This window comes from Eleutherodactylus coqui, chromosome 2 (genome assembly GCF_035609145.1).
Source record: "Eleutherodactylus coqui strain aEleCoq1 chromosome 2, aEleCoq1.hap1, whole genome shotgun sequence".
Taxonomy (NCBI): domain Eukaryota; kingdom Metazoa; phylum Chordata; class Amphibia; order Anura; family Eleutherodactylidae; genus Eleutherodactylus; species Eleutherodactylus coqui.
The window spans coordinates 205,894,833-205,998,605 of record NC_089838.1 but is presented as its reverse complement, the minus strand read 5'-3'; the positions used below and the strand labels follow the sequence as shown (position 1 = coordinate 205,998,605).

At 44.3% G+C, this 103,773-nt stretch overlaps 3 protein-coding genes across 4 annotated transcripts; 2 read left to right on the top strand and 1 right to left on the bottom strand.

Moving 5' to 3' along the window:
* The first annotated feature begins 2,694 nt into the window (after positions 1-2,694).
* On the top strand, positions 2,695-31,987 carry LACTB (lactamase beta). Its single transcript, XM_066592304.1, has 6 exons — positions 2,695-2,959; positions 12,775-12,841; positions 14,756-14,946; positions 15,453-15,759; positions 17,278-17,443; positions 31,392-31,987. The coding sequence occupies exons 1-6, from the start codon at positions 2,774-2,776 to the stop codon at positions 31,897-31,899; spliced, it is 1,425 nt and encodes a 474-aa protein (XP_066448401.1). The 5' UTR covers positions 2,695-2,773; the 3' UTR covers positions 31,900-31,987.
* A 2,652-nt stretch (positions 31,988-34,639) lies between these two features.
* RPS27L (ribosomal protein S27 like) lies at positions 34,640-59,023 on the bottom strand. 2 transcript variants are annotated; one of them, XM_066592302.1, is made up of 4 exons: positions 58,873-59,023; positions 41,453-41,561; positions 36,119-36,229; positions 34,640-34,883 (listed from the first exon to the last, which is right to left on the bottom strand). In XM_066592302.1, exons 1-4 carry the CDS (start codon positions 58,876-58,878, stop codon positions 34,855-34,857), a joined length of 255 nt encoding a protein of 84 aa, XP_066448399.1. In that variant the 5' UTR covers positions 58,879-59,023; the 3' UTR covers positions 34,640-34,854. The 2 variants fall into 2 exon arrangements, with proteins under 2 accessions (XP_066448399.1, XP_066448400.1); XM_066592303.1 differs by lacking the exon at positions 58,873-59,023 and adding an exon at positions 41,665-41,814.
* Positions 59,024-72,818: 13,795 nt separating this feature from the next.
* Positions 72,819-102,891, top strand: RAB8B (RAB8B, member RAS oncogene family). The gene is made up of 8 exons (XM_066592300.1): positions 72,819-73,003; positions 84,576-84,636; positions 86,437-86,497; positions 87,921-87,998; positions 90,213-90,302; positions 92,217-92,282; positions 92,660-92,710; positions 94,234-102,891. The coding sequence occupies exons 1-8, from the start codon at positions 72,880-72,882 to the stop codon at positions 94,324-94,326; spliced, it is 624 nt and encodes a 207-aa protein (XP_066448397.1). The 5' UTR covers positions 72,819-72,879; the 3' UTR covers positions 94,327-102,891.
* Positions 102,892-103,773: the final 882 nt, after the last annotated feature.

The following is a 103,773-nucleotide window of genomic DNA, read 5'->3' as shown; positions in this document are numbered from 1 at the left end:
TCAGTTTTGGCTATTGTCTTCAAAATTAGAAAAAAATGCCTCCTATACTTACAAGTTTCCCAATGTCCAAAATAAATCGGACAATTCCAAAATGATGCCAATGTAGAGTGGACATATGGGAAATGTTAACTATTTGGTGTGGTTTGAGTATCTGTCTTATAAGCAAAAAAAAATCAGAGTATGAAAACTGAGAATTTTTCAAAATTTTCTGTAAATGTAGGATTTTTCTTAAACACAAAACATTGACGTAAATTGAGCGCTATCATGACGTACCATGTGTCATGAATAGTGATGAGCGAGCATACTCGCTAAGGGCAATTGCTCGAGCGAGCATTGCCCTTAGCGAGTACCTGCCCGCTCGAGAGAAAAGGTTCGGCTGCCGGCGGCGGGCATGGAACGTCGGGGGAGAGCGGGGAGGAACGGAGGGGAGATCTCTCTCTCCCTCTCTTCCCTCCCAGTCCACCTGCTCACTGCCGCAACTCACCTGTCACCCGCGCTGGCAGCCGAATCTTTTCTTTCGAGCGGGCAGGTACTCGCTAAGGGCAATGCTCGCTCGAGCAATTGCCCTTAGTGAGTATGCTCGCTCATCTCTAGTCATGAATAAATATTCTCAGAATCACTTATATAAGACAAGGAATTTCAAAGTTATTACCACAATAAAATAACATGTCAGGTTAGAAAAATGTGCCCCTGATAATGCCAGTAAGATCATGCGGCCATTGGCTGCCACGGGTAGGATTTGGGCCACAATTGCTATGTGGAAACACAGGATAAGTCTCCATTCAGATGCCAGTATTTGGCTGCAGTCACACAGGGTGGTCTGTACGTGCTAAACACGGCACTGGCAAAAAACACAAATGGGGAAAACCACTGCAAAAATGCAGTTGTTCATGCAACCAAATCCCTGTGTGTGAATGCTCCCCTTACAAGCCAAAATGAGGAGGGGGTGAAGAACACAGAAGTGGTGCAAGTCCACTCCTTGCTGTGGTCTACAAGGAGTGTTCATCCATGGATTATTCTGACTGCCATTATGGAGTAGGGAAGGAATGTTTTCCCACAGAATGGGGGAAATTGGCTTTTACCTCATTTGGGGTTGTTTTGCCTTCCTCTGGATCAACAAGAGGGGGTGAAAACAGGCTGAACTAGATGGACATTTGTCTTTTTTCAGCCTAACATACTATGTTACTGAAGTAAAATAGTGCTAAGAATACTGTTGTCTCAATGAGGCCATTACCAATCTACAGTCAGTGGACCTGCATCATGGCATCGAAGCTGGAACCGAGATGCGATGTGACTGCGTAGCAACCACTGCGACAGACTGTACCCTGGATTTCATGGCTGGTAGGTGTGAGGGCAAGGGCACACGGGTGGAATTTGCCCTCTGTGGCTTTTGAATTGATTGTTAGTTCATCCCTGGCAACTATCCCCAATCCAGCAGGAGTGTCACAGATTTTTGGGGGCTGTCTCGGAAGGCACGACAAATGTCCTGCACCCCCAAGCCTGTGTCTGCAGTATCACCTCACTCTCAAGGCCCTTTTACACGGAACGGTTGTGAAGGGAAATCGTTCAGTGTAAACGCAGCCAACAATCGAACGACAAACAGTAAATTGTTCGCTTTTCATTTTATGCAGGACTAGAAATCATGATCAGCTCGTTCACTAATCGTTTGGTTTAAATACGGATCGTTCCGTCATTCTCATTCACTTATACAGCAGATGTAAACGAATGAACGATTTCTCACCCGAGCGGTCAATCCGTGGTATTCTGCACCCACTGAAAAAATAGAACATTCGCACGTCTGCTCAGATACGCAGATTAACGATTTCTGCGAGTGGATTTAACATGGCAGCATGTTTTATTTTTGTGAAGAATCCACACGGACGGCTTCCGCTAAAGTCAATAGAAACCGTCCGACCCGCAGCCCAGCTGCAAATGACACTGCGGATAGGCTGTGAGTACCCGCGTCATCGCCTAGTGACGGCGCAGAAAACATGTAAAAAGGAAAAAATGGTACTGCGCATGACTGACGGCGAGCGTCTGCGGTCATCTGGATACAGAAAACAAAGGTGCGCAGGTTCGCCAGCCAGGGTCCCAGCCGGATTCCGCATCCGGAATCCGACTCCTTCGTGTGAGACCGGCTTTAACCAGAAATCAGCTATTTCCGCCATGACCCTGCACGGGCAATTGTAATGGGCGAGTGGTTTTTGGGGGGTGAAACTGCTGCTTTCTGGCAAAATCACACAGCAGTAGAGATGAGCGAGCGTACTCGCTAAGGCAAATTACTTGAGTGAGTAGTGCCTTATGCGAGCACCTGTCCGCTTTTCGCTCGCTTGCTCTACACAACAGTCACATGTCGCTGGTTTTCAGCTGTGTCATGGCCCCTTGTGACCTCTCCCTAAAAACGTGAACCGTGTTTCTGCTACGTTAATGAATTAGCGGCAAATTTACACTACTTTCCTAGCTACGCGGTACGCAAACCACCTGGATCTAGCTCTACAGAAAAACTTCCGAAAGTCTGTTTTTTTTATCATAGCTCTGAAATGTACATTAATCATAGGCAGCTTATGAAAATTACCTTAGTATTTAGATTTTTTTTTTTACTATAGTACACCCCCGGAATGAAACTTTGGTTTAGTCCTAATAAACGCTACTTTATTATAGTTTTGGTCTGTACCACACCTTTGTAGAGGGGAATCAAAGAACCGGTCCGACTCGGTTTTCCTATTTAGACAGCAAGTTTAGTGTGTATAAGGAGGTGCGGACGTCTGCAGACATGCTGGCCCGGATAGCGCGGCCCGTCCGCGGCCTCCCTCGGGTCTTGCTCGGCCTAGGTCTCGCTGTAGCAGCGGTTCGAGTTGCTGAGGGGCCCGGAGAGGAAGAGGAACAGAAAAGAAGGAAAGTCCGCGCGGCCTACAGCGAGGCGGCAGCCAGGAGCCGGGAGCTGCTGCGGAGAGTCAAGGTAACGGCTGCTGGGCTGCAGTGTCCGTGGAAGGGGGCCCGGCGCGGCCCGCACTGCAGTAGCGCCAACATGCGCCGCGGCGCTGTGTGCTAGCGCAGCAGGGAGAACTGTCAGGAATGCACGAGGTTCTACAGATGTATCCAGGCCGGCCGCGGTCATGGGGCTGTCCGGATTGGAAGGGGTTGGCGGCTATAAATAGTGATTACTGTGTGTTAAAGGGCTTATTCACACGAACGTCAGGGCTAATCTTTTCACAGACTAATATTTTGCGCAGAAAAAACACGTTCGTCTGAATGAATCTATTGTAATGGAAGGCCTCGCTTGGTCGCGTTATACTGGCAACTTTTTCACGTGCGGAAATGCCTTTGCAAGTACATCCGTGCGAAATAAGCCCCAAACTATTGCATCCCATACGCAGAGAATCCGCTTCGGTTTCTGTGCCCATTCACATGCGTTGTAGCTTGAGATCGTCCTCTTCAATCGCTTTGGGTGGTTACGCATCTGCGGTGGAACCTGCGATCGGAGCACAGATCCCGCTCGAACCAGCGGAAGGAAAAGTGATGCATGCAGCGATATGTCTTCCATCTAAAGCCGTGCAGCTGAGCGGAAACTGAACGGACGCCATTATAGTCAATGGGGTCTGATCGTGCTGTTCAGTGCCGTCCAGAGACGGAGCCGTTCGCGCATGGGATTCCCCGTACACAGCAGGAAAGCAGAACCACGAGCGCAGATGTGAAACCGCCCTTTGGAAATTTTCCGTTGCCATTCTATTTTTAAAACTGAAGCAAAAGCGCGGGCTGCAACGCTATTTTTATTCTAGTTAAAAAACAAAAAAAAACGGAACCAAGACAGATTGCAACATTTCAGTTTTTGGGTTTTTTTTGTTTTTTTTTTAACATTGCTGTCAAAAGACAACAGAAGTAAATAGAAAGCTGTCGGCTTCCATTATTCACTTGTGTTTTCTTTTCCACAATGGAATAGCTAGACAGAACCAAAAACCGCTAGTGAGAACGGGCCCTTACAGATCAGCACCCTCTCACTGGGCGGCAGGTCCCCAGAAGTTCCTATTTCTGAACTGCATTTGGGGACATACTGAAAAGAATGAAGAAAAAGAATGATCAATATTCCTTTCATTGTGAACCCTAGATGTAACCTGTTCATTCCACATTTACTAGTAATTATTAGGACATTATGGTAGCAGTGTTTCTGGTGGCACATCACACTCACAGTAGCTTGATTACCACACAAGACAAACACAGCTTGGCTCCTCCCACAGCAGTGACATCACCACAGGGCCTTCAGCCCACCAGATCTCTGTGGTGGTGGTAGGTCAGTGTGTTCTGTCAGGACTGCTGAGTTGTGTCTTCTGAGATAATAACGACTACGGCCGCCTGCACACGAGCGGAAATCCCGCCGCGGGATTTCCCGCCACGGGATTTCCGCCGCTGAAAGTTTGCATAGGAGTGCATTAAAATACGCACTCCTATGCAGACGGCCGCAGTTTGGCCGCGCGAAATCTCGCGCGGCAAACAAACCGCGGCATGTTCTAATTTTCTGCGGGGCACGCACTCACCCGGCCGCCGGCTCCGGTCTGCGCATGCGCCGGCTGCGCGGCAGCCGGCACATGAAAGAGCCGGGGCCGCCAGGCGCGGGTGAGTACGCGCTCGTCCCTGCAGGCGCTCGGGTCGGATCGCGCGGCGAGAATTCTCGCTGCCGGATCCGACCCGCTCGTCTGCAGGCGGCCTTAGTTGTATTCTCAGTGTGTCATTTTTTAATGTGTTTTATATATGTTGTAGGACCTTCGATGGCATCACCAGGGGTGGAGCATGAGAAGCACACACACACATACAGACAGACAAGTGGTCATTAGTAGTTTGATTAGGTATCTGCTTTTGTGAAATATAACTACATTTATATCCTGATTATTCCATGTCTATCCTGCACAAGAACATTTTTTTATGCCCTTTTTTATCTTTTTACTAATTAGTAACAGTGTTCATTCTTTTTGTTCATGCCTTTTCTTGATTCTCTTTAGTAGATCCCCTGCTTTTTGCCATATCTGACAGTAAGGGTAAAAGACATAGCATGCTAAAAGTGTCCATATTTTGCACATCTGTAGTTGCTTTTGTAAAATTGGCATGAAAGGGTCATATTAGGCCTTTTTTACATGTTCTGAAAATTGCCACTGTAAGGAAAAATCCACACCAAAATTTGCATGTCTAATGTACTAATTTTGATGCAGAATTAAAAATGGTTTTATTCTGCTAGCAGTTCTGCGTCAAAATCTGCATTTAGACATGCGGATTTGGTCCAGATTTGCATGGCAGCTAATTCTGGTCCACGTGATGAACCCTTAGTCGCCTTCACACGGGCCGTATCCGCTGCGGAACGTCTGCTAGTGGAATCCCAGTAGAAATTCTGCAGCGTTTACAGTACAAGCCATGGGGAGGGATTTAAAAAACTCTTTACATGGTGCGAAGAATTCCTGCAATGAATCCACTGCACTATCCACAGGATAGCTGAAACATCCAAAGATAGCCGAGTTGAAGTGCTCAGCAATTTCTGGTGGTCCCATTCACTTCAATGGGACTATAAGAGATCACTGAGCACTTCAACTCTGCCATTTCCAGCAGTTCCCATTGAAGTGAATGGAGCAGAGCCCTGCATGCACAGTTACCGTCATCATGATTCAGCTACACGCCAGGGGGGATATCTCTGGGTCGGACCTTCACCGATCGGCAAGTTATCCCCTATCCTGTGGATAGAGGATAACTTGCCAAGATGGGAGTACCTCTTTAATGTTATGAAAAGTGGAATCCACTGAATGTAGAGGGGTGAGACTATAAAAAAAGGAGCTAGAATATTGCTTTCATTTACTGTAATAGCATACGACAAGCCAGCCACATGGGCGCATCAATATTACCACAAGTCGCTACTAAGGAATGAATTTGAGGATATCTGTAAAAGGTGAATATAAGATCGTCTGCAATCAAAATTACTCGACCACCCCCCTCCCCCCACTGCACATTAGGTTTATTTGACAAATTTAAATGACTAAATTAGAAGTTAGGGCTGATTCACACGAGCGTATATTGGCCGCCGTTTTCACGGCTGGTCAATATACACTACCATCTGATGCATTGGATTCTAATACATTAAATCACATAGGTGTATTGCCACGGCGTAAAAGCGCCCGGTTAGACGCTTTTACACTGGGTAGGAAAGATAGTCCTGGAACTATCTTCCTGGCCGGACTACGGACGCTACCATAGACTCCTATGGGAGTCAATGACAGCAGCCGGAGAAGGGAGGTGGGATGGAGTTTAGCAGCATGACTGCTAAACTCCCCACCCCTTTTCTCCTCCGCTCCTGCTGTTTCCAATGGAAAAGGGCGGGGGCAGAGCTAAGCCCCACCCCCTACCATTACTGGCTGCAGACAAGGGGCGGGAGCTTAGCTCCACCCATGACACCCCTCCCATTGCAAACAGTCGGAGGGGAGGAGAGAGGAGGTGAGCCGGCGAGGGGGGGACAGCTTAGCAGAGATCAGCTGTCTCTCCTCGACCGACGGCATGCACACCGAGCCCGTGCATCAAACGCTGGCGTATATCAGCCAGCCGTGAAAACCGCGGCCGATATACACTCGTGTGAATAAGCCCTTCTACTGAATCTTTCCCCGTATATCACTCTGCCTGCGGTTTGGACGGTATGCTCAAGCTGACAGATTCCTTATAAATAGCTCAACACAACTAATCTAACAAGCGGGGTCTCCAAATTCAACACCGAATGCAACTTTTATCCCCCAACAGTCACATTAAATTTGGAAAAATCCTCCTAAAATGTACTTTTTTTTATTGTAGACTTTGAATTTATGTCTCGTATAAATATATTTGGCACCAAACTTAATAGTCCTAAATGCATTTTAACCCCTTATGAACATAATCCTTTTCCCTTTTGTGTTCCAGCGGTTATAATATTTTGTGGAATGAATTCTAGTTTTTATAAGAATGAATTTTAGATACTTCTAATGTATTTACTAACTTTGTCTTTTTTTTTTTTTTGCTGTGGAACAGTGGGGGGGGGGGGGAAGCTATTTCACCATTTTTGGGGGGCTTTGTTTTTATGGCATTCGCCATGTAGTATAAATATTATGTTAACTGTATTTTACGAGCCAGTACAATTAAGAGAGTACCATATTTATAAAGGCTTTATTATGTTTTACTACTTTTACTCAATATAAACACTTTTTTTGTTAGGTTACTTTTAAAAAAAACTCTTTTGTGTCCCCACATTCTAATACAAAAAGTTTTATTTTTTTTTTATCAACAGAGCTTTATGAGGGTTTGTTTTTGCAGGACTACGTATAGTTTTCATTCGCACCATTTTGAGGAAAACTCACAACGTTTTGATTATTTTATTCCTGTTTTGGGGAAGCAAGATGAACAGACAACAGCTATTTTTTGTGGAATTTATTGTGCTGGATAAATAATGTAATGATTTATAGTATGGGTTGCAAAGGATAGGGTGATACCAATTATGGACAGTTTTTTTGTTCTTTTTTATCTTTCCAATATTTAAAGCTTTTAAACTATTTAAAACTTTCTGTCAAACCTTTTAGATACCGCAGTCAGCAATGACTGCAGCATGTGAGGGGTTAAACAGTGTTCCTGGGAAAAGAGAAGGCAGAAGCGGTTAAAAACCGCTTCTCCCTTTTCCTCCAGGTTCTCAGCTGTGACTAACCGCTGACAACCCGACCTGTTCCTGCTTGATTGCAGAAACAGAGGCTGTAATCGACTTCTATATTGAACCTTAAGGCCTCCTTCCCACGAACGGATTTCCGCCGCGTAATTCGCGGCGAAAATCCGCTGCGTTGCACGCAGCTATTAGGTTCTATTGAACCTAATAGCTCCATGCTCACGATGCGTAATTCCACCGCGGAATTACGCACCGCGATTTCTCCCGTCCTCACCCGCAGCATGCTCTATTTTCTGCGGGTGAGGACGGGCTGTACGCACTGACGGCTTCCATTGCAGTCAATGGAAGCCGTCCATTCACGCTATCTCCCGCTGTAACCAGCGGGAGATAGCGTGAAAAAACGCTTTCCCGCCCACCGCCGAGCGTCATATGACGCCAAATGACGCGATCCGGCCGCGTCACGTGACACGGCTGGTGACGCGAGAGCGGTGGGCGGTGACGAGCGGTGACGAGCGGTGACGCGGCGGTGGTGGGCGGGGAAGCGATTTCACGCTATCTCCCGCAGGTAAGTATAGGGGCTCTGGGGGGCGCCGTGACGGGCTTCACAGCGGAATATTACGCTGCGGAGCCCGTCACGCTCGTGGGAAGGAGGCCTTAGTGTGCAAATATGTAGAAAAATAAAGCATGTTCTATGTTTTGGTTTTTTGCACGATCGCAATGCAGACAAAATACAAAATTGTGAATGAACCCATTGAAATTAAGGGTTCTATTCTCTGTGCATTGCGTACATTTTGCATGTTCCATTATGCCAGTGTGAAGCCGCATTTACAGGGAAGTTGCCTGTAGCCGGATAACCCCTTTTAGGCCACCCTTACACTTGCATAGGGGGTAGAGGGGTTCTCATAGTAATTCTTCTCTAACTAATAGAGGGGGCAAGGCTAGAGGGATCCACCTTCTTGCCCCGCCTCTAACTAGCCCTTCCCCTGCTCTCGGGAAAGCCCTCTAGCCCTGCCCACCTTTCTCTCCAACTATGGGGAGATATGTAAGAGATCCCCTCTCTCTCCTCAGTATGGGGGATTCCAAATCTCTTTTGCGCTCTTCCATTGTTTTCAATGGGCGGGGACTGCTGCCGCCGGCTCCATTGAAAGCAATGGACGATATTGCAGATTTTTTTTATCGCAACTTGGAGTGAGTGAAAACATTGCAAATGAAAATAAAACCATTGAAAATTATTGGTTTCAAAATCATGCATTCTCACTCTCACATCGCAGGAAAATCTTTCACCAGTGGGTAAGAGCCCTAATAGAAGCTTTATAGCGACCCTTCGATTCTGGACAAAGATGACACACTGCTACTCTGACTAGTTGATGCACAGTGTGCATAGTATCATTAATGGTCCACTAGTGTATTCAGCATTACATTCTTGGATTAGTCCCAGAGTAACCTGTGGCCTGCTGGAGTGTAGAGTGCTCATGCTCCAGCAGATGCAATGATGAACAACCTGAGCAGTAGCCAGAACACACCATTTCACCAGAAGTGTGAAGAAAAAGGATCCTAGACAGAAAGCACTTATTGCAGCAGTTTTATTCATTAATAGCAACAATCTTAGGGTGGATTCAGATGACCGTATATCGGCTCGGTTTTCACGCTGAGCCGATATACGTTATCCTGATCTGCGGGGGGGGGGATGGAAGAGCCAGGAGCAGGAACTGAGCTCCCGCCCCCTCTCTGCCTCCTCTCCACCCCTCTGCACTATTTGCAATGAAAGGAGCCGGGATGGGGGCGGAGCTAAGTTCCGAGAATTAGCCCCGCCCCGCATCTCCCCAGACGACGTATATCGGCTGGGCGTGAAAACCCGGCCGATGTACGTTTGTGTGAATCCAGCCTTAGGCTAACTATGGAAGCCTGACATCCACGAGTGGAGAATCATAGTGATTCTCCGCTCGCGGAATTAAAATCACGGCATGCTGCGATTCTCCACAGTGAGTCTATCTGTCAGTGCTCCCCTCTCCTCCCCTGTGGCGGAATATCGCTAGCGATTATTCTGTCACGGCCGTGGACAAGCAGCTTTAATGAGTAGTGGTTATGATGATGTGATTGGCACTGGATTACTTTTGGACAAAAGGAAAGAAATGCGTTACATTAGAGCTAAAAAAAACAACAAACAACGTAAAGAAGGAATAATGCAAAAATGCTACTTTTGTTTCTTTTACATCCCAATAAAGCTAAGGCCGTGAAACTCAATATCGCGATCGCCAACATGCGTTTTCCCCATGGATGCGAGGCTTATTTGTATCAAAACTGTTTTGCATCACTTCAGGGAAGAAGCGATCCTCTGGCATAGCCCTGGCGGAAGTTAGTGGAGTATTTCCCCTTGTTTTTAATGCTCACCTCGCATCACACTTACGGGCACCTAGCACGTTGTGCGATGCTTTGCAGACCCCACTCTGTGCAGTGTGCTTTAGTAATAATGAACAGCCTGAGTTTGTGCTCCAGAAATGTTCCTGACAATGATGAACAGAAAGAGCATGTGTTCTGCACTCCGAGCTTGCTTGGGGTGCAATGATGAATAAGCCTTATGTCACGTTGATTGGCCAGCTCTGCCTTTATGAACCTCACTGGCCGGTCAGAGCAGCATGTAGTGTCATATAGACTAATGCAGTGTGTAACAGGTAGTCAGAGAAGTGGTGCGGCCATCTTTGTTTGCAGAGGACCAGAGGTACGCTTTAGGAGTGCGTTCACAGATACAAGTTTTGTTTAGGTTTTGTCCTGTATATTTTGAAACCAAAACCAGGTGATGATCATAAAAGGGGAGAAAGCCTGGTCCATACCATGAATAGAATCCCTCATAAGAGAACACATTTGCAAATCAGGTGTTGTCTCAAGAACATCTGATGCAACTCAGTAGGGTATTCATTAGTTGCATCAGGTGTGCTTAAGATAAAACTCCTCAAACACCTACACTGATTAGGGCTTCTTAACCATGATGTTTGATTGCATGCTAGAAATATGGCTGAGGGCGGCTTCGCACGAGAGGGTTTGCACCCGCAGTACTTGGAGAATAGAGCCCTTTGGTTTCTATGTGGTCGTCCTCAAGAGCATGTTTCACGCACGCAAACAAAAATACAGCATGTTCTACTTTTGTGTGCACTTGCGTACCAAAGGCCCCACAGAAGTCTATGTGAGTTGTGTAAATACGGAAGGGGATGTGAAGGAGCCCTAAGTGACAAGAGTAGTCCAAGAAAAAGCTAAGAGAAGAGATCATTGCCTTGTGCAAGTAGGTTAAAAGATAGAAAGCTACTGAATGTTCCTACAGATACACTTGGAAGCATAGTTTGCCAGTTCATAGTTAAGGGACACTGGTTACACTACCTAGAGATGGCAGAAAAAGAAAGCGATCAGTGCCTACCACTGGATTCCTGAGGAGGCAGGAGGTCAAAAACCCTTGAGTGACTGTAAAAGACCTGCGGCAGGAGTTGGTGGCAGCAGCACTGAGGTTCTCATCTGCACAGTAGGGCACGTACTAAACTCTGAAGGTCTTTATACCCGAACTTCAAGATGCACACCTCTACTGACCCAAAAGCAGAAGAATAGTCAGTTCCAATATGTTCAAAACCACATAAAGAGGCCACAGAAGTTATTGGGCTTGTAGGTTAACAGTATGTCTGGAGGAAGAAGAATGAAGAACAGCCGGCCTGCAGTGACGCATGGCGGTGGCTCAGTGATGCTCTGGGGCTGCTCTGCTACTTCTAGCACTGGAAATCTGCAGTATGTGCTGGGCAAGATTTAATCTAATATCAGGGAATACTAGGAGAAAACATCATGACTTCTGTGAGGAAACGGAAGATGGGTGTTATTGGGCCTCCTAACAGGACAATGATCCCAAGCATACCTCACAGTCCCGCAAGGTTTAGTTCCAGAAGTAATCCTGGATGATTCTGGAGTGGCCATCAGTCACCTGACTTGAACCCTATAGAAAATCTTTACTGGGATTTGAAGAGGGTAAATGCAGCACACAAACCAAGAATATTAGTAGACTTGAGGCCATCGCCCATGAGCAATGTCAGGAGCTGGCGTCTGGCTATGTATTACATTTTGAACAGCTGCTCTACCAACTACAGTAGTGCCTTGGAAATGAATGGAAAAGCCATTAATCCGTTTCGGATCGCATAGCTCTCCCACTGATTTCAATGAGGCACATGCGCAGTTCAAAGGACGCTGCGCCATCGCTATGGCGATGTGCTGGCCAGCACTTGCACAGTTGAGGGGCTGCCGCACTGTCGCTATGGTGATGCGTCTTCCACGACCATTCTGCAATGAAGATTGCTGAATGACCGGGGGACGGATGGCTTCCATTGACTTCAATGGAAGCCGGCTATGCGTAGCCCACAGAAAATCGCAGCGTGCTGCAATTTCTTTCCCGTGAGCGGAAAATCACAATCGCTTTCCGCTTGTGGGCAGGAAATCGCATTTTCTCATTGCATGCTATGGGCTGGATTTACTGCAGAATCCCGCTATGGATTTCACAATGCAAATCTGCCCGTGTGCAGGAGGCCTAAGGCTGCCTGTCCATTGGTGATATGTCACTGCATTATCCGCAGTGATAAACCGGCCGCGGGTAACATAGTGAATGCTTTCCATAGGCTAACTATGGAAAGTGCAGCGCAATGTCCACGAGCGGAGAATCATAGCGATTTTCCGCTCACGGGATTGAAATCGCGGCATGCTGCGATTCTCCATGGTGAGCCTATCTATTAGTTAGGCTCATCACGGAGACCTGTCAGTGCTCCCCCATGGCGGAATATCACTAGCGATATTCCGTCACGGCCATGGACAGGCAGCCTAATTCTCAGACTGCAGGAGTGATGCAAAGCAGCATTTTGTGTTGAATTTGGAGAAACCACTTGTTACTGTATTAGTTGAGTTTAGTCATTTAAATTGTTTTTCTTTGCAAACAGCTGAAAGTTGCTAAATTTGGCTAATAACCCTAATTGGTAATGGGCGGTGAAGAATTTTGATTGCAACTGTAGAATTACTTTGTGGAGTTTTCATTGTAGATTGGAGTCTGGCACATGATAGGACCACAAATGATATGGATATGATCAGTGTACATTACTTTCCAGGATGAAGTGGGATCTCCAGGGATAGTGGTGGCTGTTTCTGTGGATGGACAAGCGGTTTGGACAGAAGGTAAGTGACAGAAATGTCATCACACGGCGCTGTAAGTATCTAATAACGCTTTAGTGAGATAACAGTACAGCTGGTATATTGGAGACACGGCACACAAAGCCGATTGTTTTGGTAAAACATGATTACAGCAGGATTTGTTATGAAAACTCAAGAGTGAGAAATGAGGGACAGAAGGCTCATTTGTATTATCCCCCTGTGTTTTGGGAGGCCTCATCAAATATTATTGTGCGTACAAAAAATATGAAACAAAGTTTCTCTTTGGTTTGTTGATTTCTCCACATACGTGTATTCATTATCTGCAGTGAAACATATTTTGTATCTAGTCTCTCAGGTTCACTCCCTGTCCGTGTGTCTTGTTAGGCCATATGAAACTCATAGAGCCAGAACAGATGCCGATATGCAGGAATATCACCTTTTCTGGTGGACTCGGCCAGTTCACTCATTTTATTGGCTGCCATGCTATTCAACAGCAACTTATAGCTAGATGAGAGTGTTAGAAAAATTGGACCTACAGCAATTCACTAATCTCTGTACCAGCTTATACATATTTAAAAAGGCACAGTAAAGTAAGGTGAAATTGGAGGGGCACTGTCTAAGGCAGAGGTCCCCAACTCCAGTCCTCAGGGACCACCAACAGGTCGTGTTTTCAGGATCTCCTGTAGTAAGAACACCTGTGCCAATGTCTGAGGCACTGATGATAATTACATCACCTGTGCAATACTGAGGAAATTCTGAAAACATGACCTGTTGGGGGTCCCTGAGGACTGGCGTTGGGGAACACTGGTCTAAGGAACCAAAATCCACAAATCTTCATAAAAATTAAATGCAACGTATACAGAACCTAAGCTGCGATCTAAAGGGTGGAATCGCTGTGGGCGTTCTATTTAGCTGTGGATTTAGTTACGTTTTTAATTGTGGATCCGCTGTGGAATTTAACCCTTATATTTCAAGAGAAATGTAGTTGGAAACCACAACAGATGCACTAGAAAAGGTAGTAGGTCCAGCATGTGATTAAAAACTCTTTTTCTTTAGTGAAAAATCCATAGTTGTCTATGATTTCAAGGCAACATGCTTACATGAAACCTGTAAGACGGCACATGCTTCTTGTTCCTCTATGTCTGCCTGGATTTCTCAATAAAGAAAGAGTTTTTATCCTAAGCCGGACCTACTCCCTTTTCCTTTGTGCTGTAAATGCTGTGGAATTTCCGCGGTGATTCCACTTGTGGAAATCCCGCACCGTTTACTGCCTGTGTGAAGGCGGACTAAGAGCTTCTTGTTACAGATTGACTTGTTTTGTAAATGATGATTTCAGGGGAAAGTCTTCTCATCTGACTTTTTTTTTCTTTAGTTTTTAAAATAAAGAATATCTGCATAGATGGATTCATTATAACTGTTTAAGTGTATTAAAGAGGTTTTCTGGTCCACATCTATTAATGGTCTTTCCTCGGGATAGATTAATAATAGATCGGCAGGGGTCCACCACCCACCAATTAGCTCATGTGAAGGAGCTTTCGGTTGTCTGCAAGTCTCAAAACCCTGTCTATTTTGCTGTGGCCCAGTTTAGTAGTGCAGCTGTTTCCCATTCCCGTTGTGTTGAGACATCCAGCCAACTGCAAGCTCCTCCAGATCACTTGATCAGTAGTGGTTCTGGTGGCCCCCTCTGTTCTGCTATTGATGTCTTCTCCTGAGGATAGGTCATCAATAGCTTTGGACTGGAATTCCCATTCAAATTGATTGTATTCATATTAATATATCGAAGCAAATAAAAAATCCTTTTCATGAGCAGCAAGAATACAGTAAGGGTTTGTGGAGGCGTTAAGACTGCTATAAGATTTACAGGGTTGGCATTCAGATTATTTGTAAAATCCATATAATAACTTAAGCACTCTTGAATGCTGTGCTTCCTTTCTATAGGGCTTGGGTTTGCTGATGTGGAGAACCGGATTCCATGTTCACCAGACAGCGTTATGCGTGTAGCCAGTATCAGCAAATCCTTTACTATGGCAGCAGTGGCCAAACTGTGGGAGGAGGGTCGGCTAGATCTAGATGCACCAGTGCAGAAGTATGTGCCGGAGTTCCCAGAAAAGGAGTTTGAAGATGAAAAGGTGTGGACAGTGCTGATATAAGTAATATTCTACCATTGAGAAAGTTAGAAACAAAGCAGAGCAGTACTAATATCTACCAGAAGGCTGTAACTATGTCCAGAAATCTCTTCCTAGACTTTTATTTTCCAGGTAGAGCATTTTTCTTTTCCTTTTTTTTTTTTTTTATAATGTGGTTTTCCCCCATAGGCTTTTCTATAGTGCTTATAAATCGCAGAAAAAAAATGCATTTAAAAAATGTCAGGAATAGAAAAAAAATACTTGTTAGAGAAAGTAATGAACATGCCTGAAATATTCATGTCCTTTTTTACAAGCCAAAAAAATAGCGGATAACTCTGCAACAGAGCGCCCAGTAAGAGGGTTACCGGAACTATTTTGTACTTTATAAATGGAGGGGCAGAGAAAAATTTCCCCCAAGTCCTTCTTTAATTTGACAGTATTTTTTTTCTATTCAGCCATTTCAACATTTAGCTCTGCACAGGTTTTCCAAAATTGTGTCTCCCTTTCAGGTGACGATAACCACCAGGTTGTTGGTGTCACACTTAAGTGGAATCAGGCATTATGAAAAGGATATCCAGAAAATCAGAAAAAAAATTGGAAAGAAATCCTCAGAATTGACTGGGTCAGTTGTGAGCACCACAGAGGAAACGGAATCCGCTAAGGCAGAGGAACAACACAAACCGAAACCGCAGGACACTGCAAAATCTAAGAGAAATGGATCTTTGCAACCTGAAGAGTTTTATATCAAGGACAAGTTCAATAGCGTGATTGAGGCTTTGGAACTTTTTAAGAATGATCCTTTGGTGTTTAAACCCGGTAGGTGACTTGACACTAAGCAATATTATATGATCGGAGATTTATGGGCAAAGTTGTGTACATCTGCTATTGACTTTCACTGTATAATGTTCAGTACCCCAAAATAAGTATACATTACTGTATGAGCTAGTTTAGAAGCCTAGCTTAATCCATGCAGCAAAAAAGAATATTTTTAATCAAGAATAATTGCAAGGTTGTCTCATTTTTCATTCAATGACATCATTGAATGGCTGTGATTGGTTAATCCAGCAGCGGCTTTCATTGGCTGACGCAGCACTGGATTAACCAATCAGAGCGTTAGCTTGCTGTAAGCGGGGTATTCAAGCTCTGCTTCCAGGAAGAACTGCTCTGTTGGCGTGAAGGAGGACGCGGCAGCCTGCAGCAGCACTGCAAGCCATCGCAAGGGAGTATTGTGTTTTTTGTTTGTTTTTTTTTTTACATGTAGCCTAGCTAGGTCTTATCAGGGTAGGGCTTATTATCAGGGAAGCACGGTAGTCAGAATAGAGATCATATGACCACCTGGAGAGAAAGAGGCCCAGAGTTTCAAATAGAAAGGATAACTAACCGAAGTAATACTAGCTGACTTTTATATACTAGGGGCTAGCTACGCAATGAATGAGAAAAACTTCACCAGAGTGGCCCTTTAAATAGAAAAAGTTGGATGACTAGTGTTCAAGGTTCAAATGCCAATCATTTCTCCCAACATTCCCATACATGTTCACTTGCTGAATGTGCTTGTGTTCTCAATGCCAAGAGGGGACGGAATAAGGCAACTAACTGAAGGATAAAGGCTCGGGCATGTTGGAATTCAGCATTTCTGATCTTGTTTCCTCCATCTGAAGAACCATCATCAACTGCACTTTTAATACAGATTCGATAGTTTGTTGTGCCAAAATTAGCGGGTTCAGCCAAGTTTGATCTAATACTTACCAACTTTTTTTTATGTAAGACTTCAATTTTAATTGAATATCATATATGTTTTATTAACTATTGTGTCCTCTTACATTGTTACTCTTATCACTTGGAAGCGCTTTATAAGCGGACTGTTAAGGTGCATTTACACCATAAAGATGATTTCTCAAAAGATGGCTTTTGAGCGATCATTTTGCATAAACTACTACTAGGTACCAATGCCTATTAGTACCAATTAGTAGCATGTGAGCTGCCAGGAGCTGTATTCAGGGAACAGACCACCCGCTGTTTCCTGATTACATTTCCTTTGCTCTGCCACGGGGCTGACAGCTGAGACAATACAATCAGCTGTTATCGGCGCTCCCTCAGGCAGAGCACAGCGTGCGGTCCTGCTTATTAGCTTTTCTGTCGAACGATTGATTTCAGGCAGAACTGAAATTCATCGCTCGGCAGAACAGTGATAGATGGGCACATTTACACTCAACGACTCACTGAAAAGATGGCTTTTGAGCGATAATTGTTGTCTAAACGGGCTTTTAGTCTTTCATATTGGTTTGCTACTGCTTGACTATACATTTTAATCTTGTTAAGTCTTTTCCTCTCCAGGGTCACAGTTCTTATATTCTACACATGCATGGACATTATTAAGTGCTATCGTTGAGCGGGCTTCAAGACGCAAGTTTCTGGATTATATGCAGCAGATGTTTAAAGATCTGGGCATGGTCAACACTCTTCCAGAGGAACACGAACCAATTATATACAACAGAGCAAGGTAAGTGCAGTTGAAACTAAAAAAGGGAAAATGTATGCAGCCATAGCTCTACATCAGTGGATTTGGCTGCAGACACCAAAGCATTTACTTTCCTTATTACTGAATGTCTTATATTAAATCTTCATTGGATCACAACAGACATGCTAAATGCTGAGCAGCCTACACAATATTTAGGCATATAAACTGCTTGCACAATATTTTAAGATTACCAGTGTAACAATTATATCACTGAAATATTACTGGATGAACACATCATTTTTTCCTACCTCTTATATTATACACTAACGGACAAAAGTTTTAGACCACAATTTTTTCAGTTTTTATTATTTATACAGTTTAATGTCTGAAATGTACTTTGATATGAAGCATAGAACAAATAAACCACTTAAGATGAATAAAAATAATGGATTAACTTTGTTTCATAAAATTAAATCTAGATTTTTGACTCTCCAAAGTAGTCGCCTCTAGCTGATATAACGGCTTTATAACCAAGGCATTATTTCTACAATTTCATTCAGAAATTATTCAAAAATGTATTTCCAACATTGTTGTAGAGGTTCCCGTAAATGTGCTGCACTTAGAGGTTGCTTTGCTTTAAGATTCTATCCAGTTCATCCCAAATGAGCTCATTGAGGTTTGGGCTGGATTCACACAGGCGTATATTGGCCGGGTTTTTACGCCCGGTCAATATACGCTGTCCATCTGATGCATTAGTTTACAATGCATCAGTGCACGTGGGCGTATTTTCGCGGCGTGAAAGTGGCTGGCCAGCTAAGATAGTGCATTTCAGCCAGGCGCATGACTTCTAAATTCTCACCTCTTTCCCTGCTCCTCTTCGCCCCTTATCGGCTATTTGCAATGACAGGGAGGCTGTCCCAGCTCCCATTGCTGGCTGTCAGAGGGGGCAGCAGCTTGGCACACTAGCTCCCGTCCCGCCTCCTCCCTTTGCCGAGAGACGGCGAGGGAGACAGCTTAGCAGAGCTAAACTGCCTCCCCCACCCCCCACCACGCCCAACGGAATTGCGGCCTCGGAGAATATGTGCTGGGCCAGGGCAGTTCAGCCTTAAGTCTGGAGATGGTGCAGGCGATTTCTTCCATTCTTTGAAGCCTACCGGCTTCTTTTTGTCTTTAAATAGTTCTGACACAACCTAGAAGTAAGTTTTGGATCATTGTCTTGCTGTAATAGGAACCCTTTAAATTTTTAAACAGTGTGCCAATCGCCCTTTGCAAGTTGCCAACTGTGAATCTAGCAAAAGAGCCCCAGACCATCATGGTTCCTCCTCTATGCATGACATCTGGCATCACACATTTAGGAACCATCCTTTCACCTACCTACTCAATGACATACAAAAACCCTGCGTTATTTAGCAAAGATGTAAAATTTCGATTCATCACTCTATCTGATGGACCCTCTTCCACTCCTCAATAATCCAGTGGAGGTGCTGCTTGGCCCAGGCAAAGCTTTTTATTTTTTAGTTTGCAGTCTTCGCGGTGTCTTTCTTATTGATACTCTACCTGTCAAGCCTGCAGATTAGTCTTCTCTTCGCAGTTGAAATGGAAACATATTTTTTGCTGCATTAAAATTTTTGCTGTAAGGCATCAATCACAGAAACTGTTGATTTTGAAAATCTTATCTAATTCCTATGGCCTGCCAGATCTCTGCCTATCAGTTTTCTCCAGTTTCAAAGTGCCTTTTAATGGTACAGGAAGCTATACTGACTGCCACCTTGGCTTTCTTGACAATTTCTCTGTAGTACACACCTACACTTCCAGGGGTTATAATTGTCTGTTTGTCTCCTTTGATTTTTTTTCTCTTTTTCTTGCCATTATGATAGCAATGTTCCCTGTCCTGAAGTGCGAAACTATCCAGATCCTGCCCTAGATGGTGTTGTAAAGCAGCCTGTTCCAGCACTATTTATATACAATCAGAGGGTTTAAAAGTAATCTATAAAAGTTAAGACACCAGCAGGAATAGTTTTACATCCAATTTCAAACCATAATTTCCTTTCTGCGCTGTAAAATACCTTGATGTGTTCCATAAAAAAACCCTTTGGGTAAAATCATAAATTCAGACAATTGTTGTGTTTTCAGGTTAAAACGTCATCATATTTTTATGTTTTGTAACTTACTTTTGAACCATTTCACATTATTTGAATTAAACTGCGTTCATGTCAGAAATAGCTGGAAAAATTGAAGTGTTTTAAAACTTTTGATCGGTAGAGTAACCTCACAGTAGTATTTAGTAGGAGATAATTGTGAACACGTAAGCTTTTATAAAACCCCCGTGTTCAGTGCAGAGTAGTCGTGTGCAGTTCAGTGGTGGAAATAGGGAGCTGGTGAACACATGCTGTGTAAGACATTTGGGAGAAGTCTGTCTGCAGCCTTTAAAATATGCAGAGCCATCCCAAACTAAACCGCGCCAAAAAACTGCTCGAGAAGAATGATTACTAGTTGCTCTGTCTGAAGAACAGAATCCATATTGTTCTGATTATAAGCAGACTGTTATTCCTAGGTCTCCCAGTATAGTACGGTGTGGTCTGCAGGATGACCTTTTAAAGTATGTTCTTTACATTGCAAGACACAGCTGTGTGGCTAGAAATCCCAGTGCACACGCTAGTAGGTTGTATTATTATTATTATTTTTTTTTTATTCTTTGTAATAAGAGAATTGTGTTATTTAGATCTGATTCTGTCCTTAATATTCTCTCACGTATTCAGACTTTTGTTGACTCAGCTGTTGGAAGCGTAGGAGGATTACATTTGGAGAGCAATAACACAAAGGGACCTAAAGATCTTTATTTCAGATATGGTGGAAGAGGTGAACTGTAAATTTTTCTCTGATGGAAGAGTGGAAGGGTCCAATACGGGGCAAAATAGAACATGCTGCGTCCCTTTTTTTGCGCCCACATATTACGCAGTGCATACATGCAAATGTGAGTGAAACAGCGAAAGGCAATGTATTTACTTGTACCACATGTATCACATGTACGTACATCACACGTGTAATACGCTGTAAATTTATGCTTGTGTGAGCCCGGCCTAAGAAAGGGAAAAAAAAGCTATATAACTCCTCCGGGTGAGGGTGCATGTAGCCAAGGTTTTCAACCCAACCAATATTCCTATGCCGCTTTCACACTGGCCACTGTTTACTGCAATTAGCGTGGCGTTCCGAGCGCTGTGCTAATCGCGATACAACGCCCCCATTGATTTCAATGAGGCCTCACAGACTTGTGCTTGAATGCGGCGTTTCTAGCCATGCGATTTTTGATTGCTGTCCTACTTTCACGCTTTTTCCCCTTTTTTTAACGCACCTCATCACCCATCACAATGATGGGCAGCGTTAAAAAGCGCTGTCAAACACTTTTACATACGTTCTAAATTGCCGCTCAAAATCGCAGTAAAATGTGTGAGAGGGGCCTTAGACCAAACTGATGTGCTGCCCCCCCCCCCCCCCCCCACACACACACACACCCGCCCCAGGGCTGTACTCTATGCAGAATAAGACAAAAGATCGGAAGGATAGGTGCTCAGTTAGTAATGCGCTGATGTAGGACAATCCCAATGTGTAAATAAAGAAGGATGTAATCTTAATAAAGATTATTATTATTCTTTATTGACATATTGGGATTGTCCCATTATTAGTCCCTTACTAACTGAGCAGCTATCCCTAACCTCGTTTTTTTATTTATTTTTTTTTAACTTATCTTGCAAGTGGAGATGAGGCTGGGTCAATGTTCAAACAATAATTTTATATACCTTTTTACAAAAAAACTCCAATCCTTTACTGAAGCCATCAACTGTTTCTGCTAAAACTCGTTCCTGTGGTAACTGCGCCACTGCTCTTACAGTAAAAAAGGCTCGTCCCTGTGGAGATTGAATTTTTTTTTACTCCAGCAATGTGTGCTTCTTTGTTTGAGGTGACTGAATTTTGAAAGGTTGTTTTTTTTTTTTTTGTCTTTAACATAACTTTTGTGTGCACCATTTATATATTTGTACAAGTGTATCATGTCTAGAGATGAGCGAACATAGTCGGTTCGGGTGTTTTTGCACTCGAGCACCGCTTTTTCTGAGTAACTGACTACTCGGCCGAAAAGATTTGGGGGGCGGCGTGGTGGAGCGGAGGGTAGCAGTGGGCAACAGGGGGGAGCTCTACCCTCCCCCCGGCTCCCCCCGAATCTTTTCGTCCGATTAGTCAGTTACTCGGAAAAAGCGGTGCTCGAGTGCAAAAACACCCAAAAAAAATATGTTCGCTCATCTCTAATTATGTCCCTTCCCTTCAGATGTTTCTCCTATTAAAAAAAGTAAGTATTTTATTTTACGCTGTCCTCATAAATAAGGTTCTCTTTGCCCTTAATCAGTTTCTTGTTGTGGTCATGCAGCCTAGGAAAACTGTACAGCCCAAAACCTCTACTTTTTTTAAATGCCTGTTATAAATGAAGTTTGTTTTTTTTTCCAGACGCTTGAACATGAACTGTATATCCTTTTCCCTTCAGCCCCATTTAAAGAGGTTTTTTGAGATATATATATTTTTTTTTTACTTTGTGTAAGACCATGTTGCCAATGCAGCGAAATAACAAATAGTCATATACTCACCTCTTCCAGCTCCCCGCTGTGTCCAGGTCTCCCCTGTGATGCAATGTTTACAGGCTGCAGCAGCTTGTTTAGTGGACGTCCGAGGCTCCTGCAGCCAATGACAAAGCTCAGTGCTTGATCGCTGAGCTGTCATCGACTGCAGCAGCCTGTGACGTCTTATACACAGGCTGCTGCAGCCTGCAAACAAACACTGAGCACTGAGTAGTGGTGACGGAGATGCAGTGACCCAGGAACAGCGAATGTATGACTGTTTGTTACTTTGTTGCATGGGGAACACTGTTTTACACAAACAAAACCTTGAAAACCCCTTTAGGAAAACTCCGCTGAACATACATTTATGGCATAGCAATTTGATATGAACAGCCAGATTGGCAATAGTAGCTCAGATTTGAGTAATTTTAGGTCTTTCCACCATCCAAACTCACAATATAGGAGTCCTCGTGTAAGTGGACACTCAGGGGTCAGACATTAGAACCACACGCATTTATGTTGAATCTCTTTCTGGCAAAATGTTTGTATTTTATGTTCCTAACTTGTGTCTTCCTAAATACTTCTGAAAAGCTGTTGAACCTGCTGTACCAACATGAGGAGGCCTTGCGTCCCTCCCCAGCTGCTCCCATTCCTCCAGTTCTCAGTCCCCTGCTGGTCTCCACTCTTGGCTGCAAAGCAATGACGTCCCAACAACCAGCCGTGATTGCTGGTGAAGTGAGCCGGTGGTAGCCTGCCGCGATCACGTGGCCTTAGGGTTGTTGTTTTCATTGCTGGCTTGTTGTGCCAGGAAGTGCCGGGCATTGAAGGGATGGGCACAGTGGAGTAGATAAGTATGGCTTCTTACATGTAGATGCAATACAACATGGTGAGCAGCTTCTGAAAAAACAATTATCCCAGGATAACGTTTGCTAAGCTTTTTTTCACTGACACACTTTTTGGGGTGTTTATTCTTTTCCTCAAAAAAGTCTGTAAGAAGAAGAAAAAAAAAGAACAGACAAGAGATAAAACTCCAAATATCGAATAAAAATGTATTTTTTTGTAGTGTGTTTTTATATTTACCTGTGGATTCCCATTTAATATCTAAGCCTTTTTTTTTTTGTAAAAATCTTCTAGCTGTACTTGTAGTATACAGAACGTTCCAGAGAACTTTACTTTTGTATTGTTTGTTATTCGCTTGACCTCCAGGTACTTTCTTTACTAGTCTGAGACATAACAAGTTCTCCAGCTCTCAGTAAAACAGCCTCCACCCCGGGCCAAGATGTACGAGGAATCCTTCAGCATGAAGGAATGCTAGGAGCAGTGGTCAAGAAACCACAAGAACATGCCACAATGATGAATTTTTCCCTGTGTCTGCACAATAAATGGCTGTCCTGGAGTGACCCACCCAACAAAGAATGCACATACTGCCGTTACAGAACTCAGACTACTCGGACTAGAGATTGCCTTTTTTGTATTGCAGACTTACAAAGAGGCTTTTTGGAAAATTAAGTAGCAACATGATTTTTTATTTTTATTTTTTTGCCATGACAAAAGTATTCCACTTTTTCTTTGCATCAGTTTTGATAAATCTTCCCCAATATTTTAGTACCACAATTTATAAAATATGGGCATTGAAAGCAAGGTTGTTAAGTACCTCATGCATACAGTGTATTTGTAGTGCACTATTCACTAACCTTGAGTAGCTAAAGGTGTCGCTCAGTTGGCCGTGTGGTGGGATGATCAGTTTGCAGCTTAAAGCGACTGATCCCAGACAAACCAAGGTGGCTGCACTGCTTCTCTGACTTACTGATGGGACACTTTTTATCAGTAGTCATTTCATGCTGCTTTGATTAGCCAGCTGCAGGCCTGCCCGTATCACATCTTGTATCCAAGCTAGAGGCAATACAACAGGGTACTAGAGCCTCCATGGCTACCTGTATCACATCTTGTATCCAAGCTAGAAGTGTACAACAGGATACTAGAGCCTCCATGCCGCCCGTATCACATCTAGTATCCAAGCTAGAGGCAGTACAACAGGGTACTAGAGGGTCCGTGCCCACCTGTATCACATCCTGCTTCCAAGCTAGAGGCAATACAACAGGGTACTAGAGCCTCCATGACACCCGTATCACATCTAGTATCCAAGCTAGAGGCAATACAAATGGGTACTAGAGGGTCCGTGCCCACCTATATCACATCCTGCTTCTAAGCTAGAGGCGGTACAACAGAGTACTAGAGCCTCCCTTCAAGGGTTCAGTTTTCTGCAATTATCCTTTATATATTGCTCTGCTATTGTATTCACTTACAATCACAGACCGTTTCATTCGATTCTGACAACTCTTTTCTAGGTGCTTGATTTTTTTTTTTTAAACAGTGTATATTTTGTTGTTTTTTTTTTTTGTTTTCTTCAGTTACTCACCCTGTTTTTCCAGTTTTCTTTTTTTAACTTTCAGGCCCACAATTTTGTCTTCATTCAGTTTTATGTAAATCTATGATCTTACTGTCCCCTGCTGGCTGTGCTGTGCAATTGTGCTTTTTGCCTCCAGCCAAGATTACAGTTTAGACATGACAGTCTGTGAAAGGCGCATGCTAAAATGTAAGCAATCTTCTTATAGTTGGGAAAATAAATAACAGAAGAGAATAAACAACACCAGCTGGTCTGACTAGAGAGAAGGCTGAGCGGCAAAGCTAAAGCAAGCTACTGTCCAGCGAGACTGTAACAGATAAAACCTCAGTAACATCTTGTAGATTCCAGAGTGGACTAAATATAATATACTGGAAAAATACATACCATTATTAGAAAACCTTCCCTGTTTTAAAGAAGAACTCTCGCGAAAACACATTTTTCTTTCTCCCAGCACCTCCACGACAGCACTACCTGGAGGATGTCCCCACCTCCTCTGGGACAGGAAACCACGTTAAAGTCCTTTAGATTAATCCCCTCCGGCAGGGGACGCTGGTGCTGAGACCAAAGGCAGCATTTTGTCTGAGTTTCCTTGGGTCTTTTGTCGCAATGGTCAGACGCCAGCGGTGTTTCGGTAGCGGAACCCCTTGACGGGGAAATTTGTGTAGTGTGTTTCTTATAGCACAGCGCCCCTCCCCTATGTTGCGGAACATGAGACGTTTGGGGAGAAAGTGGACAATGACCTTCAGGTTGGAACAAGGAAGTATTCCCTGGGCTGGGTCTCTCTCAAGTTTGTTCAGGATTCAATATTGAAGACTGGGAGCTTCAGGCTCAGTATGAACTAGATTTCTTGTGATGACAAATTGGACCGTCCATTATTTTTTTGCAAAGAGGTCGATGTGCTCCTCATGGCAGTTAGGTTCCTTCGGACTTCTCAATATCCATAGTGCAAGATTGGATGTTCCATGGTGTGGATACTAGGAGGAGAGTGTTTCCTAACCACACAACAGTTTGTAAATTGATTTCTAAAGAATGGGCTAAGCCTGATAAGAAAAAAGTGAGTTCCTCAGATGTTTAAATGTAAATATCCTTTTTATGAATAGGATTCGGTGGTTTGGGATAGAACTCCAAAAGTGGATGTTCCCGTGGCTATAATTTCAAAGCGGTCCTCTGTACCTTTTGAAGGCTTCGGATTTCTAAGGGACCGATTAGATTAAAAAAAACTGGAGAGTCTCCTTAGAAAAAAATGGAGAGTCCACCATAGCTTTAGTCAGGTCCTTGATAGGTGTGCCATGCACAGGTCGCTCTCTGAAGATTTGGCTTACAGAGCTATAGTAGCATTTAGAAGCTAAAACTCCTAGGGATCAGATATTAGCTTTATTACCAATTCTTAAAGGGGCTGTTGACTTCATTGCTAATGCTTCTGGAAAATCAATTAAAATGTCAGCCTCTTTAACAAATGCAGCCAAGAGAGCGATCTGGGCCATTGCCTCTAAATCCAAGTTATGTTTCTTTCCGTGTGAAGGAGACAGAGTCTTTTGGATCTGAATTAGATAATATTTGGGATAAAGTAGCTCCTTAGGAAAAAGGTTTTTCAGTGGAGAACAAGTTTTTTTCAAAGGCGTGGTTTTTCTCTGAACAGAACCCGAGCTACAGAAGGCCCTGAAAAATACCAATTGGAGACAAAAAACAAAGGCCTAAAATGCAGAAGGGACGTCTAAACAGGATTCCGGTTGAAGGGAGGGGGGAGGGGGTCACCGAAAATTCTTTTATTAGGACTGTCTTCAGATATCTAGTTCCCTATACATCTTGGTCATCATACAAAATGTTTGTCTAGAATTTTTTTTGCAACATCCCCCAGAACAGTTTATCCTTGCCTCTCACAGATCTGATGAAACAGGAGGCTTTGGAAGAAGAGCTTCAAAATTTACTGGGAAAAAAAGCAATTATTCCGATCCCATAAGATAGGAACAGAAAAGATTTTTATCCCCACCTATTCTTAATCAAAAAAGCGAATGACAAATTTCTTGCAATCACAAATCTAAAAGGTCTTAATCTGTTTCTACAATACAAAAAATTCTAGATGGAATTAATCACCTCAACAGTAAACTTACTAGTTGTTTCATGGCGTCCATAGACCTCCAGGACGCATATTTTCAGAAGCAAAAGTTTTCTTTCGAATTATGGCGATTTGTTAGGCGGCAAAATTCACCATTTTTCAGTTCGCGGCTCTACCATTTGGACTGTCAACCTTCCCCAGAATCTTTACAAAAATAACGTCCGACTTGTGAGCGCTTCTTCGTGTTGTGGGAATGTTAATAGTCCCTACCTGGACGAGCTTCTGATTATGGGAAGTTTGAAATAAATAGCTGCCAACCATGTCCAGGAGGTTCAGGATCCTCTGTCTTCCCTAAGTTGGATTCTAAATACCGAAAAATACGACCTTGTTCCCGGAAAAGTAAAGGTGTCCGAGGTATCCAGCTAGACTCTTTGATAAAAAAAAAAATTCTCCTAGACATTAATGTAGAGAAAGTTCACGCAAAAACAAGCTCCTTCCTTATGGCATCTTCTGTTTCCATCAGAAAGGTGTTAAAGGGGTTGTCTCACGGCAGCAAGTGGGGTTATACACTTCTGTATGGCCATATTAATGCACTTTGTAATATACATCGTGCATTAAATATGAGCCATACAGAAGTTATTCACTTACCTGCTCCGTTGCTAGCGTCCTCGTCTCCATGGTTCCGTCTAAATTCGCTGGCGGCTTGCTTTTTTAGACGCGCTTGCGCAGTCCGGTCTTTTGCTCTCAGCACGAGCCGCTTCAGCCTGCTAGCCGCTACAGCTCTTCTGCGCATGCGCAGACGAGCTGTCACTTCTCGGGAGCGCGCTGGAGCCGCCATTCTGTACCATCCTCTCTTAGAGGAAGGTGTAGAAACTGGAGCCGCCCAGCCGCCCAGGTAAGTGATGGGGGTCTGCCGCTGGGCCGGGGGGTCTGCCGCTGGGTCGGGGTGGCCTTCGTTTGTTGTCAGGGGTCTAGCGCCGGTCACCTGCTGCCTGGCGGTGGGTGACTGTGTGCCGTGGTCGGCGGCTGCGGGGCGTCTGGTTGTCAGGGAGACACAGCTGGTAGAGTCTCGGGAGCGCGCACGTCGGGCTACAGCAAGCGACGGGAAAAAAGCCGGTGGCCATCTTGGGAAAATTTTTATAAGTTGCTGGAACTGTAAGTACAAACCAGCTAGAAAAGTCATTTACAGGGGGGCTTAGTAATATATGTTTAATTAGGGGGACTGGGCAAAAAAAAAATTCACTGCTTCCTCGAGACAACCCCTTTAAGTCTTCTAGGTTTTTACCCTTCTTGCATCCCGGCTGTCAAGTAGGTACAGGCCCACTCCAAATGTCTTCAAAATCTCCTGCTGCAAATTGGAACAAGAAAAAGGACTCCTTAGAAAAAAAATTGTTATCCTTTTTTTTCGGTGAAGTGTTCTCTACTTTTGTGGTTAAAGGAAGAAAGTCTTCTTCAAGGTGTACCGTGGACTTGTCCAAGTCCTATAGTCATAGCTACAGGAGCAAGCAAGTTAGGCTGGGGAGCGCATCCAGTAGGAAAACTAATTCAGGAAATTTGTGAGCTGAACATGCAAACAAGCTTGTCAAATTTCAGAGAATTGGCAGCGGTCAGGGCTTTAAAACCAGAAATTCTAAATACATAGCTTATCTAAGCAAGCAGGTGGGCAGCTGGGACCGGAACCTTTCTGCTCTCGTGAAAAAAAATTATTTCATATTTTCCTATAACAGCAGTTCATCTCAAAGGGGAATAAAATGTCACAGATAATAGGTGGTAAAATAGAACATGCTGCATTTTTTTACACAGCCAACATAGGCAATAAATATATGCAAGTGTGATTAGAACAATGAAAATCAATGTACTTTCATTGACACAATTTACTGCGTATTGTGCGCATGTACACTGAGCGCGTTTGTATGAAATTAGTTTGAAATAACTTCCTAGGGGGATGTGTTCTAGTGCTCGGGCCACAAGTTGGCTTTGGTTATTCACCATGTAAACCTAACCTTCCTCACTATACTTCCCTTTTTATAAAGCTTATAGTAGTGGTCTTCCTCTTTGTGAAGTGCTGTTAATAATTAGTTTAGTTACGTGTTCTGCGCTATACAGTATATTCCCCTATGTAATGTAGGTGGGAGTAATCGTCTAAGGCCTTATTAACACAACAATATCTTTAAGCCAAAACCAGGAGTGGGCACAAATAACGGAAGATGTAGTCTTTTTATTATACTCTCACTCTCTGTTTTGGCTTGGAAATACTGATGCAAAATCCTGCCAATGTGAAAGTGGTTTCAGGGTGTATTTATTTACATGTGGCAGATTTATTGCATAAATGTCTACAACTACACTATCCATCTTATTTTTAAATTTATATCCTTTTTCAACGCTGCGTTTACTGAGGTTTCAGCAGCGCTGGCATGCGTTATGCCAGCGCTTTGGCTGTGTTTTCAGCACAGCTGATAACGCAGCTAAGGAAGTTGAAAAAAAACCCCAAAACAAATACTCACCAATGGGCACCATCCCTGCCGGCTTATAGGCACGTGTCTGTGCCTGCAGAGCATCTCTTGCTACCAATGGAGTTTCAAGACCACGCCTCCAGTAAGAGATTGCTTTGATTTATCTGAGCCACGAGCCATTCATTCATTGAATGGCTGTTTTTGGCACTGGATTAGCCAATCAGAGCAATCTCTTGCTGGAGGCGGGGTCTTCAAACCCAGTCACAGCAAAAGATCCTCTGACAAGTGCCGAGAGCCCCTGAAAGCAGCGCCCAGGGACCCAAACAGCACAAGCATCTTTTGAGTATAACTTATTACTATTTTTTTTATTGTTTCGGCAGCGCTGCCCAAAGTGTGGCAGTATGCTAACGTTGCCCATTCATTTCAATGGGCGACGCAGGGCTGTAAACAGCCAAAGACAGAGCATGCATCGCTGTCAAAGTGCAATGTTGAAGACACTGTGTTTGACGCTGTGCTAAAAAGGCAGCGCTAAACGCTGTAAAAAAAAAAAGTCTGTGTGAGGGAGGTTTTAAAATGTACAAATCGAATAAATCGTTTGGATAAGTAAACTTTTCTAATGTATGTCTAATCCCCCCCTACTCATTTCCTGGCCAAGCTACTGAAGAGTATCTGAGTTTCAAACAAGTTTCTAAAATATAACAGTTTCTTTTTACCTTCTCATTTGCTTCTGTTTACATGTCTGTACATTCTGATTTCCAGGTGATCGTCCTCATTTTTCTGATGACCTGTTGTTTGCAATCCACTTTTAGGGAGGTGTCGTGTAGCAAGCATAGCATTCTGCCAGTAGTTCATTGTCCTGACTTCCTTGCCATGACATCCCGTGTTGCATTGGTATACAGCTAAGCGCTCCGAGCGGGGTATGTAGAACACAGCTGGAGCTCTGTCTTCTTCATAATCCCGTGTTCTCCGAGCGGCATACCAGCTGAAACATTGGCATCAACGGTATCCTGCTGAGAACTCAGCGCGCATTACTGATAAGGCTCATCATTCTTTCAGCTTGCTGAAAGACAACAATGACTTGTTAATGAAAACTGCACGATGTCCATGCAGTTAGACCCAACAACTCTCGCTCAAAAGACAGCCTTTTGAGCTAGAATCATTGGGTCTAATTGGGCCTTAACAAATTTTTTTGCATAGAAATGCTAAGAAGTTAAATGTACAGATAATTGTCAAATCCGTTTAATTTCCCTCATTAGCTAAGTAAACACTGTAGATGTTGTTTGCTCAGGTGGGTGTGTGTTTATGCGAGGAATCTCTGGCCAGCAGGTTTTTAATGCGTGTAAAGATGAGCCATTGTCTTCTGCTGGCCCTAAACAAGTAGTCATTGTGTTAGCAAGGCAAACAATCACCCCTCCCCGTTCAGTCTTTCAAATCACTGGCTGAATGCCATTTAAACGGAATAAATGACAATTTTTATGCGGGCTGAAACTCCACGATAAACGGCAAGTGAAGGAATAGTTCACGTGGGTTGTGCGTTTACACGTAATGCTTATCGCTCACTTTTGCTCGTTTGAACTAATTTTGAGTGATAATTAGGGATGAGCGAGTATACTCGCTAAGGCACTACTCGCTCGAGTAATGTGCCTTAGCCGAGTATCTCCCCGCTCGTCCCGAAAGATTCGGGTGCTGCCGCGGGGCGGAGAGAGAAGGGAGGAACGGAGGGGAGATCCCTCTCTCCCGCCCGCTCTTCCCCGCTCCCCGCCGCAACTCACCTGTGGCGGCCCCCGAATCTTTAGGGACGAGCAGGGAGATACTCGGCTAAGGCACATTACTCGAGCGAGTAGTGCCTTAGCGAGTATACTCGCTCATCCCTAGTGATAATCATTGCATGTAAATGGGCCTTAAGGCAGAGTAGAGGCTGTGGACTATGCCCTAAGACTGCATACATATCATGGGCAACATGCAACCTCTAGCCAACTGCAAGGAGCGGAAAATACAGCAGAATATACGGATTGAAGCAAATTCTTGCATTCCTGGATTGTTGCCCAGATACTACTTTATTATTCAGAAGCCTACACACAGTAGTAACGTGGGGCCTCATGATTACACGAGAATTCACATGGGAAACTTTTTTTTTTACCCAGGTTTCTGTTTTAGTAAGTACAGTTTATCACATGGTATCTACCTCCATCACATGTACTTACTACGACTAAAAACCACAGCAACTCAAGGTAAAACCAAATGCAACTTGCTGCTCAACCACTGTGTTCGGGCTGTCTTCAAGGCAATGACTCATGTAGTTAATGTTCCATTTTTTGACAATGTAGAAGTGAATGTGTTATTTCTCCGGACTTTCTTTGGGGGTTGGGGGGGGGGAAGTTCTATTGCATTCTCTTTAAGCCAGTAACTTGTATGTGTGTTGTTAAAAAGAGAAGTAGATCTGATTATTTTCGTTTTGTCTATCGTACAGATTTTACAGTTTCAACGACAAGAAACGTCTGATAAACTCTCCATATGTCGATAACTCCTGTAAATGGGCAGGTGGAGGCTTCCTTTCTACTGTGACTGACCTTCTAAGGTTTGGAAACGTCCTCCTGTATAGCTATCAAGCCAAGGAAATGTCCACAATGTTGCCAGGATATTTAAAACCAGACACTGTTTCCATGATGTGGAGACAAGTCCCCAATACTGAAATGTCTTGGGATAGGGATGGAAAATATGGCATGGGGTGGGGAACTGTGGAAGGAAAGCAGGATTATGGGCAATGCAAGTGCCAGAAGCATTACGTATCACACACCGGAGGAGCTGTTGGAGCTAGTAGTGTCTTACTTGTCCTGCCTGAGGAAGACCAACAGACGGTGAGCCCTCCAAGGGGCATTGTGGTCGCCATAATAGCCAATATGCAGGGTACAGGCCTCAACAGCGCAGCCTTAAAAATCGCACTAGAATTTCAGAAGGCCAAATCAGCCGAGTCATAAGCAGTGGCTTCTGGGACCCGTATTTTTAGGATTAACACTATTGAAGAACTAATGAAAAAAACTCTTTAATAAAGACAATTTTAAAGTGTATGCTTTGTGAAAACACTTTCTTTGTAAACTAAACAAACCTTTTACATTAAACTGCATTTTCCTGTTTCATACAGTAAATTTGCTCTACTCTTTATTCCTTGTTTTACACTGACTTCTGCATGTAATAACTTCCAATTATTCTCCACGGAGCTACAGTATCCAGCTGCCTATACAATTATGTGTTCTCAGTGCTCACATGCATTACTTGTCAGCAGATTCATGCTGTGCTCACCATCAGCTTGAGTCCTTAACAGGCTTCTTGCTACAATGCATGTGTTTCAGAGAAAACTGTTTCAGGGCTTATTCAGACGACCGTATATTGGCTGCGTTTTCACACCCGGCCGATATACGGTGTCCTTGTCTGCAGGGGGAGGAGCCTGGAAGATCCAGGAGCAGGAACTGAGCTTCCGCCCCTTGCCACTATTTGCAATAGGAGGGGGCGAGATGGGGCGGAGCTAAGTAACGCCGCTTAGCCCCGCCCCGTCCTGCCCCTCCCATTGCAAATAGTGGCGAGGGGCGGGAGCTCAGTTCCTGCTCCTGACTCTTCCACCCCCCCCTCCCCCTGCAGACAAGGACACCGTATATCGGCTCGGCGTGAAAACGCAGCCGATATACGGTCGTCTAAATAAGCCCTTAGGGTGTGTTCACATGTTGCTGATTTTCTGCTGAGTTCACTGCGGAATGAGAGCTGAAATTCTACAGCAAAGTAGAATGTAAGTGAATGGCTTTTGTTTTTAAAAAAAATCATTTGTTTAGAGTAGAAAAATCTGCACTGCAAAAATGTCATCCTGCGGATTTTCCAATATGCAGCATGCCCCATGTATGGCGGAAATGTTGTGGGTTTTCACTGCGTAAGGCCTCCTGTTCACAGGCCCGTACGGTTTCCCCGTGCATAATTCTGCAGCGGATTCCACCCGGCCCACAGACATAAGGCCAGAAAATAGAGTATACTCACCTGTCCGGACACTGCGGGGCTCTCCTCCGTCACGGATATGGATCTTCTTTTGGCCGGCTGATATGCTTGGGACGCTGGCGGCGTGCCGTGCGCATGCGCCGTCTTTCTTTTTTCTTTAAACTCCTGCTTTCCCACAACACGGATGCAGTGTCAGCTGTGTCTGTGGCAGATGGCTTCCATTGACTTCAGTGGAAGTTATCCGTGCGGGAAAACCACACAAAATGTAGCATGCTGCGGGTGTTTTCCTGCGCATGCGATCCCTGTGCTGGGGAAAAATGACATTGTCATTGACACAGGTATTTAATTACCTGTGAGTGCCCAATAATTCCCTGTGGGCGCAGATCACGCGTGCGGGAGGCATATTATTATATTCCACAAGACTTCTGCTCGATTCGCAACCTGATTGGTTGGCTGATTCACAGTGATTGCTCGTTTGGTGAATCAGCCAACCCAAACAACCAATCAGGTTGCGAATTGAGCAGGAGTCTTGTGGAATACGTTAATATGCGTACGGGAGACCTGCACGGTTTTTAAAATTCTCTTTTCCCATGGACATTGGGCCTTAATTATTTCTTTTCTCTATTATGTGTGATCATACCCTTAGGCAGCTTTCACACCTGTTGGGGTCAGTCAAGGTTTCAGTCTCTCTGTTCCTGTTTTTGAAGGAGAAAAACTTGAAAAAAACAAACTGATCTTTTTTTTTTCTTTAATCAGTGGCTTGTAAAAAAAAAAAAAACTGTCGGCCAATCATAGCCAACGCTCAATCATTCACAGTCATTCAGTAAATGACATCACTGAATGGCTGTGATTGGTTCATCGAGCGCCACTGGCTGAGCCAATCCCAACACTCGCTTGCTGGAGGCGGGGTATTCAAAGCCCCATCACCAGAAAGAGTGCTGTGCCAACGCTGAGAACGCGGCAGCGTCGGAGACCAGCACGAGGGACCCAGATGCCGCGGGCCAGGTGAGCATAATACCCACCCCTTCCCGAAAATAAGACACTGCCTCTTTTGGGGCAAAAATTAATATAAGAGTGTTTTACTTTTGCAGAAACACAGTAAATGTGATATTATGCAAGAGTGGTAAAGAATTAAAACAAAAAAAAATCTGTATAAACTTGGATAACAGTAATAGTGCTGATCCAGATAAGAACACTATCATGTTATTCTTACTGAATGGTAGATGACGTAAAAATAAAATCCAAAAACAATGGAAAAATTCCTGGACATTTTTTTGCCATCTCCACCAAAAAAACAAAAGTAATAAAAGTTCTACAACACATTATATGTACCCCAGAGTGGTGAAATAAAAAAAAAAAAAAAAAAAAAAAAAAAATCGCTTGGCCCAAAAAAACAAGCCCTCGTACAGCTATATCAACAAGTTATGGCTCTTGCAATCGCTTGGTCCTTAAACCAAAAATTAGGCTTCTCATAAAGGGGTTAAAATCCATCTGGCACAAATGCTTACGCATTTCAGACAGTTCATGCGTCTTTACTGAAATGATTAAGGATGCAGGAAGCACCTGAAGCACCTAAGTGTTTGGTATAATAAGCCTTGGAGCACATTCTACCTTCTCTCCCTTAGGCTGCATTAAACTGGTTTTCGGCATCTGCCCCTAACACTGTACTGAATGATCCACGTGCCGCATAATCCAGTATGTTTTTAGTTTTGTTTCCAAAAAATGACGACAAAAGTGTCACTAATAATTCTGCATTTATTTAGGAAATGTTTTGCACATATTTATAGTCCAACTCCAAAAAACATCTCCCTGAATTACAAACATCAACGAGATTTCGTACTACTGTATACCACAGCAAGGAAAGTGGTGCATGAGACCAGACATAAGGCAAATCATCCTGAGGGGTACGTTGCATGAAGCGGCAGAATCCTACCCTGCTATGCACATAATCTTCAGTGTTGCTTTCTTCTGAAGGAACAGCCTGGAAACAGAGAATGTTGTGTTAATGTTGCACTGTTTAAATCTTACAAGATTGAGCAACATCTGTATAATGGATAGGGGATAACTTGCTGAAATGGGAATACCCCTTTAAGAGGGAGGCTATCATTTTTCAGAACCTCAATCTGGACCTGGACTCACATGAGTGTATTAGGCCTCATGTCCACGGGCGGGGCGGGGCGGGTTCCGTGGGTGGGAGAACCGCCGCAGGATCCCACCCTGCTCGCAGCATGAGGACATTACTTACTAGTGCAGATGTGTGCGGGTTGTCCATCATCTCCTCCATGGATGTTAAGTTTATTATATGTATCATTAAAGGGCTTGTGTCAAAATAGAATAGGTGATTAAAGTCTGTTCAGTGGGGGTCTACCAAGAGCCCACCACTGATCCCGAGAAGAGATTCTTGTACCCCATCCTTACTGCAAGCTCAATGCGCCCTCTGGATGGAGGAGGAGATTGAATGGAGCAGCTGTTGTATGTGTGACACCACTCATTTTCACCACTCATTTTCAATAGGACTGCCAAACACCGAAGCGCTTGCACTATTTCTATGAGCCCCACTGAATTAAATGAAGCAGCGGCACCGTTTATGTAGGGCTGGCTCTCCACTCAATCGGACATCACTGCGAAAAAGTGCAGCAGCACGCCAGTGACAGGAAGAAGTCGAGCCAGAACCCCCATTCTTGGTATTAGTGGGGGTCTCATCGGTGAGATCCCCACTGATCAGACGTTTAGCTTCTATTCCATGGATGTAGGCTAAAAAAATCGTTTTTGGTGCACCTGCTGTAAGATTGTGGAGATACCATATAAGTGCGGTGTGTTTTGTTTTATAGAAAAAGTGTTTTGTTTTTTATACTTTGCACATTTTATAAAGAATGAAAAAAATAAAATGTCACTGCGCTCCATACCACTACCAAGGCATTACTGCCCGTCAGTAACAAACTAGAAGTCATAGTTAGGGCATGCCTGGGGATCCCTGTTAGCCCCTCGGTCAGTAGAGCACTGATGGGGTGACAAAGAAAGCCCCCTCATTCTAAACACCTAGATGCCGCGGTTGCTATTGAACGTGACATCTAAGGTATTAAACAGGTAGAATCAGAGTCTACTGCAGTCGGCACACCGAGACTTGCACAGACATTGAACATAAATGTACACCCATTTGAAAGAAGTGTTAAAATGGACATGGTAAAAAAAGCAGCTTATTAACGCAGACATTACCTTCCGTAAGCCTTGCTTTTCCACCCGTGGGCTGACACAGAACTGTAGAACAACCTACACAAAGGACAACTGTTTGTGCATGGCTGAAAACTGTAGTGATCTTATAGCAGCCTGAAAAGAGAAGCACAAATAAAGATTACAGATGGGTCATATTGGCCACATGAACTGCGTCGCTCACACCGCGGACATCTGCTGGATCATCCTGTGTTGCTTTTTTGAATTGTCAAATTGATTACTTGAAAGTTGTTGGACGGGCGACATAAGTCAGGCCCTCTGATAGTGATTACTATCTGCTAGAGCAATACCTAAGTGTAAAGGCAACCTCTTGTTCTTCTGTACGACGGACCTCACTGACATAACGTGGTGGTAACTTTCCTTCACTTATAACAAAATCTGCAACCCTCCGATGCAGATATAAACAGCCTTAGGCCGCCTTCACACAGGCGTCAAAATCGCGCTAGATTTGTGCATTGCAAGATGCACAAATCTCAACTACATTCTTTTGAATGGGGTCATACAGATGAGCGAGGTTTTACTGCATGGCACTGCGATGTGATGTGGAAACAAACCGCAGCATGTTCTATCTTTCTGCGTACTCTCGCATCACAGCGCCCGTAGCTTTCATCGGGCTCGGTGGCAGGATTGCGAGTTCTTCCATTGGAAAGCAATGGGAGAAACTCCACGATCCTCCTGCTGTGGATGACAGCCGTGGCGCTAAAACCGAAACAAAAGAAAACCATAGCTTCCATTTTTATTAAAGGAGCCAAATGGAAACTTTTCAGTTCTGTCACCCATTGACTAATTAAAAAAGCGTCCTTTCACTTTGCTTTCCTTTTTTTTCATAGAAACAATAGTACAGCAGTCTATAGAATTCAAGGGGCAAACTGGGCTGAACTGAAGCACTTCAGTTCCCACTGAAACCAATGGGAACTTAAATGGAACCATTGTTTTCAGTCTGGTTGGAACTGCTAATGGAAAATAAAAGAACAGATGTACACAGCCCTTACAGGTTCTTGAACCCCATGCATTGTGGCGTACACACATACTGCAGTCATTAATTTGGCATAATTTCTGCAAAATCACAGCAAAAGCAAATTTAACAAAATCAATCTGACTGCAATGTGTTATCACTTATCACACATCATCAACGTATACATATCACATGCCATGGTGCAATTTCATGGAGAATTGCATCTCATCACATCACATGAGAAGTCGCTGTGGAGCCCCAGCCTTAAAAGGGTTGTGCCAAGATTTTAAGTTATCCCCTATACACAGGACAGGAGAAAAGTACGTCTGATTGGTGTGGGTCTGACCACTAGGACCCCCACCAATCATGAGACTGTGGCAGTCAAGCATTCATTTCTTAATCTTACGGCCCTTTTACACGCAACGATTATCGCTAAAACGGTCACACACCTGAACGAACTGACGACATTTTTGCATAAACTTACACGTACAGATAATGGCTTTTAATCCTCTCCATTTCCAAGTAAACTCAGTAGAAGTTGTTTGCTCAGGTTGGCGTGTGTTTATGCGAGGGATTATCTGGCCAGCAGATTCCATTGTTTTCTCCTGGCAGGAGTAAACAATGTACTCATTATGTATGCAAGGCAAACACAATGAGTACATTCAAGTTGGCAAGCCGCTCAAAAGACTGAACGAATTCCATTCAAATTGAATGTCTTTTGAGTAGTCAAAGGATGTTTTTATGCAGGCTAAAAACCAGCGCTGAACGACAATTGAATGAATAGTACACGACTGCCTGTGTTTACATGTAACGATTATCGCTCACTTTCAGTCGTTTGAACGAATTTTGATCGATGATCGTTGTGTGCAAAAGGGCCTTAAACTTACCCCCTATCCTGTGAGTAGAGGATAATGTTAGATCTAGGGATAACCCCTTTAAAGGGAACATGTCACCTTACCATTAACTTACAGTGCTGTTAGGTGAGGTGACAAGGGGCTGGGTGATATATATTTTATACTCACCCGCTCCCTGCATCCTGCTGCTGAAAACTGTGCTGTGCATAAAAATGTGACTCTTAGGGCTTATTCACATGGGTGAGAATCCTGCATGAGTTTTGTGCTTTGCGAGACGCACAAATATGCACTCCATTCTTTTGGATGGGCTTATTCACACAAGCTATTTTTTCCTTTGCAGCAATGGTACAAGGATAGAAATCGCAACATGTCTATCTTTGGGCGTCCCCGCGGAACGCCTCACTCATTGTTTCCAATGGGATCTTAAAAGGCTTCACATGGTACTCGCATGCCGTGTGATGTGCATGCGAGTGTGGGGTTTCCCATTGAAATCAATGGTAAACACTTGCGATCCTCTGACATGCGTGAAACATGCGGCTGAGGATCGCAATTTCACAGAAGTGATGCGAGGCATTTTTTTGAATGACAAAACGCCTCGCATTAGTGTGAAAAAATGGCAATCTCGATATCGGGCTGGTTTTCTGAGCCTGATATCACTCTTGCCCGTGTGAATGTAGCCTTAGAGTATGTTCACATATACGAGAAAAAGCTGGAAATTCTGCTGCAAAAGCACCAGCATTTCCGCATCAAAAACGGAGTCAAAATCCACATGAATGGATCTGCAGCTGATTTCAGACCATGTAGTGCTCCTCTCACCTCCCAAATAGTGGTATTGCGGTGTTCCTGTGATGCGCAGTCATGTGATGCCACTTTCGCATCACATGACAGGCGTCGGGGCTCAGTTCCCGGTGTGTGTGCTGGACTGTGGGTAGCAGCAGTATTGGAAGGTGAGCAGTGCTGCACAGCATGAAATCTGTTGTGGATCCACAGCAGATTTTGACGTGGAAAATCCACAGCATTTCCGCTATGTGTGAACATACCCTAGACTACTATGCTCTAGAACAGACCTGTACGGCAGATCGCATGCACGGGACTCTTGAAAAGTAGTCGATTTTATATGTGCAGCACAAACTTCAGCAGCAGGCACTATGGGATCCAGGGAGCGGGCGAGTATAAAATATACATCACCCGGCTCCCTGTCACCTCCCATAGCAGCACCATACCTAAGTTTATGGTGCTTTAGCCTGGTGACAGGTTCCCTTTAACCTTAAGGACCAGGTTGTTTTGTACCTTAAAGGAGATGTCCCGCGCCGAAACGGGGTTTTTTTTTTTTAACCCCCCCCCCCGTTCGGCGCGAGACAACCCCGATGCAGGGGTTAAAAAAACCACCCGCACAGCGCTTACCTGAATCCCGGCGGTCCGGCGTCTTCATACTCACCTGCTGAAGATGGCCGCCGGGATCCTCTGTCTTCATGGACCGCAGGGCTTCTGTGCGGTCCATTGCCGATTCCAGCCTCCTGATTGGCTGGAATCGGCACGTGACGGGGCGGAGCTACACGGAGCCCCATAGAGAAGAGGAGAAGACCCGGACTGCGCAAGCGCGGCTAATTTGGCCATCGGAGGGCGAAAATTAGTCGGCACCATGGAGACGAGGACGCCAGCAACGGAGCAGGTAAGTATAAAACTTTTTATAACTTCTGTATGGCTCATAATTAATGCACAATGTACATTACAAAGTGCATTATTATGGCCATGCAGAAGTGTATAGACCCACTTGCTGCCTCGGGACAACCCCTTTAAGGACCAGACACTTTTTAGTGATTTTACCCATGTGGCGGTTTTACTGCTCTATTTTTTTTCCTTTAGCTACCAAAATAATTTTTGCTGCGTTTTTTTTTCCGTGACAAATAGGGCTATTTTTTTCACTGACTTTTTTTTTCCATTTTTTAGTTTTATTGGGGGTAAAAAGCTAAAAAAAATGATTTTTTTAACATAGTTTTTTTTTAAATTATTTTGATATTTACACTAAAATAAAGTATGGGAATGGGTTCCTCTATTTGTTTCGGATGTTTTGATATATAGTATGCATGGTTTTGGTTTACAGGGCACATACGGCGACGGTTTTTGTTGGCGTCTGCTTTGGGTTATTTTTTTTTCTTATGTATATATTGTTGTTTTATTCTGTAATTTTATTTTAGTGATGTATGTACCATATATACTCGAGTATTATCCAACCCGAGTATAAGCCGAAACAAAAAGTTTTACCAAAAAAATTGGGAAAACCTATTGACTCGAGTATAAGCCGAGCTATACTCGAGTATATACTAGGTAAAAAAAACCCTCCATACTCACCTCCCAGCCGGTGTCTGTGTCTGTGCGGCAAGCTCCTTGAATTCTCCCTGCTGTCATCCCCCGCCGTCCTCTCTGCTTGGTTCTGTCAGTGCTGTGGAAGTAAGCGCTGTGATTGGATTGATTGCCAGCCAATCACAGCTGGCGCTCGATCCAATCACAGTGCTTACTTACACAACACTGACGGCGGGGGGATTTGAAAGCCGAGCAGGGAGATGACAGCGGGGAGAATTCTAAAGCAGCTTGATTGGCTGTGAATGATCGAGAACTGGCTGTGATTGGCTGACGCTCGATCCAATCACAGCTCTTACTTACACAGCGCTGACAGTGGGGGATGACAGAGCCAAGCAAAGAGGACAGCGGGGGATGACAGCGGAGAGAATTCAAGCAGCCTGCTGCAACGCCGCCGGAGACACAGACACCGGCTGGAAGGTGAGTGTGGAGGGTTTTTTAAAGCCTTCCCTGACTCGAGTATAAGCCGAGGGGGGCTTTTTCAGCACAAAAAAATGTGCTGAAAAACTAGGCTTATACTCGAGTATATACAGTAATTGTGCTTTTTACTATCTATGTCCTCCATGACATCATGTAAGACCTCTGGGGGACATTCAATTTTTTTTTCTTTATTTGACAATTTCCCACTGTAGCTGGGCAGTCCATAGGAGCCCGTTACAGGGGAAAGCAACCCCTGTAGTGAGATTAGTCACTTGCAGAGCTGCCAGGGTGTAGTTTGACCCTCCAGCTCTGCAGTAGCAGGGAATCCCAGGTCACATGACCCCCCGAGGCTCCCGTAGTGAAAGTACAAGTTACATTCACTTTCCCCACTCAGTGCTCATTGAGCACTGTATATCGGGGAAGCAGAAGGCAGAAAGGGTTAAAAACGTTATCAGCTGTCACTAACAGCTGATAACCTGTTCCTGCCTCTGATTGATTGCAGAGACAGGAGGCTTAAAGCACCGCCGTAATTTTACTGTGGCTGGTCCTAAACGGGTTAAAGATGGCTGTGTACCTGACCTTGGATACCTCCAGTGGGACCAATGAAATGAATGGAGCAAAGGTGTGCATGTGTGACACTCCGGACCCCCCACCAATAATCTGCTTTCGTGGGATAACCCCTCTTGTGACGGGTGTTGGTTTACTTTGTCACTAATTAGCTCTCCTTACCTGGGCATTTCACGTCCATGAAGTAGGAGTTAGGGCTCTGGACTAACCTCTTCTTCTTATTCCTAGTCCTCTCCTCATCAGAGGAAGGATGGAGCAAATCCTTTGCCAACTGAAAGAAATCCACAATTCACAAATAAATGTCATGGCTGAGAAGGGTTAATCAGATGCAGGCTGTAAGGTACGGGACATGCAGAGAACAGAGCTCTTCTTACCATGCTGCCTGCTGGAAGACACGGTGCCAGCTATAGCGCGGCTGCCTGGGAATATACTGCAGGCGCAGCTAACTGCTCACTGACTATACAGAGAGCGGAGACATGTACGGACATGTACCCAGCACTCCAACCACTGCTCTGCCAGCTGCAGTAGGGGAATTAAAGGGCCACGTCCGGATTTTTAAAACAGTTCTTTCATTATGTAAATATCCCCCAGGATATAGAAGTGAGCTAGTGTTATCTTGGTTAGTTATTTCTTTCTGTCCAACTCTCCCAGAGTTCTGTTTTTTATCAGATGATCATGTGATCTCAGCTCTGACCAGCTCAGATGTCCTTAGAACTCAATCGGGTGTATGAGTCCCACGCGTAATAAGCGGTGCTAAAAGCCCAATGTTTTCTTTTGGGCCATCTATACCTGCATTTTTTCCACACGTGTAAAAAAAAAACCACAGTATGTCCTATTTTGGTGCTTAATGTGCGCCAATATAGGCTATGAGGATTTAACATACACAGTAAATACACATATCCATGTGTATTTGATGTGTGTACTGCGAGTGAAGAATACGTGCCTAATACACAGCCCCCATACGCCCGTGTAAGTAAGCCCTTTTGGGTTATTTGTTCTCAAGTTGTCAGTTTCACAGTCCTTGTGATGCTGTTAGGTCTCATTCACATCACAGTTAGCAGGATTTCATTCTCCTACTCCAGGCAGCAGGGATAGAAAAATGTGCTGTCGCTGGAGTGGCCCTTTAAGCTGTGTGTTTAATCATTACTGAATGACTCATGTGGAATTACCACTGGGAAACTGCCAGACTGGTTTCATAGTAAGGCTGGGTTCACAAGGGACAGATTTACCACGGAAATTCCATGCAGAATTTCTGTGCAGCAATAATCCCGGAAATAGCCAGCAAAATCTCGTCCACACAGGGCAGCCAATCCGTCACAGCAAAGCTGGGCAGAACCGGCAAAGCGGCGCGGAATTGATAGCCGCAGCATGTCAATTTTTTTTCCGTTGCGGCCTCACTCCTCTCTTTGGAGAGAGAAAGCCTCAATGGAATGCCAGCGGCCGAACCGCACCGAAATCCGCAGCAAAATAACACAGAAATCTCCCGGCTTTCTGGTGCGGCCAAGCAACAACATTTCCGCGGCAAACCCTTCCCATGTGAACCCAGCCTAAGGCTGTATTCAGATGGGGCAGTTAACACCTGACAAACATCATGCACTTTTGTGGCAGTTTTCAATGCATTTGCAGGGAAAAAAATGCTTCTAAAACTGCATTATATCACGGCAAAACTAAGTGCAGTTTTTAAGGGGGTTATACTACAAATACAAGTTATAGGATAGGGGATAACTTGCTGATTGGTGAGGATCTCACCACTGGGACCCCCACTGATCTCAAGAAGGGGACTCCCATGTCCCGGTCTGCCTGTCACTGCTGGGGTCATTTCTACTCCAGCAATGACATCATTGGAGTGCTGGCCGAGCACGCACAGTCGGTGCTCCATTCATTTCAATGTGGCTGACAAAAATAGCCAAGAGGGTGCCGCTTAGTCATAGTCCCGTTGAAAGTGAATGAAACAGTAGAGCGCTTGTGCAACCAACACTCCATTCAGTCTCCTCCTCACCGCAGGGGTGCTGCAAACTCGCACTGAGGAGAACTGGGGACACGGGACCCCCATTCTTGAGATTGATAGGGGTCTCAGAGGTGATATCCCCACCGATTAGCTATTCATTCCCTATCTTGCGTATGGGGGGATAACTTGTAATTATGGTACAACCCCTTTCGTGTGGTTTTAACCACATCCCAACCTCCCTGTCTGCATACAGAGGGCCCTCAAAAATGATTTCAGGGACTTAGGGTCCAAGCTCAGGGCGCGGACCTCCAGGGTAGTTTTCTCGGAAATACTACCTGTACCTAAAGCCACACTAGAAAGGCTGCAGGACCTTAGGGAGGTAAACAAGTGGCTCCGGAGTTGGTGCAAGAAGGAGGGATTTGGGTTCCTGGAGAACTGGGCTGACTTTGCGGTCGGCTACAGGCTCTACCGTAGGGACGGGCTGCATCTAAATGGGGAGGGTGCAGCTGTGCTGGGGGAAAAGATGGCTAGAAGGCTGGAGGAGTGTTTAAACTAGGGACTGGGGGGGAGGGTAAAATGAGAAATAGTGGGGTAGCCAGTGTAATTAGCGATCTGGGTCCAAGCAAAGGGAATGGGGGACGAGCAGGGGGTGGGGTTAGTACAGTTAGAACTGATAGATCAGCCATAAGTACGAATAGCAACAAAACAAATTTAAAAAACAAAAAAAATGAAATAAATTGTATGATCACGAATGCACGAAGTGTGATCGGTAAAGTGGGCGAGCTTGAAGCAAGAATGACTGATGAAAGTTATGATATGGTCGGAATTACTGAAACATGGCTTGATGATAAGTGCGATTGGGCGGTGAATTTGCAGGGGTACAATCTCTTCAGAAGAGACCGAAGGAACCAGAAAGGGGGAGGGGTATGTCTGTACGTCAAATCGAACTTGAAGCCGAGGCTACGGGAGGATATAGGGGTAGGAGACGAACAGGTGGAATCTCTGTGGGTAGAAATACAGGGAGGAAAAAATAACAAAATCCTGATAGGGGTCTTCTATCGACCACCAAAAGCAACAGAAGAAACTGAAGACTTACTACTAAGGCAGATAGAAGAGGTGTCAAAACGAAACGAAGTAATTATCATGGGGGACTTTAATTACCCAGATATAACATGGGAGAACGAAACCTGCAAATCTCACAGGGGTGATAAGTTCTTGAGAGTAATTAAAGACAATTACCTGAACCAACTTGTGCAGGAACCAACAAGAGGGAGAGCCATTCTGGACCTAGTGCTAACTAACAAACCGGAACGTATAAAGGGGGTGCAGGTTGAGGGGCACTTGGGGAACAGCGACCACAATATAATCAACTTCCAGCTGTCAATCAATAGGAAGCCTTATCAGGGAGTGACAAAGAAACTAAACTTTAGTAAAGCAAAATTTGATGAGCTTAGAACTACTATCGGTAACATTAATTGGGACAACATCCTCAAAAATATCAGTACGGAGGAAAAATGGGAAAAGTTCAAAAGGATCCTAATCGCCTCATGTGAGCAGTCCATTCCCTTTAAAAATAAAAGAAACTCAGCTAAAAGGAAACCAATGTGGCTCGACAAGACGGTACGAGGGGCAATAAACGAAAAGAAGAAAGCGTTCAAACTACTAAAGCAACAAGGCAGCGAAGAAGCGCTAAAATCATACAGGGAAAAAAACAAAATATGCAAAGATACGATTAAAACTGCCAAGGAGGAAGCGGAAAGACGGATCGCAAAAGAGAGCAGAAACAACCCGAAGCTATTTTTCAACTACATAAACAGCAAAAGGATTTGCAGGGAGAGCGCTGGCCCTTTAAAAAACAATGCAGGAGAAATCATTGATGATGACGAAGGGAAAGCAAATCTAATAAACAGTTTCTTCTCAAGTGTGTTCACCAAAGAAAAGGAAATGCCACACGAGATGCAGGGGAATAAAACGAACTCCTCACAAAATATCTCATACCTAACGCAGGAGGAGGTGCGGAAGCGTCTAAAGAAAACTAAGATTGATAAATCACCGGGCCCAGATGGATTACACCCAAGGATACTAAAGGAACTAAGTGACGAGATAGCTAGGCCGCTATACCTAATATTTCTAGACACTATCAAGACCGGAGTAGTACCATTGGACTGGCGCATTGCCAACGTGGTTCCAATTTACAAAAAAGGGAGCAAAAGTGAGCCTGGTAACTACAGGCCAGTAAGTCTCACTTCAGTAACGGGAAAAATTTTCGAGGGGATTCTGAGAGACGCCATCGATGAGTACCTCAAGGAGATTAAGGGAATAACTCCTCACCAGCATGGATTCATGAAGGGTCGCTCATGTCAGACAAATCTGATCAGTTTCTACGATGAAGTAAGCTCTAAGCTGGACCAGGGAGAATCTATTGATCTTGTATATCTGGACTTCTCTAAAGCCTTTGACACCGTGCCACATAATAGGCTAATATACAAAATGAGGCAGCTCGGACTGGGCGAAAACGTGTGTAAGTGGGTAAAAAATTGGCTCAACGATAGAAAGCAGAGGGTGGTAATAAATGGTTCGTACTCTGATTGGACCACAGTCGCTAGCGGGGTGCCACAGGGTTCAGTATTAGGCCCCACTCTGTTCAACATATTTATCAATGACCTGATAGAGGGGCTGCACAGCAAAATATCAATATTTGCAGATGACACAAAATTATACAATATAATTAATGCAACGGAGGACAATGTGCGGCTACAAACAGACCTGGATAAGCTGGGGGCTTGGGCAGAAAAATGGCAAATGAAGTTCAATGTTGAAAAATGTAAGACTATGCACATGGGCAAGAGGAACGGATGTCACAAATATTCACTTAATGGGGTACCACTAGGGAAAAGTGATATGGAAAAGGATCTGGGGGTATTAGTGGATAATAGACTAAACTGGAGTAACCAATGCCAGTCAGCCGCTGCAAAGGCAAATAAAGTCTTGGGGTGCATCAAAAGAGGTATAGGGGCGAAGGACGAGAACATTATCCTTCCATTATATAAGGCACTTGTCAGACCTCACATGGAATACTGCGTACAATTCTGGACACCGGTGCTCAGGAAAGATGTCACAGTGCTTGAGTGGGTTCAAAGAAGAGCGACTAAACTAATACATGGAATGACGGGACTGGAATACCCAGAGAGGCTGTCCAAATTGGGACTATTTACTCTAGAAAAAAGAAGGTTAAGAGGCGACCAAATAACCATGTATAAGTACATGAGGGGACAACACAAGGATCTCTCCCGTGATCTGTTTACACCCAGGACTGCGACGGTAACAAGAGGACATCCGCTACGATTAGAGGAAAGTAGGTTTCATCACCAACACAGAAAGGGGTTCTTTACTGTAAGAGCAGTTAGACTGTGGAACTCTCTACCGGAGGAAGTGGTGATGGCAAAATCCATAGAGGAGTTTAAAAGGGGACTTGATGTCTTTCTGAAGAAGGATATTACAGGATATAAATTTTAGGTTAAGTGTCAATCCTGGTATATAGGCAGGTAGGAACTATTAGGGGTTGATCCAGGGAACAGTCTGATTGCCATTAGGGAGTCGGGAAGGAATTTTTTCCCCAAAAGGGCTAATTGACTTCTGGCCTTGGGGTTTTTTGCCTTCCCCTGGATCAACACAGTAGGATAGACAGGCTGGACTAGATGGACAATGTCTTCATTCGGCCTTACATACTATGTTACTATGTTACACCTCAAAGGGGTTTTGTCATTAGAAAAAAATAAATCAATACTTACCTATTCCTTCTCCTGGCTCCTCCAGTCCCTCGGGTCACCTCACCTCCAGCCAGCTGGATCCTCCTCTTCCTGTAGGTCTCCTTCCTGCAGGTCAGTGTACCCAGTCACTAGTGAAGTAGCATTCACTGCCTAGCATGGAATGCCGAATCCTAATCCTATTGCCGAGACTGTGCCGTGAGTGTTTGAACACTATTGCAGAGAGCGCGCATGTACAGTCTCAGCAATAGCTCGGCCCTCCCTGCTAGGCTGTGAACACTACGTCACTAGTACATTGACCTAAAGGAAGGAGACTGCCAAGACACTTTGTCACAGGAAGATGAATCGGACGGCTTTTTGTGAGGTGACCCAGGGGACCGCAGGAAACAGGAGAAGATGCTGTAAGAAGACTGATGGGGGAGGAATAGGTAAGTATTGATTTTAAATGTACTTTTTTTAAATGACTAAACCTCTTTAAAGGTTTACATGAAAGTTTTTGACTGCAAACTTTGTATTAATAATAAAACTATGATTTTGCAGTAATTACAAAAATAGAAACCATTAAAAACCATTTACGCTCTTATCCTCTGGCATTTCTCACAAGACTGCAGTCTTTATTAGATCGTACAAGACACTCCCTACTGGTTTTATTACACTAGAATCAGAGACAGTGGGGCAAATTTACTAGTACTGTCTAATAGTGCAAAATTTGACTAGACAGTCTTTTAATGCTGAAAAGTATGAAGATTTGATCCAGCACCAATGTTTTTTTTTTAATCAGTTCTTTATTCAATAGTTCATATTTAAAAATTCTCATGTGCATAGGGATTAAAAAACAAGCTAACGCGTTTCGGCTGTTATACAGCTTTACTCATGTATAACAGCCAAAATGCGTTAGCTTGTTGGATCAAACCTTCATACTTTTCAGCTTTACTCTAGGACTGGTCTCGGGCCTGTAACCATGTACCTGTGGATTATTCTACAAGGACATTTGATCATTCTACGTGAACATCTAACGGTGAGCTGTATCAGTTTTTTTCTTTTTTTTTAGTCCTTTAATGCACCAGACTTTCCAAAATGGTATAGCTGAATGATAAATCTGGCGTATCTTTAAAATGTCTAGTCTTGATTTGTACTACCGCACCTACTAGTTGGCTTAGGGCTCATGTCCATGGGCGGGTTTGATTTGCAGAACCTGCACGGGACACCGGCACAGGAGATCCGCAAATCAAGCCACCCATAGGGAAGCATGGGCGCCCGCAATATAATTTAAGCATGCGGATTTGTTTTGCGGACCTTTTGGCACGAAAAAAAAACCCCGCAGCATGCTCTATTTTTCTGCAGATCCCGCAGGGACGGCTTTCATCGAAGTCAATGGAAGCTGTCCGATCTGCGGCACACCTGCAGCTGTCACTGTAGAAATGCCGCAGATCCACAGGAAAGCAGGACTTTGAAAGAGAAAAACTCCAACTGCGCATGTGCGCCGGAACACATCCGCCGTGCAGAAGAAAGAAGATCCGGCCAGGATGCAAAAGACCCGCACAGACCCGGAACAGGTAAAATAAAGTCCTCGGCCGAGGTGGGATTCTGCTGCACGGATTTCGACCGCCCATGGACATGAGGCTTGTGAGAAAAATTTAAACAAAACTTGACAAAAATGTGGGTACTCAATAGTGTATTTAGCAGACAGACCCTCTTCATGAGTACATAAACTGATAGGAGGTCAGTGTGAGCAAGCAGTACAGAAGGGACATCACACGGTCACTACATGTGACCAGTATATACTTAGTGGGGAAACACGTATGTGGAAAAGGACTTGGGGATTTTAGTTAGCTGTAAGCTTAAAGGGGTGTTCCAGTTGTGAAGTAAATTTTCCAAAATTTCAGATATGGAAAGTGTTTGTCATGTTTCTGCACCGACAGTTATAGGTATACATAATTATCCTGTCCTCCGTTTCTGATGTTTCCCCACATCGCCATTTTCTAAGATGGCCCTTGCTGACATGCAGCTTGTAACTACATTTCACACATCTCCTGCTCTGTACTTCCTCTGCGCTTCCCGACTGAGCCATGCCTTGCTATTGGTCAGCAATCCCAGGAGTGAACAGAAAAAAAAGACATCCCTGTTGTTCTTACTGAGCATGCCCGACCTGTAGTGCTAGAATGCCTACAGGACGTATCCAGGACAACCGGTGAATAACACTTTTGAAGCGCCAGAAGAAGGTGATGGTTTTTAGAGTTACAGATACAAAATCCAAAGCAGAACCACATTGCTAACTTTAATAACCTTTCATTATCATTTATTTGACAGCAACTTTGTATAACCTGAATACCCCTTTAAAGAGGCTTTCCAGAGAAGCACTACTGTCCTCAAGATAGGTTATCAATAGTTGATGGGCTGGGATTCGCCACTCAGGACCCCGGCCGACAGCTGCCTGACACATGCGTATAGAACAGAAGCTGCTGCTCTGACCAGTTTAGTGGTTGACACTTGTAACTGCAGATACAGCTCACATTGATTTCAATGACAAGCACTGGTCACTACACAGGGGTCGGAGAAACAGTTTCCACTCTGACCCCTGTGTATTGCGGTGCTGACAGCAAGCGCCCGATTAGCTGATCAGCCAATCTGAATGGCAGACCCCAGCCAATCAACTATTGATAAGTTATCAACAGTATTTTCCTGAAAAACTCCTTTAACTTGAGCAACCAGTACCAGGTAGCTGCTGCCAAGGCAGATAGTACTTTAAAAGAGGAATAGGGGCACATGACGAGAATGCTAGAGAAGATCTATAAAACTGCCAAAAATAAAAACTGTCTTTGCCAATAGCAACCAACCACAGAGCATCTTACATTTTTCAAAGGCAGAATGTGAAATGAAAGTTGCTCTGTGATTGGTTGCTATGGACAGCAAAGACAGTTTTCATTTTACACAGTTTTATCAACCCCCCCCCCCCCCCCCCCACTGTTCTTCTGCTTTACCAGTCACTGGTCAGACCACACATAGAATATTGCGTACAGTTTTTGTCAGCGGTACTCAAGAAGGACATATCAGAGCTTGAGCGGGAACAAGGGCGGGAAACTTAAGTAATAAATGGTATGGGCGGACTACAATACCCAGAGAGGTTATCAAAATTGGGGTTATTTAGTTTAGAAAAAAAAGATGCCTGAGGGACGATCTCTCCAATGATCTACTCATATAAGCAGGAATGTGACTATAAGCCCTCTTTCACACGGGCGACACAATATCGCTGCAAGATAATCGCAGCGATATCGCCATTATGTATTGCTACAAAAATCGCACATAGGGCTACAAAGTCGTGCGACTGTGTAGCACCATGTGCAAGGATTTTCAGGGGGATCTTGAAATATAAGCCCTACCATGAATATTAGTCCTAGCTGCATAAAAATAATACAAAAAAATATCACCTTTCAGGCACTGTCAGCTGCCCGCGTGTCTCCCCTGAAGCTCCGGCAGACTTGCTTGAAGTCTTTTGTCAATGCTTCCTGGATTGGAGGTTCAAAATCCCCGCCTCCAGGAGGCACTGGCAGTAATTGGTTCTCGAGCACAGCGGCTCAGCCAATCAGAGCCAGAGCCCGATGAACCAATCACAGCCATTCAATGCAATTGGCTGTGATTGGTTCATCGAGCACTGGCTCTGATTGGCTGAGACGCGGCGCTCGAGAAACAATCACAGCCAGCGCTACTTGGAGGTGGGAAATTTGAACGCCTGACCAGGAAGCGCTGAGAGAAAACTACAAGCATGTGCCAGGGACCTGCAGAGAAGATGCGGCGGTGTGAACAGCGACTGAGGTGATGGGGTTTTTTTTAATGCCGCCAGGGCTTATTTTAGGGCTTTTACAGTAGGAGTTTCTCCTGTAAAAGTTGCATCAAACCATATGAAAAACATGGTTTATGTGATGCAACAGAAAGGAAGGCTCTATAGGGAAACTTGGGCTACAAAACATCGCAAATCGTGGTAATATTTAGCAACCTGCGATTTTTCTTCCTAGCCATGTCACAGGCTACACATACATTCAATTTGTAGCACTGGTGCATCGCGAGAAAATTGTGTGATTTTGTTGCCCCTGTGTGAAACCGGCCTAACAAGGGGGCATCCTCTATGTCTAGGGGAAAGAAGGTTTCCACACCAACATAGAGGGGAGTTCCTTACTGTAAGAGCAGTGAGACTCTCTGCCTGAGGACGTGGTGATGGCGAATTCAATAAGAGTTCAAGAGTGGCCTGGACGACTTTCTTGTTATAATTTATTATGTTACAATCACTGATTACTTCAGAAGGGGTGTTGATCCATGGATTTAGGACGATTATCAGGCACATATGTGCACAACAGTCATCCCAGCGATGATTGCTCAGTGGATGGTGGTAGAGCAGGCTGGAGATCGTTCCAGCTCACCCTCCTCCATTCACAGTTGTAGCAGAACCGCAGTTGTGAGTTACAGCTGCAATCCTGCTCTGGTGAGTGAGGGCTCAGCCCCCGGACGTACTTGCCCACTGCACCATACATGTACAGCGCGTGACGGGAAGGGGTTAAAAGGCCCATCTCAACTAATCTACTTCACTTGCACACAGGCACTTCCTGTATTTATTTCTAAAGATAAAGAATAGCTCAAGGATACTGATAAAAAACCTGTTATCTTTTAAAGTCCAAACTACATTATGGGGCTCAAAGGTGAGGGAACGGGGAGGGACGTTTCATACTCGCTGGGTGCCCTATTACTGGGATGTGACCCTGCAGAGTTGGCTAGTGCTCACCGCATACCTCTTCAGCTGGCTGTGCGCTCTCTAGTAGAGGTAAATGGGAGAGCGTACACACAGCCAGGTGAGAGGGGCACGCATATATCCCTATTCAACAGCACCTCTACTCGAGCCAACCTAAACAACCAATCACCGTGAATCATCCAAACCAAATAACCAATCACTGTGAATCAGCCAACTCAAATAACCAATCAACGTGAATGAGTAAATCTAAACAACCAATCATGTTGCGAATGGTGTGGAGGTGAGGTGAAAAAAGCTAATAAGTGAGGGGCACGTAGTGTGCGCTCGCCAACTTCATGGGGACACAGTGCAGGAACGGGTTGTCCAATGAGTATGAAGCACCACTCCCTGGAATCTCCATTCCTTCACTTTTGAGTGCCATAACTTATGGGACTCAAAGGTGATGACAGGCATGTTCCCTTTACCCCTTGAGTGGCGGGTTTCTTACCACCCTGTCGTACCCACCAGGGCAGGTTTTTTAAATGGGCCAATCATTTAATTTCAACTAATCTTGCAGTTGCGTTCCAACAGCCATAACTTTTTCATTTTTCCATTGACACGGCCATATGAGGGCTTGTTTTTTGCGGGACAAGTTGTACTTTTTGATGACATCATTTTTGGGTATATATAATGTATTGCATAACTTTTGTCAAAAAATTTGTAGGGAGAATAGGAGGGGTAAAAAGAAATCCTGCTATTTGTTTTTTCGATTTCATTTTTACGGCGTTCAGTGTGCAGAATAAATAATGTGATAACATTATTCTCTGAGTCAGTACGATTCCGGCGATACCAAGTTTATATAGCTTATTTATGTTTTGCTATTTTTGTACATTTAAAACATTTTTTTTCTTAAAGGTTTGCTTTTGTGTCGCCACATTCCAAGAGCTGTATTATTTTTTTTTTCCATTTCCAGAGCTCTAGAAGGCCTTGTTTTTTGGGGGATGAACTCCAGTCTTCATTTATCTAATTTTTTGGAACATGTAAAATTTTGATCGCTTTTTCTTCCATTTTTTCTAGGTGGCAAAATTAACAAAATCTGTAATTCTGGCATGTTTTTTATTTTTATTTTTCACTGCATTCTCTGAGCAGTATAAATAATGTATTAAAGTAATTCTACAGGCCGGTACGATTATGCCAGTACCAAATTGTAATAGTTTTTTTCTTTTTCATGACTTTTTCACACTTAAAAAAAAAAAAAGTAATACAAGTTTAAATCACCCTCCTTTTGCCATATCTATAATAAAAAAAATCTAAATCATAAAAGAAAAATACATATTTGGTATCGCCGCATCTGTAAATGTCTGATATATCAAAATAGTGTATTTTTTACCCTGCACGGTGAACGTAGTCAAAAAAAAAAAAAAGAATGCCACAAATGCACTTTTTCAGTCACCCTGTCTCCCAGAAAAAAATGCAATAAAAAGTGATCAAAAAGTCGTATGTATTCCAAAATGGTACCAACATTGACTACAAGATGTCCCGCAAAAAATTAGCCCTTGCTCAAGTACGTCGATGGAAAAATAAAAAAGTTATTGCGCGCAGAAGATGCAGCAGAAAATAATTTTTAAAAAATTAAATGTCTTTGAAAAAAAATACAAGTGCTACAGTAAAAAAAAGTATATACATTTGGTATCGTAGTAATCGTACTGACCCATAGAATAAAGTTATGATGTCGTTTTTGTTGCCGTTTGTGTGCCGTAGAAACATAACGCACTGAAAGATGGTGGAATGTGATTTTTCTTTCATTTTACTCCAGTTAGATTTTTGTAAAAGTTTTTCCGTACATTATTTGGTACTTTAAATGGCACCATTGAAAAATATAACTCATTCCGCAAAAAACAAGCCCTCATACAGCGACGTCGATGGATAAAGAAATGAGTTATGATTTTTCAACGGGGGGAGGAGAAAAAGAAATGGGGAAAGAAGAAAAAAAGGGACCGTGTCATTAAGGGGTTAAATAATGTACTAACTTCCTTCTCTGGGTCATTACGACGCAGGAATACCACATGTGTAATTTTATTTTTAATTTTTTACAAAGTAAAGGGAGACAAGTGTTTTTAATTTTATTTATTTTTTTAAATAACTTTTTCCTTTTTTCTATTTTAGTCCCTTTAGGGGACTTCCACAGAGGCCCATCAGGACCCCCTGAACACATTCCGGGGGTCCCATGGTGACAGCCCTTTACATGCTGCAGTCACATAGACTGCAGCATGTAAAGGGTTAACACAGAAGAGATGAGAGGTTTCCTCTGATCTCTCATGTAAGAGCTGGTGCCTAGCTGTCCTCTGACAGCCAAGCACCATCTCTCCCTGCAACAGAGACCATCGGCTTGCTTCTGACAAGCCGATGGTCTCTATAGCAACCTGTAAACAATGCAGGACATTAGAAGCAGGAGATTGCCGGCATGTCGGCAATATCTTCCTGCTTCTCAATGTCCTGCTGTGTTCTCTGTGGGACTGTGCAGGCAGAGCATCTTCCGGGCTATATCGCTATGAGCAGTGGAGCTCCTCCCGGAAAATTTTCGGGCGTGCCACTCAAGGGGTTAAAGGGAAGCTGTTACCAGGTTTTATCCTAATAAACTAATAGTAGCGAAGCAGTTGGGCAGTATCTATCATTCCCACACTGCTCTTGTGATTGTTCTTAGTAAGAGAAACCAAGTAATCTTGTAGATATGATACCTTTTAATGGCTAACAAAAAATACATGATGTTATAGTGAGCTTTCAAACCTCTCAGGGTTCTTCAGGCATAATGAAATAGATCTGAAGAGGCATGTATGAGGGCTTGTTTTTTGTGGGAGGAGTTGTATTTTTCAATGTTACTATTTAATGTAACATATAGTGTACTGAAAAACTTTTAAAAAGTTCTGAGTGCAGTAAAATAAAAAAAAAACTAACGAAATTCCACTATCTTTCGGTGATTCTGTTTTTTTAAAGCCCACAAACTGTAACAAAAATGACATGCTAACTTTATTCTATGGGTCAGTACTATTACTAAGATACAAAACTTATGTAGTTTTTTTTTTGCTGATATTTCATTTTTCTTTAATTATATTCTGCCGCCATCTGCGCGCAATATCTTTTTTATTTTACTGTCCACATAGTTGTGCGAGGGCCTATTTCTTGTGGGACGTCCTGTAGTTTGCATTAGTACCATTTTGGAATACATACGACTTCTTGATCGCTTTTTATTGCATTTTTTCTTGGAGATAGCATGGGCAAAAAAGCAAAGTTCTGGCGTTAATTTTTTTTTTCGGACGACGTTCACTGTGCGGGGTAAATAATGAATTACTTTGATAGATCGGACTTTTACAGACGCAGCAATACTAAATATGTATTTTTTTTATGATTTTGATTCTTTAGTCTAACCAATGACCTGTAAAAACACAGTTCATTAATTACAACTTACTGGTGGATGATCCGCAGTATTTCCGCCACGTGGAAACATACCCTATATGTTACATAAACCTACCCTTATAGTGTTCAGTCAGCACGTGGTAACAGGGACTGCGAAATAGTTGTGCAATTACTTCTGTTATTCTTGTTATTAAGCAAGGTTAATGATGAGCCGACTGGATTAATTGTATAGGCATATTTCCAAAAAAATACAATATAACGACAATTGGATTACATTATTCCCCATAATTGGAAAACCTTACATGGCAGAAAAAAACTGATATATTTGAATTCAGCGCACTAAAGTTACTATAGGCCGCCTATCTGCGACAAAAAATGTGTTACACAGTGATAATCAGCTTGTTTGAAAATGCCGCTGATTACCTTCTTACATCTTTTACGCAACACAAAAATTCATGGTTGTTGGCAGCACATGTATGGGCAATGGTTCAACCCCTAACAGAATACGAATCGCATATAGACCAGGCAAACGAGCGCCAATCCCATCTAACAAAATGCTCCATGTAAAAGTACTTCAAAATCTGCACCCCAGGCCGGTTTCCTCTGGGTTGTTTTTTCCCACATGGTCTGGTGGAGAAGATTCGTTAAAATCTCACCCACTCTTGGCACTTACAGTAAATCCTGCGGCATGTCCACGCCATATAACTACATCTTTACGAGGCAAAGTTACACCACGGCTTTAGTTGTGGATTTTGCACATAAATCCATGACAAAACCTGCAGTTTTAGCATTCTATTGAATGCTATACAAATTCGCGCCACAATTCATGTTGCATGGATTTTGAAATCTGTGCTGCAGAGAAGCATTGGGCAGCCGCATGTGCTTTGCTCTACTGACTGGGGCTAAAACCATGTACACACCCACAAGAAGACCACAGCGGCCAAGACTAAGCCGTCAGATTCATGCCCCGGGGACGTACTAAGTGTCCGCAAGTAGCCGGCAGATTAGGGCCTTCTTGTTCTCCAGGGTCCTTGACGCATCTGCTATGATACTTGTTTTATGTCATGGCCGGTCAAGAATGTTATTTTTCTAGTACATAGAAGACCTAGAGTATCGGAATATATTATGAAATTGCCCTAGGAATACTCCAGGTTATACAAACACAAATCTAAATGCCAAAGGCACAAAATACCCCTGGGTAATATCCCCTAAATATAATCTAAATACGTTAATATTCAAAAGGACAAAATCAAATATTTAAAATAAAGGGGCAAATGGTGCTAAAGCATAACTTTCAACCCAATACAATCCTGATGCTCCAACTAAATGCTTCCAAACGCACCACTCTTCGCTCCGCGGCACGAATGGGCTGTAACAGCAGGCAAAGAAGAGCCGCTGATTTCAGCACCCGGTGGAGTCTGTGCCACCCAACCGCTGCAGTTCTGGAGTCATAAAGCCCCTCCAGACGGGGGTCTCTAATACAATGGCCAGGCTATGTTCCTAGTAGACTCCCTCACAGATCTTCCTGCGTGGATTCTGCGTGTAACCCCGCGGCGGACCGGCGCTGGATGTGGCCCTGTAAGTATGTGCGCACGGTGGCATACACTGGGAAAATACCACGGAAATTCTGCCTCTTTTTGACCCAGTTTTCGTGCGGATCCACATGTGGAATTTCAAATAGCAAAATCTTGTTTAAGTACAAAGAAGCGACATATCACTGCGTGATGCAGAGGCGCCATTTTCTATGTCAGAATTCTGCCCAACTATTTGCACCAGAAAGCCACAGATTTTGAAGCATTTTTTTAGGCTGGTGGCACACAAACGGGTTGGATTCTACAAGTGAGAGCCTGCAGTGGAATCCAGCTCCGACGGCGTACAGGTATTGCAGATGACTGCGGCGGCACACCGTCGGTCATGCATAGTACAGATTTTTTTATTTTTACTTTTTTTTTTTTTCACGCCATCACTAGGCGTTGACGCTGGGACCCATGATGTATCCGCAATGTCAATTGCAGATGGGCCGTGGGTCAAACAGCTTCCATGACTTTAATATAAGCCGTCTGTGCGGAGCCTGCACAAAAATAGAGCATGCTGCGATTTTTTTTTTTATCTACGCTCGCGGAAATCACAGTTTCCAGGAGTAAGGCTGCCTGTCTACGGGCGATTTTTCGCTGTTTCCCGTGGCGATAATTGGCCGCGGGGAACGCAGTAAACGCTTTCCACAGACTACTATGGAAAGCGCAGCCACCCTGTCCATGAGCAGAGAATCATAGCGATTCTCTGCTCGTACTATTTAAATCGCAGCATGCTGCGATTCCCCGCAGTGAGCCTATCAGATAGTCTCAGTGCTGAGAGCTGTCAGATATCGCTACGCCCGGGGACAGGAGGCCTTAGGCCCCCTGTGCATGTGGCCCCCACACGGGAGATCCGTGCGTCTTACTGCCCATAGGGATGCATTAGCATCCGTAGGGCAGCTAAAAGCGTGCGGATGGGATTTCTTCCTGGCGTGTGGATCGCACTCACGGAAAGAAATTGCAGCATGCTCCATTTTCCTGCGGGTCTGTCGCACTGACGGCCCCCACTGAAGCCTATGGAATCCGTCCGTATCCAGGGCACACCCACAGCTGAATTTCTACTCTGCTGCGGAACCGCAGAAAAGCAGGAATTGAAAAAAAAGAAAGTGTCCCCAACACGCTGTACGCATGCCGCGCACATCCGCCGGGCCAAAGAAAAAAGATCCGGCCGCGACGTAGGGGAGATCCGCAGCGTCCGGACAGGTAAGTAAGGCCTCCTTCCCACGAACGGATTTACGCCGCATAAATTCGCGGCAAAAATCTGCTGCGTTGCCCCCTGCTATTAGGTTCTATTGAACCTAATAGCTCCATGCTCACGATGCGGAATTCCACCGCGGAATTTCGCACCGTGAAATCTCCCGTCCTCACCCGCAGCATGTTCTATTTGCCGCGGGTGTACGCGCTGACGGCTTCCATTGCAGTCAATGGAAGCCGTCCGTTCATGCTATCTCCCGCTGCAACCAGCGGAAGATAGCGTGAAAAAACGCTTCCCCGCCTACCGCCGCGCGTCATATGACGCGGCCGGCACATCACGTGACATGGCCGGCCGCGTCACGTGACGCGGTGGGCGTGTCACATGACGCGACGGCGGTGGGCGGGGAAGCGTCTTCACGCTATCTTCCGCTGGTAAGTATGGGGTCTCTGGGGGGCGCCGTGACGGGCTTCACTGCGGAATATTACGCGGCGGAGCCCGTCACGCTCGTGTGAAGCCGGCCTAATAAGGATTTTCTGGCCTCATGTCTGCAGGATAAGAGGGATCTCAGTGGGATTCTGCATGGACGGTATTTGCTGCGGATCCTCTGTGCGGACGCTGATTGCTGCAAATATCCGTTGCGTGCAGCCGGCCTTCAGCCAGAAGTTACAGCAGAAAATTCCACCGCGATTTCCGCAGTGTGAACGGACTTTACAAGGCAGAGCCCCGCCGTGTACTGAATATGTACTGCGGAAGTGCGGGTCATGCCGCGGACTACATACTGCGGGAGGCCGGCCCCTCCGCCATATGGACTACCGCCCTCTCGTACACACGGGCCGCACAGCTGGCAGCGCCGCGCGCAGACAATCAGCTGCCGGTGTGTGACCGCACCACGTGACCCACCCCATCCCCTGCAGCGCACCCCCCGTAGTAAATACAGATCTGCGCCCCACCACGTGTCACTTACAGGCATGACTGTCTCGTGCGCACCAAGAGCTGTAGAGAATGGAAGGAGGTTTGACGTCAGAAGGTCAGGTGATATTCTCTAGTCACGTGACTAGTAGTTGCGGCGGAGTCTTCGCAGAGCTCCATAGGAAGGTGCGCAGCATGGGGGAACAGGTGAAGGGTACATGTGAGGTCTGTGGGGCACAGGGAAGGTGAATTAAAAAGCGCACAGGGAGAAGAGAGCACTAGAACACACCATATGGTACCATCAGCTGATGCTTCTCGTCACATTTAGGACTTTTGCCAACCACAGTATGGCCGCCCGTTCACATGATGATATTCACAGCTGTCCGGCAAATACAAAGTGATTTCTTCATATATTATTTTACAGAAGGGGACATACTTGCAGATGGCACTGATATGATTCTCTGTCCCTTGCAGTCCAGTGTCAGCCTTGGAGTGTATGGATCTGGGGACATAAAGAAGCTTCCCACGGTAAAAGTGAATAGAGCGGGGGAGAGTAGAGGGGCTGCTGGGTACTAGTGTACCGTAGTATGTCTCCACCAAAAGACATGGGTTGGTCGGGCTGATTTACAGGTAATGCTCAGGTCACACCCACAGATTGGCTCCCGCACACACACCTTCACAGATTTCCCACGTCCTACATACTACGCTAGAAGCAGGCTGGTGATCGTTCTTGTTGGATGGAAGTCATTAGGGGGGGGCCAGGCGCCTAGTGCGGGTTTACCAGCGCTGTCTATAGTGACGGAAGCTGGTCATAGTGTATGTAGTATACAGGAGTGGGTACTGGTGCATTATGTCTCCACCAGAAGCTAAGGGTTGACCGGCCTTAGCTGGAGGTTTCGCCCCGGTCACGCCCTACTTGCCGATTGGCTGCTGGTCTCTGCTGCCCGTCCCCACAGTTGACTTCTCCATTGATTCATCCATGTACAAGACAGTGGTGGCAGCTGACATCCAGCACACAGCACCAGAGACCCGGTGGGGGACGGAGGTGTGAGTTGGCATCGCGGCAGCAGAATACAGCGGCAGACATCCGGCAGGGTATGGCCGGGGACTGTGACAGCGAGGCCGGGAGCGGAGATGGGAGGGCACCAGGGAGGACGAGAGTGACAGCGGAGCTGGGAGGGCGCCGGTGGGGAGAGTCATAGCGGGGCCGGAAGGGGAAATGAGGGCCAGATACTGACAGCAGCGGGGTTGGCAGGGGAGATGGGGGCCAGATACTGACGGCAGCGGGGTCGGCAGGGGAGACGGGGGCCAGATACTGACGGCAGCGGGGTCGGCAGGGGAGACGGGGGCCAGATACTGACGGCAGCGGGGTCGGCAGGGGAGACGGGGGCCAGATACTGGCGGCAGCGGGGTCGGCAGGGGAGACGGGGGCCAGATACTGGCGGCAGCGGGGTCGGCAGGGGAGACGGGGGCCAGATACTGACGGCAGCGGGGTCGGCAGGGGAGACGGGGGCCAGATACTGGCGGCAGCGGGGTCGGCAGGGGAGACGGGGGCCAGATACTGGCGGCAGCGGGGTCGGCAGGGGAGACGGGGGCCAGATACTGGCGGCAGCGGGGTCGGCAGGGGAGACGGGGGCCAGATACTGGCGGCAGCGGGGTCGGCAGGGGAGACGGGGGCCAGATACTGGCGGCAGCGGGGTCGGCAGGGGAGACGGGGGCCAGATACTGGCGGCAGCGGGGTCGGCAGGGGAGACGGGGGCCAGATACTGGCGGCAGCGGGGTCGGCAGGGGAGACGGGGGCCAGATACTGGCGGCAGCGGGGTCGGCAGGGGAGACGGGGGCCAGATACTGGCGGCAGCGGGGTCGGCAGGGGAGACGGGGGCCAGATACTGGCGGCAGCGGGGTCGGCAGGGGAGACGGGGGCCAGATACTGGCGGCAGTGGGGTCGGCAGGGGAGACGGGGGCCAGATACTGGCGGCAGCGGGGTCGGCAGGGGAGACGGGGGCCAGATACTGGCGGCAGCGGGGTCGGCAGGGGAGACGGGGGCCAGATACTGGCGGCAGCGGGGTCGGCAGGGGAGACGGGGGCCAGATACTGGCGGCAGCGGGGTCGGCAGGGGAGACGGGGGCCAGATACTGGCGGCAGCGGGGTCGGCAGGGGAGACGGGGGCCAGATACTGGCGGCAGCGGGGTCGGCAGGGGAGACGGGGGCCAGATACTGGCGGCAGCGGGGTCGGCAGGGGAGACGGGGGCCAGATACTGGCGGCAGCGGGGTCGGCAGGGGAGACGGGGGCCAGATACTGGCGGCAGCGGGGTCGGCAGGGGAGACGGGGGCCAGATACTGGCGGCAGCGGGGTCGGCAGGGGAGACCGGGGCCAGATACTGGCGGCAGCGGGGTCGGCAGGGGAGATGGGGGCCAAGAAAGCAGCGAGGTCTGCAGGACAGATGCAAGCGAACATGGGACACTGCTGACAGTGGGTCCCTACAGCATGCATCAGCCAATCAGCACCTGTGGTCGTCACCTGCCCATCCCCTGTATCTCAACCCGGCTAACCCATGTCTCCATCTATACTAGTGGAGACATAATGCACCAGTACCATGTGGGGGTGCACTGGAGACACGCTTGCTATAGCATATCCTAAAAACATGACCCGTTGGGGTACCTTGAGGACTGGAGTTGGGAAACCCTGGTCTATGCAAACCAGATCAGTAGAGGCCAGTGGGTCCTGCACCCTTAACTCATCCTGTTACTGGTGGATTTTCAAAGTTTTTTGGGGTTCTGTTTTACTCTGAAATGTTGCAACATTTGTATGCATAAAATGTTTATTAAAAAAAAGGTTTTCTTTCATTTATACAAAACTTTTCTTATTCCATTTTTAGATCCCATATAGGACCTTGAAGTTGTTTTTTAACTATATGCAGGTATACTTCTGCATGCCAACGTATTGTAGCTGTGCATAGGTAGGTGTCTGTACATAGCTACATAGTCTATCTGAGCATGCAGCAGCAATATACAGGTATACACATGACATAGCCCGGGGACCTTTGTTTGGCCTAGGGCTGTCTCCGGTGTGATGCAAGCCCCGGCCAATATGCCACGTGGGCTGGAGATTATCTCTACAAGGTGGATCTCTCACTTGTACAGTGAAGCATTAACTAGCAGGATTGGAGGTTTGGGACTATATTACAGCCCTGATTCTGCCATTGATCTCGGGTGCAATGAAATCCGCATTTGAAAGTGGATGTTTCTTGTGCGGATTTTGCTGCTATGTGTGAACACCTAAGGGTGCATTCAGACGTAGCAAGTGTTTTGGGGGAAAAAAAATCTCAACTCGGCGTGCTAGGGGCGTGAGATTTAAAGGAAACCACATCATGAAATTGGCAAAACCATTAGATGTCCGCCACATGATTTAAACAAGACTGGTCTAATTTGCAAACGGAAATTGTAAAAATGATGGTGATTAGTTCAAACTGAAGTATATGAATAATTTTCATAGCTTTCTAATATACTGTGCAATGATTAACCCCTTAATGACCGCCCGTACGTCTTTTGATGGCGCTTTTAGAAGCCTAGTGCGGGTCTCCCATACTGGAGGGCGGGGGATCAGCTGTCTGATGACAGCCCGGCGCTTGCCCTAACATCAGGGACCCGAAGAAACTTCTGATCTACGATGTTTAACCCCTTTACACGCTGCGGTGAGTGCGACCATGGCATGTAAAAGGCTGACAGAGGGAGGGGGTTTCTCTTTCCTCTTTCACCCATCAGACCCCCGCAATGTTGCATGCTATGGCTTGAATATGGCCTCCGTGCAGAGGCGTAACTTGAAGCTCCTGGGCCCCAATGCAAAACCTATAACAGGGCCCCCAACTATAACGCTTTATTCATACTACTGGGCTCCTTATATAGAGAAGAGGGGCCTTATGGGCCCCCTAAGGCTCCTGGGCCCGGGTGCATCCGCATCCCCTGCATCCTCTATAGTTATGCCCCTGCCTCCGTGTCTGCCAGCTACGGTGACCTATGAGCTTGATAGGCTTTCTAATACTGAAGTATAGTAGTGTATTAGAAGAATCATAAAATATGGTGATAGCAAGTCTCCTAGTGGGACAAAAATAAAAAGTGTTAAAAAATAATAAAATTTAAAAATGTCCAAAACCCACCTTCCCCTTTCCTATGTAAAAAATAACATAACTCACATATGCGGTATCCCCGTGTTTATAACGACCCAGAGACAAGTACATTACTTAACCCCTTGAGTGGCACGCCCGGAAATTTTCCGGGACGAGCTCCACTGCTCATAGCGTCATAGCCCGAAAGATTTCCGGGCTATGTATCACTATGGGAGCTGCAGAGCACAATGCCACAAGCTGTGACAGTGTGCTCTGCCTGCACAGACCCACACAGAGCAGTGCAAGGGCTTTGAAAAACCAGCAGAAGATATTGCCGATCTGCCGGCAATGTCCTGCTTTGTTTACAGGTTGCCATAGAGACCATCGCCTTGTCAGAAGAAAGCCGATGGTCTCTGTGGCAGGGAGAGCTAGTGCTTGGCTGTGAGAGGACAGCTAGGTACCAGCTCTTACAGCAAAGATCAGAGAAAACCTCCGATCTCTGCTGTGTTAACCCCTTACATGCTGCAGTCTATGTGACTGCAGCATGTAAAGGGCTGTCACCATCGGACCCCCGGAATGTGATCAGGGGGTGCCTGTGGAATCCCCTAAAGAAACAAAAAAAAAAAAAAAAAGTAAAAAATTATAAAAAAAAATTATAAAAACACTTGTCTCCCTTTACTTTGTAAAAAATCAAAAATACAATCACACATGTGGTATCCATGCGTCATAATGACCAAGAGAAGGAAGTTAATACATTATTTAACCCCTTAATGACATGGCCCCTTTTTTTCTTTTTTCCCCATTTCTTTTTTTCCTCCCCCCTGTTTAACATAAATCACAACTTGTCCCGCAAAAAACAAGCCCTCACATGGCCATGTCAATGGAAAAATGAAAAAGTTATGGCTCTTGAGACGCAACTGCAAAATTAGTTGAAATTCAATGATTAGACCATTTTAAAAAACCTGCCCTGGTGGGCACGACAGGGTGGTAGGAAACCCGCCACTCAAGGGGTTAACTTGCAGAGTGCACACCATGCCTACAGTATCTCGCTTTACAAAAAACAGGATAGAAAGTTATCTAAATGTCACATGGATCAACAAATGGTCCTATTAAAAAGTGTAACTTATCCCGAAAAAAAAACCTCTTTCACAGCACAGTTGACAAAAAAGAAAAATGTTAGGGGTCTTTGAATGCAGCGATAAACAAAAATATATATTTTTTAAATTGCAAAAAAAAAGAATATAAATTTGGTATTGATATAATCGTACTGGTCTGTGTGAATTTTATTTATACTGCATGGTGAACGCTGGTAAAAATAAAAAACACTCCAGAATTGCAGATTTTGTTAATCTTGTCTGTAGAAAAAAAGGGAATAAAAGTAATCAAAATGCTATATGTTTGCAAAAAACAAGCCCTTCTAGAGCTCCATGGATGGAAGAATAAAACTGCTATGGCTCTTGGAATGCGGTGACACAAAAGCAAATCTTCAGAAAAAAAAGATTGTGTTTTGTGTACAAAAATAGCAAAATATAAAAAAACTGTATAAAGCTGCCTGCACATGGCTGCGTGTATCTGTAGTTTGGCTTCATAATCTGTACTGCGAATGGTACACACAAGTTGCCATCAGACGTGTGCAGTACAGATTTTTTTTTTTAACTCCTTTTTTTCCCATGCCGTTGCTAGGCGATGATGTGGGCACCTGTGACCTTTCCGCAATGTCAATTGCGGAAGGGCCGCGGGTTGGACGGCTTCCATTGACTTCAATGGAAGCCCTCTGTGTGAAATCCGCGAAAAAATAGAGCATGCTGCAAATTCTTTTTTTACGTAAGCAGAAAATCACAGTTGCTGTCCGCTCATGTGAGCGCACATGCAGATGCTCTATTGCTTTGAATTTATGAAGAATGCTGTGGATTGTCCGCCTGGGAGACGATCACGGATTCCGCAATTCAAACTTGCTCGTTTGCAGGTGGCCTAAACTTGGTACCCTCAGAATCGTGCTGACCCAGAGAATAATGTTATCACTGTTTATTTTGCACACTGAACACTGTAAAAATGAAATCCAAAAAACAAATGGCGGATTGTTTCCCCAATCCCCCTAAAAAAATTAAGAAAAAGTTATACAATACTCTATATGTATCCAAAAATGATGCCATTTAAAAAACCAAAAAAAAAACCAACTTGTCCCACAAATAACAAGCCCTCATATGGCGATGTTGACAGAAAAATTAAAACATTACGGCTCCTGGAATGCGACGATGAAAAAAAACTAAAAAATGAGTTGGTCATCAAGGTGCAAATAGGCTTTGTTACTAAGGGGTTAAGCCTGTTATTTACATGAAAACAGACATAGTCAATAGTAATAGTGAAAATTTGCTAGCCATACATTTTAAAAAAAGGTTCCATAGACGTTACTCAAATGTGTTACCATTTTACAAAGTTTGGGAAAGGACATTACTATAGGTGTGCAACGACAAAAGTTTGCCACCGTGTTAGCCAGTAGAGCAAAGTGTGATTGTTCTCAGTAAGAGAAACCAAGTAATCTTGTAGATATGATAGCTTTTTAGTTTCAATCAATTTTTATTAAACCTTTTTCAATAAACTTTATAACAGTATTACACCATATTGATCTGCACTTATTGTTCAGTCTTAGTACATCAGCTTTGCAGAATACAGTCTCATCTTCAAAGAAAAAAATTAAATAGGGAAAAAAAATACAACAACATAACATAGTAGAAACCAAAGACGTGTTACTTACTAAGAAGGGATGGGGGGTAGGCTAGGGATGGGAGGGGGGGGGGGGGGGTGATCTCATTTACAGGGCTCCATGTGCCCCTAATGGTCCAGGGTACCTGTGCTTAACCAGGTCTCAAAGGGCTTCGATGATCTCATGGCAATCCATGGGCTCCAGAGATTGTAGGACTTTAAGCGGTCCTTCTCTTCTTCCGCTCCCTCTACTTCATACCTCATAAGTGTGTTCAATTTCTCTGTCCACAGGATCCTTGTGGGGGGGACCGTGGAGCGCCACAGGCCAGGGACAGACATCCTAACCGCCAGGAGATATGATAGCTTTTTAATGGCTAACAAAAATACATGATATTACGGCAAGCTTTCGAACTGACCTCGGGCATAATGGACCTAATCCTTAGGTTCATTATGCCCGAGGAAGAACCCCAAGTATGGCTGAAAGCTTGCTGTAACACCATGTATTTTTGTTACCCATTAAAAGGTATCATATCTACAAGATTACATGGTTTCTCTTACTGAGAGCAATCGCACTATAGGGGTGGAGAAATAGCAGTCACATCCAGGTCCTGGAGCCCAAGGGCCCCAAAAGCACTAGAAGACAGCAGTTTCTGATTTTTTTTCATTGGGGCCAGGGGCTCCATGTTCTGCCTCTGGCTGAAGAACTTGTATACACCAGTGTTAATAAATCTCCCTCAATGAGTGTGTAATCCTCCTTCCTCCGCTCTCCTCCAGTAAGTTCACCAAGCGGGAATGCAGAAGAGGATGAATGACAATGTATGCTGTGTAATATAATTTGGCCCCTACTGGTTTCCAGGAATGTTCGAAGAACAATAATGTTATTCACAAATTGTTGTTTAGAGGTCGCAACATTAACCTTTGGATTGAAGACTATGCCAGCCTGCGAGCCAGAGATGCCCATGTGTGCACACAGGGATGTGAACTATAGTGTGTGCTCCCCTATACAATCTGCAGCATTATGTGATGAATGTCTTGTGGGTTGCATCACCTCCCAGGTCTCAGATGCATCCCAGCAACCCCATCACTTTTACTCCTTGTACTCCCCTGCAGGCGTGTAGCTAAAGGCTCATGGGCCCAGGTGCAAAAGTTTATCTTGGGGCCCAACTTCTCTTAACCCCTTAACGCAGAGGCGTAACTTGAAGCTCCTGGACTCCAATGCAAAACCTGTAAGAGGCCCCCAACTATAATGCTTTATTCATAGTAGTGGGCTCCTTATATGAAGAGGAGAGGCCTTATGGGCCCCATGAGACTCCTGGGCCCGGGTGCAACCGCATCCTCTGCATCCCCTATAGTTACGCCAGTGCCTACCTGTACTCCCACCCAGATGCCTCTGAAGTACGACTTCTGGGTGCCACTTGGTAAATTGTAAAAAAATTCTACTGAAGGGTGTAGAATACACAGGGAGTTTCCTGGGCAGCTTACAATAATAATTCTAAAGCCGGACATATGCGCAATTTAGCACAACATTTTTGCTCTATGAATGGTGCTTTCTTTGCACATATCAGCATATTTTCCTTTTTGCCCCCACACGACATGTTGATTTGCACGGCAAACTAAAGCACAGAATGTAATGGCTTATTAGTTACAGATGTGTTCTTTTTCCAGCACAATTACGCAGTATTTCACGCATCTCCTTGCGTTTTGCGTGCTCATTTTGAAACCTCAACCCCCCATTGACTTCTATGGAGACCTTTGTGTGCAAATATGCAGGAAAATGGCTTGGCCTACCTTTTTTTATGCAACAAAAATGCGCATGCAAAATACACGTGAACAAACCCATTGAAATAAATGGGTTTTATTCACTGCGGATCACATGCAAATTCATCGGAGTGAAGCTGGACTAAGGGCTAATTCACACGGGCATATGCAGACAACACTACGAGTATCTCGCAGCGTTGTACTCCTCACAGCCCATTCGCTCAGCCGTCAGAGATCTTGTACAGGCTGCGATTTGGATTGCGCATGCCCGGGATTCTGACGTCACGGACATGCATAGTGTGACTTTTTTTTCGAATTTCCCAGCTTTGCATGCGTATTGAAACGCTGCCTATATGAAATAGCTACATATGGACAGCGTTTCATAAGCAGCCCTTCAGGGGCTGTGTGTGATATGCAGGAAAATAGAGCATGCAGCAATTTATTTCTCCTGCATATCAGGCCTCTTTCTCAAGGGCAACAGCGATATTGCTGCGAGAAAATAGCAGCGATATCGCGATTTTGTAGCGTTCTTTTGCCAGGATTTTCAGGGGCTTGAAATATAAGCTATACCCCGAAAATAAGCCCTATCTGCATTTTTTTAAAAAATGTATCTCCTAACAGGCGCTGTCCGCTCCGCCACATTCTCCCGAAGTTCCAGCACTTGTTTGTAGTCTTCAGCCCAAACCCCCGCCTCTGGGAAGCACTGGCTTTAATTGGCTGAGCCGCGGCACTCGAGAACCAGTCACTGCAGCGCTCCATGAACCAATCACAGCTATTCAGTGCTGTCATTAGTTCAGCAAGCGCTGCAGTGATTGGCTGAGCCGCGGCGTTCGTGAACCAATCAGAGCCAGCACTTCCTGAAAGCGGGGTTTTTGTAACCTCTGACCAGGCAGTGCTGGCTGAAGACTACAAACAAGTGCCGGAGCTTCAGGAGAAGTGCGGTGGAGCGGACAGCGCTGGTTAGGTGATGTATTGGTTTTTGTTTTCTTCTTAATGTAGCTAGCACTTATTTTAGGGGCAAACGGTAGGATTTCCTACTGTGAAAGTTGCATTGCACTGCACAAAAACTGATTTCGTGCGATGCAACACAAAGGAAGGTTCCATAGTGAAACATGGGCTACAAAACAGCAAATCGCGGCTGTGTAGAGCATGCTGTGATTTTTTTTATTGTTTTTTTCCCTAGCAATGTAGCAGCCTACAAAACATCGCTAATGTGAAAGTACCCATTGGAAAGCATGGGCTTCACATGCATGCGATTTGTAGCACTGTCACAATTTTGTTGTCCGTGTGAAAACTGCTTTATGCGCAGTGTCCACTCACAGTCCAAAAGCAATTGTGAATTGAAGAATGAAAATCAATGAAAATACAAGAAATATGCGTATGTAGTACGTGGTGACAATACATCCATGAGGGTTAAATGAACCCTTAACCCTTTAAGGCCGTGGCATATTATGGGCTTAAGGACGCAATGATTTTGGGGGGGCTTTCTTCTCTAATTTTCAAAAGCCATACTTTTTGACTTTTTGATTTTTTTCCATCGACATGGCTGTATAATGGCTTGGTTTTTGCGTGGCGAACTATAGTTTTTATTGCTGCCGGTTTTGGGTGCATATAATTTATTGTAAAACTTTTATTTATTTATTTTTAAGAGCAGGAAGAGAAAACACATCAATTCTGCCATTCATTTTTTTTTTTTTTTTTTACAGCATCAATCATGCGGCATCAATGAATGTCGGTATGATTACGACGATAACAAAAATATTCTAATCTTTTTAGGTTTTTCCACTTTTGCACAATAAGGCTGGATTCAGACTTACATCCTGTTGCGTTAAGTACTCTGCAGCCAGGATGTAAACGTATACCCTGCGGCGTTAAGGGGTTAAGCATTGTTCCCCAACTCCAGTCCTCAGGGACCTCCAACAGGTCATGTTTTCTGGATTTCCTCAGTAATGCACAGGTGATGTAATTATTGTCACAGGTGTTTTTACTATAGGATATCCTGAAAACATGAACTGTTGGGGGTCCCTGAGGACCGAAGTTGTGAAACACTGATCTAAGGGCTCTTACCCACTGACGATAGACTTGAGTGAAGACATCGCAAATAGGAATGAAACCAATTGAAAACCATTGGTTTTATAATCATGCATTTTCACTCACTCTTGCATCGCAGGAAAGCCTATCGCCAGTGGGTAAGAGGCCTTAGGCCTCATGTCCACTAGAAAAATACAATCCGCGCAGAATCTGCCGTGGATTTCCGTGGCGGATTCCGCGCGGATTTGCTTTAAATTGTATTTTTTTTGCATGCAGATATCCACACACATTGCTATCAATGTGATAGCAATGTTGCCGATCCGCGCGGAATCCGCGGCAGAATAGAGCATGCCGCGTTTTTTGTCCCGCGCGTGGAAAACGCAATTCTTTTAAAATGCCATCCACGGGTACAAAAATCAATTTAATGGACCGCGGATGGCCAATGATTTCCTATGGGCAAAATCCGCTGCGGAATCCGCAATTCCATTTAGCTAGTGGACATGAGGCCTTAGGGTGGTTTCACATGGGTAATAGAGTTGCGCAATGCGTGAGCGGGTAAAAGCATCCAATGATTTGCAATGGTTTCCTTCACATTTGCGATGTCTTTAGTCATGCGATGTGGAGTGAAAAGAAAATTGCAGCATGTCCTATCTTTCTGTGTTTTTTTTCTCTCCCATGTTTGCCTATGGAGCCTCCATTTTATCGCATCGCAAAGCATGAACTTGCCGTCTTCGTGCAATACGTTTTTAACATTAGAAAGTCATATTGACTTTTGGACTAAAAATCGCGCAAGAAAAACGCGAGCGGCAACGATGTTTTATTGAGAAAAGGTAGCGCTGATGCTCAAAAACTGCAGGAAAAAGACGCGATTTTGCCGTGATTTTCTCGCTGCAAAATTGCGATGGCCCATGTGGAAGTAGTCTATAAAGGCTTAGTCACACAGCTGTTGCCGTGTTCAGCCCAAGAATTCAGCTGTTAAAAAAAATCAGAAGGCACACGAATGTCATATGTGTGCTGTCCGATTTTGTCGTAGGTTTATACATATTTGTTGACATTCATTTGTGTCTTTTGCGTCAGTTTCTCATATTAAAAAGTTGCAAAGTGCTTTTGGCTTTTCGCGACACCCTCGCCATGCTTGTAAAAAACCAGAGGGCGGGGTTATCAGGAAGAGGCATGGCCAACCCTGACCAACAGAAACAAGCGCTACGTATACCAGAAACGTATTCCAGGTCGGACCTGGTGTACATCTCTGTGGAGGCGCACAGAGCAGCTGAGATGTGCCTAATATATGTCTCTGCAGAAATTGGGCACATTATTTGCCAGGGGAAACCATATTAATACCGTAATATTAAATGCCAATCTCAATAAGTTGGTGGAGGCGCACGCAGCCCCCGAGATGCGCCTAATATGTGAAGAGGCGTGTGCAACTGTATATATTAGACACATCATGCACCCAGGGAAATCCTAGTTAAATTGGCGTATGAAATACCGGTCTTGATAAATTTTCCCCTGTATGCCCTACTCCTGTCCATGAAAATGGAACAGAATAAGGCATGCAGCAAATTTATTTTTGCTCCAGGTGAAAAAACAGCTGTGTGAATAGACTACCTGGCTATAAGTCTGCGTGCTGTTTATGGAAATGGAACAATACCTCTGCAGCGCCACCTAGTGGAAGGCAGCATTCCCATTAGTCAATGTTAGACTCTTTATACAAGCCTTGTAACAATAACTGGGAATTGAAAGCGTTCCTGACCCACGTCACAGGCCTCTCGCTAGCCAAGCCAGAAACCTACTAAGTGTGATTGTTCTCAGTAAGAGAAACCACGTAACCTTGTAGATATATCTTTTAATGGCCATTAAAAGCAGAGCAAGCAGAATTCCCCAGGGAAGTCCGTCACGGCGCCCCCCCCAAAGACCCCATACTCTCCTCTGGATCCGCTGCCCGATGTTCCTCATTCCGTGCCGGCGCGCATGCGCAGTACAGTGCATGACGCGCCAGCAGTGTCATATGACACGCCCACAGCGTCACATGACGCGCCGGCCGCGTCAGATGACACGGGCGTTGGTGGGCGGGGAAGCGTTTTCACGCTATCTTCTGCTTGGCTACAGCGGAAGATAGCGTGACTGACGGCTTCCATTGACTGCAATGGAAGCCGTCCGCACGTGTGCCCGCGGCAAATAGAACATGCCGCGGGTGATTTCACGGGGCGGAATTCTATGGTGGAATTCCGCACCATGAGCATTGTGCTATGTGGTTCAATAGAACCTAATAGCTGCGGGGCAACGCAGCGGATTTCCAAGCCTTATGAAAAACTGTGACACCATAGCACATCTAAGGGCTCGTTCATACCAGCCCGGTCTTTTCCATTGTTCGGCTCCATTCTAGGAACCAAACAACAGCAATAGTGGAGGTGCAGATGCGTCACATGCTGGACCAGAGGTGCCGAATGCAACCGACTGACTATAATGGGTTCCATCAGGCTGCGGTTATGGAGTCCAGCATGTGCCCAGATGGAATAGCACCGCATGCAGCACTAGTGTGATTTGTGGCAACAACACTGGAGCCTCCGATGCTGATGTGAACAGGGCTACTCTCCTGTCCTCCATCATGGGGATGGAACGCGGTCAGCACCACAGAGGAGAAGATGGGAGACCTCTTTGGTCAGTTTCTGTCCCTGTTGGGATAGCTACCAAGGCTCGTTCACATCAGTGTCGCTGGATGTCATTTGGAATCTCCGTCGCTGATTTCCACTAAAAAATAGCATGCAGTACTTTTTCATCCTATCTTGTCCCATCAAATATGGCAAAATGCTGGTCGAAAACTGAGCGGACCCCATTGTAGTCAGTGGGGACCACTTGGCTTGTCATAGATATGATGGTTCCATTCAGCCATTGGTTGTTGTTTACCTGCTCCCTGATCTAATGTGAACAAGCGCTAACACATACTGGTCCAGCAAATGCCAAAAAGGGCACTCTTGTCAGCTAACAGGGTGCCTGTGGATGTATTCAAGTATGTTATAAAAACAGTGCCTAAGTGCAGGGAGAATACACTGACTACTCCTGTAAAGGATCCTGTCTGACACTGCTAGAGGCACATTTACGCTTTTAAATCAGTGCAGCAACACCTATGTAAAATTAAGCTGCTAAAACTACATATCCCATGAGCCTCTTGGATAAACCGCATGACAGACGGTAGGGGCGTGGTCATCCGTGAATAAGGCCACATACTACATTTCCCGTGATGCTTCACGGAGTAATTAGCTAGAGAGGCGAGGATAGTGTGGGCGCGTCACTCGTCTCCGGGGTGACAAAGCTAGTGGAGTCCCGCCCCTAGGCTCTTATTGGTTCCTATGCAGAAGGAAAAGTGACGTCATAGACAGGGTGCCCAGTCTCGGCATCCTATTGGTGCGAACAGTCCCCGCGGGCCGGCGGTGGCTCCTGTTCTCTGGGAGGAAAGTGTGAAGATGGCGAAGACGTACGACTACCTGTTCAAACTGCTGCTGATCGGAGACAGCGGGGTCGGGAAGACGTGCCTGCTCTTCAGGTTCAGCGAGGACGCCTTCAATACTACCTTCATCTCCACCATCGGTCAGTGCTCCGCCACACCCACCGCCACTTCCTCCCCGGCTGCCTTGTGCTGAGCCATTCTAAGCCCCGGTGCCCTCCTACACATGTCGTGCCTTCCCTGTACTATACATAGACTGCACTGCATGCCGGCTGGAGCGGCGGCTCTACAGGCAAAACTTCCCAGGAACTGTCAGCTCTGCGCCCTCCTTGCACCTGCTGGGGAGGTGGGCACTGGTGCCCTGCAGAAGACAGCTGGCACACTCTCTATAGCACTACCTTATAGTCCTGTGCCCCTCTTGTGCCCCAGCAACTTGTATAGGGCACTTGTGTCCATGCCAGTGTCATCCTCCCCCCTCGTCCAGGGTGATGTCCCCCTTCTCAGATGTCTCATCAGTGACCTCGTAGGACACTGTCTTGTACTGGTTGGTAGCGACTCGCTGGGATCTGCTGCGGCCCGTCACCACATATAGCTACTAACTACAGCGGGTATATACCTGGGCACAACCCTGGCGAGGAGAATAGTATGTAGATGCCCTGCGGACCGGTTGTTACTATTACAGTTCAGGCCTCGTTTATCCTATGTTGAATGATCTTCGTATTTGCGAAAAAGAATCTGTATTGGAAAAAATGCGCTAATTAACCGCATAAATACCGCCAGCAGACTTTCTGTAATTGTATGGTGAGGGTTGAGCAGTCTGGTGCTGATTGGCCCGATGGAGATAGAAAGTCAATGGAGAAGCTGAATTCATCCACTTTGAGTGTTTGGCGGTAAATGGTCTTGTTGGGTCTGAATTCCTTCCGTATGTTGTCTTGTACAGATCCACATTGGCGCACTTGGGAAGTTCTCAGCCCACTGCTGATTAATAATGGCGGGACGATAATGAAACCGAAAACTGACCAGCATTCCCAATAGACCTTCCCCCTCGTGCGGGGCACGCTTCCCTGTCTGTAAAGTCTTTCTGATTATAGGAATTCAGTATTGAGGCGAAAATTGTATTATTTTTTTTTTGGCCACTGACTTTCTGCCGTGGGCTGTAATGATTGGCATCTCGGGTCGATGATTTGTAGGATAGCGTGCAAGTTGTTTTTGGTATCCTAAATACATATTGGGGACTTGCTAAGCAGACGCACCAGAGTTGTGGTTCAAATTGTGCAAAAAAAAACAAACTTGTTCTTTGCGGTGCATCGGATTTAAAGGGGTGGTTCAGTTTTAAACTATTGATGGTCAGTCCTCCGGATAGGTCACCAGTAGTAGATCGGTGAGGGTCTGTGGCTCGGGATCCCCACTGATTAGCTCTTTGCTGGTTCACTGCACTGATGGAGTCATACACATGAGCCGTGTTTTCCCGCACTCACAACACAGCACCCACTGTTTTCAATGGGGCTGGCAGCAGCATCCCAACGTCATGGTTCACGGGATATGAGGTCTCCTATTGAAAGCAACTCCGCGATCCGCCGCCGCAGCAGAAGGATTGCTTCTTCCCCGAAGTGATGCAAGGCTGTTTTCACATGAGAATGCCTCGCCTCCAGTGGGAAGTTAGCCAAACTAAACTGGAATCTTGATTTTAAACTTTTTCTTTTCCAAGGGGCTTTTTGGGCAAAAACTCCTGATAACTTTTCCTCAGGATAGGTGATGAATAGTTAATCTTCAGGGACCTGCTACACAGGATCCCCGGCGCTCACCAGATCGCCTAGCCGGTTGTCAGCGCAGTGAGCCGGGCATGCGTCATAGGGGACTGGAGTGGAAGTGCCCAAGCTGACTTCACTCCCAATGAAATCAATGGGAGCTGAGATGGCAGAGAGAAAAGCAAGACTGAGCATGTGTCCACCTTGGATCAATACTGAGGTGGACATAGAAGTGAAACAGCCAGTGGCGCTATCCTAGCATTAGTCCTGGAATATTTGGGGATAGGAACTCTATTTTAATTACATTTACACTTATTAGAAAGCTGTTTAGATTTATGTGCTAGATTTAGTTAAAAACAATATTTTTCTTGGGACGACCCCCTTTAAATGGTAAGAATAAGTTATATTGAAACTTTTCAATGAAAACTATATAATAACCTGCCCAGCTCCTCCTGCTCTGTACACTGCTGTCTGCAGACTGCGCTGCATTTTCAACATAACTGGTTGCCTTTTCATAGAATCCTAGAATGGTAGAGTTGGAAGGGACCTCCAGGGTCATCAGGACCAACCCCCTGCTCAGTGCAGGATTCACTAAATCATCCCAGACAGATATTTGTCTATCCTTTGTTTGAACACTTCCATTGAAGGAGAACTCACCACCTCCCGTGGTAACCTGTTCCACTCATTGATCACCCGCACTGTCAGAAAGTTTTTAGTTTTTTTTCTAATATCTAATTTGTCTCCTCCCTTTCAGTTTCATCCCATTGCTTCTAGTCAAATGAGAATAGGGCTGATCCCTCTGCACTGTGACAGCCCTTCAGAAATTTGTAGACCGTTATTAAGTCTCCTCTCAGCCTTCTTTTTTGCAAGCTAAACATTCCCAAATCCTTTAACTATTCCTCATAAGACATGATTTGCAGACCGCTCACCATCTTGGTAACTCTTCTCTGAACTTGCTCCAGTTTGTCTGTCTTTTTTTTTTTTTTTTTTTAAGTGGGGTGCCGAGAACTGGACACAGTATTCCAGATGAGGTCTGACTAAGGAAGAGTAGAGGGGGATAATTACCTCACGTGATCTAGACGCTCTGCTTCTCTTAATACATCCCAGAATTGTGTTTACCTTTTTGGCTGCTGCATCACATTGTTGACTCATGTTCAGTCTATGATCTATTAGTATACCCAAGTCTTTTTCATATGTGCTGCTGCTTAGCCCAATTCTTCCCATGCTTTTTTAAATTTTTCTTGCCCAGACGTAGGACTTTGCATTTCTCCTTGTTAAATACCATTCTGTTAGTCGCCGCCCAGTGTTCAAGCTTTTCTAGCTTTTTTTTTTTTTTTGAATACTCTTTCTCTTCCCTAGTATTAGCTATCCCTCCTAGCTTTGTGTCGTCGGCAAACTTGATCAGTTTCCCATCAATTCCCTCCTCCAGATCATTTATAAAAATGTTGAACAACACTGGGCCTAGGACAGAGCCTTGTGGTACCCCACTTGATACATTCTTCCACTTGGATGTGAAGCCATTTATGACCACTCTTTGAGTATGATCACTCAGCCAGTTGTGAATCCACAGTTGCCTTGTCAATCCCATATTTGGTCATTTTTTTTTCAATAAGTATGGTATGAGATACTTTGTCAAATGCTTTACTAAGGTCAAGATATACTATATCCACCACATTTCCCTGATCAACTAAGTCGGTGATTCTGTCATAGAAGGAAATTAGATTAGTCTGGCATGACTTGTGTGTTACAAACCCAAGCTGGCTCTGGTTAATTACTCCATTTTTATCCAAGTACTTGCATACATACTGTTTTAATAATTTGTTCAAAGATCTTTCCTGGTATAGAAGTCAGGCTCACAGGCCTATAGTTTCCTGCATCAACCTTCGATATTAGTGTATCTTGACGCCAGCAGGAAGCTAGGGGTTTGAGAGGACTTGGATACAGCCAAGCCCCTGTCACACCCCTAGCTCCTGATTGGTGAGTTGTCAAAGGTTCTAGCAGCACAGTGTTTAGTAGCTGCTAGCCCTAAAAGATGCACTAATAGCTGCAGGCCATAATCTTAAAACTGCAGCCGGCGAGGACACTCACAGGGGGCCCGCTAAAGGGAAGGCAGAGTAATTGCAGCGCTGCTACCGGGAGGCCGATGCATCCGCCGTCGGGGACACTCACAGCGGGAACAGTGACAGGGAGAAGCCACTGGGGACACTGCCGCCGGTGCCGCGCTGCTAACAGTCACTGTAGCGCTGCTACCGGTAGGCCTGTATCTGCAGACATCCCCACCGGGAAAAGTCACAGGAATAAGTCAGTGAAGGTGCCGCGCTGTACACTATCAGTGTAGCGCTGCTGCTGGGAGGCCGCAAGCACTGCCGGCAGGAAGAGTCAGAGGAAGAAGGCGCCGCTGGGGGTAAGCCGCCGCCAGGGACACTGCCGCAGGTGCAGCGCTGATGCGTCAAGGACGCTGCCGCCTACACACACAGCGGGGTCAGCACGGGTATACTCACTTGAGGAGACCGCTGTGTTTTCCGAGTTCCAGGACCTGCTGTCATGGTCAGTAATAATAGCCTATCAGAAACAGGGGGCGTCAACCCCTTGTCAAGCACCTAGTATCTTGACACAACCTACACTTCCGGTGGCGTCAAGATACACTAATACCTCCACCTTCTTCCCTTTTTTTTGAAGATAGGGACAACATTTGCTCTTTTCCAATCTTCTGGGACTTCTCCTGTTCTCCAGGAATTTCAAAGATTATTGCAAGTGGCTCATCAATTACTTTCAATGCTGTGGGCATCTCTTGAACAATGTTTTGTACGGCATTGCGTGTATTATAGGATAAAAACATATTTGCAATTGGACTGCATTTTCTAATACATGGCAGGTTGCAAAATGGCATTCGGTCATATCCATCAGGCAGGCTCTCTAATGGTTTACTCTATCCTGTTCTTCAACTTTGAATTCCCCTTACTGAGCCTACTACATGGAACTAGGATATGTCGTCCTGACCGACCACTGAGACTGCAACACTCGCTAGTAAGAATGGACTGTGTCTGGCACTTCCATTCTTAAACTGTCGAAGTGAATCTGTCACCTACTTTTAGCCTATAAGTTACGCTTATGGACTGAAAGTAGGTGACCTGCTGAGTCCGTTGTCAGCACTGAAAGCCGCCTCTCAAGGTAGTGAGCATCGTACTAAGTAGTCCGCCTATTCTGCTTCTATAGTTCTGAGCAGCGGCTTTCAGTGTTCACGCCCAGGGGGTGGGGGAGTAAGTATAACATATATCCCAGACTCAGCGGGTCACCTACTTTCAGCCCAGAATCTTAACTTATGTGGCTAAAAGACGGTGCTGATCTCTTTAAGGACATGGCCTATTTTGGTCAGAAGGATGTGACTATTTTTTTCATCTGCACTTTTCAAAAGCCATGAAACCTTTATATTTACATCGACATGACCATATGAGGGCTTTTTATTTTGAGTGGCAAACTGTATTATTTATAGGTACTAATTTTGGGGGTGCATATAATGTAAAACCTTTCTTCCTTTTTTAAAATTTATTTATTTATTTTTTGAGGACAGGGAGAAAAAAAAACCATCAATCCTACCATTTGATTTTTGAGGGATTTTTTATTTTTTTTTTGTACAGTGTTTAATCATACAGCATAAATGACATGATACGTTTTTTTATGGCGGGTTGGTAGAATTACAATACCACCCAAATTTTATATATGTGTGTATTATAATTTTTTTCCACCTTTGCACAGTAAAAGCCTATATATTTTTTTTTTTTTTTAAACTCGTTACATTCAAAGACCCATAACTTTTTATTTTTCCATCGACAGAGCTCTGTGAGGGCTTGTTTTTTGAGTGACAAGTTATAGTTCTTATGGGTACCATAGTGGGGTAGGTACATCTTTTTTTATCACTTTTATTGTGTTTCTTTTGGGAGATTAAATGAACAAAATAAGCATTTTGGCTTTTTTTTTTTTATGCGCTGTTTGTCCCTGTAGAGGACTTGAAGCAGAAAAGCTATGGTAATACATTGCAGTACTTCTATACTACAATGCATTATCGCTTACAATAGCAATCACAGGCCATGGCAGGCCTGACAATTTACATGATATCACTGAGGGACTGCATTCCCTCTGTGAACCCTTTACATGCTGCGATATACATTGGTCACGGCATGTAAGGGGTTAATAGCAGGAATCGGTGTTCTCACCGATCCCTTCTGTTGCAGTGGGACGTTGGCTCTGTCACAGCCGGCTCCCGCTGCTGGATGGCGTGTGCTCACTTCTGAACCCCTGTCATCCATAGGACATAAGTATATGTCCTGTGGTGTTAAGGGGTTAACCAATTGGGCGTTTCTGGTATAGTGGCACAGACCCATTTTAATTAATGGGGTTCCTTTACCATTCCTATATTACGCCAGGTCAGGAGTGGTGTTAAGTGGGAGATAAGCCCATGAGATAAGCTCTCCCTCAATCATTCATTGATGGTACATTCTACTGTTAAACCATGACTATCTGTAGTCGGAGCACTCCAGTGAGATTGTTGGATGCTTTTGTATATCATAGTTACCTGGTATGTGGCACCCTAACCCTATTGGCTATTGTAGAGAAATGGACTTGTACCCAGTCTGCTGCCCACATGTAGCCAGTAGCACTTGAGTCTATTCTCCCTCCATTCCACTACTGCTGGAACATTTATCTTTATGCTTGTGTCTACAGAGCCATACATACCCATGGTGGTATACTCTGAGACCTAACTGCTAAGTGCAGCACATATTGGCCCTACAGAAGTCTTCTTACACTAATGCCATCCATTTATACAAGATGGAAGGAAAAGGATGGAACAGGCCTATTAGGATAGCTACATTGCAGAACGGTTGTAAGGCTAAAAAGTGATAAACGGACATTTTAAGATTAGACCTATCAGATGATCTAATGCTTCTTGGGACATTCAATAGCGTCACATGTTACCGCCGCCCTTAATATTATAGCACAGTGTATGATAAAGCCCATGGTGCCCCCCGTGTAATGCACCTACATTCATGTGCTGCTTTTGGGGGATAGGCTACATTTTGGCACGTAGAAACCGTAGAATTTTCTACATTTGGTCCAAATAAGCAAAAAGTCGTAAACTTTGTGTTCTGCTAACAGTTTAATGACTTCTTCAAACCCTTGTCTGATTTGCATGTATTAAGCGATTGATGTTGGTACATGGTGCTGTCTGAGCGGTGATGACTCACGGTGGCTGTATTCGAGCTCTTCCTCCATGGTAACACTGCATATACACCCACTCCTATGCAGTACACCAGGAGATGCTAAGCTGAACTAGCCATCTATTCTCAATGTATGCAGAACATACAGGAATTAACCCTAGAAGTGGTTTCTGAAATGTCAGGGGTAAAATGTCAGTCTGCCTTGGCTGCTTAATCCGTGCCATAATGTGTGTTATTTCTTTAGCATTGGTTTGTGCATACTTCTCACTTCTGTGTAGCACTGCTGTAGTGGTCGTACATTACTAGCACTGTCCCATGTCTCGGGGGATTTCCATAGATGCACTAGTAGAGCTCCATTATGTTCCCCTCTGAAACTATCTCCTTCCTCTTGCCTTCGCCTCGACCTCTAGAAGCCCTCAAGATTTCTCTTTACAGGATTTCTTGTGAATATTTAGAACTAACTTCCTGCTGCCACCGTAAAGAAATCCTCGTAAGAACATTACAGCGTCCACATTGGTGACTCATGTAGTATATTGATATAATGCAGTCATTGATTATCTATATGTGTCTTCCCCTGTTGAAGTCTAAAGTTATCGGAGATTTAGTCATTTAATGATGTGACGCATGCAATGCAAAGAAAATGTTCATTCATACAGTGACCCTCCTTTTTAGTTATTTCGAGACTATGGGGCATGTTTGTAAAATGATTTGCGCAAGAATTTGCAATTTGTTTCCTCTCTGCGTCGGCCCTGCCACTTTTCTGAATTGGGAGGAGGGGATGTACCCACCCCAGACTGACGGTTTTATGTTTATTTTACTCTAGAAACTGACTTGACTATTACCAGAAATGTATGTCAGGTTGACCCTGGCATGCGTTTCTCTAAAGGCACAGGGAATACGCTGAATACATGAAGAGGCATGCACCTCTTTATGTATTAAGCACACGGTTCTTCGGCAGAAATCGTACTAAGCTCAGCATCTTGCCGGGCTTAGTAAATTTCCTCCTATCTCTTAGCATTGTGAGTTGCTCTAAATGTAAAATTTCCAGTAATCGCTGATAATTTAACACTAAAGTACAGCCATAAACTAAGTACACGCTCCTTGAATTTTATGGTTTTATGTATTGGGACTTTAATTAAAAACATCTGGTACTTAGTCTTAAAATTGGGTAAATACATTCTATCTCAAGTAACGAATATATCACTATCATGACATGACAAATTACACCATGTCATTATCTAGCATAAACTAAGCCAAAGTGCATAAGCATTGAAAAAAAAAAAAAAAGGTAGTACACCCTTACTGCTTTCATGGGAGTGGTATTAGTGTATCTTGACGCCACCAGGAAGTCCTGGTGGAGTCAAGATTGACGGGGGTGACGCCCCCTTGATGCTGATTGGCTGCAGAGCAGCCAAGCCAATAGCAACTGGAAGCCGACTAAAAGTTCAAGGAAAAGACAGAGAGCGTGCCCTGGTGCAAGCGCACAGCCACAGCTGAAACTGCCTTCCTCCCCAGCAAGTGACAAAGCGGAACCCCCCTCAGTGTTGGTACAGTGAGGCCAAAGCATCAGCAAATGACTTTTGCTGCGCCGGCGCCCCACAAAATGCAGCCCATGCCCCACCCGATGTTGCTTTCACATACCGGGCAGTGACGGGAGTCAACAGCCCCGGGGGGGAAGAGACTGTCCTATGCGGCGCTCGCACAGTCCAGGATCAGACTGTGTCGTGCAAGCCCCACTCGATGTAATTAGAAGATCGGAGCCGCTGCAGGGAGGCGAGAAGGCCTGTGCCACTTACAATTAACACCGGCGGCTGCACCATGCTGGAGAACACCAGGCATCCCAAAGCTGCGCGCCCCACTCGCCTGCCTGCATTACAAGGCAAGGGACCGAACAGCATCGGGGGACAGTCACATGGAGCGCGCTTCACAGAAGCAGGGACCCAGCAGGACAGTGACACCTAGGCTCCTAATACGGGGGGCAGCACTGCAGCGGGTAAGAGACACGGCGGCGTGTGAATGTCCCCTATTCATTCAGGCACCTTGCAGGACCTTTACCTATTCCACCAATGGGGAGCTAGGAGTGTGACAGGGGGAACACACACTTAATTTTTCACACACTGCTTCTAAGGTTCTATTTACCTAATTTTAAGACTTGAATAACAAATGTCTGGCGCTTTAGTATGGCCTGATGTGTAAGCCCGTATATTTCAAGGAGGGTGTATGTAGTTTTCTCATGACTGTGCATTATATTGTAGAGCTGTGGTATTCATTCCCTCTGTAAATAAGGTTTTGTTCACACTGTTTAGTGCCCTATGGGAAAGCTTCCAGCGTATGTCACACATATCCATAATGCTCTATTCACCTAGTTATGTTGTATAAAGTATACTACCCTACTATATGCCGAGGCATTATGTGCCTCTATAAGCTTATACATTGATGTGTGTCAGAAATCCTGATGTATGGCACTGGCAGAATCCTCTGATGTGTGAAGGAACCTAGAGCATGCTGTCTGTCCATGAACAGAGATGGATGCTTTTAGGCCGTGTTCACACTTGTGTTGGTTCCCTTCTCTTGGGTTCCTGTTGCGTTTCGAATAGCAGAGCTGTTGTATTCTTCTAACCAACTAAAAACCAATGCCACAGATTCATTACTGAATTGCAAAGCTTACTCAGAGGGGTTACAGGTATAACCTGTCATCCAGGGAGTCCAACCATGGGTTGTCCCCAACAACCACAGCTCCATTCACTTCAATTATGCTAGGCGAGATGGCCTACTCTATGTCCCGTGTTCCCATTGAAGCGAATCGTTCATCCGTCCCCATACAATTTGTGTTTGGCAGCACATCCCAGTTCCACGGAGAGATGTGCTGCTGCGGAACATTGTTGCTTGCATAAATTATGTGATCAGCTGACACGCGAATGTTTGCTCACTTGTCAGCTGAACATGTTTACATGGACTAAGGATCAGGAACAAATGTTCGTATCCACATTCGTTTGCCTGATTTTTGGCTTCTGTTAAAGGGCCAATGATTTATGGATCAGGAGATTTACTCTACTATAGATCCCTTTAAAGCGATCTTCCAGTCTCAGACAAACAAGGATGGCTTCTCTGACTACCTGATGCATTCTGTGTATTTGTGTGCGTCCTTGGAGTCAAAGACTGTACACACTGTTTTGATAGGCAAGTGCTGCCCATATGAGCAGCAGTAGACAGTCAGAGCAGCGTGCAGTGTCTTAGACCACCAATGCATACAAATATACACCATGTGCATCAAGTAGTCAGAGAAGCAGTGTGGCCTTCTTTGTTAGTCCACAACCAGAGGGTTGCTTTATAGGGCTATTCCCAACATTGGGAAATCACGCCTGGTGCATCCTTGAAGTTTGATCGCAGTGGCCAGGCATGCATACCACAGTGCCATTTGGTGGTATGTATGTAGAAAGTGCTGAAGATTGAGCGCTTGAACTCTACCTCAGATGGTTCCATTCATTTCTGTGGAACCATCGGTGATTGCCGAGCGGTTGAACTCCCATCGAAATCAATTGCGCTTGTGTGCAGCCACCGTTGTCAAAATTTTGGGACTAAGCATTCACTGTTTCTATGTATTGATGGGGGTCCCATTGGTTGGACCACCACCAATTGGCAAGTTATTCCCTGTAGATAGGGAATACATTGTTGAGAGGTGAATATCCATTTAATGAATTGCAATGTAAATCTGCAGCTCACAGTGGTGTGACATCCAGAAGTTTATCTCTCCATCATTGATTTCTAGACTAAAGTTGGTGAAAGTTCAGAGTCTATAAGCAGCCATTGAACATCTGCATCCATGACTTATTTCATATATGAAGAGATGTACGTTGGTTATATGAAGTAAGCTTTCTATCAGTGATGTCATTGCTGTCTGTGCTGACCGACCGTGACTTACAGATCTCATAACCCATATAGCAAGTATAGTTAGGAAGTGAATTGCTCTGACAGTTTCCAACCTGTTGTTACATTTAATAATTGATTTGGCCTTAAAAAAAAAAGCCCATAATTGGATTACAGTAATAGATTCTCAATTATAGCTTTCTGATTTTGCAACCTACGCAGTGAATAGTGTCCGATCTTGGCAGTATAATTTCTTTTGTATTGCTCATTTTAGCATTCTTGGTTTCATGATGAAAACCTGACCTTGCGGCATTGAAAATAGACTGAGGCCGGGCTATGCAGGAACTGCGGGAAGTGGTCTCTTGACTTTCTGTACAAACCATGACGCACACAGGCCACTTCCTGCCTCGAATAAAGAAGCAGGTGTGTGTGTGTGTGTGTGTGTGTGTGTGTGTGTGTGTGTGTGTGTGTGTGTGTGTGTGTGTGTGTGTGTGTGTGTGTGTGTGTGTGTGTGTGTGTGTGTGTGTGTGTGTGTGTGTGTGTGTGTGTGTGTGTGTGTGTGTGTGTGTGTGTGTGTGTGTGTGTGTGTGTGTGTGTGTGTGTGTGTGTGTGTGTGTGTGTGTGTGTGTGTGTGATGTAGAAATCTGGTTAAACACGTATGGGGTTCACTTATTTTATCAGTGCATCCTCAGAGCCATTATGTCAAGTTTTGTAATGTCTACTTAGTAAATTTACTACCGTTACATGAGCTCTTGTATTTTCTAATCTGTGGTGAAACGTCCGAGACAAAACTTGGCTCACATGAAGCTTGCTTTGTAATAAAGTGAAATTGACGATATTGGTAATAAGTGTCTATTCTTTTTCTTTTCTTTTTCTTTCTTCAGGCATTGATTTTAAAATCCGCACAATAGAATTAGATGGAAAAAAGATCAAGCTTCAGATATGGTATGTTAATTAAGTTTCCGTAGAAGTAAACTTCTTTTTAAAGGGGTTTTGTTGTTACAAAAAAAAAAATTCTATTCCTCCCCAGGCTCCTCCGGTCTACGGGCCACCTCCCCTGCAGCCGGCCGGATCCTCCTCTTCCGGTCATGAAGTGTACGTTCGCTGCTTTCTCCTTCCTGCAGGTCAATGCACCCGCTCACTAGTAATGTAGTGTTCATTGCCAAGCAGGCAATGCCAAACCCGATGCTGGGACTGCGCATGCGCACTGCTCGCAGCAATAGTATATGAACACTGGCTGTGACAGCGCGCATGCGCAGTCTCGGGAATATCCCAGCATAGGATTTGGCAATCCCTGCTAGGCAGTAAATGCTACATCACTAGTGACTGGGTACACTGACCTGCAGGAAGAAGAATGCCGAGAATGGACGCTTCGTCTCAGGAAGAAGGGGATCGATCTGGCTGGAGGTGAGGTGACCCGGGGGACTACAGGAGCCAGGAGAAGATTGGTGAGGAGAAAAACTTGTAAGAAGGCTGCCTGGTGGAGGAATGGGTATTTTCTTTTCTAATGACAGAACCCCTTTTAAGTACAAGTCTATTGCTAGTTTTGATATTTTCTACTTCTGACCGGTATTACAACCAGTGACATTGGGTATGTAGGTTAGCAGGACACTGGTAGTTCTGATCTGATTAATGTAGTAATATGAGGCGGTCATGCCTATGATCAAAGCTAACTATACATTTTAGATGGCTGTTGACTGAATGCTCATTTGGTCGACGACTATCTCTCGACTCTCTTCCAATCCCTTAACAAGATGCCCTCTGATCTATTATGCAGGTGATAAATGGCATTCATATGTAACTTCTATTCAGTTTGTTAAAACCATACTGCTGTGATAAGATCTGTGGTCTGTAAGGAGTTATTACGCTGCATCCTGAACTTATAATTGCACATCAAAGCCGTGACCTTGCTCTTTCTTTAATCTTCTCCGTTCTAGAGCATGTTATTTACCTCCAAGGATCGGTTGGAACCATAAATTGTAGTGCATTGTAATTTTATTTTCCTGGCATCAAGAAGGGCTTTTTTTCCCCCAGTCCTATGACTGAGAAGGAGTTGGGTATACAGATAGTGATGTTGGCAAGGACTGCACAATACGTTTTTAATGCACCGTGATTCATAGTTGATACATAATTATTGGACTTCTTTAATAGCCTATCTTCTATCCATAGAATAGGGGTAAACTCCTTATGATGAGTGGGGGTCTCACTGCTGAGAATAGGGGTCCTGTTTCCCCCCTCCTCCGGCTGCTCTCACACAGGGCATATTGTCATTGCACGCATACAACATCAGTAGTCCATTGGTTTGTATCAGGCTACTGGTGGTGTTTGGAAAAAATTGCAGCATGCTGTATCTTGGTGCGTATTACATGTGCATATATGCCAAGATAGTGCATGGGGATTGGCAGCATGCAGCAATTGGGCATGTCATTGCATACTTGCTGTGTTCCGGTGAGGGAGACTTTCACATTTTCGTGTGAGCCCAGCTGGCGTACTGCACCCCTTGCTGTGAGGGGAAGATTGAATGGAGCAATGGTCGCGCGTACAGTGCTGCCTAATTTACTTTCAGTGGGACTACCGGAGATAGCAGAGTACAAGTGCTTGGCAATTTCCAGCAGCTCCATTGAAATGATCACAATCGCTCTCCAGACCTCCGTTTTTTCAGAGGTCTGACAATTCGCAACATTGAAAATATCTGAATTCCAATGACTGACTATTTCTGTCTGATGACACATGCTCTCTATTCAGGGACACGGCAGGACAGGAGCGCTTCCGTACAATTACTACAGCATATTACAGAGGAGCCATGGTGAGTGTCCAGTTCTTTCTCTACAGCCCTCTGCTTTGTACATGTAGTGTGTCTATTATAGGGGCTGGACAAATCCCGAAAGCCGTGCAGCTGTTGTACGGAGTCATTTGCTAGCGGTGACTAACTTTTTTTTTTTTTGTTTTCTGTTTGTCTATGAAAGTTCTCCTACATTGGTATAATGGCTCCTTGTTTTGTCCACCCTGATTTATGTACATTTTAATATATTTTCTTAAAGGAGATATCTGGGACTTGAGAAAGTTAGCTGTGGCTCCACTTCCTTGGAACATGTCTGGGCATTGCAGTTCAGCCCTATGCACTTAAATGGGGAACAGCTGCAATATCCAACACTACTGCGGGTTATGGTGTAGAGGGAGACGGTAAACTTTTTGTTTTAGGGCCGCCCCCTCACTTTGGAAAACCCTTATATGGTATGTTCACACATGGTAGATTACAGATTACCCACATCGAAGTCCACCCCAAAATGGCGTAGATTTTATTGCAGATTCGCCATGGATTGCAACCTGCAGCATTTGGTGTATAGAATAGTGTAGTAGACTATGCTATACTATAATTAAAATATAGTGGAACTGAAAAGAGCCTTGTAAAACTGACACCAAAGTGGTGTCCCTTTCACTAACTGCCAATGGCTCTGTTACTTTCTGCTCAGGAAACCTCCTGACGTAACCCCAGCGTGTCGTAAATAAATACTGTGTGAATGCCCCCTTTATTGATTTGGTTACCTTTTAGCCCTAAAAGATAGTGGTGTGATCAGTAGGGGGCTGTTCATACTAGGATTTTCTCGTATGTCTAATGCATACATTGAACGTACAAGAAGAAAGGTATACAAACGCATGCCATATTAAGCATACCTGTATGTTTATAAAACCTATGCTAAACTGTTACCCATATGTTTGTATACGTTTTTGTGTCTATTTTCATATAAAAAAGTTTTTGACTGTAAACTTTTTTGTTCTTAATAAAGTTTTTTTGTAGTTGAACAACTTTCTTTTAATATATATTATAGTTTCCATGTGTTTAATTTTTGTTAATTATGGGATTGAAAAGTGTAGTATTGTCTGTCCACGATAAATTTAAAAAAAATAACCCTCAAATGTAGTAGTCAAAGGTATGCACCTATGGGTTATGTTTGACCATTTCTAATCAATGGGTACGTCAAGCAATACATTTTTAATATGTATATTTTTTTGGATGGATGGAAAAATCCTAATGTAAATGGCCCATAAGAAGGAAAACTCCTAGTTCATAAGTTGGTGATGCAGGGCGCCTCCAGGTGGATTTTGGGTCACAGAAACCTTTTACTCCCAGTAGTTGTCGGACCCCTACCTATCGGACCTATTTTTATCCCCAAACTCAAATGAATGTATGGGCTTGTTTTGCTTATAAATGTATTTTCATCTTCCAGGGTATCATGCTGGTGTATGATATCACCAATGAGAAGTCATTTGACAACATTAAGAACTGGATAAGAAATATTGAAGAAGTAAGTGATGATTTGCTTCTTTCTCTCGGCAGTTCCTCTAGTGTATCTTTAGAAATCTTGATAATGTGATTTATGTTGTAATGCTGGGATTTCTTATATGCTCCGGGACTGGACCAGCTAAATGCAAGGAATGTAAAAGACAATGGAACTTAAAATGTTAGTTTTAGGACAATGACATTCACCAGCCCACAGCAATGAAAGCTGCTAAAGCTGTAATTTGTACAATACCGCTTAATTGCTTCGGCTTTTTAGCGCAACTCTGTGTATTTGTTACATTGTAATGAAAGCGCACAATGAAAATGTCACACGCTGCGTTTGCTCTAAGAGTATCATTGTGGGTAAACTATTTGTCAAGATGCATATATTTCCTGATTAGCAAAATGCAGGTAGGCATTAACCCTTTAACCACTTAAAGGGGTTGTCTCGTGAAATCAAGTGGGGTTCAGCACTTCTGTATGGCCATATTAATGCACTTTGTAATATACATCGCGCATTAATTATGAGCCATACAGAAGTTATTCACTTACCTGCTCCGTTGCTAGCGTCCCCGTCGCCATGGATCCGTCTAAATTCGCTGTCTTCTGGCGTTTTTAGACGCGCTTGCGCAGTCCGGTCTTCTCCCTGGTGAATGGGGCCGCTCGTGCCGGAGAGCTGGTCATCGTAGCTCCGCCCCATCACGTGTGCCGATTCCAGCCAATCAGGAGGCTGGAATCGGCAATGGACCGCACAGAGCCCACGGTGCACCATGGGAGAAGACCCGCGGTGCATCGTGGGTGAAGATCCCGGCGGCCGTCTTGGTAAAGGAAGAAAGAAGTTGCCGCAGCGTGGGGATTCGGGTAAGTAATAAACTTTTTTTTTTTTTTTTTTTTTAACCCATCCCTTGGGTTTGTCTCGCGCCGAACGGGGGGCCTATTGAATAAAAAAAAAAAAAACCCGTTTCGGCGTGAGACAACCCCTTTAAGGACATGGCTCTTTTTTTTTTTTTCCATTGTCTGTTTTTCCTCCTCCCTCTTCTTTTTAAAAAAAACAACTTTTATTTATCCATCGACGTCGCTGTATGAGGGCTTGTTTTTTGCGGGGTGAGTTGTATTTTTCAATGGTACTATTTAATGTACCATATAATGTACTGAAAAAATGTTTAAAAATGCAAAGTGGAGGGAAATGGGGGAAAAAAAATTCCACTATCTTTAGGTGTGTCTTGTTTCTACGGTGCATAAACTGCAACAAAAATGACATGATAACTTTATTCTACGGGTCAGTACGATTACTACGATATCAAATCTTTATAGACCTATAGTAAAAGAATTACATTTTATTAAGACTAGATAAAAACCGGGCACACAACTAGTCTGCAGCTTGTGTTTGGAGAAAGAGCGCAGGCAACTAAAACATACAAACATGCATTATGACTCGGACAGGTACACTTAGGCTGGGGTCACACAGAACGGAATTCCAGCAGGATTCTCGGGGAATGGACGCACCGAAAAACCGCGATAATTCTGCTGGAAAAGTGCAGCTTCAAAATCTGTGGCCTTTAGCTGCAAGCTTTCGCCATCTGCATTCCGTTGCGGCTATCTCTCCCCATAGAGAGGAGAGAGGCCGCTGCGGAGAAGAGAAAATAATTGGATAGTTTTGAGCACCAATACTTAAGAAGGACATATCAGAGCTTGAGCGGGTACAAAGTTGGGCAACTAAAATAATAAATGGAATGGGCGGACTACAATACCCAGAGAGGTTATCAAAATTGGGGTTATTCACTGTAAAAAAAAGCCAGCTGAGGGGCGACTTAATAACTATGCATAAGTAGATCAGGGGACAATACCGAGATCTCTCCTATGATCTGTGTATACCCAGGACTGTGACTGTAACAAGGGGGCGCCCTCTACATCTAGAGGAAAGAAGGTTTCTACACTGACATAAGAGGTTCTTCACTGTAAGAGCAGTGAGACTATGGAACTCGCTAAAAGAGCCTGGATGCTTTTTTTTTTTAATATATATTACATGTTCTAGTCAATGATTACTTGAGAAGGGCTTTTGATCCAGGGATTTGTTCTGATTGTCAGATTTGGAGTTGGGAATACATTTTATTCTTCTCTCTAAAATAAAGATCGAATCCTTCCTCTGGCTCAACATTGGGGAGCATAATAGTCTGAACTAAATAGTCACAGTGTGTAAGACTGAAATAAGTCACATGTCTGTGATGTTCTTTCCCAGCATGCCTCGTCTGATGTGGAGCGAATGATCCTGGGCAATAAATGTGACATGAATGAGAAGAGACAAGTATCCAGGGAGAGAGGGGAAAAGGTAGGTGATTCTCCATCCTTCACTGTGACAATATCCTGCTGCCCCTTTACTCTGCACTTCTCCTTGGCAGTTTGTAAGCGAGCACAACATAATGATTGACACATCAAAAATGCAGATTCAAATGCTGCTTTAGTGTAAGGCGCTGCACAAAAAAACACATCTAAGTTCAAATTTGGCACGCCAGAAAGTGCCCAGATAGACGAGGGTATAGAAGGGAGGGGGAGTGGAAGAAACGGAGAAGTCAAAAGCTGTCACCTAGTCTGAAAAACTTGCACCAGGGAAGTCCACATATATGATATTCAGGGAGACCAGACTGCCTCAAACTTAAAGTATCATTCATCATATTGGTGAGCCGATCATTCTTTGTTCGTAACCGACTCTACTGGGATGGAACTAGTTTTCCAGCTCCTAGCCAGAGTCCTTCTAGCTGCCAAAAATATATAGTAAGTGAACATTTAACAAGGCCTTGTATTGAATCTTGAACCCCTTAATGACCAAGCGCGGTAGATTTATGGCGCTTGGTCCTGGGCTTTAATCCCGGCCTATAGTAAAAATATGGCCTAAGATTAAAGCTTCTTCTTCTGCAATCGAGCAGGTCGGGTCCTCAGCTGTCAGACGCAGCCAAGGACCCGGAGGATAAGTGTTTTTTTAACAGTTTCTGCCTTCTCCTTTTTAAAGTGCTCGATATGTGCTAAGAGTTAAAGCGAAAGTGCTAGTTCCGCTATGTGACCCAGTGACCACATGACCGCTGCATGTTCTCACCTATAACTCTTGCTCCTATCGATGCCCCAGCTACAGTTGAAAAGTGTGAAAATAGATTTAAAAAATAGTAACAAAAACAAGTAAAGAAAAATTGCAGAATAAAAATATATACCACAAAAAAAAAGATCCACAGTCGACACCAACCAAAACAGTCGCCGTATTCGCCCTGTAATCCAAAATTATACAGATTATATATTCAAACATTATTGCCTTTTACGGCTTTTAATACAGTGTGAGATTTGATAAATATTCATAGTCTGGCATCTAATCTTGCGTATTTCTGTAGTTTTCAGACTGTATCTATTAAGTCACCAATTCTCAGGAAACCCCCTGTTAAGCCATTAACTAAAATTGTGAAGTTGAAATGCCTGGTACTGTCAGGCCGTGAATCACGATTTTCTCACCTGTGTGAAGCCGGCCTAATTCTACCCACAAGGGGATCTGAAATAGAAAATGAAGCTGGAATAGTCTAGCCAGTCTAGAGGCTTGATAATATATAATGATGTGAGATATTCCCAGGCTGCCCTGTTCATGTCAGACACACTAAGTCTAAGTTCCTATGCCCCTCCCCTGCGTGCCCCATATGACTTTCCAAAGTTCGCTTAAGAGGAATTTTAACTGCTAAAGGGACATTGAACGTCTGACCTCAATTGCTTCATGTATTTCAAGGCCTAGCCATTGTTGACAGAAGCCATCCAATCCAGCGAAGACACCGATAAATTAGACTAGCCGCATAAATCACTCCATGTTGCTTTACTTATTAGTGGCTAGATGGCCCCATAAAGGGTAACTCCCAGATATGGTAAGCTTACAGCGTTCTACCTAATCTCAATTTACATTATAGGGTGGTGAAACATTTCCAGTTAAGCTTTGACTTTTTAAGAGCTTCTGAGTCTTTGGAATTTTTAATTCCAGGCCAGAAATCTCCAAAAATCATTGCAGCAGATGGTATATGTTAGGGAGAGTGGTTGGGTGGGAGGAGGGGAAGGGGGGGGGAGTGGGGGGGGGGGGGTTTAATCTGTGAAAAGGGCACATTTGTGTTCCCCGTTGCCCACAGTAATGCAGCTAATAGGATATAGCTGAATGCACTCCTTTTTTTTTTTTGTTTGTTTGTTTTTACATTGTGTTTTTGTGTCTTCTCTCTAATCCCAGCTTGCTATTGATTATGGAATTAAGTTTCTTGAAACCAGTGCAAAATCTAGCATCAACGTGGAAGAGGTAAGAACCGATCAACTCCAATACCCTTTGTAGTAAATAAATTCACCCTTTAGTGAGCCAAGTTAAGTTTCCATATGTATACTGGGTTATTGCTTATACAACAATTCCCTGATCTATTTCAGTGTTTGCCACTATGCAATATTCCATTTGTCACTGGAAAGTAAGCTTGGAAATGCTGGCAGCTACCCATGTTGGTGGCGGACGGCTGCATTATGGGAGCTTCCCTATATGAGCTCTTAATTAGGCAGCCTCTTTAGTATTTTATTTTTTTTAAATAAGTACTTGAGTTACACATTTGCTTTACAAGAGGTAAAGTGAACAACTTGTCAGTTTTATGAACACGATCGGAACAGAAAATTCTAATTTTTTTTTTTCAGGCATTTATCACCCTTGGTCGTGACATCATGACAAAACTCAACAGAAAAATGGTTTGTATCAGTAGAACTTGACTTTTTTTCTTAAGTGACCATTGCCAAAACGCCCCAGAATGACCTAACATAACTCCATGTGATAACCAAATTTGGTTCAGCACTCCCAATTCTGGGTGTTTGGTGAAAAATATCTTGGGCAATATCCATATATAGAAAATCCATGGCATACCTTTTCAGGTTACATACAAAAATGAGTAGCCTGGAAGTTGTGCTGTGGATCTTCTATATATGAGCTCTTAATGGTGTCCTTGTGCTAACCACCCTTCACCCTTCTCTTGATGGACATGGTTTCCTGTATAAGTGGGATGCAAGGAGCTGAGAGAGGCAGGGAAGTGGAAATGAAGTGTTGCAGGACAGGAGCTGGTTGTTGGCGGCCAATGCTTCTAATTACAAGCAGATGGCGCTGGCTACCTTCATGTAGATGGTACATTGTGCAATAAAAAAAAACTGCCGCTTACACCTCTCCAAGCTGTAAGCTTTATTTAAAGTGATTCTGTCACTATCTTTTCCCAGCCTCCTCTGAGAGTAACACAAGCTGATAAGTGATATGTCTGCTGACTGTATCTGTGCAGTAGTTTGTGAGAAACTTGCATTATAATAGTAGCAGCCACATAGAGGACTACAAGAAGTGATCATCAATATTCATGAGCTGAAGCTAGCAGTATCCATCCACCCTGCCCTCCAGCCGCTGATTGACTGCTTTCTGCCTATTAGTGTGCATAGAGAGAGAGCTGTCAATCAGTGGCTGGTGGGCGTGGCTAGCTACAGCTCATGAATATAAAGTAGTATTCCTCTGTCTGGCTGCTATTGATAAAATGCAAGTTTCTCTCAAACTACTGCACAGATACACACCGCATAATACTGTATCACTGTAATCGACTTGACTGTACCTACCTTGTGCTGCCCTCAGAGCGCTGTACAAAGCTGTTGACCGATTCCCTTTAACAACTCCGACCCCCCCCCCCCCCCCACACACACACACACACACACACACTCTCTCCCTTCTCTGCTGGAGCCTGGAAATTAAAGGGGTTTTCCCATCTCAGCCTTTCATAGCTAAGAGGGGAAACCACCGCGATGGCTACCTGTTGCACTAAACGCTCGGCTCTTTCCGACAGGTGGTGGGAACAAAGCTTCTGGATTTTCCATCCCCGCCATAAAAAGCCAAGATGGGAATCCCCCTTTAAATATTCTCCCCACCCCCTTCAGTTGCTACAGAACCTGACAAGTCAGTGTGACTGACTTTTGGCTTTTATAAGAAAATGAGTCTTTTAGCTTGTACTGTGGATACTGCAGGTGAAGGAACAAAATGCCAAAGTAGTTTCATTCCATAGTTTAAATTCCATTTCAATTCATTACAATTACCAAAATTACCTGAGTGAAAATTCCTTAATTTGAGAAATGGTGAGCAAAGGTGTCCGTAGTCTTTAAGGCAGTGGGATATGTTGTATTGCCTTGTTTGATATATTTTCCTAGATCTTAGACTTCTCTGTTTTTTGTTTTTTTTTTCCTTTTCCCAGAATGAAAGCAGCACTCCCGGTGGCGGAGGTCCTGTAAAAATTACAGAGAAATCGGCAAAGAAAAGCAGTTTCTTCCGTTGTGTGTTACTTTGATGAACTGAGGCACGCTAATGGGAGAAAGAGATGGACTGTGGCACAGCTGATTGAATGGCTCCTCGCCAACCGCAGGTGCTGCAAAAGGCCTCTACGGGGAAAAAATAAACTTGCTGTTTGCGGAAAGCACCCGATATCAGACAGTTGCTGATACGGATTTCTGGAGTGGAAGATGACATTGGGGAGCCTTTTCTTATTTTTGGAAAGAACACACAGGAACAAACAGACTGATATCAAAAGCTTAATCCTCCCTCCTCTTCTTATTTGGCTCCATTTTGGGTAAAGGTTCTTGTCTTACACAAAACCAATCTTATTCTGTCTCCTGATCGGTAGTCATTGGTTAAGGCTGTGATGCAGTCAGTTTATTACAGATTTTATTAACTGGAAGAAGCATGGTGGCCTTACTTATTTTCCATCTGCTGTTTGCTGCCTGTGAACTCTGTAATGTATTGGAACCAAATGATGAAAGGGACTGTTGTGGGGTACATCGTTTTGACAAGCAAATCTAGCTTAAAATGTAACTTTGATGTAGGGTCATTGGCAGATCCCACACGACGGCAGTGAGATTTGCTTTAAGCTGTTATGTATCTGAAATTGAGCCATACTGAAAAGTAAATCTGATGCACATGAATAGTAACGCAGATAGGAAATGTATACTTAGTTGGTATGAATGTGTATAACCCATTCTGACTCCCTTAGATCATGCACTGTAGCACTTCCTACAAGGAGGTCATTATACGTTCATGGCAATTATTAGATGTGACCTCTACATTTCTGCTTCCTCGCTTAACCCCTAATTCCACTCCATGAATACCCTTGCTGACTTCTTCCCCCATGCTATAATTTACTTGCCGTCCATCACGTGGTCCTGCTTCAATGTGAATTCTCTCACAGTAAGTCTTTTGTCTGCTTCTGAGCAGGTGCTTTCTCCTTGCTAGATTTCCTTTGAGGCAGTAGACTGTATATAAGTGAATAACTTAGTACTATTTTTTTTTTTTTTACTTTTAACCTTAAAATAGTTTTAATAAAGTTCCCAAGTACTAAGTGTTTTCACCATGTCTTCATAGGAGCAGTAGGTAAACCATTCTCGGGGTCCTGAGACTATTAGCAGTGCCTGAGGAACTTTCAAAATAATTCTAGGTCTCTGCAGATTCTTAGAAACCAACTTAGACACAATTTCTCAATTTTTTTTATTTTTAACTATAGGGCTAAATTAGTGCTCCACGTGTCATTGGGCAGCTTTAGTCCTATTCACACTTCATGGGTGTAAAGCGTTGCCAGTCTTATTGGACAACAGGTTGGACAACCTGTTATATACAAGACTTTCTAGTTTACAAAAACATTAAGGAACCTCTGACAGATTACTGTGTAGAGGTACTTATTTTTGTAAGGGACTACTCCTCAAGAGGAACCAAAGCTAATTCTCAACGTTCTTGGTTTACATTTTATATGTATATATTTTATTCAGACTCATTGTTCACCTGCTACTATATATATATTTTTTTCTTCTTGTTTCAGAGGGGTTGGATAATTTTTGGTTGAGACAATAAATTCATACCCCAGCACCCTTTCAATGCGTAGATCTTGACGATGCTTTACTACATCAATGATTGATCAGCTCATGTTCTTATGAGGACATATATGCACTGACTTGGGGGATTTGGAACAAGGCCAGGAGAAACCATACTGTATTTCTGAAGGACAAGTGTTCAGTATAGCGAATTACATTGTTTGGAACTGACTTATGAAAACCACAATAGGATTGTATGAACCTTTAAAGGAATTAAGTTCCATTCCTAAAACATTTTTGTGCTTGGTTGAAGACACAACCCATTGGGAATCTGACTTCTGTTCTTGCTTTTTTGTGTTTTTAGCATGTGAGAGCTATATACTTGGTAATTCCCTGTGAGCCAGCAAAGCCTGATACATTCTGCACATCCCGAGACATAACTAGCCTCTTACTGCCATGTCTCTCGCCATTCTACATAACTGAGCTTGTGCGGGCTGGTGCCCTGGATGACGTCAGTCTGTTGTAAATCTAAAGCTGCTGATTTTATGTCTTAATTTTATTTTGCACATTCTATTGGTGGGTAAAAAACATGGCTTGAAAGTATTAATTTACTGATTTGCTCCCAATGCATTCTTCGCGGTTTTCTCTGCTATTCCTATTTTGTGCATTTTTCAGTATTCAAATTTTTTTTTTCTTTTCTTAAATTATCAACTTCTGGTCTGTGAAATAGTTGCAGTTTTCCAGTCATTTTTCCCCCCTTTTTTACAAAAATACATGTCTTAATTCACCCAAGATGTCAGACAGATCACATCCTTTAAAAGTGCCATTAGTTATTTGTGATCAAACTTTACTATCATCGATGTGTTTGACATGAGCTTAGATGTACAAATGACCAAATCATTCTTGATACTTTTGCATATGCTTTGATTGTATTGGACATTTAACCTGCATCCTTCACATAAAGCTATGCTTGAAGAAGAAAATCTAAGGATTGTTTAATATAGAAAGGCAGGATGGAATTTTGACGATTAAGCCCCTGTTTTCTGCCCAGGAAGGCTCAAAGTGTTCCTCTAATGTTGCACTCCCGTGATATCCGGCACTGGATGAGAGACATGGCTTCATGCTAGACGACCTAGTTTGCAAGGCAACTGTATGACACCTAGACACACTGTGCATGATTCCTGTTCTAATTACTAGGACCCTTGCATTTTACTCTGAGTGTTGTATGGTTGCCTCATGAGCTGTACCGCGCAATGTGCTGTCCATAGAACGGTAGAGTTGGAAGGGACCTCCAGGGTCATCGGGTCCAACCCCCTGCTCAGTGCAGAATTCACTAAATCATCCTAGATAGATGTCTGTCCAGACTCAACACCTGATGTCCACATTGGGCAGGAGAGTAACATTGGAGGGAAACCTTTAAAGGGGATGTTCCACCAGAGATGGCCACTTTCCGTCTACCATGGCCAGGGTGAACAAGCTGATCACTCAGTCGTCCTCCTGTCCAACAGCTGATTTTGACAGAAAAACCCATTGCTGCTGCATGGGCATGCATTATTATTGCACAGCCATTCAGATGACAGACTGACTGTCTTGCAATACAAGGACAGTTAAAAGTTCATCAGAATGGCAGCCACTCTTACAGCGGCCCCTCCATTCTAGCGCATAGAAGCAGGTTCATCCTAAACAGTGACAAAGGGTTTTGGGTTTGGGTTTTAATCCCTTTAATTTAGACGTGGTTGTGCTTTCTAGAGTATGATTTGGTAATATCTTTCTGTAAAGGTATATTGTGGGGTAAAAGAAAAAAAGTGCTGCCAAAGACCTTTAAGAGCATGGTACCATAGGAACCCAAACAATTGGAGTAAATGGCCAACATGTCTGGACCTTACATACTGTATACTCCAAACACTGAGCCTTATGTAAAAATGATAAGCCCATAATAACCAGTCATCTTCAAGCTTTAATTTTTTTTCATGGCAACCTATAAAAAGGCAGCTTTACTGCGGTTGCTGTATTGCTTTGCATTTTGTCCATTTTAGAGCTGCGGCCCTGTATGTAGCGTGCGCAGAACATGTCTGCTTTGTGGCAAGTTACGTGCACATTTTGCTGGGCTTTGCTAGAGATTTCACCTTCTATGTTGCAGCAAACACACAAGATTGTAGATTTAAAAACTCACAGCAGTAAAGTCTGCCGTGTGCATTTAAAACATTCCATCACATATAACATACTGTGCTTGGTCGCAGGTGTTCAATATGGAATATGCAGGAAATGCGCAATTTATCTCTTAGCATGTTACCATGGCCCTAATGTGACAAGGCCTTGGAAATCCTTCTGATTAAGCAATTATTAGCAGAGCCATCGCTTGAGGCTTCTTTTAATTGGACGTGTGAGCAGACTTCTGCTGAGAAACATTAGAGATCAACTTTAATGGAGATTTTAAATTGGATAGAGTAACCCTTTTTCATTTTGGTAGGTAATTAGTCTTAAAGGGAGCCTGTGTGCAGTTTTACAGGGAAGCAGGGCTGAAGCTCACTTGTGTATAGGATGATGGTAGCATCGAGTGAACGTGCTCATTTAGGACAATTACTTCATCGAGCATCGCTTTTTTTCGAGTAACTGCCTACTCGGGCGAAAAGATTCGGGGGGGTGCAGCAGGGTGGAGCTCTCTCTCTTCCCACGCCCTACTGCAACCCCCAGCGCACCCCGAATCTTTTCGCACGATTAGGCAGTTACTCGAAAAAAGCGATGTGATGGTCGAGTAATTGCTCTAAACGAGCACGTTCGCTCATCTCTAATAACATTCACTTGGATTCCTCTCCACAAGTGCTCTGGATGTGGGACTTCTTACTCAACTGCTCTCCCTCTGTGTCCAATGTGCACTGATGGATAGCTGCACTGCAGCTGTGGAGCAGCTCAGTGGAGTGAGAGCCGAGCACTTGGGGAAGAAGCCCCCCATATAGAGCAATTGTGGAGGAGAAGATGATCAACTTGCATCAGTCATGGTGCTACCATCATCACACACAGGTATGCTTCAGCCCTGCTCCCCTGCCCCTATATAGTGCAATAAGCAGTTTTGCATCTGCGCAACTGCTGACACTCCCTTTTTAAAGCCCTTCTACTTTAATGTGTGATTCAGCTAATGTAATGTTGACCAGTACTCATTACTGTCATTTACATGAAGCAGGGGGTCCGTAGTATGGAGACTAACTATCCCCCTCTTCATACTTGTGCCTGTGCTACTGTTGGGTTCTTCTACACAAGCATAAAAACTGCTGAGCCATCAGCCAACATATAACCATTGACTGTTCATGGACATAATCGCTTAGGCTGATGGTCCGGCATATGAACGTTCATGCCTGGTCGTCTGCCTTGGCAAAGAGCTTTCCTCTCATTCCTGGTCTTTTATAGCTGCCTATACACATTAATAGCAGTCTGCTGTGTTTGAAAGTTTTTAACGTGACTGTTCCTCTATTCCCCATGGACATAAATGACACCTGAGACGGCCTTCAGCTACTTAAAGGGCCACTTCAGCAAAAACACTTTTCCATCCTTGCTACCCCCCCCCCCCCCTCACCTAATTGTCACATTCTGGAGGAGGAATCGTTGTACACAGCCATTTTCATGCATTGCAGCCCCCTTTCTGATGCTTATCAGGCACCATCTTGAGAATGAGGTTTTATTTTACTTTTTCATATCAATTGCATAATGCATCAGCACAACATTCGCTATACCAGCCTGCTTGCTGGGGGGGGGGGGGGGCAGTTTAATTCTAATTGTCTGACTTCTATATTCTTCTAAATAAACTGCAGACCATAAGTATATAGTCAGCAAGGTGAGCTGTGATCTCCTCTATTATAACTGTGTGACAGCTGTGGCGTCCTCATCAGTAACCGTGACAGGAAATGTGTGTTCCCCTCCTTGGTAGTTTCTGTGAATAGAATTCTTGCAACAGAATCACTCAGATTGTGAAACGGACTAGTTTTCAGAAGGGCATGACACCAAGTAAATCAGAACTGGTCAGAATTGAAATCGCATGACTATCTAAGGAGAAAGAGGGCAGGAGTTTCAGATAGAGAGGACATTAACCAAGGTAACACTAGCTTACTTATATATACTGGGTGGGTATAGCTGCATAATGAAAGAAAAAAATCGCTGGCGTGACCTTTTAACTACTTCTCTATGCTACAGACTTGCATGCATGTAATATCGTGCTTACACTGGAGTTGTTATGGTAGCATTAATAATAGACTAGATCTTCTGAGTACCACGCGCATTGTTTTGTTAACAGTGATGGTCACATGACAGACTGTCCAGACGTTAGTTTGTTACCATGGCAACTCCAGAGCAAGCAGAAAATCTCTGTAAGGAGAGCAGGGGGACCATGTGCATTTTTAAGTTATCTTTAAACTGCAGGTTCACCGATGATCAATAGATGTAGAAGCCTATAGTTCATGTAGGTGGTAAGACAGTGCTGTACAGACTGCGTATAGACCCTTGAAGGTTGTCTTAATACTGGCTTTATTTTAAATGGGGCTTATAATTTGACATCTTTTGTGTTCAGTATACCACTGTCCTCTAGTGCAATCACAAGGAAATGCTTCAGTTGCGTATTGTGAAACTTCTTTAAGACCACTACTTAAAGATGATGGCTGATATGCATCATATGTGGTGGAACTGGAATAAAAAAGTCTCTGGAAATGTTTTTTTTTTTTGTTTGTTTTAAAGGCTCCACTGTATTCACTTGTTTTAGTACATTTTGAGACTAGTGCAGAGTGAAGAAGCATCTTAACGATAATCTCTGTAAATTGGTAAAATGGTATAAATTTCAAATTTATCTGATCTGTTTCATAAGACATTTCTTTGTGTAATTACTAGTGTGTAAATGGCGATGCATTACAGGAAATGACTTTGTGGGGAACTGTTTCCTCTATAAAATGGCTATATGATTAGTTGAAGTTAATAGGCTTATGTCAATTCTTTACTGATCGAAGATACTTTTAGCGTATGTATTTTGACACCGGAGCAAGAATCAAAAGTATTTTACATGTTAATACTTAGTGCGGCTTCTTTGGCCCTAATAACATAAGATACTCTTCATGGCATACTTTTCTATTGCTGTCTGATACACTTCAGCTGGTATTTTCCCTCCATTCATCCTGTAAATGTCTGGCGAGTTCTCTCAATGGAGATGAATGATCATATTTTTTGACCTGACATTCCAGTTCAACTCAAAGATGTTCAGTAGGGTTAGGTCGGAACTCTGTGCAGTCCAATTGTGGAACATCTATATTCTAAAACCAACATAAAACAGCGTTGGATGTGTGACGAGGCGCATTGTCGTGTTGGAAGTATTGCTGACCCTTTCCAGAGTATTGCCACATTGTCAGCAACACATTATTGTCTACAATGTCAGGGTAGACCTCTGTATTCATGATTCTTGGCACTATAACCAACAGAGCAAGACCATGCCACGTAAACCATCCCCAGAACATAACGGAACCTCCACTGTGGTTAACTGTTAGGGAAATGCCTGTTGCCCAAGTGCATTGTGCTAACATCTGATATGAAGATGGAGTTGTGTGTTTCATCACTCCATAGAACGTTCTTCCATGGCTCAACTGTCCAGTGAAGACTCTTCTTGCACCATTGTAGATGAAACAATGCATCTTCCTTGAGAGAACTCCTCAGATGTTTGCAGGATGAATGAAGGGAATAACACTGAAGTTTATGACTCAGTAGTAGAAAGTATGCCATGGAGAGTATCCAATGCCTTTCGGGCCAAAAGAGGTCCCACTAAGATTTAACATATGGAAATAAATACTTTTAATGCTTCCTCAGGTGTCCAATTGCTTTTGATACGATAATGTAGATCACCACTGATCTACCGGGCTTCTTGATTATCCCCAACAAGGATGTTCTTCTATATTGACAGGCTTTAGAGTAGCCATTTACTGCCCACTTCTGCCACCATGTCACTCTCCAATTTAACAATGGAAGAGATAACTAGTGCTTCTGCTAGTTTTTATTTCTCAGAGTACTGAGCCTACATTTTAATTTTGCTATTTAAATGAAAAGCAAATGATTAAGCTGAGAGCTGAGCTAGGACTGTGCTGCTAGAAGGAAAACGCATCTTGGTAGCGGTCAACCAAACCATTAACCCTTTGCAATCCAATTTTGGATTCAGGGTTTCCTAGGGGTTTTTCTTTCTGCAATTATACAATGGCGCCAACTGCTGGCTAGAGCCAGTACTGCGGTATAGGACATGCTGGAGAGGCCTCCGACAACAGAGCGGCCAGTAATTTACAGTAAGAATACCCTGCCGGACTTCTTCCGACATCGGAGCTGTACAGCCTTCAATCAGAATGTTTTTAGACGTCAGACAGTGGATTGGAAAGGGTTAATCTCCACTTGGATTTATTACATTATACAAAAAATACATTTTAGCCAGGGAACCTCTCTTAAGCTCTCTACTAGTCGCTCAGCAAGTCGCACATATCCCTGTCCCATCACAGCCATTGATGACCTTCCAGTGGTATATGTATGGAAGCATATGTGATGAATATGCACTGGGCAGGCTTAGATTGTGCCCGTCGATGTACTGTATATGGGAGAAAGAGCTTCTTACTGCTTCAGGAGCAAGTATCACTACTTTGCACTGTATATGATATATGTGCATGGAAACAAACAATAGCTCATTTTAAAATATTTTACTTTCTTTTTGACTGTATGAAGCAAAATGTGTTGAGTATTTTTGTTAATGTGAAAGCCGCTTATGTTCTAAATTTTCTGTAGCAATCATCCCAAGAAGAGATGGTTTGTCTGACTGAGGCTGTAGATGGTGCATAGAAGAGCCACTTGGTCACTGCCGTCACCACTCACTGGATCACATATGAGCTATTTAAAATGTACAAGCACCTTTGATCCTCAAGAGCTCGTTACAGCCTTGGGCGGTGTGTCCCTCCCCATTTCCTTTAATGACTGAATGTATATTATTATTTCATTCATATGTGAGGTAAATGTTTTATTTCTGCAAACCTAATAAATATTCTGGGATTTTAGTTGCCTTTTTGTGCAAAGTTTCACCACCTCTCTTGAATTTTGTTATGATTCAGTTTGCAAAAATTATATAAATAATCTATCCCGCACTCACTCACTCACTGACTCGCCACATTTTCTCTATTTTGCTGGTGTTGTACAAATGTGAAAGTAATCAAGCAACTGCATAATTAGCCCCCTAGTGCTACAAAAAAAGTTTAGGAATAATCTTTAAAAAATCCTAAGGTACAAAGTTTTCTACTTTTATATTTATTGTGGTAAAATAGGTTTTGTGTTTTTTGTTTTTTTTTTTGTTTAAACCACAACCATCTGTACTATAAAATGAACATGTTATATACCCCATGTTGTGAAGGCAGTAACTTCCCTCCCCCTGCAAAAAGAAAAATTCTATATCAAAAGGTCATATCAAAGAACATCTTCACTGAAATGAAATGCAGTTACCGCAATGCAGAGTAGGGCTGTCACAACCTGCCAGTAGACCGAGGATACTATTCCTCCTTGGTGCCATAGGGAGTCTTTCAGGCTGGGCTGGCGCTAGGTTTATGTGAGCCCTTGGGCACAAGCAGCAGTAAATCAGCAGTGAATACATTGGCCATAAAACGTTGGTTAAAAGCTTAAAAGCTCTACACAGGTGTTTTACAGACCATGTATGTGATACTGTTTTATATATAGTACTGTTACATAGAGTTGTCACAGGTAACGTCCTGTCTGACTGGAGTTCTTCAGTTCCGTTTTTTTTATCCAGTCCAGACCACCATGATGACTTCTCACAGACACAACTTGTCTCTGTGGAATTTAACACACAAACCTCTTTTGGTTCCTTGCTTTTCCATCACCCTCCCTATATTATCTACACCTTTATACAGTCCTACCTTTTATAGTAA

What these genes read in the sequence shown, in the direction of transcription:
- RPS27L (XM_066592302.1), bottom strand. An exon ending in CATGGACGTGAAATGCCCAG is followed by an intron (nt 36,230 to 41,452) that starts GTAAGGAGAGCT and finishes TTCTCTTTTCAG; the next exon opens with GCTGCTATAAGATCACTACA. An exon ending in AAAAGCAAGGCTTACGGAAG is followed by an intron (nt 34,884 to 36,118) that starts GTAATGTCTGCG and finishes CTCTGTTTCCAG; the next exon opens with GCTGTTCCTTCAGAAGAAAG.
- RAB8B (XM_066592300.1), top strand. Translation starts at nt 72,880, where the DNA reads ATGGCGAAGACGTACGACTACCTGTTCAAACTGCTGCTGATCGGAGAC. An exon ending in GGATAAGAAATATTGAAGAA is followed by an intron (nt 87,999 to 90,212) that starts GTAAGTGATGAT and finishes GTTCTTTCCCAG; the next exon opens with CATGCCTCGTCTGATGTGGA. An exon ending in CAAAACTCAACAGAAAAATG is followed by an intron (nt 92,711 to 94,233) that starts GTTTGTATCAGT and finishes TCCTTTTCCCAG; the next exon opens with AATGAAAGCAGCACTCCCGG.
- LACTB (XM_066592304.1), top strand. Translation starts at nt 2,774, where the DNA reads ATGCTGGCCCGGATAGCGCGGCCCGTCCGCGGCCTCCCTCGGGTCTTG. An exon ending in AGGAGTTTGAAGATGAAAAG is followed by an intron (nt 14,947 to 15,452) that starts GTGTGGACAGTG and finishes TCTCCCTTTCAG; the next exon opens with GTGACGATAACCACCAGGTT. An exon ending in TCCTTTGGTGTTTAAACCCG is followed by an intron (nt 15,760 to 17,277) that starts GTAGGTGACTTG and finishes TTTCCTCTCCAG; the next exon opens with GGTCACAGTTCTTATATTCT.